At 45.3% G+C, this 144,179-nt stretch overlaps 1 protein-coding gene across 2 annotated transcripts; it reads right to left on the minus strand.

Moving 5' to 3' along the window:
* Positions 1-13,209: 13,209 nt before the first annotated feature.
* CNIH3 (cornichon family AMPA receptor auxiliary protein 3) lies at positions 13,210-98,441 on the minus strand. 2 transcript variants are annotated; one of them, XR_010600207.1, is made up of 7 exons: positions 97,625-98,441; positions 52,395-52,463; positions 48,240-48,287; positions 22,193-22,305; positions 17,506-17,649; positions 13,851-15,422; positions 13,210-13,751 (listed from the first exon to the last, which is right to left on the minus strand). XR_010600207.1 is itself a non-coding variant. In XM_005289583.5 (6 exons), exons 1-6 carry the CDS (start codon positions 97,703-97,705, stop codon positions 15,395-15,397), a joined length of 483 nt encoding a protein of 160 aa, XP_005289640.1. In that variant the 5' UTR covers positions 97,706-98,441; the 3' UTR covers positions 13,210-15,394. The 2 variants fall into 2 exon arrangements, 1 of the variants encoding a protein (XP_005289640.1); XM_005289583.5 differs by having other exon boundaries at positions 13,210-15,422.
* Positions 98,442-144,179: the final 45,738 nt, after the last annotated feature.

The following is a 144,179-nucleotide window of genomic DNA, read 5'->3' on the forward strand; positions in this document are numbered from 1 at the left end:
CCTGCACTTGTTGTTTGTCACAGCCTAAACACCTAATAATGCTGTACTTCTGTTTGTTCGGACTCCTTATTATAGGAGCAGGGGTCTTTGTATGTCCAAACTCTGTACCTTTTGTTAACCCACAACAAAATGTTTGGGTCACCTGGGCAAACCAGACTGGCCAAGAAGCCCTTTTTGCTTGTCCATGGCCACCCCATCGGATCCCTTTAGAACATGTCTTATTGGCTATCCTTATTTACACCCCAATGGTTTTCGTGGGCATTTCCTTATTTAAGAAAAAGGGGGGAGGTGTGGGGATGTATCATCCCTACACCAACCTAATGGAAAGTTCCATGAGGAGGTAAGGGTCACGATGGGACACTTGCCAGGTAAACAAATCATGGCCTTATGTAAGGCCCCCTGGTGGTCTAGGATTATATAAGATGATCATGGCCTTATGTAAGACCCCCTGGTGGTCTAGGATTATATAAGATGATCATGGCCTTATGTAAGGCCCCCTGGTGGTCTAGGATTATATAAGATGAGGTAAACAAGGTAATAAATCATGGCCTTATGTAAGAAGCGGTTGAACCAATCGGTGTGGGGCTATACATGTGATAAACACATGATTCTCCTTCTTGTCCAATCCGTAGATGTGTTATTATAGCCTAATTGTGTTATGTAATGTTAAGAAAAAACTATAAAAGAAAGCTTCCTCCCCAACAACATGCAAAAAAAAAAATAGGATGATGTCACTTTATCATTTTTCTCCTCTGCCCCTATGGCTGCTAAATACAATAAAATCTTTGGCTGAATTTTTTCCAGTTCTCTGCAACATTGCCTGACAATGGCAGACTGATGGAGGTTGCAACACATCCATTTTTGGCACACACACACCCTTAAGCAGGTCAATCTACTGTTGTGCTCACCAAATACATGAAAAAGCCTCTGTGCCTGCTGCTCCACCTTGCTTCTCTGGTGCCTCCCTTTGTCTCTGCTTTCAGTTGCAAACACAGGAGTTAACTTCAAAATGACTGCAGTTTCCTTCTCATTCAGCACTTCTGACACCATGTAACAATCATGAGGTTCATTAAATAACAAACCAGAGAATGAGAAAGGAATAAAACTTTAATAAAACAAACTGGAGCACTTCTAGAGTGAGCTGCTGCACATAGCCATGCTGTGATCCCAACCTCCACCTCAAAGGGCACATCTCCAAATTCCCACACTCACAATGCTGTCTCTTCTGAGGGAGCATCTCCAAATCACAATCTTTCATAAACATAGGGTGACCAGACGTCCCGATTTTATCGGGACCGTCCCGATATTTCCTTGTTTGTCCCGCGTCCCGACCGACGTGCGGTCGGGACAACCGGACAAACAAGGAAATGCCCCGAGCCTCGAGCCCGGAAGTGCTCGCGCCCCCCCCCCCCCTGCCCCGACTCCGCCCCCTCCTCCCCCGATTGGCTCCCTCCCCGAATCCCCGCCTCTTCCCTGGGCTCACCATTCCCCCTCCCTCCGCAAGTGCTGGAGGGAGGCCCGGGAGACTCAGAGGCAGCGCGGGGCCGGGGTGAGTAAGAGTCCGGCCTGGCCCAGTGCAGGCAGGACTCGGGTGGTTGGGAGAGGAGGGGGGCGACCTGCGGGGCCAGGCGACGGGGGAGGAAGCGGCCATGGCGCTCGGCGGCTCTGGCGCCCCCGAACCCCCCGAGCCGGGGCCTGCAGCAGCGCGTACGCTGGGCCCAGCCCCTGGCTAGGCACGTCTGGGCTGCCCAGCTGGTGCTATCGCGCGGTGGCCCCGGGGTGGAGGCATCGGCCGCCCAGCCCCGTTCGTTCCCCTGCGGGACGGGGGGGCTGGGGCCTGCTGCCCCCACTCCAGGGCCGCCGCGCGATAGCACCAGCTGGGCAGCAGCCCAGACGCTGGCCAGGGGCTGGGCGCAGCGTGCGCGCTGCTGGGTCCCCGCAGCAGGCCCCGGCTCGGGGGGTTCGGGGGCGCCAGAGCCGCGGGCGCCAAGCGCCATGGCCGCTTCCTCTCCCGCGGCAGTGGGAGCTGCAGCAGCGGCTGCTCCCGAGTCCCGCTGCCCGGGGGGGGAGAACAGCCGCCTCCTGGCCCCGCGGGCCGCCCCCCTCCTCTCCCTACCGCCCGACTGAGTCCTGCCTGCTCGGGGCCAGGCCGGACTGTTACTCACCCCGGCCCCGCGCTTCCCCTGAGTCTCCCGGGCCTCCCTCCAGCACTTGCGGAGGAAGTTTTTTTTTTTTTTTTTTTTTTGGCCCCGCCCCCCCCCACGTCACCCCCCGCCACGCCCCCCCCCACGTCACCCCCCCCGCCACGCCCCCCCCACGTCACCCCCCCCCCCCCCCCGCGTCCCGATATTTGTCTTTGGTGATCTGGTCACCCTACATAAACATATCTCTACAACAGGTATTTCAGTGTGAGTCAGTGTGTAGCCCAGCCTTACATTTAATGTTGGCAGGTCAGTGTAAGTAAGTGTAAATTATATGCTCAGAAGGTGGACAAAGGGTTAAGAAAAAAGGCAACAGAAGGGTGCAAAAGGGTGTAGGATAACATAACCGCTCTCTATTTTAACTTATTCTTTTTGTTAATTGCTTTTTCTGCTACAGTAGATCATCACATTCCCTCCACTCACTAGCTAATGTACACCACCATTTCTGTCACCTTTAAATTTGCTGCTAGGGCTCTACTGAGCAGCAACCCAAAAGGTCAAAGCCTGATCTCAGTTACATTGGTGAGAATAAATCCTGACTAACTCCATTGAATTCAGATTGTTTCCTCCTATGGAAAAAATATTATTAATAATTTTTATTATAGTATCATTCTGCTAACCCAGTCCCAGTCTGGGCCCCATTGTGCTAGGCACTAGTCAAACACATAGTAAGTGACAATCTCAGACCAGATGACCTTATAATCTGAATTGACAAGGCAAAGAAAGGTGGGAGAAAAGTACTAATGTCTCAATTCACCATGTGTAAAATGGGGTATTAAGTGACTTGACCACAGTCAGACAGGAAGCTTGTGCACAGGCAGGAACTGAACTCAGACTTTGTGAGGGCTACTTTACTGCCTTAAGCACATGACCATGCTTCTTTGCTTTACAGAAACTTTGCACAGGAAAACAAGATTTTGCCTTATTTTTATTTCATTTCTAAGTAGTTGATTCAAGTACATTTATGGTGTTAAATAAACATGTACACTAATTTCAGGGTAAAATTTCAAAAGTGACTTTCCATGAGACCTAGGCTATTAAACACACAAGTCTCTTGAAATTGGGACTTAGGCTCCTAAGTCCCTTATGTGCTTTTGAAAATTTCACCCTCAGTGTAGAAAATGAAATAATTTAAAAAGCAACTTTGAATTCAGCAAACTTTTTTTGGATTTGCAACCACGTGAGAACAGAATCTGAATGTAGGAACTGCCATACTGGATCAGACTGATGGCCCATCTAGTTTAATAGCCTGTCTCTGGCTGTGGCTGTTTCTAGAAATCGTAGAAAGGTGTATAAAACTTCATAATGGAATAACCTGTTCGTAGGGTAAATTGTCTGCTAAACTCCATCAGTTAGTAGCTAGCTTATACCGTGCAATGTTTGGGTTTATATCTTGCATTCATTTTTATTCCCTCACATGTAACTAGATGATCTCATTATGTATATAAAGGTATTGGCTTTTGTGAACTCATACTGAACTCTTGGCCTCAACAATTTCTTGTGGCAATGAGCTCCACGGGTTAATTATATGCCTATTTACTTATCAGTTTCATAGTTGTTGCCTTTCAATTTCATGGAATGGTCCCTTGTTCTTGTATTATGAAAAAGGGTAAGTAAGAGCCCCCAATTTAACTTCTCTCTTCCATTGGTTATTTTATGTAACTTCATCATTCATTTATACCCCTCTTACTGCCTCCAAAACTGTTCAGGACTGAAATCGCAGGGAAGCTGAAGGTCAGAATTGAGGAGCATTTTCAGAGAAGTGTGTTTAGTGCTATCAATCACTTTAATGTGTACTAAAATTCACTCTGTGAAAGGCAGGGGGAGGGAGACTTCCAAACACAAGGTACTGAGGTTGATGATAAAGTTTAAGAGATAAATCTCCTTTCCAGTTCAAGAAATACAGTAAAGCTGAAACTCAAGAACAAATAGGTCAGTGTAAATTGCCCTTGGCTTAAGGTACGTTTCAGCATGATGACCAGTGAGTTCTTATAAAGTCAAGATAGTTTAAAATCACTGCTGCATGGGCTAGTACAAGTTCTGGAATATGAAGTCCTCACCCTCTGAAAGGGCAAGTGATTCAAAGTGACAAAGCGGATGCAATTTGTTCAGGAGTAAATATGGTTACATGACAAGATGTTACTTGGCAGCTAGGAAGGCACAACTACGCTTGTTTTTTCTCATATCGCTGGGGCACTGTTGTTATAGATATGCGGGGCAAGGGCATCACTATGATGGGCTCGGTCAGGCTGGGAGATCCGGAACAGCAAATGGAAATATCACAATTAGAAAACATCTTCACATAATAATGCTCCATGAAGCTTTGTTAAAGTATCCATTCTTCCATTTGCTGGATTGTATAATTCACAATCAAAGAACCAGTTAAGATTTATGTGAAAATATATCAGGCGTGTGTTTTAAAGTAACTACATGGATTTTAAATACTCATTTCAATAAATGTGAACTTAATTTTTTAAGTGAATATTTACTTTTAACTCCATATTTCCCCCCCACCCAGGGGTGAAAGTAACTTAAAGGACTTACCGGTACGCCGGAGTCCTGAGCAGGGGGCAGGGCCTCAGCCAGAAGTGGTGGGGCCTTTAGAGCTCCGGGACCCCTGGGGCTCCGTCGGCAATTTAAAGGGCCCAGGGCTCCACTGCGGTAGAGGCGGCTGGGAGCCCCTGGCCCTTTAAATCACCGCCAGAGCCCCCGGCCGCCACTGCTACCCCGGGGCTCCAGCAGCAGGGCTCTGGGAGCGATTTAAAGGGCCCGGGGTTCCAGCCACTGCTGGGAGCCCCAGGCCCTTTAAATTGCCACCTGAGGAAGCCAGTCCGGTACGGCGCGCACCGGAACGTACCGGCTTACTTTCACCTCTGCCCCAACCCCATCCTCTGCAGAGTTGTCAATAACACTGCAAGAGAAGCAGAAATGATATTGTGCAATAATAAATAACTACAGTCAAAATGCTCCTCTCTTATCTGCACTGCACAGTTTTTAGCCAACACTGGCAGCTTGATTATCCTCTGCCTTTCACTTTGTGTAGATTTTTTACATCTGTGAAAAGTGGTGGTCAAACTTTATCTCAGGTACAAGTGGAAAATGTCAGTTTGGTAGCATTTTATATTCATTTTGCACCGGTGTATGAACTACACTGTCTCTCTACTGTATAATCTGGACACATTTTTCAAGCAGTGTTCCCAGAAACCATAATGGATTTTGTTGGAGCCATGTATTAAAGTCAAGAGGTTACTCTTAAGGATCAGTGGATTAATGCCTGTAAATTTATACTTAACTAGATTAAAGCTACCACTGTGAATATGGATAGTCATCTGGGGTTGTTCCCCTTCCCATGGGGCCGGTATCCCCTCGCTTGCAGAAAACTCCATTAACTCTGGCCTTGTGCAGGATAACAGAATTTGACACTATCTTTCCCCCACTATGTCTAAGTAGCTGGTTCAAGAATGTATATGGTGTTACTATAAATGTCTATATTAGTGTCAATGCGGAAAAATAAAATGCCTTTAAACATTTTTTTTAATATTCCTAGTGTTTAGCCTTAGTTAATCCCAGTGGAACACAGACTACAGTACATAGCAGCATTTTCACAAGTAACGAGTGACTGAATAACTTACCAGAGCAGTAATATGGATCAGATCATTGATGCAAAGTTCAGTCTGCACAGATGGGACAAAGTAACAGAGGAAAGGCTTTGCAGTGGGGATACTCCCACATTTCTATAGCAATCTATGGGCCGGATCCAAAGTCCATTGAAGTCAATGGAAAAACCTCCACTGACTTCAATGGATTTTGGATTAGGCCTTCTGAGCAAAAGTCAAGAGTTCCTAGAAGTTAACAGAAACCAGAGTGGTTCTACTGCTGGAGAGTGGAAGCAGGATTTCTGGACTCCATAAGGAAAGTGCACATCTCTGCATGCTAGATTCCAGCCTCACATCCCTGCACATTAAGATGTAGAGAAGGGAGCAGGAGCAATGGATTTGTTAGCGGCTATGCTGATTCATTAGCAGTTATTCCCCTCCCCAATAGCAGTGGGGGTTTACAGCAGCCTCGGGGTTGATGTAATTTCTATGTGACTTTGGGGGCCTGGAGGATTCCTTCTCCAGCTACGTAGGCTTTGTACAAGGGGGTTAGGCCCAAGGAAATGGATGAAACAGACATAAGTAATGACAGCCTAAGTGCAGCTAATTATCTGTAGACAAAGCACTTTGCTCTCAGCATTAATTTGTTGTATTCAAGACCAAAACAGTCCGAACAGCAACAAGTTTATTCAACATCATTGCAATGATTGTGACTAAAAATAGAATGGCATAAGGCTGGAGAATAGAAAGCTCATTCCAAGGGCTGCCTTTTCAGCTAAGCACAACTGCATGAAAAGGCAGCTACAATGATACCAGTCAGCTCTGTGTTCTTGGGGAACCAGTAGGGTTACCATATTTTGTGCCTCCAAATGGAGGACACTCCACGGGGCCCCGCCCCCAGCGCCGCCCCAACTCCGCCCCCTCCCCAAAGTCTCTGCCCCCTCCCCTGCTTCCCGGGAACATTTAATTCGCGGGAAGCCTGAAGCAGGTAAGGGGGAGTGTGGGGGGAGGAGGCGCGGCCCAGGCTGGCCCCCCGGCGGCTCCAGCCTGGGTCGGCTCGGGCCCTGGGGTGCCGGCCCCGGCCCCCGGCCGACCACCCCCGGCCCGCCCAGCACTGCCGGCCCCCGGCGGCCCAGTGCACCCCCCGGCGGCCCGGACCCACGACCCCGGACCCGCGACCCCGGACCGGCTCCCGGCCCCGCGGCCTAGCGCACCCCCCCGCTACCCCCGGACCGGCTCCCGGCCCCGCGGCCCAGCGCACCCCCCGGCGGCCCGGACTGGCTTCCGGCCCCGCGGCCCAGCGCACCCCCCCGCGCCCCCGGCTCCCCGCCCGGCACCGTGCCCGGCCCAGCACCATGCCCCCGGCCCCGCGACCCCGGCCCGGCCCCACACCGGCCCCGGCCAAAGAGGCCCCGGCCGAGCCCTCCCTCCCGATTTTCCCGGACATGCCCGGCTTTTGGGGATTTCCCCCCGGACGGGGATTTGAGCCCCCAAAAGCCGGACATGTCCGGGAAAATCCGGACGTACGGTAACCCTAGGAACCAGGATGCAGTATCCAGCCTGTCTGACTCATGAAAGACACCCCCACCACCACCAGTCTCTGTTTGAACCAAAACCAATCAGAGAAAAGGCTTGCAGAGAGCAGTGAAGGGCGTTCGGAGACACACCTTGACCCCTCCTGACAAGGGTGACAATATTAAGACATCTCCATTAGCATACAGAATGGAGAACAGAGACAACTCCCCTAGCCTCATCTGCATGAAAGATGGGACAGGGAGACATCTCAATTTACATACAGAATGGAGAACAGAGACTCGCACTGAACTCTGGGACCAGAAAAGCAGGGAAGCACTGCATCATGGGGGATCTCTGCTCTGGATGTTAATGAACCTACACCTGCACACACCCAGCTCAGCAGTTATCAGACCAATTCTAGTAATAAATCTTTTATTGATATCCAAAATACTGAAGCAGCCTGATTGCATTGTGAGCTCCCTGGAAGAAAACACCACTCATAGCCAAGAGTGATCAGCTCCTATTGTCTAGCCTAAAGAAAACTCTTGAGTCATCAGTTTACCCATAAGCAAATCTAGTGTTCTCCCTTGAACCATTGCTGTTTCTATACAAAAATGCCTACCTATGTTCAAGTCAGTGTTCTGATGCATGCACCCAAACTCTGCATCAGTTCCACTGGGACTCCATCTCCTGACTGATCGTGCTGGGGCTCTGCCTGTCTCCAGCACTCAGGACCCTGAGCTACCACCATCACCCTGGAACCCCGACCAGTTCAAGCCTCATGGAGTGGGTGAGATCCCTCCCTCTCTCTCTCTCTTTTCTTTTCTACCTCAGGTATTAACCTTTAATAATGTAACTGTTATGTTGGTTTAGGCTCTCCTTGTGTAGTTATCACTATTATTCAATAAATAACTTTTATGGTTAAGCTGGTTGCTTCTCTCTCTCTCTGAACTTTATTCTTTTGTGTTTCTACCTTCCCCATTTACTCTGCAGCAACACTTCTTTTACCTAAGCTAAAGATCCCTGTAGCTCCCAAAAATACTGTGGGGTTTGCTCATCAAGTGGGTTACTACCAGTACAATTGTAATGTGAAAGTGGGGATAGGGACATGCTGAACCTGTGGCATATAAGGGTGACAGGTTGAAAGTGCTGCTTGGCCCAGCCTACTGAGCCCAGGGGCACATAAGGGGTCAGCTTGAAAGTGCTGATTGACCTGGTCTGCTCAGACATGCTGTGTATGTGTGTAGGTAGGTAGGTAGGTAGGTAGAGCTCCATTGGGAGGGGACTTGCAGAAGGGAGGAGTAGAGCTCCATATGAAAAACACATGTGACACAAGCAGTACATTGATAGAATTACAGAAACCCCCCCCTCAGAAGAGTAATCCTAATAAATGAGCGTACCCCAAAGTAATGGGCAAATCTAGTAACAAGGCCAGGGTACTATGTGGCCATGTCAGTGAGCCCACTCTTTGGGGATCTCAACAAACCCAAACTATCTAGGTAGATTCCATGTACAGGCACCTCCTTCAGGTTTGTTTTCCTCACACTTGGTTCATCTCCATCTCTTACCTCCTTCCTTTAGAAATATTCCTCTCCCATAAACAAAGAACATGTTATGTATGAAAACCTTCTGCCTCTAATGCATCTTTCATCCAAAGAGCTCGAAGCACTGACACAAGGTAGGTACCACTATCCCATGTTACAGGTGAGGACACAGAGGCACTGAAACATTAATGGCTCAGTCATGCGTTGGGCTATACATGCATTCAAAGGAATAAGGGGGCATAAGGAACCTTTTTGTTTCCCTGATTGGGCTACCTGCCTCACCAGAGTCTGTGCAATGGGAGGGAAGCTGGTGCCCAGCTGTTATTTACCTTCCCACACTGATGGGCAGAGAGGGTGAGCAGGGCAGTGAGTTGTATGGGCCCGTGGTGCTTGTGCTCCAGCAAATTCAGGGCCCCAGGGGCCTGGCTCCACCAATGTTTGGGGCCGGATCTCTCCCCCAGTCCTCCTCCCACCTCTGCGTGCCTCCCCCGAGCATCCCTGGACCCTGCCTCACCTGTGACCTGCACCCTGGGCAGTGGGCAGCTGCTCCCTGAAGCTCCATACTACACTCCCTCACCAGCCGCTGCTGACTAAGGGAGCGGCGGCAGGCTGATTGCTGCGCCTGCAGAGGGAGAAGGGGAGGAGATGCAGTGGCATGGAAGCCGCCCCGCGGCAAGCGACTCCGAGACCTCCTGGCAGCATCCTGGGGCTTGGGTGTGTCATGCCAGAAGGGAGGGGAGGGAAGGGGGGCCCTCCCCTGGAGCTCACTGCTGCTGGTGGGGAGAGGGCTAGGGGGTCCTCCTCTCTGGCCCCAGCCCTGGGGCAGCCTGCCTGCTGCACCTCAAAGTTTGAACTCCTCATCCCCAGTCCAGCCCCACCCCAAACCCTGCACCTCCAGCCACAGCCCTCACCCCCCAACCCCAACCCTCTGCCCCAGCCCTGAGCCCCCTCCTGCATTGTGTACCCCTCACCCCACCCCACAGCCCTCACTCCCTCCCCACCCCACAGCCTTCACCCCTGCACCCCAACCCTCTCCCTGAGCCCCTCCCACACCCCCAAACCCCTCATCCCCAGCCCCACAGCTCACACCCCCATCCAGAGCCCTCACCTCCCCATACCCCAACCCTCTGCCCTATCCCTGAACCCCCTCCTGCACCATGAACCCCTCATCCCCAGCCCCATTCTTTGTGTAATGGGAACTGTTGTCCCCTTATTCAGTGGCGGTGTTTTTGGTTGGCTAGCTCCCAGTACTAAAAGAAAGGGGAAGGGTCAATGGGAAATCAGGACCCTGAGACTGACAGTCCCCAGGAACAATGGGGAGAGTCCAATGCTCCAGGTCAGCCTGATTGACAGGGTGGGCAGGCTAATCAGGGAGTCAGGAGGCCGGCGTCCCGTCCTCCGTGTGAGCTGGAATTGCCTGGGTCAGACAAAGTGGGGCTGAGCTAAGGAGAAAGTAGGGGCCCGAGCTAAGCTGGGGAGCAGAACTGTGCCAGATTCAGAGGGGCCAGAGAAGCAGCCCAGGAAGCAGGTCAGAGCTGGGAGCAGAGTTACAGAAGCAGCTCAGAGAGCAGACCTGTGCTAGGAGCAGGGCTGCAGGGACAGAGCCAGAGAAGCAGCCCAGGGAGCTGGAGGCAGAGCAGCAGCAGTGCTGAGGCAGAGTGGAGCCGGAGCTAGAACAGTGGAGCTGGGGCTGGAGCTCTGGAGCTGAGTGCGGTGAGCAACTGGGGCCAGCCAAGGGGGAACCCTGGGCAAAGGGCCCAGCGTAGAAAGACACCCCCAGCCAAGGGTCCTTGCAGGCCAGACTGGGAGGGCGATCTTAACCTGATAGGGATCTGACACTGGGAAGAAGGGTCCCACCACCCAAAGCCCGGAGGTTTGTGGCCACCACCAGAGCAAGTGTCCAACCCACAGCATCCCTGCAGTACAGCCAGGGCCTGAGAAGGAGGCCTGGGACCTATAAGGAACAGACTGTGAACTGCCCTGACATCCCAGAGACACTGTTTGTAATGTCCCCTGCCCCAGAGTGGATGATGTTTTCCTTTAACCTTTCCTATTTTTTCCTTATTCTTTTTTAAATTAGTTGCTGATTAAATAAATTGTATTTGCTTTAAATTGTATGTAATGATCAGTGAGTCAGGGAAGTGTCCAGTGCAGAGAGAGTACCCTGGAGTGGGGACACCCTAGCCCAGGGGTGGGCAAACTACGGCCTGTGGGCTGGATCCGGCCCCTCAGGGCTTTGGATCCAGCCCACGGGATTGCCCCCATGGTGCCACGGGCCCTGCGTTCCTCTCAGAAGTGGACCTTGGGTGGGGGAGCAGAGGGCTCCACGTGCGTTGCCCTTGCCTCCAGGCACCGCCCCCCCCCCCGAGGCTCCCATTGGCCGGGAATGCGGAACCCTGGCCAATGGGAGCTTTGGGGGAGGTACCTGGAGGAACGGCAAGGGCAGCGCACGCAGAGCCCTCTGCCCCTCCTCCCCCAGGAGCCACAGCGCTTCCTGGAGCGGGGCCAGGGCAGGCATGCAGGGAGCCTGCCCTGGCCCTGGTGCGCGCTGCTGCCACCCCGGAGCTGCTTTAGGTAAGCGGCACCGGGCCGGAGCTCAAATCCCTCCTGCACCCCACCCCCAACTCCCTGCCCTAAGCCCCCTGCCTGCACCTCGCACCCCTCCTGCACCCCAACTCCCTGCCCTGAGCCCCCTCGTACACCTCACACCCCTCCTGCACCCCAACCCCCTGCCCTGAGCTCCCTGCTGCACTCTGCACCCTAACCCCCTGCCCTGAGCCCCCTGCTGCACCCCACACCCCTCCTACACCCCAACCCCTGCCCTGAGCTCCCTCCTGCACTCCAACCCCCTTCCCTGATCCCCCTCCTGCACTCTTCACCCCTCCTTTGCCCCAATCCCTTGCCCTGAGCCCCTTCCTGAACACCGCACCCTCTCCCACACCCCTCCCGCACCCCAACCCCCTGCCCTGGCCCTGCATACAATTTCCCCACCCAGCTGTGGCCCTCGGCCCAAAAAGTTTGGCCACCTCTGCCCTAGGTGACCACAGCAAGGTTGGAGATCGAGCCCCCCAGGAATCCTGGGCCCAGCCTTGTTGGGGTTACGAGGACTCTGCCAGACAGGAGAGTGGAAGGGGAGTCCTCGAGGGCAGGGAGGCCTCTGGGTAAAGGAAGTGGGAACGAGGACTCAGATCCTTCTGCTAGCCCATTTCACCGGGGTAGTGCAGAAGCCAGGAAAGTTCCCCACAATAGCGTGACCATTCCCCCGCTTACATTTGCTTAGGAGTTGGCATTTCTTTCCTTTGTTCTTTATAAGTGGTTCTTAGGTGTGCATTGCTGTGGGTGCTAGACTGTCTGACTTGTAGGCCTTGTCTGCACTGGATTATTTTACACCAGCATAGCTGCATTTGTGCAAGTCCCTAGTGAAGACAATCCAGGCCCAGTTAACCCTGACTTGTGTTGGCACAGTTTCATCTCAGTGTGAAACTCCAGTGTGGACAAGCCCTTAGTACGGTGACAACTCCACTTTATCTAAAAAATTAGTTTTATAAGAACAAACCCTTAACACCCACAGAAAAATGTTCCCCGTTATTCTTTTAAATTGCATTGAAAACACTGTTTGCTGCCTCCTGAAGAACATTGCAAAAGAAGGGGCTATATTTTGTTTTAATTTTAGAAAGTATTTGCTTTTGAGGGCTATTGATCCAAAAGTGCTTGGCTGTTTCCGTATTCAAAAGAGTATTAATAAAGCTGATATTCTTAGTTAAATAATTTTTTCTTATGATAGTGATATTGTGCAATATAGGGAAACTGTTAAACTCTTACTGTTTCCAGTCCATTTTTACATTATTTTAAAAAATATATATCTGCTTACAAGGCAGATGTGGCAGAGGTGGAGGTGGAGGGGCAGGACTTGGACCCGTTCTGGGCACCACCAAAAATTATACAAACCTGGTGCCACTGAGGGTGAGCAAAGGTAAAGGTGGGCAGAGAGTGGTCAGAGTTTATGCCCTGCCCCCCACGATGCACCAACCAGCACAGCTGAGCCAGCACAGAGAGAAATAAGCAGCACCAGCAAAGGGCTGGCACAAATTACTTCCCTCTTGAAGCAAAGGAGAAGAAGGAACCAGTTTGTGACTCTCAGAATCACAGTCGGTTTCTACCCAGGTCCTGGGACAATTCAGTCCTGCCACACACTCCCCTGACTCAGGTTTGATTCTAGCTAGTGTCTTGACCAAGGGCACACAGCAGCTCAATTGGAGAGTTAAGGACAGAACCCAGATCTCTTGTCTCTTGCTTCACTCATGATGCCCGTCTTAAAGTAAGGCTGGCAAATCTAGACATAAAAAAAGATAATTTAAGTCTTGCAAACATTTTTATTCTTTACCCTTTGTGACACACATCCCTCAGCTCCTTATATTGGTTACGATACTAGGCCATTCAGTCACAATACAAAGGAATTCAGATTAAGTTTCTGGACCGTTTACAGTAACGAGACATTTTATCATAAAACAAAGCTATTTTACTTTAAAAACAAAACAAACAATCTGTTCTACTTACTGTACCATTTGATAAACTCTATGGAATCAAACTTGCCTTTACAAGAAAACTGCAAAGATCTGGTATATGTTTGAAGAGCTAAGAATATAGCATTCAGATATACCTGCCACTATTTTAGCATCTCCATTTAGTAAACAGGGCTGGTTTGCTACTGTGTGGTCCTTGCTTCTTTGGAGGCTGATCCTGCAAGATGCTGTGAGGGATCTTTCCTCAAATCCCATTGACCTCAGACCCTGCACCTGACACAGCTCTTATGCTTAAGGCTACAAGCAGGGTGGCATAGGGCTGATGTAGCCAGCCCTATGCCACTCAAGGCTTCCCCTTACATCAAGGAAATCCTCAGCTAGCTACTTACGCCACCTTTAAGTCTGCTTTGCATTTCTGGTGCAGTTCAAAGCAAATTTAGTGAAGGCCAGAATCTGGCCCCATGTTCAAACAATTCACCCTTTGACTTGATTGAAAGTTTTGCCTTGAGTAGAGACAAATGGCCCATCCTGCAATCCTACTGAGGTCAAGGAGACTACTTGTGAGAATAAGGGTTATGTGTGAGTAAAGCTAACAGGATTTGGCCAAATAATATTTATGCCAATTAATGTTCTTTATAGTGACCTACTCTTCTTTGGAATTGTGTAGTTCGAATATCTCTGTATTACACTGCAGTTTTCATTTAAGAAGTATAAGACTGGACTTCTCAATGAGATGAGAAATTAAATTACTGTTTACATTACCTTTTGTTTTCAAATAGCCAGTGTGTAAAACACTTTCCAGAAGCCCAGCACCCTCGTCACAGGTTTTAAACAAACAGTTTACCTTAATATATATTTATAGCTGGATTGTGTGTGTGTACATATATATTTATTCATTCATAAGCATACACAGTCCATCTATATCAACCTGTGTTCTAAGATGAAGTCAAAAACCTTTGCATTAAATTATTTTTAAAAGGATTGACCATCCTTCACAATACTTGTCCAATATGTGGGAAAACAAGCACGAAACAGCCCATTAATTTCAGATTAAACTGGACAACACACATGAAACAGCATGAGAAAATTACAGACTAAAATAATCTGGTCCTTTACAGGTACAATATTTTGCATACACCATTCTGGTGTGTAGAATATTCATGTTACACCATTCCATAATATTGTGATTTTTAACAATTTTTTTCCCCAGTAAGAGGAAAACTATGCTACTGAATGGTTGACAGAATTAGGTCATAACTGAATGCATTTTAGACATAATTGTACCATACATAAACTGTTGCATCACAGATGGAATATAAAAATATATACCACTGGATATTCAATCACAGGAACAGTATATTTTTGGAAAACACTGCACTACCAGTGCAAGTTATTAATTTCTTTGTCATGGGTGCGAAAAAAAGCATTAAAATCACTTAATTGTCAAGATACAATAACTCTTTTTCCTTGGAGTCAGATGAACATCCTTGGATAACTGACATGAATCCCACCTTGATTCCGACGAGTGTTCATGCTCAGAATGCTGTGTATTTAACAGGTGTATTAGCAGCATCCTTAGCCACCATTCCCATGGATGGTGATCCTCCCCCTTCACTCTTCAGTACAAAATAGTCATTGAGAAGCTTTGCTCCTTGTGAAATAGCAGTTTGTGATGAACCAATTTCACTAAGCAGCATCTCCCATCAGATGCAGATAGTTCTTTGACTTTGCCTCCACATGTGATAATTTTTTGCTTGTTTTTTTTTTTTAAAGCCACAGACTGGGATACACAGAGAAACAGAAGATAAGCATAGTTTACTCAGCCTAGTCTCCATGGTACTCCAGATCCGCAGTTGGCCATTATTCTTACTGCATAGGTCTTTCATATACTGTATTACTGCTTGAGTTCAAAGCTTTCCTCTCCTTGCTATTCTTTTTACCAAGCGTCGCTGTAGGCTGACTTGTCCTTGCTCTCCATCCTTTGTTGTTCCCAGTCTTTAATGATGATTTTTGAGTTAAGAGCTCACTAAAGTGTAGATCATGCTGAATGCAAAAGAGAAAGAGCCAATATGAAAGCGTCCCTTTGAAGTATGCAAAGCACTTTGATTTTTATAACCTTTACACTCCATTCCTAATTTTTTACTCTAATGGCCTATGCCTTCCTTTGCTATACTGGCTCACATTCCTTCCATCTCTCTCTATAGCAACTGAATTATGGTGGATTCAAGATTAGTATCAGAAATCACTCGAGATGCTATGAATTCATTAGCCATTTTCCATCACACCACAAGCTTCGCATGAGCTTAATAATGTACTTCTGATATCTGAGTCTGAAAAGTGAAGAAAATAAAACCACTCTACTAGTGTGTTTGATCTTTGAAATTTCTGCCAGCCATTCCCAGAAGGAAAAGCAGGGTTTCCACTGAAATGGTGTTGTTTCATTTCTTAAGAGAAAAAATCTTCATGCAATGGAGGAAACATCAAAAATAAAGAGATCAGTTGGCTAGGATACATATATCTTAAGTGTAACTCTGTATAACTATGAAATCGTATTATACTACCACAGACCTGCTTCATTGTATCTCCATCTCTGATAATATAGGTAGGGGTGGCCTAGGTGATTCTGTAATTTACACTAGATCGCTTAGGGCCAGATTGCAACTGTAAGTTTCTGGCCATGTTTTAGGATGACAGAAATGAGCGGCCCCAGAGGGAATTCTGAAACGCTGTAACTAACTGATTCTAGTCTGCTGGCCCGTACAAAGGGTGAAGGTAAAGGTACTATGGCTCTGCTTTCCCCAAACAGGCCAAGGAAGGGATGGGTGAAGTTAGCACTGCCAGGAGAGCTAACAAAGCACAATCCCTGTCCTTCCCACTCCGACAGTACCCGACTCATGCCAAGGGGAGCAGATGGGTAAGAGGGGGGAGGACCCTTGTGCCTTCTCACACAGATTTGGCCAGACATAATTTTGCTCTTAGTAATTACTTTTCAGTTTAATTGCCACAAATTTTAACATGCAGCCTGCAGCATTTAGACCTCAGGATAATGCTGTGATTGACAAGTGAGCAGATATTACATTATCACTATTGCTAATCAGGAAGGGACATTCAGCCTCCCACAGCAGTGTACTGATTGAACAAGCCCCATCTTACAAAGCATTATGCAACATAGGGGTGTTGGAGACGGGGTACTGGACATGATCCCAGCTATGAGAGGAGTAGAGGGAAAACTAAAATAAAATAACTTCATTTAAAATTAAAAGCATGAATTTGTGTTGTCAAGCTGCTTTAATATAATTACATGGCCCCTACCAGCAAAAGTGCAAGGATCATGCAAGTGTCTCCTTAACTAGACATGATCCCTGCATATTCCTTGCATCAGCCATTTGCATCTCTGCCCTTAGTAAATGTGAGAGTGTAAGCGGGAGGAGTGGGGTGGAGCTGTCCATGGACCTGGAGTCTTTCCTTGACCTACAGTGACCTTTGGATGAGCCCTTATCTATCTAGCTCCAGAACTATCTTTATAATGCAAGGTAGGCTGGCTCAGGATAGGCCACGGGAGAGGTACTGCCAAGTGCACCTTACTGCTGCAGACCAAAGCAAGCATGCTAGCTGCTCAGGTGCACCTGCAGCTATTGGGCCCCTGTTCTAGTGCTCTTTTGAGTGTTAGGTAAGAATCAACTCGCATAGCACAGGGCAGGATTTGGCCTTAATATTGTATATTATTAACAGCTGATGTAACTTATTTGCTATGATATCAATATAGAGTGACATCCATCTAAACAGACTATCCAAAGGACCAAAAAAAAAAATTAATTTCCTACCAGAAATAGCTCTTTGACTGAAGGCTGAACAAAATTGTATTGGAAACCTTGGGGATGCATTGGGCCCCAATTCAGGAAAGCACGTAAGTACATGCTTAACTGTGAGTCCTATGACCTCAATGGGGCTTAAACGCATGCTTAAGTGCTGTTCTGAACAGAGATGTTGCCTGAATCAGGGACTGAAACAGTTGCTCCAGATAAAGGGAACGAGGCTGCCTGTTCTTGTTGGTCCATAGTGCAAGCTTAATTTTTACTTGAAAAACAGCTCCGTACCACTTCCACATGGGAATGACCAAGCTTACCAGTAAAGATAGTAGAAGAAGGAAAGGAGATAGAAAGCTAGTTTACACCATGCTTCTTTCTGACAGTAACTCAAGGTGTCTGCATTCATGACTGCAGGTGGATCATATGCAAGCTCTGAACTATCTGCTGGGCAATGGAAATACCTGAAAGAGCAAGAGAAAACATCTGGAGTGACACTAATATTCTAAATCCAATTTTTACAGGTTGCAGGCCCTCATGCCCCAGATCACTAGCCCAGAGTCAGGAAGAAATCCCATCTCCTCCCATGACATAGCAAGTTAGGTTCAGTTTGGAGGTTTTAGATCAGGGGTCGGCCACCTTTGGCACGCAGCTCGCCAGGCTAAGCACCCTGGCGGGCCGGTTTGTTTACCTGCTGCCTCCACAGGTTTGACTGATCGCGGCTCCCACTGGCTGTGGTTCGCCGCTCCAGGCCAATGGGGCGGCGGGAAGCGGCGCGGGCCGAGGGATGTGCTGGCCGCCGCTTCTGCTGCCCACATTGGCCTGGGACGGCGAACCGCAGCCAGTACGAGCCGCGAACGGTCGAACCCGCAGATGCGGCAGGTAAACAAACTGGCCCGGCCCGCCAGGGTTCTTACCCTGGCGAGCCGCGTGCCAAAGGCTGCTAACCCCTGTTTTAGATCTTCCTCTGAAACATATGGCATTGGCCATTGTTGAAATCTGATACCAATCTAAACAGACTACTCATATATCCCTGTAGCAATTAATTCTTGTGGACTCCCTATGTTCTATTAACTGTTTAGAACAATACATTCCATCCTCCTTATGTGACTGTGACTCACTCTCTAATACGAATATGTTATAAGTGGCAGTCTTGTTTAGTGGTCAGAACAGGTAATCAAGATTCCTGAATTCTAATAGCAGCTACGTCACTGACTAACTGCATGACAACAGGTAATTCTCTCTGAACCAATAAGCACTTCAGTTTATCCATCTGTAAAAAGAATATAATAATACTTGCATATCTCATATGTAGGACCCTACCAAATTCACAGCTGAAAAATGTGTCACAGACCGTGAAATCTGGTCTCCCACCATGAAATCTGGTCTTTTGTGTGCTTTTACCCTATACTATACAGTTTTCACAGGGGAAACCATCATTTCTCAAATTGGGGGTCCTGACCCAAAAGGAGTTGTAGTATTGCCCCCTTACTTCTGCCCTGCCTTCTGAGCTGGGTGGTCGGAAAGCGGCGGCTGTTAGACAGATGCCCAGCTCTGAAGGCGGTGCCCCGCCAGCAGCAGCATAGAAGTAAGGGTGGCAATACCATACCATGTCACCCTTACTGCTGCCTTCAGAGCTGAGTGGCCGGAAAGTGGTGGCTGCTGATTGAGGGCCCAACCACGCCATCTTTGCTGCTGCTGGCAGCGGCTCTGCCTTCAGAGCTGGGCTCCTGGCCAGCAACTGCTGCTCTCTAGCTGCCCAGCTCCGAAGGCGGTGCTGCCGCCAGCAGCAGTGCAGAAGTAAGGGTACCAGTACTGGAAACCCCACCTAGAATAACCTTGTGACCCCCTCACAACCTTTCTGGGTCAGGACCCCTACAATTACAACACTGTGAAATTTCAGATTTAAATAGCTTGTAATCATGAAATTTACTATTTTTTAAATCCTATGTGAAATTGACCAAAATGGAACGTAAATTTGGTAGGGCCCTATTCATATGGCATGCATTATATGGCTCAGTTGCATTGTTATATGGCTGAAAAATTTGCCACCAACATAATCTTTTAATGGAAAATGACTTTTCTACACAACGGAAATTTCCATATTTGTTGAAAATGTTTGGGTTTTCAACAAAAGCTCAAAAAAATGAAGAAAAATGTTGAAGAAAAGACATTGTTTTTGTCTAAATTATTTTGTGAGGAAAAATAATTTCCGGATCAATTCTAGTTAAATGCTTTGAGATCCTTAGATGAAGTATTATTATTACTGTTAAAAATACAGTATAGAAACTAATATATGGAGATTGATGGGATCAGGAACTGATTATATTTACATGTTTATTTAAAAACCCACCCATCCTTTTAAATGATGCAGAGCCAGCACATAGCCAACTTGTGGAACCAGATGTTTAACTTTCATTAATGCTAACCATGTCCTCTCTCCCTCCTTCCCTTCTAGCATTTGTCACACTCACTCATCTTTATATAGACTGCAGATTCTTCAAAAGGGGCCATAGGTGAAATTCTGGCTCCATTGACTTCATTGGGGCTATGATTTCTCCCCACATCTTCCTGTGTCTTTGTACAGCACTTGGCATAATGGACCCTGATCCTTACTGGAGGCATAATAATAAGAGTAATAGCATACATACACAGACATCTCTGCAGATAAAGATCTACTATACTCCCCCCCCCAAGCATGACTATAAACACTCGCCATCCACAAACAACATTTTTGCCTTGCACATTAAATATAATTTTCACACTTGCCAGACACCTGTTCTTGTGACACTTGAGGTGTTCCCCTCTGCGAAAATTGTGCTGGAAATACTATTAGCTTTCATGTGTTCAGTCCCACCAGAGAGAAAGCACATTCACAACTCCATCAAGCTTTTGAGAATTAGATTGTCACTCTAAACTCAGAATAATACACTGTGCCATTCCACTCAAAATTACTACTGAGCTTTTGTAGCAAATACTACGAGAGAGCACCCACTCTTTAGTTCCAAGCCAAGAAACTCCTAATTATTTTCTTCACTATAACACTGCTCTTCACACTGCTACACAGCAGTTGGTCTCTGCTACATTCTTTAGCCATCCTGATATAAAGAGACCCAGACAAGATAAAAATCATGTACGTCTTTTAAAAATTTTATGGGAATGTAGTGCTACTGAAAGGTGCTATACTGACAGCACTGGAAATTAAAGTCCCTTAGTTATCCTAAGGACAGATGGAGGACTGATTCTTCGCTAGGGTACACTGGGGGCTTGGCTACCAGGGAGTTGGTTGCAGTTCCCTGATCCTACATTGTCTGGCTCTAGCGTAAATTAGAGCTGCAGAAGAGAAACTTTACCTTAAGCAACTAATTCTTAATGTCCCCAAGTGACCTTAACCAGTGGAAGATCAAACATAGAGCAGCTCCACTTCACCACATCCCACTCCTGCAATGCCCCCTCCCTCCCACTGTGATGGGATGGGGGAGGCTGCCTCTGCCAGTTTTATGCTAATGGAAAGCTTGCCTGCAGACAGCTACAGCCAGAATCCGGCCACTCTGCAAAGCCAGAGCAGCACAAAGTGGCTGGAGAAGATCAGAAAATCTGGCCACAAGTAGGGTTGCCAACCCTCCTGTTTTGGCTGGGAGTCTCCTGGAATCGGGCTCGATTGCCTGGAGGCTTCTGAAGCCAATCCAGGAGATTTTAGGGCACTAAAAGTCTGGTGGCACAGCGGGGCTAAGGCAGGCAGGCTCCTTGGCTCCACGCCACTCCTGGAAGTGGCCAGCATGTCCCTGCGACTCCTAGGTGGAGACGCAGCCAGGGTGTCTCCACGTGCTGCCCCCACCCTGAGTGCTGACTCCGCAGCTCCCATTGGCCGGGAACGGGGAACTGCGGCCAATGGGATGGGAGGTGCCTACAGGCAGGGGCAGCACGCAGAGCCACCTGGCTGCCCTGAGCGTAGGAGCTGGACATGCTGGTCCCTTCTGGGAGCCACCAGAGGTAAGTGCCACCCAGCCGGAGCCCGCACCCTGCACCCTCTGCCACATCCCAACCCCCATCCCTGAGCCCCCTCCTGCACCTAAATTCCCTCCCAGAGCCCACGCCCCAGAACATCTCCCACACCCCAACCCCCTGCCCTAGCCCCCTCTCACACCCAAACTCCCTCCCAGAGCCCGCACCCCAGACCCCCTCCTGCACTCCAACCCCCTGTCCCAGCCCAGTGAAAGTGAATGAGAGTGGGTGAGAGTGAGCGACAGAGGGAGGGGGGCTGGAATGAGCAGGGGAGGTAGCCTCAGAAAAGGGGAGGAGGATGGGGTGGGGCCCTGGGGAAGGGGTGGGGCAAGGGTGTTTGGGTTTGTGTGATTAGACAGTTGGCAACCCTAACCACAAATACAGAGAGTGAAAGTGGAAACATCCCTCAGACTCCCCCCATCAACGATCCACAACCCTGATGGAAGGGTTGAGAGGGTAGTTTCATCTCCACGCCCATTCAATCCCTAGATAGCAAGCTCTTTCGGGCCAGGACTGCCCTTGTCTGTAGAGTGTCTAGTGCAATGGTTAGTTTCACTTTCATCTTCTAGTCTATTTCATTTCCTAGTTCTCATGCACTACTACGCTGCTGTAGTATTTGTGTTCCAACACTGTATAGGAACAGTTAATTAACTTACTCTAAGATTTAAAAAAAAAAAAAGATATACTGCTTTCCATAAAAATATTTCTTTTAATATTCAGGTTTGTAGAAACTTTAAAATCCATTCCATCCTCTTCACTGGAACTCATGTTTTCCTCTTTCTCCAGATTGACTATTAAAGTTCGAGGCCCTTTCAGCTTAAAAGTATGAACCCACAGCAGAACTGAGTTTCATCTACGTATGCAACTAATGGTACAGAAAAGGAGACTGGAGAAAGAAATCCATCCTTCGTGTTACTGCTGTGTTTTCATTATGCCATATGCATGCATGTTGAATGGGCAAATGAGAGTGACAATAGACCAGTACATAGAAGACAGCCTTACCTCCAAAAGTGATAGAAAACCAGAGGAACATTCAGCCCCAGGGTTAGCCATTCCTGAGCACACAAGAACATGATGCAGAAAAGGCTATGGATAGAATACTCAGGCAGCACCAGCTAAAGAAAAAAAAAAGCAGAAGAGAACAGGAAATCACCTCTGTGATTTTTATAGTTTAACACAGCTTTTCAGGAGACTAAGCATATCTGCAAGTCTCATTGGTGTATGTACCTGCCCCGGGTGCATCTTAACTGAGAGGCAATATGGTCTAAAGAAATGAGCACAAGATTGAATGCTGAGTTCTAATATTGACTCTACTCCAATGACTTATTGCGAGACCCTGGATAAGTCACTTATCCTCTTCTTGCTTCAGTTTCCCCTGTCTGTAAAATGGGGATTATAATACTTGCCTATCTCACTGGGGTGTTCTGAGAATAAATGAGTGAATGATTAGAAAGAGCTATTCAAGTGCTACGTATTATAACTGAACCACTGAAAAGTGCAGATCTAGTACTGAAGTTTCACTTTTGTTTGGGATTTAAAGTGCCCTTGAAAAAAACAGAAGATTGTTTTCAACTATTTTGATTTTCTATAACAGGATTAAATCACTGGGAGACTCATGTATATATTAGAGAGCAGCTTGAGCCAAAATCTTGTGAGAAGGGAACCTTGAAAAGTCTCTCCTTAGTAACAAGATGGCTCCAAGTGTCAGTGCTCTTTGGACACAAGAAGTGGGTCATTTCTCATGAGAGAGAAACTGGGTGGACATTAGAAATGCTCCCACCATCAATGCTGGTGGAACTGAATAGGTAGCAACAGAGAAATCTAATTTTAAGGAAGAAAGGCTACTGTAGACAAGACCGTAGAGTCCTATCACTATTTCTACTGCTTTACTCCTTTCTTAGTTGGTCTTTTTCTCTCATTTTCTCAGGTGCTCTTTTTTACAACCATAAAGATTCACTTGCCGACAGCAATCATTTCTCACCAGGCAGAAACCTTTGTAGGCATCTTGGCTTCATCTCTTGCAGTGTCTTGGAGCCACCTCAGCGAAGGTCAGGCTGCACCACAAAAGGCATTTGGAGTTTGGTTGGTAATAGGTCAATGGACCCTGTCAACTGCCACAGTGACCCCTCTTTTTAGCTATATCACTGTATTGTAATGGAGCCCAACCTTTTTCTTTTTTTGGAATCTTTTCATCTCACAGTCACAGAACTTTTATTTATCTTTGGTACTTTTGCCATAGCAAGTAACACTAATGGTACAGATATCTTTAGAGACATCTTATCCTGTGCCAGTAGCTTCAATTATAGTACCCTCAAAGCTCTATCTCCTAAGCCAGTGTTTCTCAAACTTTAGTATTGGCGACCCCTTTCACACAGCAAACCTATGAGTGCGACCCCCCTTATAAATTAAAAACACATTTTTTAATATTTAACACTATTATAAATGCTGGAGGTGAAGCAGGGTTTGGAGGTGGAGGCTGACAGCTCGCGACCCCCCCCCATGTACTAACCTTGCGACTCCCTGAGGGATCATGACCCTCAGTTTGAGAACCCCTGTCCTAGGCAGATGACAAATCATGGCCCAACTATACAGTTTGATTCCAGACTCAGGTAATTTATCACTGCTGCTTTTCCCCCCCCTTTTCAGAATTTGATTTATAGTATAGCGGTAACCTTTCTAGCAAGGAGGATTCATCACAGTCACAAATTGTAGATACAAAGTGCTTAATGGTGGACATATAGCTGGCTAAGCACCCTAGCATTGAAAGTGGGTTACAATTCCCATATACCTGTTCTTAATAGCCTTTTTAGGGTTTTAGTCTTTTAAGTGATCCATTATCGGTAAAATGTACAAAACTGGTAAATCTGGAGGGAAACTGACCTCACTGAGGCTACATGGGCATAAGGCAGGGCAGGATTTGGCCACTGGAGACCAAAGTCCTCTGTTTATCCAGGGATCAGGATTGCCAAGGCCAGCAGCAGTGCAAGTTCCCCCCACCACTTCTCGGAGAATATGTCTGTGAAGAATGTGGGAGACATCTGTATTATTTTAATGAATATTATGTGTACCTCTGTATATTTAATTATCGTTATGCTGTTTGCTACCCAGTTTCAAAAGGTTAACAACTGCAGGCGCTCACCCTCAGGGAGGCAGACAATGACTGTAGATAACCTACTGACTAGTACTTAAATACAGGTATCAATTCCTTTGAAGTTTTACCTCCACCATGCTCTGATCAATACACTGGCTGGTAACCGTGGGCATGGGGGAGGGAAGAGGAAGGAAATCCAATTGGGGGAAATGAAACAAAGAATTGTGGAGGGGTAAAAAACCTCAGTCCTGAAGCTGAGAGGGACACACAAGGAGGCAGTGAGTGCTGGGGAGCAGACTGATGTTCACTCCCTGAGGCTGAGGAGTCTTGGATAAATTAGACGTACCCTTTAGGTAAGACAAAAGCATGTAGGCTGCTTGTTGTTTTAACCCTTTTCCCCAAATGCTACATTCCTTTAGATGTATATCAATAATATTTTGTTTTGAAGAAGCTGATCTGAGTCAGTGTGTCACCTACTGGTCACAGCCCCCAAAGGGGATCCATGCAGGCAGCCAAACACAGTCAGGCCTGCAGACTAATCATCTTTGGTACACAGAATGTGATAGCCTGGAGACGCGGTGTAAAAGTGGGGTGAGTCAGGGGACTCCGCCCTGAGAGAAGTGAAGGTGCAGGACCCATCATTTGTACTAGGTGCCCTTACAACAATTACAACGTACAATTTAATATAGACAGAAAAAAAATCGCTCATCTCATCATAAATACCTAATCTCCCAGTGCACCAGATAGTGCATACACACACGTACTCTCCTCCTCAGAACTCTAAGAGAAAAGAGAGCCTTGCAGCAACTCCACAAGTTTACAGATCTGGGCTCTGCTGGACTATGACACGGGAAGATGAGTTTCAGAGTCAGTCTCCCTTTCAAACAATACCCTGCCAGCAGCTCCCTCATTTTTCTAGCAACTTGAACTCCCCCACTGCTGCAGATGAGCTACCTGAGGCAGTCTCTCGGGAAGCTCAATCCCAAACCACTGGGCTTCTTGTTTTCTGTATATATATATGTTGTTGTTGTTCTCTTTACAAAACATCCCTGGCTTTTTATATAGTTATTTGCCCTTTTGTCATTATTCTATTGCATAGGAATTGATTTTTCTTGTATGTGCCAACACTTATAGCACATTACATCATTTTCATGGGAAATTAATATTCTAACTTGGTCCACTGCTGAATAATGCCATGTTTGAACCGACACAGAAGACAGATTATAGTAATTACAACTGTAAAAGTGTAGTGGTGGTGGAATAAATATTACAAAACCTTCCTTGTACTAATGGATCCTGCACCTATGGAAAATCACCTATCACAGCCTGTTCACCCAATTATTGCTAAATCACTCACTTAAGTGCTAAGAATCTGATACTAATTAGAAGCCCTTAGCTCAGAGCTAATGCCCTGGAATATCCCAGTGCAATTGGAAACTCCACAATTTTTCCACTTCTCGAGGAGGACCCCCTGCATCCCTGTGAAAGTCTCCCCCTCTCCACCTTATTACCTTACACCTCCAATTTCAAAAGCCCTAAATACCAGACACCATTCCTTCTTTCAGAGAATGGCTAGATGGGATTCCCTTCCACGCCCATTCATGCCATTCTTTATCCAGCTGTTAGGTGACATAAACTATCCCAATCCCCCTGAGCCTGCATCCTCCCTATCATTCCCATCCTGAGGAATAAAAGGGGAAAGGACATGAACTGGAAGCTGGTCTCCTTCATGTGACACAAAAACTGTTCACTAGCCAAGTGGAAACAAGTCTGTTTACGTTAAGAGTAGATTGGTCCCTTTCCATCCATATAGCAGCAACAAGCAACTGCAGATGTTTCATATGCATAAAATCAGCCAAAGACCCAAATCTGGGCCTGATATACTAGGGTGCAACTCCATCAGTGATGCTGCATCAGTTTATACCAAGTCTGTGTTTGGCCTAGAGCCTCTTTTCCCTTCCACCCACTGTAACTTCAACTCCTTTTATCCTCCACACTGCAGGAACAGTCAGTGAATGGACAACATCCAGGTCCCCCCAATCCATCTCCTTTGGGAGTCTGGAAGTGTCTGAAGCACCTCCCGGATGAGGTCTGTGCTGAGAAGTTTGCCATTTTTTCCACATGATCACTTACTAAAGCTGAGTGGTGGAATTTATCTGCTTTCATGTCAGTGGAAGAAGGGAGGGGGAGTGGAATCCATGGTTTTCAGAGCAGAGAGTTAATTTAATTTCACTTTAGAGTCCATCTTAATAGAGCTCACCTAGTGCGAGCATGGGTTTATTGAGAAATATCAGTTGCCAGATTAAAGCCTTTGTGAGAATAACAACAAGTGATTACCCTATTTAACAGCTATTAAATTGTGCTAATTGCAAGCTACAGACCAAGCTGGAAGAATTCAGTGCAAACTACTGGAAGAAAATGAACTGGATTATACAGAAAAATAGTGGCACTTTGGAAGTGTGTGCGTTGCTCTGGAACGGGCACACATCTGGAACGCATACACTGTAAATGTTTGCTCCCTTTGTCACAGGCACCAAGACGGTTGATGAACTGTGTATAAACACACCACATTGTATATATATATTACATTTTAGCATTTGCAACCATCTCAAATATTTTATTCAAGTTCAAGTTCCCCTCTTGTGACACCCACACCTGTCTGGGTGTCTCTCCAGCCCACCTTAAATGCCATAAGCGTGGGGTGACCATATGTCCTGTTTTGGCCAAGACAGTCCCTTTTTTAAGCCCTGTCCCGACATCCCAATTTTTGGGCAAAACTGGGCGTTTGTCCCGTTTTCTCTTGCTGACTGATTATCAGTTGGTAAAAGCAAACTGACAAATGCACAATTTGGCCAAAAAAAGGGGGGTGCGACTCCTCGTGGGCCATGGAGGAATGTCGGGGGGAATGAGCAGCAACGCTAGCCCCGCGCAGGAGAAAGGGCTCAGGTGAGCAGCTTGGGCCAGGCCAGCATCGCACGGGCAGGCGGCAGGGGGTCTTGGGCCAGCCCGATGCATGCGGTTGAGAGGGTGGCCTTGGGCCGGCCCTGTGCGAGCAGGCAGTGGGGTGGTGGGGCGCGCTCAGGCTGGCCCTGCGGGTGGTGGTGGGGGGAGGGGCCTCACGCCAGCCACGTGAAGTGGGAAAATTTCCTTTGGGAAAATATGGTCACCCTACCCAAGCAACACAGCTTCCACCACTTTCTTTGGGAGGCTGCAAAAAGTGGTTGGCACTAAGAACAGGTTTGACCGAGGCCCCTGGGTTGCATGCTTACGAAGTCCATACTGAGCCCATGACAGGACTTATAGCTTCCCTCCTCCAGCAGAATCCCCAAGAGAGTGCAGGTGACATCAACACCAGCTTTGTTTTCAAGTAATTCAGCAATAGTGACAAAGGCTGGACTGGCAGCCCTGGAGATAGAAGTCCTCTAATTATCTGCAGTATAAGTACATGCCTGGGGAACAGAGGTGCACACTTCCTTGCACTGCCTCACCAATGTGCCTCAGTCAGGCAGGACCTGGTTATGGGGCGAGAGGATGATTCAATCCCCAAACCCAGCCAGTCTTTGGCCACTTCTCTGAGATTGGTAGCAAGATTGACAATTAGTACCACATCCATTCATTAGGAACTGGGAAACCACCATCTCATTTCACAGACAAGTTCATATTGATGAAAGGGCCTCAGGGATCAGTAAAATGAAGTTCAGACATCTGCATAGTACTGGAAGGCCTCTAAGGCCACATCCCTAGGGTCTGCCTGAGGTTGGCAGTTTCATGAACATCAAGTAACATGCTCACAAGAAAGACACCGACATGTCTCAACCACAATGAATGTCCACCTGATGAGGCAGAAGCCCAGTGGGAAACTGATCAGGAGCTGTAACCACTTTCCAATCCATTTAACAGGAAGAGATGTTAACTCAATCCACTTTACCTATTGTACTTATTTTACTCATTTGCATAGAGCCTCTACTTTGAGTGATTAAGAGTCTGATCCTGACTCCACTTAAACTTGCATTGAACTCAATGGGAAGAGAAGCTAAATCTTTTGTTTGGATAATATGAAAACTTTTATTTTCTTCATATCAAACAAATCTGTCAGGTTAGTGATTCAAAGTTTGTCAGTAACTTATACACAGAGAATCAGGTGTATAATTATGTTCCTGAGAGTTGCTTAGGAGTCTGTTCTCAGGAGGCCATTAGAAGCAGCGTGGTTGCTAACACTTATTTTTGGCACAACTTTGTTCCTGTGTTGCTCTATTATCATTGCAAGGAGACATTTAAAAGAATCCATTCTGGCTTGCTGTGTGAAAAGTATTGGAGGAAGCAGACACAAGAGCAATAGCTCAACGGACCTACGACATTAGCAGTGGGGTGATTAACATTGTCTTGAGTTAGAAATGAAGAATATGAGCTGAACACATGAAGAGAGGACCAAGAGGTGAAGCTTTTCACAGGGCCAGATGACAATAGAGATAGCAGGCGTCCCTAGGTCTGGATGCTCATCCAAATTACATGAATTACACATTTGTGCCAGAAACCAGGACTCCCTTCCAGTCATGACAGAGGCATGGAGTAAGGATGCAGATGACAAGGTGAGGCACCGAGGGAACATAGTAGACCAGGAGATGGAGGACATGGAGTGGGTGTGTAGCAGTGCTTCATTTGTACCAGGGCTGATCCATGGCACCTCTGAACTTGCTGTGTCAGTTATGAAAATAAAAAAATTGCTTGAGTCCAGCACCTGTTTCATTACAAATTAAGTACTCGTGTGCAGGGCACTGAGGTAGGGCGTACCTGGATGCAGTTGGCTGGGGTGGGTATGAAGAGGAACAGGGAGAGGGAGTGTCATTTATCCATGTTAAAATGTTGAAACGCTTCAAATTTTGTGTGTGTAAAACTTAAAACACAATTTTCAGGATAGATAAAAACTCAAGTTCGGTAGGACCCTACTCCCTGTGAGTGGTCCCAGTGAAGAAAATGGGATTACTCATGGAATAAGATGCTAGTCAGTGAGTAAAGATGAAAGAATGTGGCTCTTGATAAAAAACATATTAAATCACAAGTAGACTCCCAAAGTGCATTTCTATTAAAGAAGATAACAAGAGAGCAAAGCAAAGGTGGCCTGCCCAGTGTAAACAAATGGGAGTGATAGTGAATGAGGAAGGATTATATGCCAGTGTGGAATTAGCTGTATCCCTTAACTCTTCATTTCCAGACTTCCCAGATTTTTGTAATGGTGTCTACGTTTTGTAAAAATTTCAGAACATTGATTCTGGGGTGGTATCTGGACGCCACTGAAACACATTGCCAACTTTAACTATATGAGTTTTTGTGAGCATTGTATAACTTTTACTCTACTATGCCTATAAAGTATAAAATAAATAACCATTAACCTCAATCCTTCTGATAAGGAAAGAGGGACAAACACTATGATCTTAGTTGGTTATCTGCCTCCCTGCCCCTCTACCTGGAGATGCAGTCTCAGACTCTCTATTAAAGGACTGTATTTTGTTTAGCACCTTAATCCTTGCAAAAAAAACATTTTAAAAAAGGAGGATGCAGAAAAGCAATATTGAGTAATTTAAGAGAGTGATCTCTACAGTACAATGTTTAAATACTGACGTGATAAATATGATTAATAAGCAGGTTCCCTTTCCCCAAAGGATATTCTCATTGCCATGATGGACATCTTGCCATGTTAGCGTACATACCTGCCACTGCATGAAAGGATTTCATCTCTCACAGCTCACAGGCAGGAAGGATGGCCTTATGGTTAAGACCCAGGACCAGGAGATTTGGATTCTATTCCTATGTCAGCAACTGGCTTCCTGTGTGATCATGAGCAAACTACTAAACCTCTCTATGCCCCAATTTCCCATCTGCAAAATGGAGTTACTTCTCTCCTACCTCAATCTGTTATGAATCTGAAATCATTAGTATCTATAAAATGCATTTTGAGTCTAAGATGGAAAGTGTTATCAAAGCACCTAGCATTTTTTAATTATCTGCAACATGCACACTGCTGTTTCCACAGTGACTTTGGACTCAGTTGTGAGCTGCCTGACGTGTCTGTGAAGAGGAATGAAGAAACACGAATCTGTCCCATCCCGTTTCCCATCTCCTCCTCTCCCCGACTCCTCAACCTGCACTGATGTGTGCATGGTGAGAGCATCAGCTGTGGGATTGCCCCTCTCTCTCCTTCACAAGTAGGAAGGGAATGGGCAGAGACTTGGCTTCATCTCCATCCCCCCAGCCCCAGCATGCTGGACAGCACAGCTGAGCCAGCATGGAGGGGGAAGTAAGCAGGACCAGGTATATGGGTGGCACAGCTTCCTCCCTGGAGCAAGGGGGAAGCCGAAACAGAATTGTGACTCTGGGTCACAGCTATGGGCTGCTCCTTATTAAGGCTTGTGGTAACCATACGACCTAGCCCTTTGTGAGCTATCCCTTCCTTATTCACCTATGCAGGCACAAGAAGGATGTAGCTTTTCATTATATTTTGTTAAGCACTCAGAGACCCTGAGGTAACAATACCTAAAAATAAAAATAATTATTTTCTTAACCTTTGGAAAATGCAGAACTCAGCAACTTGCAAAATTTCACTGAAAATAGTTTGATTTGTGCTGGCAAGGTGCATACATAAATCAATTTCAATGATGAATGAATTGCCTACAAACAAGGGCTGGACTTTCTCTAGATGCTATATGTTCTTTCTGCACTGGTTAAGGGTCACTTTCCCAGATAGGCAGGGGTACATTCTATCCATTCATTTAAAGCTCAGGTGATCACTCGACTATTTTAACCTGAGCTCACAGCAGATAATAGACCACTTATCCATTTGATTTGACCTATGCTATGAGACAAAATACAAACCTACGAGACTGGCATATTTATTTCTTCATTGGTATCAGTCTGTCAATGACTTCTTTCCAATGGGGAGGAAAAATACCCCAAACCTGAAAGATCATTTTTTCTTATCTCTTATGTAAAAACCTTAGACTCAGGCTCAAAAGCACCTTCCTTCAAAGCTCTGATATTTCTGCTTCAAACAGACTTGTCATTTAGCTTTAGCTTTCTTTCTGTCTTACCTGAAATAGATGTTACAATAAGGCAGATATTTTGTTCCCTTTCTCTTTATGAAACATGATTCAACATGCTTCAAAACAAAAATGAACTGCTTGCAATTAACTCAGGCACAGGGATACCATTTACAGGAGCCTAGAAAGAAATTCTTGGATGGTATCAATGCCCTGCAATACATAAATTACTAGTCCTCTGATGGGGCAAGAGCTTCCTTGTCAGTTATTTAATAGGCAGAGGGTTTAAAACAAACAAAAGGAAGTATTTTTTCACACAACGCACAGTCAACCTGTGGAACCCCTTGCCAGAGGATGTTGTGAAGGCCAAGACTATAACAGGGTTGAAAAAGAACTAGATAAGTTTATGGAGGATAGGTCCATCAATGGCTATTAGCCAGGATGGACAGAGATGGTGTCCCTAGCCCCTGTTTGCTAGAAGCTGGGACTGGGCAACAGGGGATGGATCATTTCATGATTACCTTCATTCCTTCTGCAGCACCTAGCGTTGGCCACTGTCAGAAGACAGGATACTGGGCTAGATGGACCTTTGGTCTGACTCAGTATGGCCGTTCTTATGTTGTGCCAACCCTGAGTGAATGGGCTTCACGTGGGGCGGGGGTATGCACAGGGATGGGAGAGGTGAAATCCTCCTCTGCCCCTGAAGTTCCCATATAGCTTCCCCTCCAGGTCCCTTCCAGCACCACCCAGGTGGTAGTAGCAGCTATGGACCACTAGGCTTCTGTTACATGGTGTTTTTGGCAGACCGGTCTACCTAGTTTACATCCCCACAGCACCTGATTCCACTGTCCTCCAGAGGAAGCTGCTACATAGCATTGGAGTTTGGTTCACAGAGGTTGTGGAATTCCCCCTACCTGGCCTCTCTGTAGATTGCCACCCATGGCACATTTACTGTGTCTTGGTGTTTGTGGACTTGCAATAGAGCGGGGCGTGGTTTCCTGCATCATGAATTAGAGTAAAGTTGTGCTATGATAAATATTCTCTCTAAGAGGGTTTGGACTAGGGAGACCAGGTTTTCCAAGTCATGACATATGTTGCTGGAGTGGCATGAGGTCACTCCAGTGATGTTAGGCATCAAGGAGATGTGCACAATCAGGTGAGAGAAAAGGATTCCTACTTCTTCTCTACACCCATTTCTTTCCCACTCCTTCCCTGCCACCATTTGGATTTGGGGAGGGAGAAAGCTCCTTGGAAGCTCTGGAGGGATGACCAAGTATCAATCAACATGAGATAGACTTGAATGGAGACACTCTTGGATTGCATATGCACTCACCCAACCTGCTGTCAGTTTCACCAGCTCAGCAGGCCAGAGATTCCTTCAAAGGGAAGAGTCTTCGGAGAGTTTGCAAAAACGTGGACAAACACACTGAGTGAAATCCTGGCCCCGTTTAAGTCAACAGAGAGCAGAATTTCAAATTATTTTTCTCAAGGATAGGTCTTGAAAACTTGGACATTTCTAGTTTTCAGGGACATTTGAGTGCCCTGGATTTGACTGTATCCCTGTTTTTATTCAAGAAAAATTAACTTTAAATAGAAATGTTTTACACATGATAAAACCTGATAGGGGTTTTGAAGCTGCTCAAGATATCACCTGACAGTGGAAGCCAGAATTCTATTTAAGGGCTGGATCTTCTCAAGCTGGAGGTTGTCTCACTGGCTGACAACAGGAAGACTGACAAGGATGAATGTGGTGCAGGAGAGTCCTGGGATTTTGAATGGACATTAATCAAAATGCAAAGGGCTCTTGGAGTGGTGAGAATACTGGAAGGAGGTGTGTGTTATTTTTGCCTAGATCTACAACTATTGTGCTTTGTCTATGAGTGTATCTTTACTCAGAGACAAAGTTTAGAATTCCTTTCTACAGTCTGCATGTTCCCTTGTTTTAATTGTTACAAAGTCCTTAAATAGATAAACAGTAACCCAGAATACCCATAAGGGTGTGCTTAAGCTGTTGGGGAGACTTGCAGGGGTCAGAACTGGTGTTGGGGCCTATGACAGCTGCAACGTAGAGTCCCTGTTATAACTATAAAGGGAAGGGTAACAGCCCTCCTGTGTACAATAGTATAAAATCCCTCCTGTCCAGAGACATCAAAATCCTTTTACCTGTAAAGGGTTAAGAAGCTCAGGTAACCTGGATGACACCTGACCCAAAGGACCAATAAGGGGACAAGTTACTTTCAAATCTTGGGGGGAGGAAGGCTTTTGTTTGTGCTCTTTGTTTTGGGGGTTGTTCGCTCTTGGGACTAAGAGGGACCAGACAGCAATCCATGCTCTCCAAATCTTTCTGAACAAGTCTCTCATATTTCAAACTTGTAAGTAACAGCCAGGCAAGGCGTGTTAGGTTTATCTTTGTTTTCTCAACTTGTAAATGTTCCTTTTGCTAGAGTGGTTACCTCTGTTTGCTGTAACTAGTCTTTGAACCTAAGGCTAGAGGGGGTTCCTCTGGGCTCTTTGAATCTGATTACCCTGTAAAGTTATTTTCCATCCTGATTTTACAGAGATGATTTTTACCTTTCTTTCTTTAATTAAAAGCCTTCTTTTTAAGAACCTGATTGATTTTTCCTTGTTTTAAGATCCAAAAGGTTTAGATCGGTGTTCACCAGGAAATTGGTGGAGAAGTCTCTCAAGCTACCCAGGGAAGGGTTATAGTACTTGGGAGAGAGATATTCTGGGTGGGGAGGTAGACAGAGTTTCCCAAATAACTCATAAATAATTTGGGTGGTGGCAGCAAAACCAGATCTAAGCTGGTCGTTAAGCTTAGAGGTTCTCATGCAGGTCCCCACATCTGTACCCTAGAGTTCAGGGTGGGGAAGGAACCTTGACAGTCCCATATCCCCAAAAAAGGGATACTAGACAGGGGTCTGCTCCCTGGGAATGTGACTGAGTTGCTAGACTAAGAAACAGTGTCTAGATGCTATTCAGTAGGCTTAAAAGCACATAGTATTCAATACAGCAGCCTGGTGTCTGACCACAAGGAGGAGCTCAGCCAGAGCTGAAACACTTTATTAGGGAATAGGATGAGACCTTCATGGAGGGAAAATTATCCCACATCTGTCGACAGTGGTGTTTCTAGTACCTTCCTCTAAAACATCTGGCACTGGCCACTGTTGGTGACAAGATATGAAGTAAATTGATCAGAGAACTGCAATTCCTTTGTTCATCTTTGCCTCAAGTCCCCATCTGCAAAATGGGGACAACAGTGCCTCCCTACCTCAGAAGGATGTTGTGAGGGAAAATACATTAAAGACTGAAGTGCAAAGATACTATGGTAATGAGACCGTATAAATACCTAATAGAAATAGAAAGATCCTCCTTGTTCCTCATCTCCCATGTCTCCTTTTTCTCTTTTTCTTTCTGCAGTGGGGATAAGTAGTAAAGACATACCTTCCACATCCAATGGGAGATTGGAGAGGATGCACCTCATCTCTGATTTATCACTTAGAGTTCTCCCCTTACACTCATCCCTTTCTTTATCAACTCATCCTTATGTCTTTTTCACTTCTCTTCTTCCATTCCAGTCCTGTTCAGTACAAAGCAAATGCAACACACAGTCCAAGAGCGATTGCAATTTCAGCTCATTTTACTTTGACAGGGCTTCTTTAAATAATTTGTTCCTGAACACCAAACCATGCAGATGCCCGCTTCCATAAAGTTTATGAACTTACTCTACTCATTGGGCACTGCATCCTGTACAGCCTGCCTCCAGTAGTCAGTGACAGCTTCAGGCACTTTAAAGCTAAGAGACCGGGGGCTTGTCAGCATGATGAATTACTGCTCAGCAAGCCAAAGTGTGGAGCTACAGTGCACAAGCTTGCTGTGCAGTAACTCGCCGGGTGGACACTGCTACAGCGCGGTAAAGCCTCAGAATACAGGCTTAGCATATTGGTGCTTGAAAGTGTAGTACACTAAGCTGCATTCTGGGACTTTCACTGTGCTGTAGTGGTGTCCACACAGTGAGTTACTGCATGGCAAGCTGGTGCAGTGTTGATTCACACCCTCACTTGCTGTGCAGAAACTCACCATATAGATACGCCTTGAGACGAGTGAAGGGCATAGTTACAATCTGAAATAGAATAAAGAGGACATAAATAGGCCAGTGTCAAACTATAAATATGGGTCAAAATCAGACTTTATGTAAGCAAGCTCAGTTCCACTGACTTCAATGGAGTTACAACAGTTTATACCAGTTCTAGATTTGGCCCATTTGTACGAGAAGTGGTTCTGGACCATTTTGATGAAGCTTAATTCCATGTGTTGCAACTGGCCCAAAGCAAAAGTCTTTATCTGAAAACCTCTCACTGCCTTTGGATCTGGGTCTGACCATCATACCCTGATCAACCCTGAATTTATACTGTGGTGTATACCAGTATTGCTGCTTCCACTCAGAAAGACTCGGCTAGCTATGTGGACTGCAGCGGGAGCACTATAATGGAAATGGAGTTCATGTAGCTGCATAAACGGGCAGAGTCCAAACTACTTTCAAAATATCTCATTTGCTTTTCCTATTCCCTCCCACATCCCCTCCAGAGCTAAGAAACCTCTTTCCCCAAGTTGTGCAAACTGGTGACAGTCCTGCTGTTTAGATAAACTGCAAATTGTTCCATTTCTTCTCTGACTAACAAGAGACTCTCTACAGAAACAGTCTAAAAATAAATTACACATAAGGCATGATTTCCATGAGCTAGCTGAAAATTTTGTACTAATGTATTTTAACCTACTTAAAATCTTATTTTCAATAGTGTAAGACTAACAAGGTTACACCCCATTATAAGTGTTTTAAACATGTTGTTAGAACTTCCTTAAGGCCAAGGTAAACATTGGCTTTACAATGCAAGAGGGGGAAAAAAAAAAAAAAAGAGGCTGCATTGTCAGCCCTGGAGACAGAAGTGCATTGACAGAACATGTGCAGCATGTATCATGGAACTGCAAGCTTCTCCACATGGCCTTGCTGATCTACTGCAGAGCTGACCAACACCGTTAGGGGCAAGAGGATACTACCCTCCCTATGCCTATATTCAATCCTTGGAGTCTTCGCTGACACAGTCTGCAAAAGGACTAATTGTGGAGGTGGTAGTTTTGTGGACTCCTGCCCACTAAAACCTGGGCTGAGACCATTCTAGCTACATAATCTCAGGGTTTTGTACAGCACACATCACCAAAGTATCTAAACACTGAAAACCACCAAGTAATTTCACACCCACGAGCCATCAATCAGACTAATAGTTGTAAGTCAGTACAGAGCTGGGCTGGATTTGCATGGGTGTCCTAAAGATGAAAGATCCCATGCTCCATTATCAAATCCCTAAGTCATCAACTCCCCAAAAAGCAGCAGACATTTTCAGTTATGATTTATAAACTAAAAGGAATGCAGCTTTCTGCATGCTAACAGAAAGTTGATACCATGATCACGGGGAACAGAAACTGAAAGTTCTTGCCCCAAATTCTTCCAGGATCTGTTTTGGACAAATCAGTAAATTGAGAGCTCAAAAACAGCTAAGAAAGCATATCATAGAAACTGCTAGGGTTACCATACATCCGGTTTTTCCCGGACATATCCGGCTTTTCGGCAATCAAACCCCCGTCCGGGGGGAATTGCCAAAAAGCCGAACATGTCTGGGAAAAATACCGGCCGGGCACTTCCTCTCCCGCGGCTGCTCTGCTCCTCCCCTGACTCAGACTTCGGCTCTGTTTAAGAGCCAAGCTGCCCGAGCCCCAGCGCTACCGGCTTCGGGCAGCTCCCGTGCCTCCGGACCTCAGCCGCCGGCCGGGCACTTCTCCTCCCCGGCTCCAGCTGCTCTGCTCCTCCCCTGACTCAGACTTCAGCTCTGTTTAAGAGCCAAGCTGCCCAAGCCAGCGCAACCAGCTTCGGGCAGCCCCCGTGCCTCCGGACCCCGAGCCGCCGGCCGGGCACTTCCCTTCCCGGGCTCCAGCTGCTCTGCTCCGGCAGCGCAGAGGCCGTAGGCAAGGGGGCTGCCTGAAGCCGGTACCACTGGCTCGGGCAGCTTGGCTCTTAAACAGAGCTGAAGTCTGAGTCAGGGGAGGAGCAGAGCAGCTGGAGCCGGGGAGGAGAAGTGCCCGGCCGGCGGCTGGGGTCCGGAGGCAAGGGGACTGCCCGAAGCCGGTAGTGCTCAGGCAGCTCGGCTCTTAAACAGAGCCAAAGAGTCAGGGGAGGAGCAGAGCAGCTGGAGCCCGGGAGGGGAAGTGCCCAGCCGGGGGCGCAGGGTCCGGAGGCATGGGGGCTGCCCGAAGCCCGAGCGCTACCAGCTTCACGGTTTGCCGGGCAGCCTCCAGACCCTGCACCCCCGGCTGGGCGCTTCCCCTCCCGGGTTCCAGCTGCGCTGGGGAAGCGCCGGCCGGGAGCGCAGGGTCTGGAGGCTTCCCGGCAAACCGTGAAGCCGGTAGCAGTTGGGCAGCCCTTTTCGCGTGGCTGGGAGGGAGGAGGGGGAGTTAGGGCGGGGACTTTGGGGAAGGGGCGAGGAAGGGGCGGAGTTGGGGCGGGGCCAGGGGTGGGAAAGCGGCGGGGACAGGGCCCGTGGAGTGTCCTCTTTTTTTATTTTTTAAATATGGTAACCCTAGAAACAGCTGAACTTCAGTTCATTTGCAAATCTGACACCATCAGCTCAGGATTAAACAAAGACTATGTATGGCTAGGCATCTACAAAAGCAGTTTCTCCTCCCTTGGTTTTCACACCTCAATTGCTAGAAGAGGGCTTCGTCCTCCCTGATTGAACTGACCTCATTATCTCCAGACTGATTCTGGCCTGCATATTTATACCTGCCTCTGGAAATTTCCACCACATGCATCTGACGAAGTGGGTATTCTCCCACGAAAGCTTATGCTCCAGTACGTCTTTTAGTATATAAGGTGCCACAGGTCTCTTTGTTGCTTTTTACATATCAGAGAGATATTCCAGGCTATCATTAAGAAATTTACCAAAGTAAGCAAGTGTATTTTAAAAATCCATATAGAGTTACACTGGTGATCAATGATGAGATTTTCAAACCGGAAAAGACACGATCTAATTAGCTAGTGTTACAAGCAGCTCTGGATGCAGCCTTCTCCAGAGACAGCCTTTTTACAGCATATGCAGACAGACCTGAGACTAAACCAGGCAGTACCCAATCCTGTGAAAGGTACTGAATGCTTAATCCACTTAATATCTATTGAAGCATCCTTGTGGGAGGCACTCAACACACTGCAGGCTCATGCTGGTTTGGAGAGGCAGTGGAGTTTAGTGGGTAGTGGAGTAAACTAGCACTCAGAATATGTTGGTGCTATTCCTGGCTTTGCTGTGTGACCTTGGACAAGCCACTTTGGCCTGGCCCTACTTAGGTGCCCGAGTTCTGATTTAGGCACCACTGTGATCCACAAAATTCCTGCTTGGCTGCCATCTAACCCTATAGGCACCTAAACTCACTTTGCGAGTAAGTTTTTGCAGTAAAAGCTCCCTAGGTGCCTATGTTTCTGCCCCAAGCACATGCACAGCTGCCTCACCCTAGGGGTCTGGATGGGTATCACCTGCCCGAATTGCAGTGCAATTCACAAACCGTTCCTCTGCCTAACTTGCGTGTGGGGCCTGATCCAGTAGTTGTACTCAGAGGCCACTTAACTCCACACAAGATAAGGTGGGAAGCCCTCTCCTATAACCCTTAGCCCAGAGGTTAAGGATGTGGGAGACCCCCAGTTCAAGCTTCCCTTACCCCAGTGAAAAGGAATTTCAATAGGGATGAGTGCTCTAATCATTGGGCTATAGTGTCAGTCTCTCTCTGGCTCAGTTATTTAATTCAAATGGAACAATTTCAATATGACAGACTGACAGGCCCCACATCAGATTATCCCATAGTCCAGTGGTTAGAGCACTCACCTGACAAGTGGCAGAGCCCTGTTTAAATCTCTTCTGCCTCTCAGGGCAGAGACGAGACTTGAACAGGAGATCTCCCACGTCCTGGGCAAGTACCCTAACTATTAAGCTAAAGGGAGGGTCTCTTCCCTGGTTGGTTGTTTTGTTTGGAGATAGGCATCCTCTGAGCACGCCTACCAGATCGGGCCTGCATGCGCATTAGACAGATGAACACATCTCTTTCCCTGTTCACCGATCACTAGCAGAGCTCAGCACCTCCCTGTAGTTGACGTTAGGTGCCTACCTCCATAAGAGGGGCAGGGCTTTGAATACACCACTCTCCTCAGCATCTCCCATTGGCTAGCTTAGGTGGCTCCCTGCCTAGTGTGCTGGGTTTTGTGGATCGCATTCTAAAGTGCCTATCTCTCCCCAGGCATTGCATAGGGAGCCTAGCACTTAACTTAGGCTTTGTGGGTCACAGTGCTGTTCCAGTGATTTTCTAGGTGTCTAAGTCCTTTTGTCGGCCTTCCTACCTCTGTTTCATCTCCCACCTTTTGTCTGTCTTGTTTATTTAGATAGTTCCTGCCCTGAAAAGCATACAATTTCTTACTATGTATTTGTATAGCACCTAGCTCAAAGGGGCCTTGATCTTGGTTAGGATCTTGAGGTACTCCTGTAATACAAATAATAAGAATCAGGCTATCATGATAAATGTGGAAGAGTCCATACTTCTGCCAACGATCATTTTAAATAATGGAAGCAAAAATGAAAGGGAAAAGTAAACAATGGCAACACAGAAGTTAGAAAGAAAAAGTTATTACATATGCTATTCATCCACACCCTGACCAAAACAGATTTGTTCCCTTCAGTATATTTACCCAACATTTTTGTAGGCTGCTAGATAGGTAAAAGTTTCTGGTTATTTATTGAATCAGAACAGAGATAGTAACAAAATGCTCAAGTGAGCAGCTTGGTGAATAAGACCACACACACAAAACCCTTGTTAATCAATTTCATTAATTTTTTTCAGGTAATCAAATAGTTTAAGAAAGTCTTTGTGGTCCCAGTCACAGAGTACATATTTAAGGCCAATCCAAACTTGTAAAGGAATCAGGATTCCTGAGAAGGTTTAAAATGGTATAAACCCACTTCAGGGGAAAATGGTTTAGCTGGTCAGTCCTTATAGGACCCAACCCTGGTTAAAAGTAGAGATGAGCCTGAAATCAGATCCAAACACAACCTGAACTTTGGGAAAGTTTGGGTCTGCAGCTGTATTTTATGTCTGACACACCTCCCTCAAACTATGGCTTGAACTAAAACCCTAGACGGAAAGTTCTCCGAACAGACCTGAGCTTCAAGTTTGTAACAAAAACTGAAACCAGGCACATTCATCGTGGTTTTGGGTTTTAATGGCAACAGTTATTTCAACTCAGTAGAATAAATAGAGATGGGTCCAGGCTGTCAAGTTCAGAGAGGGATTCAAACTTCCCTGAAGTTTCAGGGTGTTCATAGCTGGAGTGTCAGTATGCTCCATCATTAGAGAAAGGAGTTATGGACTTCAGATCTGAACCCAAATTTCCCTACATCCACAGCTATTCAGATCACATTTTGTGATTCAGGGCCATCTCTAGCTAGAACCAGTTTGCAATTGTGCTTCAAAGTTAGAAGCAAATGGTTTAAATACCCAAGAAAATAATATGAGATGATAAATATTTAAAAACTTTAAAATTATAATACTGATTCAAATCACTTTATGTGCAGCAGTGTCTGCTAGGGCAGAAGCTTCTATCTGTATTGTCTTAAAAGGACACTTAAGCTATTAAAATGTGAACTGAATGATTGCCCAAATAGCTCCAGCACAGTTTGTACAAGCATTGGTTATTCTTCATAACTAATTTACATTGCCTTTTGATGTGAGTTTTAGCTACCAATCACACAGCAGGAGGAGCCTCCTGCAGGATTTCCTGCTGCCCAGCTGGTGAGTCAGACTCAGCGGTGTCATGATATTCATGAGGTATGAAAGAGAAAAGCATTAGGTATGCCAGGAAATATAGCAGGCATTGAGAAGCCACTAACAAGGATGCAGTCTTTGGACTCTAACATGAGTGGACAAAGTGCATATACTCCATCTTTGTTACAGTCTCTATCAATGGAAGGGATTCATGTAATGCCAGTTTCTGTTCTCATTATGGTCTTTGTCCTACGAACAATTTATCAAAACTCAAAATGCATCCTGCATTGTGCTGTGAAATATCACAGCAAGTTCTGTTACTGCCACAGACTTAATTTACCTGATTTTCACTGGCCAACAATTCAGTCTCCCTCTCTGATGACAGAGGCAGCTAAACTGCAAGATGAAATTTTTTACTATTCGTTAGAGCAGGAGACAGCACCTGGTATGTTACAAACCGGGCAGTGAAGACAATACAAGATTCTCTCTAAAGCAGACCTATCTTTACAATATGGCTATGCTGTAACGTTTACTTTCCTTATTAATCCCTGTCTAAATTAGGAACTGGTTCATCTTTAATCAGTGCTGAAAATGATTTATAGTGCTACTAAAGGTAGGGGTATAGTCTCTATAGATCTGTCTTTTATCAATCTTAGTCCCCTTCCACACAGACTCTAATTCCAGTTCTGCTTCTCATATCCCTATCTTGCTTGAAGTTAACTAGCTTTGCAACTGAGGCCTGTTCTGAACTTAAAAATTAGGTCTATCTAGCTATGTTGCTCAGGGTTGTGAAAAATTTCACGCCCTGAGTACTGTGGTTAGGTCGACCAAACTCGCAATGAGCCACTCCTAGGTTGATGGAAGATTCTTCTGTAGAGGCAGGTATTGCCTCTCGGAGAGGTGGATTAACTACATCAATGGAAAAACCATCAGCGTAGGAAGCATCTACATGATAGCGGTGTAGCTGCAGCTGTGCCACTGTAGCATAGACATAGCCTGATTTGTTGGGCTGGTTTACACTAGACCTTAGGCTGTGTCTACACTGGGATTTTTCAGATCCCTAATTCCCCAATTGGTGCAGTTCCACAAGTGGTAGCTACTTTGGTGGATTTAGTATAGCCAGAGCTGAAACCCTATAGGGTGGTAAAATCATATCTGAGCACCCGAGCCCTGTCTACAGTACATCTTCCATCATTGAGGCAGCTCCACTGATGATAGCAATGGTGGGAACTCTATAACAGATAAAGCACCAGCAAGCTCTGGCATTTTAATCATTGTATTGCCTAGACTGGCACTGAGCAGGATGAGATCACAAGGTGGTTAAAACACCAGCAGCTTGTTTACACTAGGGTGCCACCATGTCTACTATTGGTGGAGCTGAACTATGGTAGCAATTTTGGGAAATTTTAGGAGTAAAAAAGCTCGTGTAGCTTTCTCTTCTCACTGTCATGAACTATTCTTCAGGCAAGGCAAGGCAGTGAGTTAGTACACTAATCTTTTACCTCTGGGAGTCAAGATCTCTGGGTTCTAATCTCTGCTCTGCCAGTAAATTGCTAGGTGACCTCCTTGTACCAGTTATTTAACATTTCTGTGCCTCAGTTTAGTCATCTGTAAAATAGGGCTAATGATAATTACCTACCTCATAAGGCTGCTGTGAGAAATTAACATTTGCAAAGTGTCTTGAGATCTTCCAATGGAGCAAACTGGAAGAAGTGCAATGTATTATCATTATGGGCCTCTCACCCCTAGAAGTGTTCCATCCAGGTTATGGCTGAGGGACATTGGTAGGGCAGTGTGGTGAACCTAGCACTACTGCTGTCCATGCTCTATCTTTTCTGTGGAAAAGTGATAGTAAATTACAAAAGAGGACTTTAGTCTCCAGGATTGTCTTACATAAATACACCAAAAATAAAAAGAAAGATACAATGTTTATCTTTCAATTGTAAACCCCCTCCCCAAAATCCTATTTTTCTTTTACACAATTATCTGGAACATCTCTGGGGGCAAATGTCCCTCTCGAAGTCACTTTGTGGTTACAGTTGCTTTGACTCTGGAAATTTGCACTGTTCCCTGTTGCTCTTTCTGAATTTACCATCAATAAATAAAAGGATAAAGATCTGACTCAGCATGTCTCTAATCCTGTAGCTCCAGAGATATTATGTTTGGCCTAGCATAAATGCTTTCTTTACAGGTGTAGAAAAGGTGAAAGACCTGTCTTTTATCAATCTTAGTCCCCTTCCACACAGACTCCAATTCCAGTTCTGCTTCTCATATCCCTATCTTGCTTGAAGTTAACTAGGTTTAAAAACAAACCCTCAGTCATTTTTCACATAGAGTCATTTTTATTGCTCATGAAAAGATGGCTGTGAGCAAACTGGGGTTTGGAATTTATCTGCTGAGAGAGGATGTTATGGGGGATTTCCCTTCCAGACAATGTTCTCCTTTAACCTGGAAGGACTTCCCTGTTTGGGAATGAGGTTAACAGTCATTGTTCCCAATCCATGCAGTCCATAGTCACATCTGAATTGCTACCTGCTATAAAGTTGCCACTTTTAAAATTTGTCCTCTGGGGCAGTGTCGTAGTATTACAATGTTCACGCTCCATCGCATTGCCAAATGTGTTAATACAGGAAAATCCTAACTGCCTTTAAAACCAGAAGAAAAGAAAAGTTTCCAGGCATCTGTCATAGAAATAAGTTTCTCTAGAGAATGTTGTGCAGTGCACCAATAATGTAATATCGTCATCATAATTAACTGTAAAATATTTAAAAAAATACTATGGTATTTAATGAGATACAAATTAGAAAAAATTAATATAAATGAGAAAAATTCCCATTAGATCATTTGCATGAGGAGTGTCCAGTGAACCAGGACAGAACCCTATTTCCAGCTCTTCCACAGATTTGATGTGTGAATTTGGGCAATTCATTTTCCCACTGTACTTCTGTTCCCACGGCTGTAAAATGGGAACATTAGTACTACTCACCTATGGAAAAAGCCTTGTTACTACAGATGGTATACACTAAGTATTATAAACTACCTTTTAAAAATCTCATAGCAGTTACTTGGCATAGCAGGCTGCAGTGTCTCTTGCCAGTTCAATTCCTCCTTCCTCCACCTTCTCAGGGATGATACAGGAGTAAGCTCTTGACGTGCCATGGTAATGTAGAATGAGAACAGGTTGCTCCAAGTCAGACACATGCTTCACAGCACTGCTCTGCATCCAGATTGCTGAGGGGAAATCCACAGCTCTTCTACCTCTTGCCAGCACTGTGGCTGTGTCTACACTAGCCATTTTTCCCTACAATTTCCCAGTGTTGCTAACACCAGTTCAGCTCCACCCATGGTACCAACAGCAAGTAGGCCACTAGCATTTTAACTACCATGCCTTTCTCTACTCATAGCTGGTCTAAATGACATGATGGTTGAAAGAGACATGGTGTGTAAGGTAATATCTTTTACTGGACCCACTTCTGTTGGTGAGAGAGACAAGCTTTTGAGCTACACAGAGCTCTTCTTCAGAGCTGGGAAAGGTACTCTCTTTAATATCCTGTGACCAAAATGACTACAATAACACTGCAAACAGTGATAGTTAAAACACCATTGACACATTGCCTAGAGTAGAGCTCTCACCAGCAGAGCTGCAAAATTGGTAACAATTTTAGGAGGGGAAAAGCTAATGTAGACCCAGCCTGCACGGCTATCAGCATCACTAGCACATACTTTAAGTTAATCAGCTTATGTAATAAATATGTGGGCATGTACATACACAAAAAGTGTATGATTTCCAGCTAAACCACATATGACTGGAAGATCATACTACAGAGCTCCAAAAACCAGGCCTCAGAGATAAAGGAGAATTTCAGTATCACACTGGGAAGCCAGTTTTAAAACTGGCTTCAGGAAATAATATCTTTAAGGCATTTACATTGTGATCCAAAGGATCACTCAAGTCTGAACAAAGCTCATAGCCTCTTTGTAATCAAAGCTTTATTGTCTAGCAGAAATTTGAGCAGGTCTCTCCAGCAGAGGGCAGTGATACACATACATAAAAGCCAGACCATCACATACATGCCACCTGCTTTACATACTGCCTGAGTGAGAGACTGTTTTCATGGTATGTAAACATTTTCCAAAAGTAATTCACATCAGATAGTGATGTTTGTGAATGTTCTGGCTGTAGTGGGATCCCTCCTTTGTCAACCCCACCATGCTTCAAAACTCAGTCAAATTATGTAACATCTTCTAGTATAATCAAATACGTACACACAAGCTATGGTCAAACCCTGCTAATGAGCTCCACGACATTAAAAAAACCTAAGGATTTACAAGATAATTCTGACAAACCATCCAGTCTCTTCATCCATTGGGGCTCACTATATGTGACTTGTATGGTGCTGTATTCATGATCACTTGTGAGAGACTCCCCTGTAGAACCCTGGGACAGTGAAATGAAGCGCATATTTACAGCCCACTTATAAATCCCTTTAAAATAGAGGTTTATAGACAAAAATCAAGAATTCAGTTCTAGTGGCATTAACAGTAAGACTGCTGGCTTTATGTTTGTAAAGTGCTTTGAAAATGTTAGCCAACCCTAACACCCTAGGAAACAGGTATGTTACTATTTCCCCATTTTATAGAAAGGGAAACAGGCACACTGAGGTTAGTTACCCACAGCCACACACACAGCAGTGTTATAATAATCAGAAGGTCTTTTAGAGTTCATTACAAACTACATATTCCCTTACATTTTCCTATGTCCTTAAAACACTTAGTATTTTAATTGCTTCCCCAAAGCTCTGCCACTAACCATGAATGCTCCAGAACTGCTATGTACAAAAAAGCGATGGTTAGTAAATATTGGACTTGAAAAGACTGCACATCTCTGTAGTTATTCCTTCTTCCGCTTCCTGTATCACATCTTCCAATTAAAACAAATGTGTCCCCAAAGAACCTGGGAGGAGAAGCTTCATTAACAAACAATTTAAGTGAGTTAGAAGTCTGATCCCTGGTGTATGTAGTATCAGTAATTAGCCAAAAGGCACCATCTTTGCTGTTAGCAATGAGGCTCAGGCTCAATAAAAATTAAACTTTCCTATGGGCAAGGACTCCCCTGGGGACTCACATATATTAATACATTTGCCACCCACCTGTTGCTTTCTGTCAGAAAAACTGGGACACAGCTGGAAACTAGCTGACTGCTAAGTCAGCAAAATGGTTCCTGGAAAAGAACTGATTCTTTTTTATGTTGTTTAGCTAGTATGGATTAATATTTTCTCTCGTCGGATGCCTAGTGCAAGTGATTACACACGGTTCTTGATAGCAGTGTGCTCACAATTGTTCCCAAGATCAATCTAAACTGGTATAAATCAAGTTATTCAACAAAAGTGTTTTATAAAGTAGGGTCCCTCCCTAGTGCAAACACAGTTGTTTATAACATAATCAGGCCCTGGGATCAGGCTGAGCCAGTACTTAGCACTGCCAAGATCACAACATTTTGAAACTGAGTTTCCCAGCTGTTCTGAACATAGTCATGTGCAGTCAATAGTGTTAGCTATTTCATTGCTTATCACAGTAGCAGAACCATCCACCTACTCTGCAATTACAGGCAGAATTAGGAGCTCAGATACAATGGTGATGAGAGCACTATATAGGAACCTGAGTACATTAGAGTAGAATAGCTTGGGATTGTGGCTGCAGTTTGAGTTGAATCCCACCACCTTTCCCTTCTACTATCTGTCCTCTGAGTTAGGCTCCTACCTACAATATCCTGGGAAACTGTGCCAGATTCTGCTTTCCAATACATGTCCAACTCACAATGAAGTCAATAGGAGTTGCAAGGATGTATCTCATGACAGAATTTGGCCACTGAGCCAAATTCCCCCCAGTCTAACACTATTGACATCAAGGGAGTTGCAGCATGGATAAATTTGGCCCACTGTATTTAAACACAGTTGATAACCTATTAAGGATGGATACAATGCAGCAACAAATACTTTCTAGTCTGGACATTCTAATGACATCTTCTAAGGGCTGGAATGTTTTGCTAATTATCATGATGTTGCATTAAATTCTATAACACAGTGCATAGGTACACTTAAAACTTTTTTGCAAGGTCAGGTCTTTTTTCTTCATCTGTTCAGAGACAGAATGGCTTAAAAGACAATGTAAGCAGCTTGCATAATATACTGGCTAAGTACATGTGATCATGCTTACAGCTAGTGTTTGGCCTGCTTCAAGGTTAAGAGCCTTGTACTCACTTCCAGCTAATGGTGTTGCTCCTTTAGCACATGTGTTAGGGCATTGTGATTTTGGTCCTGATAGTCACTGGTGCTATTCTCCCATTGATGAGCTTACGTTACAGCTTACGTTGAAAACTCCACCCTAAGGAAACCAAACATGTTCAGTGTTGGTCTAACTTTGCATCCAATGAAATCAATGGGACTTTAATGGGAACAGAGTGAAGCCAACACTGAGTGCTTTTTAAAATTCCATTCTTAAATTACAGTAGAATGTGTAACCCATTACTGGATGAGTCCTACAGAGAGCAGAGCACCCTTTACTCCCATATAAATTGAAGTCACTCAGCACCATCATAGGGTCAGCCTCTATAATCTCAACATTCTCATTCAGCCTGTAAGAAACTCGAAAGGTTGAACTCATACAAATAAAATGCTCCATTTATCAAATAATTAGTAAATGACTGTCCAGCAAAGAATAATTATAAACCTCAGATCTTGATGGCAGCACAAGGGCATGTAGCCATAACTGTCACAAGTTACACCTCCAGAAACCAATCACCACCTTCAAAAAGCAGGTTATTAAATCTGAACCTGAGAATGTTCTGAAACGTTCAGTTCTTGTCAGGAAATCCTGATTGATGGCAGCCCCTTCTCATTACCTCCACTTTGTTTTTCAAAGGTAACACGGATTCCAATTTCTGCACTGGAATCTCAGATTTCATGAGTGATGGTGGAGGATCAGTGGGACGGGGAAATGAACGTACCCAGAACAGCCATCTGATGGTCTTAATTCTCTTCAAGGTCATAGAGCTGTGTTGGTTTATGCTCACCTTTCGCAGAAGAAAGCAGATGCGCTCAATGTTTCTTAGTCTCTCTCGCTGTCAAAGAAAGATGGGAAAAAAGTGGTGGGAGGTTATATTGTGTAATTAATTGAAGAAAATATATCAAACATAATGGGCCAAAATCACCCATGGCTTATATCCAGATATCAACAGAGTTACACCAGGGATGAATTTGGCCTACTAATATTTATCTCTCAGATATTACTTTAAAATTGATTCATTCAGTTGTCTAAACACTCTTGTGAGAAAGGTAATTATTATTCCCAATAACATATGAGAAAACAAACCAGAGACAAAACTTAGCCCTAAAGTTAGCAGGGCAACAACTTTGAAGTCACTATTTGTGCCTTCTTACACTAAGGCTGAATTGGTCGAGAGAGACTGAGGCACAAACTTTCAGATTCCCACTAACTTCAGTAGTGGTTCCACACAGAGAACAATTGCCAAGACGCTCTATCGGGTGCAACTTTTATAGCTGATCAGGCTACTACAGTGTATTTGTAATATGCTAGAAATATCCTTTTAAAACAAAAAGAACAGGAGTACTTGTGGCACCTTAGAGACTAACAAATTTATTAGAGCATAAGCAAGTGGGCTGTAGTCCACGAAAGCTTATGCTCTAATAAATTTGTTAGTCTCTAAGGTGCCACAAGTACTCCTGTTCTTATTACAAACATTGAATCTATCTCCCCTTGTAAGTATTCTCACACTTCTTATCAAACTGTCTGTACTGGGCTATCTTGATTATCACTTCAAAAGTTTTTTTCTCTTACTTAATTGGCCTCTCAGAGTTGGTAAGACAACTCCCCTCTGTTCATGCTCTCTGTATGTGTGTGTGTGTATATATATATATATATATATATATATCCTCAATATTTATTCCACTCTATATGCATCCGAAGAAGTGGGCTGTAGTCCACGAAAGCTTATGCTCTAATAAATTTGTTAGTCTCTAAGGTGCCACAAGTACTCCTGTTCTTTTTGCGGATACAGACTAACACGGCTGCTACTCTGAAACCTTTTAAAACAGAAGACATTTATATGAACTGAAAGATACTGCACTTGAGGATTCCAGTGTTTAGGACAATGCAGGCTCAGCTGATGCAAGAAAAGTCAAAACAAAAACTTTAACAGGCTTTCTGTTAAATGGATCATAGGTGAGAAATTCACTAGCAAAACAATGTTCCATTCTGCATAGACACATCACTCAAGCCACCAGGCAAGATTTTGCTCTTGGTTACATCAGGGTACATCCAAAGTAACGCCATGACACTCAATGGAATTATTCTGCATTTACTGCAGCTAGCACAGAACAGACTCTGTTGCACTGTGCCCAAGAGGAGTGAGCAATTCAAAAATAAGAGAAGTTTTACACCTCTTCTTACAATAAATTAGAGAAGTGGCTTGGTGTGTACCGTACAGTCTCCTGAGGGATGTTAAGCTTTTTCTCTAGACATTGCAAAAGCTACTATGTATAGTCACCTTTCTGAAACAAATAATGAGATGAACCAATGTGTGAAGCCAATTCTCTCTACGCCTTCTGTGTTTTTCAAACTGTTTTAAGCTGATTCCATTTTGTGAGGATTATATTTCTCCTAAAAAAAGGTTTCAGTCTGGGGAGACAGTGGAAGGTACAACAGAAATATTTTGTCTTAACATGGCACCTTTTATGTCAAGAAGCTCCTCAGACTATGATGCTATCCTGCAATGGGGTCCATGTGGTTGGACTCTTACACCTGCGCAAAGCACCATTGGCTTCAATGGGAAGTCCATGTTGATGTAAGGTTCTGCCAACATAGTTCCCCATTGCAGGTCTGGGGCTAAATATGCCTGGTCTTCTGGAAGAGGAAGTGCTTTAGACTCTACAGTGGGAGTCAGGTGACCCGAGTTTGAGTCTCAACTCTGCCATAGTCTTCCTGACTGATCTTTCTGTGACTCAGCTCCCTCTCTGTAAAATGGGGGGCAATAATACTCCCTTACATAGCAGGGGTGCTGTGAGAATAAATTGATTAGTACCAGACATTAAAATAGTATGATCTGGAGTCCACACAATTAGCTAGATGGAAATGTGGGCACCAACTGATACACAATAGGGGAAGAAGGAAAAACATTTGGTGAATGACACCAGAGCAAATGCCTACTCTCATAAAAAATCTCTCCTAGTGTGCTAGAACAACATCCACACTGAACAGGAGAAAGTATCATGAGAATACTGTTTGAGCTATTACAGAAAGTTTGCTAGGTGAGAGTCAAAATGGTGCTACTGATACAGAATAACTTGCAGGATTTTATTGGACACTGTCTGTGTAATGTTTGTTCAGAGTAAATGAAAACTGAACATTCTGGGATTAATTAATTAAATCACTAACGTGACTTGAACAGGGACACACAGACATTGACTTTCTTATCCTGGAAGCCAATTGCATTAGCATTCTTCTAAAACAAAAGCAATTTCTCTCTCTAGGGCACTATACAAGTTTAGGAACAAAATATATTACTGGGATGTGATGCAGAGATAGGCACAGAAAGTGTGCCTGTATCACAAGATGAGGACAAAAATGCATGAGGAGAATTAAGAAACATTGATAAATAGGCCTAAATATTACTTTAATAGAAAAAGCTGTAATATTTCAGTTGAGATTGTTCCCTACAGTTTCCATTTTCAGTTACTATTTTAGGGGTGGATTTATTTTAGTAGATTAACAGATACAATTACTTACATAAACATACATATTAACTTTAGACTGGCTCGATGATTCTGTAGTACAAAGCTTCTTGGGAGACTCAGGTTCAAGACTATCCTTAAGATGTCACATTCGATGGTGATATAAAGGGTGGCATAAGTTACGTTTTGGGAATAAACTAGTCATGAAATGGATTTAAGTGGCCAAGTATTGTAATTCGAATCTGTTTGGCATTTGGTGGCAGTGCAAGATATGTATAACTTATACACCAATTTGATATTATGTGGGGACAAAAATCAGCCTGTAGTGAAAACAAATGCCACTCCCAATGAGGTCAATGGGCCAACTTCTGCCTTCTGTTCTGCTAGTATTAATGTGGGGTAGCTTCACTGAAGCCAATGGAATCACTCTGATTAACACTGGCTCACCTGAGAGCAGAATTTGCACCTGCTTAAACCAGGAATGTTGGAAAGAGGTCAAGAATATGTTAAAATAAGGGAAGGAGGAAAGCTGTCTCTTACCCATTGGCTGGACCTCCTGATACATGCCCTTACTTTTTAAGTTATACCTGTTTTGCGGTCACTCAGCAGATGCCAAATCTTTGCCACTTATCCAATATATAATCTATACAACTGTTTCTGTCCCCAGAGAATTTGTCTCACAGACTTTCAAAGGAGATGCACCCCTTTCTTCCAGTCTACATTTAGTTAAATTTGGCCCAGACTCCTACATAATTGACAGATTGCTGGAGCATAGCAGAGCTTACAGCCTCTGTGTCAAATTATCCTTTACTGTAAGCAGGTGGAACCTCATTGACTTCAGTAAGTTATTCCCCTTTAGTGTAGGGGAGACCTCCAGGCTGAAAGGTGATGATTGCATTCCTCATCAAAGTCCTTGAGTAGTCAGTACGGACAATGGGTCACTTTCGAAGAAGATGAGGTAATATCTTTTTTTATTGGACCAACTTCTGTTCATGAGAGAGTCAACAAATTTCAAGCTCTCACCAACAGCAATTGGTCCAATAAAAGATATTACCTCACTCACCATGTCTGTCTAATATCCTGGGACCGACACAGCTACAACACCACTGCAAACATTGAAGAAAATGGTCAGCCCACCGCTTGGGTGCAGAGGAGGAAAAGGATTTTAAAGGGGGAAAGTGTGCCTCAAAATGAAGAGATGCACAAAACCCCTGCAATCACATTTCAACTTCTCTTTCTGAATCTCTAAGTGCTCTCATGCCTTCTCCAGCAAGAAAGGGAACTACTTGAGTAAAGATCCCTTTAGACCATCAGACTAAGATGGGTTGCTAAATCTAGAGTAAATAGCAGCTGCTCTTACGGACTACAACTACATTCATAAGGGACTCCTAAATCCATTTGTATATCTTCCATTGACAGCTCAGCACATCTTCTTCCATTCAATATCTAATGTTTGGCAAATCTCAGGCTGTACTCACTGCATGAACTGGATTGCACTGGTCTATCGGGCTCTTGAAGTCTGTCCTTAGCTCATCAAAGGCGATTATCTGCAAAATAATTTTTTCAAACATTGTAATGACAGCAGTAAAACCAGTGAATCCAGGTCTTTTTCTTTATAGTAGTTACTAAAATCTATTCTTACTATCTTTGGTTGAAATTCATACCAAATATAACTAATGAATTATGTTTTATATTATTTTACAGAACTAAACATATACACATTTATATATATACACATTTCACAAAGCTACCTTCAGCCACAAGATCACTATACAAAGTAATAGTGATAGGTCATGCTATAACAGGACATACATATTGACCCGCTGCCAGGTTGAATCACTCCTCCAATAAATATATGCTACTATAGTATTTTTCAGAGATCAAAACTCTAAAAAGGAATTAATTTGTCTACAGATAAATGCGATAAACCATAGTCCTAACACTGAGAGTTTTGGAAAAGGGTGTTGTATTGAAATAAGGAAAAGTCAGAAGGCAACTTGATTTAATTGGAAGTGGAGGATTATTTTGCTATTTGAACATTAAGGGGGTTAAGCACAAAATCAGACAAATTAGAAATGAAAAAGACCTGTTATGCCAGTTAGATCATACACCCCCACATCTCACCTCAGACAGAAAAAGTTTGATCCATAGAGCAAGGAGTCTCAAATTTTCATACAGTGTAGACAAGATCAGGTCAACATTTTTTCAGCCTTTTTCTTTGTTTTGTTTCCTTACAGGTTTTTCAACAGGAAAATTTTAATGAAAAAATTGTTTTTGTTCACAATTTTCCAATTTTTTTTATATATTTTTTCATTTTGAATTAAAAAAAACTTTTAGTTTTCAAAAATAGATTTTTTTTATTTTACAGTTTTGTTCCCCTCCCACCTTTTTCTCCTCTCCCCTACCTTTTCTTTCCCACTGGAAAAGTAGAAGGAAGAAAGAAAGGCAGGAACCAAACATAAAAACACCCCTTGAAAGCCAAAAATTTAAAACGGTCACCGGGGGCGAGGGGGGAGGGCAAAAACTCAAACAAAACATTTTGCTTCACTGGAAAAAAACAAACAAACAAAAAAAAAAACACAGAAAATTCCATGACAATTTTTTAAAGAAACAAACAAACACTTTGTTTCCTAAAGTTTTCAGGGGAAATATGCTTTTAAAAAACAGCTCTAGCGAAGCCCACACTTTGCTGAGAGATTGGCTCACTTCTCACCCGGTCACAAAGGGTCAGAACCAAGCAGGGGATTTGTATTGTCTCCCCGCCACCACCAAAGAGCCTCAAAGTCTGGAAGCACAGGGTCTTGGTGTGGATGGCCCTTTGCCTGCAGTGGCTCTTCCAAGAAGAATGAAGATCTGAGAGGTCGTCTGAGGATTATATAGGCTGAACTTCCTGCTTGTTCTGCAAGAGGTCTGGGGAGGTGGAGAACAAATTCTGTCCCACTGACAGAACTTTCTAAGGAAAACTCCTCGCTGATGACAACCCCTCAGGTTTTTCCCTCTGGGGAGGGTGATCTGGCTTTTGCTGTTTACACTCTTCAGTCATTCCGACATCCCTCACCGCCATCTCCTTAGTCACTGCTTAGCCAAGCTGGATAGATTTAGCTCTTTTAATCTTGCCTCATAAGTCAGTCACCTCAGTCCATTCATTATTTTTGTTGTTCTCCTATGGACTCCACCTACTTGGTCTGTATCCTTCTGGTGTTTAAGTACCCTGAACACACTGGGTCTGAATCTGTTCTACTTACAGTAGTGGGAATCTCCAGTAACTCCATTTAAGTGACTACAGACACATTGGTGTAAAATTAGTTTAAATGAGACAAGAATTGGGCCTACAATTCCCAGTATGGTCTCCTCAGAGTCGACAACAGGTAGACACAACAGATGGTGAATGCAGAAAGGTAGTGGTTACGTCTACACTGAATAAAACACCAAACCTGTGGCAGTGAATTTCAGAACCCGGGGCTTGCGGTACAGGGCTAAAAACAGAAATGTGGACATGGCTGCTTGGACTGGAGCCTGGGCTCTGAAACCTGGTGAGGGGAGAGGGTCTCAGAGCCCAAGCTCCAGTCCAAGGAGGAACATCTACGCTGCTATTTTTAGCCCGTAGTGAGAGTCCCAAAAGTCCGAGTTAGTTGACCAGGCTCTGAGACTCACTGCTGTTGGTTTTTTGCAGCGTAGACATATCCAATGAGACAGCTGTTCTGAAACTGAAATAACCAGTGGTCACAACATGGAAACTGCCTAGCTTTATGAAGAAGTAAGCCTCAAAACAATCCTGTTAAGTAGTTATGATTGTCTCCATTTTACAAATATGGAAACTGAGGTGCAGAAAGGTTGAGACTTGCCAGACCAGAGCCCATATAGCACTCTAGTGGCAGAAATGAGAATAAAATCAAGGATTCCAAGTCTCCTGCTCTAACAACACTGTTTCTACCAAGTTATAGAATATTTAAAATTAAACAACTGTGGCATTTTCAATAGCAAACTACAGGTTGCAATGTATTCAGCTGATAACGCTTCATGTCACAGCATTATTATTAAATGTTTGTTAGTCTTATTGATATGAAGGTGCTGCACAAAGAAATGTAGGACAGTCCTTGCCCAAAGCAGCATACAGTTTAAGTGATATATGACAGGTAAGGATGCCAGAATAGACGACATCATTTTTTGTGTCAGTTCATTCGAGAGTGTAGTGATTCTCATGTCACCCATGTAGTTGTTATTGGGGCATTTAGTGCACTGAATGAGGTATACCGCCTGTTGTGATAGGCATGTGGCACCAGATCCTGCCATAATAGATGCAAAACCTCAGACATATCTCCATTACTATGATGATTACATCTTTCAAGATCCATGGGTCCTACGTACCTCATGCAATGCATCAAATGCCCTAAACAAACAACTATGTGGGTAAAATGAGGCAATCACTATGCCTGCAAATGAACTCATACAGAAAAATGATAAAAGACAAACACCATATCAGCCACGGGCAAACACTTTTCACAAAATGATCACTCTATATTTGACCCCTCAGTTCTTGTCCTCAAAGGAAACCTGCACAACACCTTCAAAACACAAGCCTGGGAATTTAAACTCATAACTTTATTAGACACTAAAAATCATGGACTTAATAAAGAAACTGGATTTATGGATCAGTACAACAATCTATAACCCATTAAGCCTCCTTTGTTCTGTGACTGCAGAAGTGTTACTTGCCCATTTCACCTAAAATGGTCTCTTATGATGTTAACTCCTTATGCTAAACAATTTGTTCCACCTTTTGTTTAGCTGTGACATTCTGAGTACCTTTCCCAGACCTAAAGAAGAGCTCTGTGTAAACTCAAAAGCTTGTCTCTCTCACCAACAGAAGTTGGTCCAATAAAAGATATTACCTCACCCACCTTGTCTCTCTAAAAGCATAATTCACAGAGCCATTGATATCCACAGAATTATCTCCCCCACCTCATCTAAGGTCATAAACGAGTGGTCTAGTTACTGGTGGACTGGTGTCCACATCACACCAAAAAAAACAAAAACAAAACAAAACAAAACCCAACACCCTCACAGTTGACAATATTTAATATCCTTGCACTAAGATGAGAATGAACGGGCTAGGAGATTGAACTATCTTCTGACTCTTAGAGGAGATCTTCCAGGTTTGAGTTGAGGAATATTTGTTGGGCACAGCATGGCTGGAAGCTTGTGCTGCCACTGCCTATGCTGTACTTGTTCTGTAGATGGAAGAAAAAGGTAAGTATTGGAGCTACCTATGGAGTGGTTATAAAGTTCCTGGTTCTCCACAGTTACTAGAGCGGACCAGAATGTGTTGCAGCAAGGAGCTTAATAAAGGTAGGAATTTCCTGGTTAGGAGGTTCTCTAGTTGCTGCTTAAAGCATGTCTCTGTGTTTATGACCTCACACTACACTATGCATCTAATAAAACAGAATAAAAGTTCCCTTGATTTATAAATATACTGGCCACGCTCATTTCTCCCCATGCAAGGCCATTAACTCCAAGTGTAAATCAGCACAGAATTTGCCCCAATTTAGACATTCTAATGCTGAATAGTTTACAGATTCTGTGCTGGCATCACCTGTTTCAGAACAGCAACAATTAGGAAGATATTTATAGATGTGCCTGAATTCCCCCCCCCACCACCCACATGCATGTTTCTCCAGACAATGACAGCTTTGAATACAGAAGCATTCACATGAGATTGAGGCTGATTTTCATTCTCCATTTATTTCTTTACACAGAGATCTAACTGAAACTTTCACCTGGCAGTGGCAGGAAGGAATCCAGATCTCTGTGTTTTAGGGAGGCCATTCTAATTTTTGACCATTGAGCCCTTACAGGTGTTTTTGACTTGAGTGCAGGTGTTTGTTTTTTTGTTATTAAACTGACCATGACTGATTTCTGGGTAGGAAATCTGCTGAGAATATTCTTTAAGGTGAATTTATGGCTGGTAAAAGGCGCTGCATTAATAACTCTTGGGCTTGAAAATTATAATTTGTATGCATCTTAGAAAAATCTAAAAATAAAATACTGAGATGAACATGTACCACAGCCCTGACCTGGAGGGACTACATTCATCATCCATTCATAGCCCATTCACTGTGTCTTGCCTGCTCAGATTGCCAGCAAAGGTGCCAAGTTAGTGCTGAATAACGTGGTGAACATCTCTCCATGCTGAACTAATCTGAGAACAGCAAACACAGAACAGGCAGTGGTCACAGCACACCAGCAATCTAACTGATGTCCAGTTGTTTGTAGGCACCATTGTAAAAAAAAGAGTTTTAAGGAGCAATTTGAAGGAGGACATTGAGATAGCTTTGTGGATGTTTATGGGGAGGGCCTCCCAAGCATGAGGGGCAGGATGGGAGAAAACAAAGGTACTCATTTGAAAACTTTACAAGTGGGTGATGGAGAGTGGTATCATTGGCCAATCAGAGGCAGGAGTTGACATCTCAACAGTGAAAGTGTTGAAGTGAAGCACTAGGAAAATAATATTTGCAGCAGCATTGTGCATGGGTATGAGTGGGACAAGATTGAATTTGTCAAGGCCAGCGAAAAGCATTTTGCAGTAATTAAGATGTGAGATGATGAGAGTTTTAGCTGCATGTATGGCTTTACCCCAGCTCTAGTCATACTTCAGTGTGGGACCTTGTATCAAGGCAGTTGTCTCCTGGTTGCCCCGTCCTGGCCAGAAGAGGTTCTGCAGCAGCTTGCCTCTAGTTTCCATCTTTAGGACCCTTAAGATCTCCACAGTCTCTCTCATGGCTAACACCCTTCCCGCCCCAACTCCCCACTCCCCTATCTGAGGCTCGTTAAATAATAGAACAGTCCTTAAGGTCCTCAAAATAAAGTCTGTCACCACATCCCAGAAGCTCATACTCAGCTGTGGCTCTGAGTTCTACCACACAGGGAGGTCTTCTATCTGAGGCCTGGTCCCCACTAAGCCCCCACTTCGGACTAAGGTATGCAAATTCAGCTATGTTAATAACGTAGCTGAATTCGAAGTACCTTAGTCCGAACTTACCGCGGGTCCAGACGCGGCAGGGAGGCTCCCCCGTCGATGCCGCGTACTCCTCTCGCCGAGCTGGAGTACCGGCGTCGACGGCGAGCACTTCCGGGATCGATCCGGGATCGATTTATCGCGTCTTAACCAGACGCGATAAATCGATCCCAGAATATCGATTGCCTGCCGCCGGACCCTCCGGTAAGTGAAGACGTACTCTCAGTAAGCTCTTCACAAAGTTTCCACTCCTAGCCCTCCCTAGCAGGAGCTCCATCTTCCACCTCTGATCTGCTTCTCCTGTCAGCAGCTTCCCTATGCTGTCTTCTCTCTCAGCACATACATACTGCCCTCCTTCAGAGAGCTCCTCCTGATTGGCTGGGAGATAGGGAAGCCCATTCCCCTGCACACCCACCCTGCTACATTACAGGCCTTTAAAGGGACAGTCTCCTGTTTTTTCCTCCACCCATCCAACTACTAATGCCTTGGAATGCTTCCTCTCCTCTAGCCTTGGCCATTTATTGAGCCTTTAAAATGGCATAACACTGATACTGGCCTGAAATGGGAACAGCAAAAAAGTTAGAGATAAACTCTGTCCTCCCTTGCATGCTAGCAACTTCGTTAAGTCTCTAATGGGAGCTTCATGTGTACATCTGAGGGTAGTTTGGCCCACTGACATTTGATAACTAATTGCAGCTGAAGGCAAAAGATGGAGTGTAGCTGAGATGTAAACTGAAAAACTGTTTCTTCTTCAACTGCCGGATAACATTGCTAATATCTTAAGCAATGTTGCTAAATGTTTGGTGTCTAGTGACCCTGAAGTCAGGGGTTAGCTGGTAAGTATAGGAAGAACTAGTTTTCAGTTCTTGTTTCAAACTATATTTAGGGCCCTTCATGTTTGGTTTTTATTTTATTTAATTTTTCCTGGAAATTTATTGGTGCTTATTACAATAAGTGAAAATTGGTGGAAAAAACTATTAATTTTTATGGGTGAATATCAGGGTTTATTTTGGTGGACAGAGGGACGGGGGGAAAGTATTCAGTAGATTGATGCTTTGTTAATGGAATTCAATGTGGTTTGCTGCAGAACTAACGGGGGGGTCCGGCGGTGTGGCGCTCGGCGGGGGGGCACTCCGGCGGCGCGGCACTCGGCGGGGGGGGGGGGTTCCAGCGGCGCGGTGCTCGGCCGGGGGGGGGGCTCGGCGGGGCAGCGCTTTTTTTTGCTGCTTGGGGCAGCAAAAAAGTTAGAGCCGGCCCTGATGCCACCTCTGAGTTAAGAAAACAATGTATCTCTAGTCCCCAAATAAAACTTTTCATTTGAATAAACAGTTTACCGTTGTGGACTTAGAAGTACTAGCCTATAAATATTTACATTTAATAATTGGGCCACACCATTTGCAGTGCATCTTTTTCTCCTGTTTGTTTTTTTAAAAACTTTTGAATACTTCCTTGTGTTCTGAAATGTATTCTGACACAGATTTTTGTTTTCTTCCCATTTTAGTGTGTCAGCTCTTTCAACCATTATCTGCTAACAGCTTGAAATGTTTAGTTGGTGGGCACGAGATTCATCAGTACATTCAGAGGCACACACACTTCAGAGCTTGTGTGCATGCCTGTTTCTTTATTGTGTGTATCTTCTAGACTAATCCATAGCCTTACTTCAACAGGTAGCTTTGCATATACACACAGACCAATGTATTTTCATAATACATATATCTCCTCTGTGACAGACCCAGACCAGTGGGGTACAGGAGTCTGGTAGAGGGCAAATATACTGGTCACTGGATGAGTAGTTTTCTGTTCCCTGAGTGACCAGAGAAGGGTCTGCACTAGAGTAATCAGGAACCTGCTAGAACCAGTTAAGGCAGGCAGGCTAATTAGAACACCTGGAACCAATTAAGAAGAAGCTGCTAGAATCAATTAAGGCAGGCTAATCAGGGCACCTGGATTTTAAAAGGAGCTCACTTCAGTTTGTGGTGTGAGTAGGGTTACCATATTTTGTGCCTCCAAATGGAGGACACTCCACGGCCCCCGGCCCCGCCCCCAGCCCCGCCCACACCCCCCAACCCCTCCCCCTCCCCAAAGTCTCCGCCCCCTCCCCTGCTTCCCGCGAATATTTGATTCGCGGGAAGCCTGAAGCAGGTAAGGGGTGTGTGGGGGGAGGAGGCGCGGCCCAGGCTGGCCCCCCGGCGTTTCCAGCCTGGGTCGGCTCGGGCCCTGGGGTGCCGGCCCCGGCCGACCACCCCCGGCCCGCCCAGCACTGCCGGCCCCCGGCGGCCCGGCGCACCCCCCGGCTCCCGGCCCCGCGGGCCCGGCTGACCGGCTCCCCGCCGGCCCGGCCCCCCGCCGGCCCGGCTGACCGGCTCCCGGCCCGGCACCGCGCCCCCGGCTCCCCGTCCGGCCCCGCGCCCGGCCCGGCACTGTGACCCTGGCCCGGCACTGCGCCCCTGGTTCCCGGCCAGGCACCATGCCCCCGGCCCCGCACCGCCGGCCCCGGCCGAGCACCACCGAGCCCTCCCGATTTTCCCGGACATGCCCGGCTTTTGGGGATTTCCCCCCGGACGGGGATTTGAGCCCCCAAAAGCCGGACATGTCCAGGAAAATCCGGACGTATGGTAACCCTAGGTGTGAGTGTGAGGAGCTGGGAGCAAGAGGCGCAAGGAGCTGAGAGGGAGAGGGTGTGCTGTGCTGCTGCTGCTGCTGGAGGACTGAGGAGCACAAGCGTTATCAGACACCAGGAGGAAGGTCCTGTGGTGAGAATAAGGAAGGGGTTTGGAGGAGGCCATGGGGAAGTAGCCCAGGGAGTTGTACCTGTCATGCAGCTGTTACAGGAGGCACTATAGACAGCTGCAGTCCACAGGGCCCTGGGCTGGAACCCGGAATAGAGGGTGGGCCTGGATTCCCCCCAAACCTCCGAATTGACCTGAACTGTGGGTTCTTCCAGAGGGGAAGGTCTCTGAGCTGTTCCCCAACCCACATGGTGAATCTCTGAGGGAAGAAAATCCGCCAATAAGCGCAGGACCCACCAAGATAGAGGAGGAACTTTGTTACACCTGCAATGTATTGTATTTTCCTAATAAAACAAGTGATTTTTAAATATTTGAATGATACAAAAGTAGGGTGAAAATAAAACAAATATTTTTTTGTAAAACCCAGGATTTTTTCTGTTTAAACTGAAAACAAAGGGGCTTAACTATATTGTAACAAATCTGAGGCCTTCTAGAACTCCATTGTTGTCACTATGCTGCACGGTGCAGCCTCTCAGAGCTTCTAGGTGATAGAACTCATGCTTCTACCCCAAAACAGCCCAGCCCATCACCTCACAAAATAGCAGCTGTCCCACCAGCTGCTTAGAAATTCAAAAGTGCAGTTGAGAGAAAACAAGATCATAACAATTACGTAACCACAAAATTCATATCCTGAACTGCAGCCAGGCTCACATGAGCTAAGAAAGGCGGGAGGGTATCAGCTGACTCTCTGCTCCAGACACCCAGAGCTGGACAGATCTGCAGAGGAGACTATCTCCTCAGAATCAATTCTCAAATCATCCGGTTTCTCCAGGGCATGGGCCAAAGTCAGCTGCTGCTGTATACGAGACATTAAAAAAAGAAAGAAAGAAAGAAATAGGCTAAACACAGAGAGTAATATTGGAGAGGGTCACAAAATATGCAGACTGAGGCCCAAACAACAAAGTTTGGTTCTAAGTCTAGATCTGAACTTTTGCCCATCTCTGAAAAATCAGACCAGTACAACTCTGCAGTGGTCACTCCCTGAAGATGAAATTGTTCCATTATCTTATCTGTACACTAGGAAGGCATTCATGGTTGTAGTCACTCCCATTCCTATCACATATTACTGGGATCGAGCTTTGGATCTGAAGCTGATAAGGTTTAAGGATTGTTTTGTTACAGGCTACAGAGCAATTCCATTTTCAGCCTCACAAATCTAATTCTGTGACCCACTGGAATAGCAGAAAACCATTTACAAAGGTTGCAATCCTAAGTACAGAAACTTAGAAACAAGCTTTCCATTGTACTGGAAGGCTGGTATTAATTACAGGATGTTGATTTTACCTTCCTATGCTACTGCACTTTATAAATTAAAGCACTTTACAGATATTAGTTAATCCTCACAGCAGCTCTGTGAGATCACCACTTTACAGGTGGGGAGACTGAGGCAGCGAAATTCAGTGACTTGCCCATAGTACACAAGAAATCTATGCCAAAGCCAGGATTAGAACACAGGTGCACCTGACTTCTAGCTTGGTGCTCAAGCCCCTGGGTTATGGTGCATTCCAGGATAACAGAACAACATTTTGGGGCTGTTTTTACCCAGATTTCTATCTTCCTGGGCATTAGAGTAGCACACACTGTAGTAAACTGGTGGTTTTAAATCTGCACAATGTGTGCCAAATTCTGCATGCAGTTGCACCTCAGTAGGGATCCCAAAGTGCTTTACAGTACGGCTCAGCGATATTCACGATCTTTGGGGTAGAACACAGCAGCTGTTTAGCAGTAAATAGAAACACTTTGTAAACAGTTTACAGCAGGAAATGAAGAATAGCCTATCCAATTGAAACTGCAGGGAGTGAAGGATTTAGGTTGGCAGAATGTAAAATTACCAGAGTTTCAATTTGACCAAAACACAGAATCAACACCCAGGCATCCCAGGAGATTTTTTAATGACCCCAGGTAGTCTGGTCTTTAGTTTTATGTCTCTTACAAAAAGATATCAGCATCCAGCAGCAGTGCCCCCTAACACCAAGTAGCCACCTTTGGCAACACTCCCTTAACTAGCACTAGCAGCAGCTTCTTCATTCTTTCTGTGGGCCAGGCACCAGATATCGACATTCATACACACACACACACACAAAGCCAGTGCATTAAAATCTCTGCACAAGAGTCAGGATTAATAATAGGCCCACGCAGTGCTTGCATTAAAATTCCACTTCAAACTTTATTTTACAAATGAATTAATTCTTGGGTTTCTGGGCAGGTTCCATGGGCTCTCTCTTCTGAAACCTACTGTTACACTGCCTAACTGGCTCATGACTAAGGCTACGGTTTAGTCACAGATATTTTTAGTAAAAGTCATGGACAGGTCACGGACAATAAACAGAAAGTCACTGCCCTGACCTGTCCATGACTGTTACTATAATACCCCTGACTAAATCCTATCTGCTTCTAGGGTCTTGCTACTCTGGGGAGCCTGGGACACCACTGCTGTGGGAGGTCCTGGGGCCCAACGGCTGCCCATACTCTGGCGGTGGGGGCTGGCTACCTCCAGCCACCCCTGGAGCCGCTGCTCAGGCCGCCTCCAGGGCAGCCTCCAGGATCGCTGCTACTTCAGCAGTCCCCGAGGCCACCTCCTGTTGCTTGGGCAGCCCTAGGGTCAGCCACACTGGCCACCACAGCTGCAGAAGTCACGGAGGTCACGGAATCTGTGACTTCCACAACCTCCGTGACAGCCTCTCAGCCTTACTCATGACCATGGGTGCCAACCTCAGGGCAGACTGCCAAGAAACGGAACATGAACCCCAAAGCGGTTGGGTGTTTTATACTTAGACTTCACCAACCAAGTAACAAGTGTAAATTCCTGAGGCACTATAACATCCCTAATAGGGAGACACAGATGGTCCCCTTGGGTACTTCAATGCATCTTGCCACTCAGGTAAGCCTGCCTCTGTGATAGATGGTCCCTTACACCAAAAAAATCACAACAATATTCAGGTTACTCCCAGTCCCAAAGGATCAGTCACTTACCCCAGGTCAATTGTACTCAGATCACAAACCAAAGACAACTAGAGTCCTGCAAATTCACAGATCCACTTTATATCTGCAGATATCCACATCTGCAGATGTGGATGAGGATATCCACAGACTATTTTGCAGATGGATGCAGATTCAAATTTTATATCTAAAGCCCTGAAAATCTGCAAATATCCACTTTATATCCATAGATCATTTTTGCGGATCATGGATCTGATGTGGATACAAATTTTGTATCTACACAGGGCTCTAAAGATAACACTTGTAGCCAATCCTTTAACTAACTAAAGATTGATTAACTAGGAAAAAGAAATGAGAGTTTTTGAGAAGGTTGGAGCAGGTAAACACACACACACACACACACACACACACACACACAAACAAGATACAGTCTTAAGCTCTGAAAGATGATAGTAGCAAGCTCTATATGTCCTTCAGGGCTAACCCAAGCTAAACAGCTGGAGACTCATCGCTTATGCTTAGAAATCTTTGCCCCTCAGAGTTCAAGCAGTATAGGGATAACAATTTCTCCTTAACAGGAATTTTTATCCCCTTCCCCCAACATTCAAGCTGTGATGGGTACAGCCCTACCAAATTCACGGTGTAACAAGGCAGAACGCATTCACTGGCATGGCACATCCTGCTGGTTGGTCTGGGAATTAGCTCTTCCAGATTCAGAGCGCCTCCTGCTGGCCAATGTCTCCCTTGCTGCCACCTGCTTCTCCCTTTTCTCCACACTTTAGATCAGGCCCCACGTCCCCTCAGCCGACGGTGCTCCTTTGCTCAGGGGACTTCCCCTCCCTGGGAACCCCAATTCCCTGAAGCCCATCTTGCCTCAGTGACCGATGGCCAGACTTCATCTAGCCCCTTTTCTCAGGGGCAAACTGTAGTCTGTAATGGCTGCTTATCATTGGCAAGGGGGTTTGGACCTGCTGCCTTTTCCTGGCCTGGCTGCACCGCTAGAGCCTCAGTACCACCACAGGCCCTTTTAGCCTGGCCTCAGCCTGGGAACTCACCTGGCCAGAGCTCCCCAGCTCTGCCTGTCCTTCCCAAGCACTGCTCTGTTTGGGATACCCTCCTCTAGCCAGGTCCTTTCCACTCCACCACTGGAGTGAGACTCCCCCGGCCTAGCTCCCAGCCCTTTTATCAGGGCCAGCTGGACCCTAACTGGGTGTGGCCACACCTGTGGCTGCCAACCCAATCAGCCTCCCTTGGCTGCTTTCAGCCCCAGCCCTCTCCAAGGGCTGGCTTTTAACCCTTTCCAAGCTGGAGCAGGGTGACCGCCCTGCTACACACGGCCATGAAAAACATCTCACAGACCATGAAATCTGGTCTTTTGTGTGGTTTTACCCTATACTGTACAGATTTCACAGGGGAAACCAGCATTTCTCAAATTGTGGGTCCTGACTCAAAATGGAGTTACAGGGGGTCGCAGTATTTCCATCCTTTCTTCTGTGCTGCCTTCGGAGCTGGGTGGTCGGAAAGCGACGGCTGTTGGCTGAGCGCCCAGCTCTGAAGGCAGTGCCCGGGGCCGGCTCTAGGCACCAGCACTCCAAGCATGTGCTTGGGGCGGCACTTTTCAAGGGGTGGCACTCTAGCTCCCTTTTTTTTTATTTTTTTGCTTGGGGCGCAAAAAGACGGGAGCCAGCTCTGAACAGAGGTGAGCTGCGGTGGTGGGCCCCCCCCCAGCTCACCTCCGCCTCCTCCCCCGAGCACGCTGCCGCTCCGCTTCTCACCCCTCCTTCCCAGGCAAGCCTGGGAGGGAGGGATAGGAGGGGAAATGTGGCGCACCCGGGGGAGGAGGCGGGGCCGGGGATTTGGGGAAGGGGTTGGAATGGGGCGGGGAAGGGGTGGAGTTGGGGTGGGGCTGGGGGGGGGGGGGCCGCAGGAAATTTTTTTTGCTTGGGGCGGCAAAAAACTTGGAGCCGGCCCTGGCAGTGCCCTGCCAGCAGCAGCACAGAATTAAGGGTAGCAGTACCGCAACCCCCCCTACAATATCCTTGTGACCCCCTCACAACTCCTTTTTGGGTCAGGACCCCTACAATTACAACACCATGAAATTTCAGATTGAAATAGCTGAAATCATGAAACTTACTATTTTTTAAATCCTATGACCGTGAAATTGACCAAAATGGACCATGAATTTGGTAGGGCCCTAGTGATGGGACAAGAGCCTGTGCACGTACACTCTTCAGGGGTAGGCAGAAAGCAATCAACAAAGTCTTTTGTCCATAGTGGCTTGTCTGATATCTGTAGACCTTCTTTTGCTGGGGAGGAGAAAACACCACTTGAGGTAAATTAGCACTTCATACTTGATAATGCTTCTGCCCTGACTGTGGGTGATTTAGTCTTAAAAAACATTTTTATAGTTACAAAGCAAATACTTAAACATTACCCTATAACATGCATCTATATGCATCCGAAGAAGTGGGCTGTAGTCCACGAAAGCTTATGCTCTAATAAATGTGTTAGTCTCTAAGGTGCCACAAGTACTCCTGTTCTTCTTTTTGCGGATACAGACTAACACGGCTGCTACTCTGAAACCTATAACATGGGATACGGATACTATCAGTAGGATTAACACATGCAGCATCCTACAAGCATTCCAAAATGTAAACATTATACACATTCTTATAACTCTAATATCTATTTTAACAATACTAACACACAGGTGAACCAGACTGGTTTCCAGCTATGCATTTGTCAGTGGTTAGTGAGGCTTGGGGCCGTGGCATGAGCTGGCACCATATCTACCAGCGTCACACCTACCAATAAAAAACAAAAGCAACCAGCCTCATTTAAAAAACCAAAACCAACCAAACCTTAAACTCCCCACTTGCCTATCAAATTCTGCTGCACTAATCCCATGCACTGTCACAGAATTATTAATCCTACCCTGCCAGGATTTAGGGACAGAGGAGAAGGCCCTTATGATAGGACCAAGGACACTAGTGCTGTAGCATCATGGTAATCGATGTTACTTAAGTAAAAAGAGGTAAAATCAGATAAATATTTCATAAATTCTAAGGCCAGAAAGGACCATGGTGATTATCTCATCTGCTCTCCAGCATAACATAGGCCATAGAACTTCCCAAAATAATTCATTTTTAAACTAGAGCATATCTTTTAGAAAAACATCCAAACTGGATTTACAAATTGTCAGTGATGGAGAATCCACCATACCCTTGGTAAATTATTCCAATGGTTAATTACCCTTACAGTTAAAAAATTACACTTTATTTCCAGTCTTAATTTGTCTAGCATCAACTTCCAGTGGATTTTCTCATACCTTTGTCCGCTAGATAGAAGAGGCCATTATCAAATATTTGTTCCCCACGGAGGTACTTATAGCCTGTGATCAAATCACCCCTTAACCTTCTCTTTGTTAAAACTAAATAGAATGAACTCCTTGAGTGTCCCACTAATAAGTCATGTTTTCTAATCCTCTAATCATTCTTGTGGCTCTTCTCTGAAGCCTCTCCAATTTATTAACATCCTTCTTGAGTTGTGGACACTAGAACCGGATGCAAAATTCCAGTAGTGGTTGCAGCTGTGCCAAATACTCCTACTCAAGATTTCCCTGTTAATGCATCCAAGGAACACATTAGTCCTTTTGACCACATAGTCACTTTGGGAGCTCAAGTTCAGCAGATCATCCAGGATAACCCCTAAGGGCAGATCTTCACTACCTGCTGGATTGGTGGGTAGTGATCGATCTATCGGGGGTTGATTTATCACGTCTAGTGTAGACGCGATAACATCAATCCCCGATCATGCTCCCCGTTGACTCCGGAACTCCAGCTCGCGAGAGGTGGAAGCGGAGTTGACGGGGGAGCGGCAGCGGTCAACTCTCCGCCGTCCTCATGGCCAGGTAAGTCGACCTAAGATACACCAACTTCAGCTACGCTATTCGCATAGCTGAAGTTGCGTATCTTAGGTCGACCGTCTCCCCTCCCCCTCCCCCACTAGTGTAGACCTGGGCTTAGCCTCTCAGAGTCACTGCTTCCCAGGACAGAGTAACCATCCTGAAAGTATGGCCTACATACTTTGGCTTCTCTTGGAAATCCAGCAGACTCGGCTCCCTTCATATTGGGGTGGGAGGGACACATAGTGCTGATGATGACTTACTCAGTGACTGGTTCCAAAAGGAGTTTGCTCAATTCTACATTTGCTGCTAAATCCTGAAAAATAACAAGAGTCCCTGGCAAGGAAACGAAGCAGGAATTTCATCTTCAGACTCTTCAGAAGGCAGGGAAATCAGTTGCGTGAACCAAGCTGGAGCCAGAGAGATAAGGAAAGCTGCTCGTAAGCTACCAACTTCACTGAATCTCGAAGGCTCCAGTTTGATTAGAGGCTGTATGAGCTGGGAGTTTTGACATAGCTTTAATCTCTTCTCTCACGTCAAAGTCACGCTGCTGGTATTTACAAACGGCAGGTGTGAGGCTTAATTCTCTGAATGACTGTCGTGTCATCGTAAGTATTTTTTGGAGTGACTATTCACTTCCCAAATTCAATTTACCATATAGAGATGGCATAAAGCTTTGCATTCATCAACAATTATACAGAAACAACTGCATGGGGTTTGGTATCTATGATTTCTTTTGTCTTGTTAAACAGAAACTGAAATCTAGTTTTAAGACCAAAGTTCAGATTCAAAGGAATGGTAGTACAAAAGCTAGGAGACCAAATCCAGGTCCTATGTGGTATTTGTGCAGGCATGGTGTAATCATGTATCGGATTTGTTTGTGTGTCAGATAGGGAGCTGATTACTGGCACCCCAAGGCTATCACTTCCTTTGGTAAAGTAGTAGAGACCTGTGCTTTTAGAGCTGAAGCCCTAGCGTTCTACTCCCAGCAACCCAGGGATGTGTGTGATTCATGTATTAACTCTTTCTATCGGACATGGATTCATTACAAAACATGTATGAAGACTGGCAAAATTCATGCCTAGTGCAATTCTATTGGATGAAGTTGCAGGGATAAAGTTAGACCATTCACTTTAAAGCTTGCCAAAAATTATTTGATTTTTCTGTGTATTTTGTTCTGGTGACTGAAGTATGCAACTCCAGTTGCATTATATTATCAGACCATCAAAGAATCAACTCTTTATCTTCAACAATATTCCCTATTTTGGTTCTTGTAACTGCTAATCTTTAAAACCCAGAAGGTACCTTTATTTCTGTAACAGCATTTCCCCATTTGCCAGATGGGTATATTGACCAATTTCTCAGTATAATCTCAAGTGGTTTAGTTCCTTTTTTTTTTCTCCTTATAATCTCAGCTACAACTTGCCTAATGCTTTAAGTTGCTGTAGCAGGGCACATTTGCATCTCAATATTTAAGTGGGTCTTAGACCTCTTTGGAAATTGGACTTGCATGATCACTGAAGCAAGTACCGGACATAAAGCAAAATAATTTGGGGTAATTTTTGCAGTGTCAAGTATAATTTCACTGGAAATAAACCCTCTTGACTTCCTGTTATTATGAAGAGTTTTTCTCTCCTCCATTAGGAAATGACAGACAGCTGTTTCCTGGAGTGATCATTCAAAATCTTCAGCAGCCTGCCTCACATGCCACAGCATCTCATGCTTAAATATTTCTTTATCTTTATTACTTAACAAAATCCTTTTAAACATTTCAAGTTTAAAAAAAAAGAAAAAAAGAAAAATCTTGGATTTCAGCAATAGCCTCTTGTGTAACTCCGAGGTTCCCCGAGCAAGCTTGTCTGAAATGCTTGGTTTGATTAATAGCCCACTACAGCCAACTGAAATGTGGGAAGGGAAAAGGAGATCAAAGACATTCCTTTTGCTCCGCTACTTAAATATTTTCCTGAGCAGTATATTTAAAATAATTAATTCATGGTTGGGTTAATAAGAATAGTAATAATAAATCCACAACGTTCAAATAACCAAATCCAGATTAGTGAGTCACTGAATAGCTTTGGAAGTGACTGGATGTAAGTCTGAGATCCACCAACAAATGACTGAGGCGAGCACTGATTTACATGGTCCATAGTTTGCACCTAGTGTTCATAGTCACATTGTGTGTCATGTCTCATCTTTCAGAGGTGTAAAAGATGACAGCATCTGGTGGTAATGTTCTGAAATGGTTCAACAAAGACCATTGTTTCCAGGGTAGGCAGAAGCCTGGAAGTTCTTTAGTTGGGTTGGTAATCAGATGTTTGTTTGGGACCGTAGCATTATTCCAGAATGCTTTCCAGTGTGCCTCAGGCTTGAATGAGGGTGCTTAAAGAGCTTTAGCACGATCCCAAAAAGACTTGCGAGATTTCAGAGGTGCCTTCAGAAGGTTTGGGAAGTCCTGATTAATTGGTAGGTTCATGTTGGCCCTGGTTTGACTGTACTTACAGCTGAGTGTCTTTCCAGATTTTGGGGAAGGGATGTATGTGTGCCAGAGCAGGCAACCATTGAACAGATGTTGATTTTAATGTTCCTGTTATGAGTCTCATCGTGGCATTAAGCTGTGCATCCAGAGATTTGGTATGGGAGCTGCCCATCCTGACTGGTGTACAATATTGAAATGTCAAGTATACCAGCGCTATCGTTGCTGTTCAAAATATGTGTGCATTGGTACCCCATGTTGTGCCTGCAAGTTTTCAGACAAGGCTTTTCCTCATTTTTATCTTTTCACATATCTTTTCCAGTTGATCTTTAAAAGTCAAGCTCCTTTCTAACGTTATCCCCAAGTACTTTGGATCTGTTGACCACAAAAGGTGACACTGAGTCAAGATGACAACCTTCAAGTGGAGCTCCTGTTATGTGTTATTGATTAACACAATGAATGTTGTCAAAAGGCTACTGGACATTGATTTGTCAATCTCCAGGTATGAATAGCAATGTGAAATTTGTTAAGAGGCCTTTCTGGGACAGCACCAAAGAACTGTAGGACCAGCTCTATGTGTATACCAGCTTAATGTAGAAGATCTGTCACATGCTAAGTGTGAGTAGGTTTCAAGAGTTCTCAAGGTGAATAACATTGATGTTGTTATTCTGCAGACTATGAGGATGCTGCAAGATACAAAATGTTGTGGCTATGAATTCATTGCCACAACAAATGATGCAAAGTCTGGCCTTGCCCTGTACACCAAGCCTTGTCTTACAGGTGTCTCTGTCCTGTAGGAAGTCAAAACCATGAGTTCTGTATTGCTGCAATAATAATAAAAACAAAGTGTTGCAGTTATAAATCACCTTTAAACAAGGCTCTTAAAACACTTTGCAAAGGTGGGGAAAGTATTGGTCTCACATTACATAAGGGGAAAATGGCACAGAAAAATCAAATGATTTGCCAAATGATCTGAATCAGTGGCAGAAGAGGGAACAGAATTCAGGCCTCCTCACACACAGCCCCATATTCTAACAGCTAAATCACACTGCGTCTCTGTGGCTCTATGCTTCACTATGTAATCTAGAGCTAGAGAAATGCCCTAGGGGTCAGGACTCATAGAATCATAGGACTGGAAGGAACCTCAGGAGGACATCTAGTCTAGTTCCCTGCATTCATGGCAGGACTAAGTATTATCTAGACCATTCCTGACAGGTGTTTGTCTAACCTGCTCTTAAAAATCTCAAATGATGGAGATTCCACAACTTCCCTAGGCAATTTATTCCAGTGTTTAACCACCCTGACAGTTAGGAAGTTTTTCCTAATGTCCAACCCAAACCTCCCTTGCTGCAATTTAAGTTCATTGCTTCTTGTCTTATCCTCAGAGATTAAGAACAATTCTTCTCCCTCCTTGTTACAACCTTTTATGTACTTAAAAATTCTTATCATATCCCCTCTCAGTCTTCTCTTTTCCAGACTAAACAAACCCAATTTTTTCAATCTTTCCTCATAGGTCATGTTTTCTAGACCTTTAATAATTTTTGTTGCTCTTCTCTGGACTTTCTCCAATTTGTCCACATCTTTCCTGAACTGTGGCACCCAGAACTGGACACAATACTCCATTTGAGGCCTAATCAGCACAGAGTAGAGCGGAAAAGACGGTTACTCACCGTTGTAACTGTTGTTCTTCGAGATGTGTTGCTCATATCCATTCCATTAGGTGTGTGCGCGCCGCGTGCACGATCGTCGGAAGATTTTTACCCTAGCAACACCGGCGGGTCGGCTGTGGAGCCCCCTAGAGTGGCGCCTTCATGGCGCTGAATATATACCCCAGCCGACCCGGCGCCCCCTCAGTTCCTTCTTGCCGGCTACTCCGACAGTGGGGACGGGGGGCGGGTTTGGAATGGATATGAGCAACACATCTCGAAGAACAACAGTTACAACGGTGAGTAACCGTCTTTTCTTCTTCGAGTGCTTGCTCATATCCATTCCATTAGGTGACTCCCAAGCCCAACTTAGGTGGTGGGGTCGGAGTGAGACATTGCTGTGTGCAAAACCGCTGATCCGAAGGCAGCATCGTCCCTGGACTGCTGCACTAGTGCATAGTGTTCTGTAAACGTGTGGACTGAGGACCAAACCGCAGCTCTACAAATGTCCTGGATCGGAACTTGCGCCAGGAAAGCCGTCGAGGAAGCGTGGGCCCTCGTGGAGTGAGCGGTGAGGTGTGGTGCTGAGACACCTGCCAAGTCGTAGCAAGTCCGGATGCAAGACGTAATCCAGGAGGATAGGCGTTGTGATGAGACCGGTGAGCCTTTCATTCGGTCGGCCACTGCAACGAAGAGTTGCGTCGTCTTTCTAAAGTGCCTTGTGCGGTCAATATAGAAGGCCAGGGCCCTGCGTACGTCCAGAGAATGCAAACGTTGATCCTGGCGAGTAGCATGTGGTTTAGGGTGAAAGACCGGGAGAAATATATCCTGGTTGATATGAAAAGGAGAAACCACCTTAGGGAGAAAGGCAGGATGTGGACGAAGCTGCACTTTATCCTTATGGAAAACCGTGTAAGGGGGCTCGGATGTAAGCGCCCTGAGTTCAGAAACGCGCCTTGCTGAGGTGATGGCTACGAGGAAGGCTGTCTTCCAGGATAGGTACAGAAGTGAACAGGTGGCCAGTGGCTCGAATGGATGACCTGTGAGCTTGGAAAGAACCAGGTTGAGGTCCCACGTCGGAACGGGCTGACGTTGTTGTGGGTACATCCGGTCTAAGCCCTTGAGGAATCTAACGACCATCGGGTTAGAGAATACCGAAGACGCGAGTTCCCCTGGGTGAAAGGCCGATATAGCGGCCAGGTGAACTCTAATTGAAGATATCGCCAACCCCTGCTGTTTTAGGGAGAGGAGATATTCCAAAATGAGAGGAATAGGTGCCTGCAACGGGGACGTGGCTCGTTGTTCGCACCAACAGGAGAACCGCTTCCACTTGGCCAAGTATGTGGTCCGTGTTGAGGGCTTCCTACTGCTCAGCAGAATCTGTTGGACAGAGTGCGAGCACTGCTGCTCTGCCTGGGTGAACCATGGAGCAGCCACGCCGTGAGGTGGAGTGATTGCAGGTCGGGGTGACGCAGGCGACCGTGGTCCTGAGAGATGAGATCCGGGCACAATGGAAGCGGGATCGGTGTCCGAACCGAGAGTTCCAACAGCGTGGTGTACCAATGTTGTCTCGGCCACGCTGGGGCGATCAGAATCACCTGTGCCTGGTCTCTGCGCAATTTGAGCAGTACCTTGTGGACCAGAGGAAACGGAGGGAAGGCATAAAACAGGTGGTCCTTCCAGGGAAGGAGAAACGCATCCGAGAGGGAGCCGGGAGCTCGACCTTGCAGGGAGCAGAACACGTGGCACTTCCTGTTGTCTCGAGATGCAAACAGGTCTATCTGGGGAAACCCCCACTTCTGGAAAACGGAATGTATGATGTCCGGACGGATAGACCACTCGTGTGTTTGAAAGGACCTGCTGAGTCGGTCCGCTAAAGTGTTCTGGACTCCAGGGAGGAACGATGCCGTGAGAAGGATTGAGTGGGCGATGCAGAAGTCCCACAGGCGAATGGCCTCTTGGCATAGAATTGACGAACGTGCTCCTCCCTGCTTGTTGATGTAAAACATGGCCGTGGTGTTGTCGATGAGAACTAACACACAACGACCACGTAGGAGATTGAGAAATGCCTGGCACGCCAGGCGCACCGCCATCAGTTCCCGAACATTGATGTGCAGGGCTAGCTGGGGTGCAGTCCACAGGCCCTGTGTATGGTGCTCGTTGAGATGGGCGCCCCAACCCAGAGATGAAGCGTCTGTGACCAGGTGCAGAGAGGGTTGTGGGGCGTGAAACGGCATCCCTTCGCAAACCACATTGTGATCTAGCCACCATGTGAGGGAGGTCAGGACCGAGTTCGGGACTGTGACCACCATATTCAGGCTGTCCCGATGTGGGCGGTATATTGATGACACCCAGGTCTGGAGTGGGCGAAGCCGAAGTCTGGCATGCCTGGTTACGTACGTGCAGGAAGCCATGTGACCCAGCAGGGTAAGGCACGACCTCACCGTGGTAGTTGGGAAGGCCTTGAGTCCTTGAATGAGGCTCGTGATGGTGCAAAAGCGATTGTCTGGCAGGATGGCTTGTGCGCGTCTGGAGTCTAGAACCGCGCCGATGAATTCTATTCTCTGGGTAGGTTCTAGAGTGGATTTGTCCTTGTTGAGTAGGATACCCAACTTGTTGAATGTGTGCACTATTATGTGGACGTGATCTCGAACTTGTTCTTTGGTGCGACCGCGTACCAGCCAGTCGTCTAGGTACGGGAACACCTGTATCCCTTGCCGACGAAGGTACGCTGCCACGACAGCCATACATTTCGTGAACACCCGTGGGGCCGAGGATAGGCCGAAGGGAAGGACTGCAAATTGGTAGTGCACCCTGTTTACCACGAATCGCAGGAAGCGTCTGTGAGGCGGGTAAATAGCAATGTGAAAGTATGCGTCTTTCATGTCGAGGGCGGCGAACCAGTCTCCAGGATCGAGGGAAGGGATAATGGCCCCCAGAGAGACCATGCGGAACTTCAACTTTACTACGAATTTGTTGAGTCCGCGCAAGTCCAAGATGGGTCGCAGACCTCCTTTGGACTTGGGAATGAGGAAGTAACGGGAATAAAATCCCCTGCCCCTTAACTCCACTGGAACCTCCTCTATGGCCCCCATAGCGAGGAGCGTAGAAACTTCCTGTATAAGAAGTTGCTCGTGAGAAGGGTCCCTGAAGAGGGACGGGGAAGGGGGGTGGGAGGGGGGGGATTGAAGAAAACTGGATAGCGTATCCCCTCTCCACCGTGCGAAGGACCCAACGGTCCGAAGTTATAAGGCACCAAACACGGTGGAAGTGGGAGAGGCGATCCCGAAAGGAGGGGGCTGGATCCTGGGGGATGACTGGGGCGCCGTCCTCGACCGCACCTTCAAAAGTTCTGCCTAGGGCCTGAAGGTGGTCTAGGTGGCCCCTGGTTCTGACCAGGTTGAGGGCCGGTCCACCTTCTTCTACCACCTCGCCCTCGCCTCCGGGCCGAGTCCTGTCTCTGACGAGGCGGGGGGGGGGGTAGAAGCGCTGAGGCTGCGGTCTAAATGGCCTGCGCTGAGGGCCCACAACATGCATCCCCAAGGAACGCATGATCGTCCTGGAGTCCTTGAGGCTCTGCAGGCGAGAGTCCGTCTTTTCAGAAAACAACCCTTGACCTTCGAAGGGTAGATCCTGCAGGGTTTGCTGCAGTTCCTGAGGCAGACCCGAAACCTGGAGCCAGGAGATCCTCCGCATAGCGATACCTGAGGCCAGGGTTCTCGCAGCAGAGTCCGCTATGTCTAAGGAGGCCTGTAAGGAGGTCCGAGCCACCTTCTTACCCTCCTCTACCAGGGCTCCAAACTCCTCCCTGGACTCTTGGGGAACCAACTCCTTGAACTTCCCCATAGAGTTCCAGGAGTTAAAACTATAGCGGCTCAAGAGCGCCTGTTGATTAGCCGCTCTAAGTTGCAGCCCCCCGGCTGAGTAAACTTTACGGCCGAATAAATCGAGGCGCTTAGCCTCCTTTGATTTGGGCGCTGCGGCCTGCTGGCCGTGGCGCTCCCTTGCGTTCACTGATGCCACCACCAGAGAACACGGCTGGGGGTGGGTATACAAGTACCCGTAGTCTTTAGACGGGACAAAGTATTTCCTTTCCACCCCTCTCGCTGTGGGCGGGATAGAGGCAGGAGTCTGCCATATCGTAGAAGCATTGGCCTGAATCGTGCGGATCAGGGGTAACGCCACCCTCGATGGGGCATCCGCTCCGAGGATATTCACGATCGGGTCGTGCACCTCCACTATCTCCTCCGCCTGCAGGTCCATGTTACGGGCCATCCTGCGCAGAAGATCCTGGTGAGCCCGAAGATCTATTGGGGGTGGGCCTGTGCACGATGTGCCCGCCACTGCCTCATCCGGAGAAGAAGAGGAAGATGCCTCCGGTGGAACAGGATCCAAGGGCTGGTCCTGTTCTCCCTGTTCCTGGGCTGGAACGTCACCTGCGCCTGGGTCCAGGGCGTCCGGTGGTGTGGACACAGAAGCCTCCATGCCCCCTGGCGGAGGCCGAGAAATGGTGGACTCCGGGGCCCTTCTGACGGAGTGACCGGAGCGAGAGGTCGAAGCAATTGGAGCCCCTTGCGCCTGATGGTACGCCCACGGGGTCCAAAACGACCAGTGAGATGGGCCATGAAAATGGTCCCCTGTGTCCTGCCAGTGTCCTAAGTCCTGTTCCTCGGCTTGCCCCTGAGGGGGGTATGCCGATCTCGAGAGGTCCTCCGAGGAGCGGGACACCGATCTCGATGGCCACGGCGGTGCCGAGAGCGTCGAGACGATTCCTGTGGGCTGCGGTGCCGCACGGTGCTGGTCCGGAGATGATCTATCTCTACGCGGTGCCGGCGATCGGTGCCGGGACCGCGACCGGTGCCGATGACCTCGTCGGTGCCGGGAGTCGGATCTGGACCTCGACGAGGACCTGGAGTATGCCCGGTGCCGGGAGCGGCCTCTCGACGTCGAGCGTCGACCGTAGCGGTGCCGAGAACTACGTCTCGACGTTGATCGGTGCCGACGATCATAGTGGTGCCGAGACGTAGAGCGGTGCCGCGAAGAAGATCTTGGCCGCGAGTACGACCGGTGCCGAGACGATATCCGGTGCCGGGACTGCGAGCGGCGTGGGGACCTGCTTCGGGACCTGGATCGGTGCCGAGGTTCCAGCCCTTGCGATGGAGGGCGCATCAAGGCAGGTTTCCCCCTCGACTGGACCGGGCGAGTCAACGGTGCCGTCGGTGCCGGTGGTTGGGGCGGTGCCGGCTCCGTGAGAGCTATTAAGTCTCTCGCCGCCGCGAAGGTCTCTGGAGTCGACGGGAGGCACTGTATCACCGCCGGTCTCGGTGGAGACGCTATCTGCACCGGACTCAACGGCCTCGGTGCCGGAGTCGACGGTGCTGGAGGCACCTGTTTTCGGTGCTCCACCGGTGGACGCGGCTCTACCCCCGGCACTGGAGGAGCCGGCGTCTTCGGCACAGAGGTCCCCGTCTTATGGGCTTTTTTATGCCCCGGGGATAATGACCGGCGCCGAGGCACTTGCTGTACTTGCGGTGCCGACGAGGTTCGGTGCCGGGGAGGCTTGTCCGACGCCACTCGCGTGGTCGTCATAGCCGGTGCCGCCGGGGCACTGCGCACCGAGGCGCTAGGTGCCGGGGCCTGACTTGTAGATGGAGCGTCCGGGCTAAGTGCCGCCTCCATCAGGAGTTGCCGGAGCCGAAAGTCCCGCTCCTTCTTGGTCCTTGGTCTGAAGGCCTTACAGATCTTGCACTTATCTGTTTGATGGGACTCTCCCAGGCACTTCAGACAGGAGTCGTGCGGGTCGCTCGTGGGCATAGGCTTAGCGCAGGAGGCGCACTGCTTGAAGCCGGGAGCGTTGGGCATGAGCCCGGCCCCGCGGTCGGGGGAGAAAAGGGGGGGAGACGACCCCCCTAATCCCCTGAACTACAATAACAACTAAACAACTTTAAACTATTTAACTATTTAACTATAAACACTAGAACTACAACTATAACTATAACTGCGAATGACTAACTAAGCTAGGGAAAGTGGAGAACAGCTAAGCAGCGCTCCACAGTTCCAACGACCGTCAGGGGCGGTAAGAAGGAACTGAGGGGGCGCCGGGTCGGCTGGGGTATATATTCAGCGCCATGAAGGCGCCACTCTAGGGGGCTCCACAGCCGACCCGCCGGTGTTGCTAGGGTAAAAATCTTCCGACGATCGTGCACGTGGCGCGCACACACCTAATGGAATGGATATGAGCAAGCACTCGAAGAAGAAGAATTACTTCTCGTGTCTTGCTTACAGCACTCCTGCTAATACATCCCAGAATTATGTTCACTTTTTTTGAAACAGTGTTACAGTGTTGACTCTCATTTAGCTTGTGGTCCACTCTGACCCCCAGGTCCCTTTCCGCAGTACTCCTTCCTAGGCAGTCATTTCCCATTTCGTACGTGTGCAACTGATTGTTCCTTCCTAAGTGGACTACTTTGCATTTGTCCTTATTGAATTTCATCCTATTTACTGCAGACCATTTCTCCAGTTTGTCCAGATCATTCTGAATTATAATCCTATCCTCCAAAGCACTTGCAGCTCCTCCCAGCTTGGTATTGTCCGCAAACTTTATAAGTGTACTCTGTATGCCATTATCTAAATCATTGATGATGATTTTGAACAGAACTGGACCCAGAACTGATCCCTGCGGGACCCCACTCGTTATGCTCTTCCAGCATGACTGTGAACCACTGATAACTACTCTGTGGGAATGGTTTTCCAACCAGTTATGCACTCACCTTATAGTAGCTCCATCTAGGTTGCATTTCTCTAGTTTGTTTGTTTTCATCTCAGCTTTGCCAATCCCTCTTTAGGGATCTGAACAAGTCACCTGAGATTCAGCCCTGAGCACCTTCAACTCTGACTTTAGTGAAAGTTAAGGGTGTTTAGCACCACTCAGTATCAGGTCCTTAATCTCTCTGTAATTCAGTTTATTCACCTGTAAAATGGGTATAATACTTAATGTGCTCATAGGGGGGTTAAAATGAGATTTAATGAATGTGACTTACAAAGTGCTTTGAGATCCTCAGATGAAAGGCTCTATATAATGCAAGTACAAATTATTATTAATTATAATCTGACTTCATAAAAAAAATTGAAGGTTTTTTTTTACTTTAAAACTAACATGCCACTTCTTAGGATAAGCTACTATGAATGCACATAAAGTATTTCCCCCGCAGTTTTGATTTTGCTGGCATGGGAGGGTTAAAATAAGCCAGTGCGCACACAGTTCAAGATGCTAATCTAAACTAGAGCAGATTTCATTTTTATTTTCCGGGTAGGCAGCAGGTATGCAGTGACAGCTGCCTGTCATGCTGACCAATTATGTTTGTTGTATCCACCTGTTGTCTCTCATCTTATACTTAAGATTGGAAGTTGTTTGGGGCAGGGACCATCTCTATTACATTTTGTACAGTGCCTAGCACAAGGGGCCATGATCCAAAACTAGGCACTAATGTAATATAATTAGCAATACAAATATTTCAACATTTGACATTTGTATTTGATAAAGCCTGATGATGAGTTCTAGAGAATGTCAAAAAACAGGAGGGAAAAAGATCACTAAAATTTCAAAATGCCTTTATTTTTGAAACTCAAACAAAGCCAACTAGCTCTAGTCAGAATTGTACATGGGCCAAGGAGGTAGTGTTCAGAATCAGGCATAAGCTGTAGTTCAAGGTTCAGATTCAGGGTTTATCTTCACTGCCAAAAAAGGTGCATTTTTGTGGAATAGCTAATTCGCATTAAAATCCTAGTGGAAACACGACACTATAATTTTACCACAAGATAAACTAGGTAAGGTCAAGCATGGTGTGTGTGTGTGGGGGGGGGGGGGGGCGGGAGTGGAGTGGAGTGGAGTGCTGACCTCACCTAGCTACCTCCCAGTAAAAACTACAAATGCCTGATTTCATTAGGATTTTACAGTGGGACAGCTAACATGGGTTAGTTATCCTACAGTAAAAACACCTTTTTTGGCAGTCAAGACAGAGTTAGATGTGGGTAGTGTTGGCACCGAAATCTCACAAACTTTTCTCAAAAGATCAACTGATCCTGTGGAATTTCTGTGATCTTGAATTGAAATTTTGTCAGAACACTTCGAGATTCTGTCTGTGCCCCAACCAAACACAGAACCGAGGTTTCCTTCCAGCTTTGACTGAAGGCCAATATTTTACAGAAGCTTCAAATCCAGGGATTTGAATCTGAACCTACACATCTAGAAAGTCAAAGGAGTACAGATTGACAGTTCCAATTTTGGCCCAACTCTAGACTGGACCACTTAAACGCTGGAGCTGTGTACATTTTATGTGTTTGTGGGATGCATGTCTAACTTGGTTAATGCATTTGATGTTGAGTAGAAGTGATTCACAGAATAATAATGGGAGGAGGAGAGAAAGCTGTAACCTATAGATTATTGGGGGGGGGCAAGAGAATGAGCCTGGGAGTACATAGAAAAGCAGGAATGTTAGAAGAATAAGAATTTCTAAGCCTAAACAGATTAGTGCCTGCAGAATACTACATTGCAGAAGAGGCTAATAGTAATTGACTAATATAAAATGTAATAAATGCAACCCCCGTAGCTAACACGTATTGTTAGTTGTCTGCTTTAGGCAATGCCTTTTGGGTTAAGATTGAAAATAGCAATTTCTCACCCTTGGGTGGTTTTAAACTGTTTTTGTCAGATTTCACATCAATAACCGTATGGCACTTTCTTGCTCCATCTGATTTGAACTTGCTAATGCATCTGCCACCACTTAAAAACATCTTTCTGAACTGAAGGCCAAATTCAGCCCTGGTGTAAGCAGGCACAATTTCTGTTGGCTCCAATCTGAGTTGCACCAATTTAAACCCAGCCACTTGGTCTTAATCTTTTTCTTGAAATTAAATTCTAGGTTTGTTGTTTGGTTGGGCTAAGGAAAGAAGAGTATCAGGTTTAGTCCAACTACCAAACATGATTTTCGCCTCTTAGGCACTAACTACTGTAGTATTTTAGATAACTCAACAGGCATGAAAATCTCATTTTACTTTCTCAGTGATTTAAGCTAACCTACTATGTCTTTTACATGGCATTACAGTATGACAAATTTAAGACACATACTCACAATACAGGCTCAGTCTTGACTCTGTAAATATGATTTTAACAGCTTGTCTACTCAGGAAAATTTGGTGACATAATTATACACCATCCTGTATTCTGGAATAAGAGTGTCCACACAGAAACTTATACCGGTATGACTACAGTGGTATTGTTATGGTGGCAAATTTCCCCATATAGACATGACTGTATGGACACACAAATGTGGCACGCAGCCTCAGCTAGAGCAAAGTCAGATTTCTAAGCCAGTGGACAAGTACAGTGCAAACTCCTAAGCAGGGCCGGCTCCAGGGCTTTGGCCGCCCCAAGCAGCCAAAACAAACAAACAAACAAAAAAATGCGATCGCGATCTGAGGCAGCAATTCGGCGGGAGGTCCTTCACTCCCAGGCGGAGTGAGGGACCGTCCGCCGAATTGCCACCGAATACCTGGACGTGCCGCCCCTCTCCGGAGTGGCCGCCCCAAGCACCTGCTTGAGAAGCTGGTGCCTGGAGCCGGCCCTGCTCCTAAGAATCATTATGTGGCAGTCACTTAAAAGAATTCATCTGTTAGTCTGAGAATGAAGAACTCTGTCATGAATACCCAAGTTTTGGAAGTGTATACGGATGTTTATTTTAAGGAATGCAATAGTATCCTTCAAGATAGCAATTTTTATCTTGAAGGACTCTGTCTCCATGTAAGTTAGTAAATATTATTATTGTAACACTACAGGCAATGCCTGGTAAAAGCAAACACATTTTGGAAGTTAAAGGAATCCATATTCACTTGTTATTGGTTGTGTCCAAGCCACTGGGAGCTTTCCAGCATCATAAGATGGTTGAGAACACGATGTTCACAGATGGCTGACTTGACAGGCAACAACTGACAGATTTTTATAACTGCTGTGAAAACCATCTTAACCAATGGCAATTGAAAGAGGAGGTTTTACTGGCAGATATGGGACTGACATATACATTCCACCTCCTCAGCCCCAGCCACTGAAATATGTTCCTTGTTTACCCAGATGGCTGCCAAAGCTGGAGGATTTCAACCTTCTTTTCTAGAGAGGGGGAGAAAGAGGATCCAACTATTCACCAAATCCACACAGAGAGGTTCAGAAATTCTCTATGCCTCCACCATAGCTTTAAACTCACTCATGGACTTTCACGCAGCACCAAGTGAATTCAGCTGGGGAAATCAGCTGTGCACTGATAAACTGGTGTTCATTATGGAGATGAAAACAAGCAAGCTATGTGGAAGAGACATTGCAAATGTAGTTGTACGGAGCCTGTTCCTAAACAGGCTGATGATTTTACTTACTATATCTGCAATCAGAATACATTTCAAAACAAATTTCAAGTTGAGGAAGAATTTCTGAAGCCCAGACTGTCAGGCTTTTCTTTACTGGAGGGACTTCATCATATTGTTGTCACAGTTCTTCCATTATTAATTATTATCATTATTTAGAACCCTCCTATTACTACATGCAGTACAGGGAAGCCAACAGTTTGTTGTAGAAAGTCGCATTACACAATGGGTGAAACACCTCCCTGGTGTAACTTTACTTTTTTTAAAGGGTTCACAGGCACGTATTAACTACACCCAGAAAACCCAATGCAATACTTTATTGACTGGGCAGGTGACAACACATTGACATCATACATCAGGAAAGCCATGACTTATTGTTTATGAACTAGTTTAATCTGATGTTTGAATGCCACAAAATACCCTGGGATGAATTCCCAGGGGCTGTCTAACTCTAGGTGAGCAGGGAACTCGTTCTTGTGTTATTTAACGAGTCCTCCAATCAGTTTCTCTTCTCTCCTCCTGCCTGGAAAGCCCATAATAAAGATGGGTCTGAACCAAATACCCATACCCAAAAACACTTGAATTATGGGAAGTTCAAATCCACATCCAAACTTTGCAGCTTGCCCTAATTTCTATAATGTACCATCCCAGAAAACCCAGATCCCAACAACCCCAAATTCTGGGAAAATTTGGATTTGAATTTTGCAGCACAAGCATCTAATAGAAACCACTGGCATCAAAGAACACTGACCACTGTCATGTGGCAGCAGCATTAACCTTTTTGACAGTCACCCATACAGTGGGTCCATTAGCTTGAGCCAGGAGCGGGAGCTGTCCCCACCCCAGCAAAGGAGAAGAGGGAGCTGCAGGGAATTGCTGTTTATCCAAGACAACAAGACAGGCAGAGAAGGGAGGGCTTCCCTTTGCTTTAGCACACCTCTACCTCGATATAACGCGACCCGATATAACACAAGTTTGGATATAACGCGGTAAAGCAGTGCTCCGGGGGGAGGGAGGGCTGCGCACTCCGGCAGATCAAAGCAAGTTCAATATAACACAGTTTCACCTATAACGCGGTAAGATTTTTTGGCTCCCAAGGACCGCATTATATCGAGGTAGAGGTGTATAAGAGGGGGAGCTGCATTGCCCACTGTTACTCCTTGTTTTACACCCCAGGCCCAGATCAGGAAGCTGCAGCTAGGAAATAAACAACTGAAATTTATTACCTACATATCTGTGCATCACATGTTTATTACTAGAGGACTGCATACTGTGTTGCTTATGTAGGCTAAGCTGTGTGTTATCAGGGCTGACCAGAGCTGGGGGCAAGGGGCAAAAGGCCTGGCTAGGAAGGCAGGCCATAGTGGGGCAAGGGACCAGCTGGGCTAACAGCTCTGCATACATAAACAACGAGGTGTGCAATCCTCCAACAAGCTGATGGCTGTGATATGTGTAAGCAGCAGTGGAGGGCTTCCTCTGCCTGCAGCACCAAAGTCCAAATGGGCAGTCTGTGGGCCTGATTTCAGTGGAAATCAGGCTTCTCCAGTCTTCTGGTTTTCTCAGCCAACAAGAGCCATCTCTAACAAGAAAGAAATTTTCCAAAAAGTGTGCGTATTACAAGAGTTCACACCATCAGCCATGTGGTTCCCAGATTAATTCTGACCCGGGGCCACGTTACTGGCCCATCTACGGTCATGAAAGGAAATGTTCTTCTGCCCTTGTTTTCTCTCCCCATTCAAAATCATTTGCAGCTTATTTGTGCAATATGCTCCTGTGTAATACTCCCACTTTCCATTGTTTCTTTTTTTTCTATCACACACAGAGTATATATCAATTATTCCCCATGGAACATCAAGAGGAAAAACAAATGCATAAAATCCACACTGTCTTTTCTTCCTGAGTTACATTCTTAGAAGGAAATGGAGTATATTCTATATAAGGGTTCCAAAGCTTAAGGACATAATAACCCAAAGCTAAGAGTAAATGGGAAGTTTCTCCAGAATCATTTCAAGCAAAGGGTAATAAACAGATGGAATAAGTTACTGGTCTAGGTGCAACCAGAGAAAATATTTGCAGGTGAAGACGGGAGGGAGGAGAGAGACCAGGAGAAGGAATTTTGTTCAGCATAAGAAAGACAAAAATCATGGGAAAGAGACAGGACAGCTAGTCAGTGCTGACCCTTAGCAAGTTTCCAGTCTCGCCCTCATAGCCCATTTTATCCCATCCATTTTCTTTTTAAAAAGCTTCCTATATTCTGTTACTGATTATACTGTCTTGGCATTTATATTTTCTATTAAGTGAACACTTTAAACGTGACTTTGTCTCCCTTAGATTAATCTCCTCTCTTCCTTCACGTTTTTAGTTCCCTTATTATCTTCTCTGTCTTTCAGTCCATCTCAATATTATTTCTATATTGTGAACATTGTTCCTTCTCCTCCCACACATCCCTTCCTCTCATTTTCTTGTGCTGTGTTCTCTTCCTCCATCCCCCAATGGTTCCATCTCTCTCCCAGGGCTGTCCTTATAGGTGGGTGACTTGGGCGACCACCTAGGGCACAGTGGTCGGGGGGAGCTGTGATCAAGAGGCAAGGAGCAGGATGGGCCTGGGGTGTGAGGCTGTGGAAGGGAGCTCAGGCCAATTTGGGGGGAGGGAATGGGGGAGAGGCAGGGGAGCCAGGGGATGGATGGAGAGGCAGCGGAGGCCAGGGATGCGAAAATACAAGTTCACCCAGGGTGCCATTTTCCCTAAGGCTGGCCCTGCTCTTTCCCTACTCTTTTCTTCTGTCTTGTGCTCCCATTCCCACTTTCTCACACATGCACTACTGCCTTCCCCCAAATTCCAGCAAAATACACAAACACCTGAAGGTCCCCCAGCATCCACTCACACCTGTGGGCTGCCTCCCCCACACATCCATTCACACATACATGCAGGCTCCCCCACCCTAACTACACAGGATTCATTACACAGGTTATCCCAAGAGAGTCCACATACACATACATTCAGCTTCACCTTATAGACTCATGCAGCCTCCTCTTCTCCACCTTTCTCCTCTTCCATTCCTATCCCCAACACCAAGAATTGTTATGCTTACTATCCCCTCCTTCTTTCCCTCTCACCCACACATGCACATACACGTTCTCTCTTCTCCTTGTGACTGAGTGCTGGGAACCAACAGCTGAATCAGCACTCTGGTCACTTAAACATCAATTAATTCCTCTGCAGGGTGGACATGATGGGGCCAAATAAGTGGATTAGAATGGGCTGGGGGAGGAGTAATGAGCAAATTGGTCCATTAACATAGTAAGTGTAAAAGCACAGAAGGGAAGTGCAGGGGAGAGAGAGAGGGGCAGGCTAGCAAAGCCAGAACTGAGAAGGATTGCTGAGTAGAGAGATCTTTTCCCTTTCCTCTCCTTGGCAGAGAACTGAGGAGAAACTGAAAGTGTAAATAATTATGAGGTCTGGCTCAGTAAGGTGGTGGGAAGAGCAAATGAAAATACACTGCACTTGGGTGCTTGACAAATGAATGTCTTCAAGTCTGTATAGCAAAAGAGAGATGTCACCCTGTTACACTCCTCACCTCCTCCTTCTCCCTCTATCCCCAGATTCCTTCCTGCCCAGGTGCTCAATTCCCCATGTCCCTACTCAACCTCCTGGTGCTTTGTAGTCCTCCCACAGTGGAGGAAAGGAGCTTGTTGTGGGGCCCCAGAAGGAAGTGCTGAGGCATCTGTGCTTCTTCCTCCCCCTGCAGGTTCTGCCATCTGCAGCACAGCAGGAGCCAAATGACTCCAGAGGGAGCTAGGGTAGGGGAGACAGGGTTTACTCCAGGGATATTAAGTAGAGATGAGCAGCAGCAAAGGGGCCTTTCAGGGAAAGGTTCACAGATCTTTCCATTTTTTCCTCTCCATCCACAGAGCATGCAGAGTTGGGTGTGGACATCACCAAGGGCAGGGCCGGTGCAAGGAAGTTTCGCACCCTAGGTGAAACTTCCACCTTGCACACACACCCCGCAGCCCTGCAGCAGCCCCTCGCCTCCCCCCCCCGAGGCGCCCCCTCTACGGCAGCTCCCCCCCACACCCTGAGGCGCCTGCCCCCATGGCAGTTCCCTCCCCTCCCCCCGGGGAACCGTGCGGCAGCTCCCCACCCCAGCTCACCTCTGCTCCACCTCCTCCCTGAGCACGCCACTCCCGCTCTAATTCTCCTCCCCTCCCAGGCTTGCGGCGCCAAACAGCTGATTGGCGCCGCAAGCCTGGGAGGCGGGAGAAGTGGAGCGGCCACTGCGCTGGGAAAAGGAGTCTGAGTCACACGTGTCAGCGCGCCGCCAGCAGCCCAGCCCAGGAACGCTGTAAAAAAAATTGGGGCACCGCTTTTTGGTGCCCCCAAATCTTGGCGCCCTAGGCAACCGCCTAGTTTGCCTTAATGGTAGCACCGGCCCTAAACAAGGGAAGGAAAACACATGTTTCCTCCAGCAGTGGTTGCACCTGTGGTTATGGGAGGAGGGCAATCAAAGAAAAGCATAGACATAAATAAGAAGAAAGGGATTAGGTGGTAAAGCAGGAAGGTGAGGTTAAGATAACCACAGAAGTGGCAAGTATGCTGGTCTTAAAAGCATCTTCCTGTTCTATCCCTCCAGTCGCTTACGTTCTCATGAAACACATTCGTGTAATAAAAGGGATATGGTCTGGTTAAGGAATGTGGTTAGCCTTGAACTTGCATCCAAACAGAAATGGCATCTCTGAGGATATGTTGTAATTGCTGAGTTAGTAATAGTAACGGCAGGTCAAGGTTGAAGGGCATGTAGCCAAATGATCTTGGTAGAACTTTCACCATTTCTGTCTCTCTCTACCCATCCTGTGAATGTATAAAAGAGCTTTAGTCTTCTGGGCTGTCAATAGGTGAGCAATAAGTTCTCTTTAAAATGTTATCAAGGGGAGGAAAAAATCATGCATAGTGACGTTAGCTATGAACCTACACTACTTAGCCAGCACTCTTAACTTGAAAACATAATAACAAGATAGAACATTGACTTTAAACATTCAAACACTTAAAGAGTGACTCACAGCATGAAGATGGTTGGCATTTAAATTTATAGGAAATTGAACTTTACTGCACCTAAACAGCTGGCCCATATAACAACACTTGACATTTACATAGTATCTATCATCAAAGAATCACAAAGGACTGTACAAAGAGTGTTGCCAATTGTCTCCATTTCTTCCTGAGTTGTCACAATATTTGGTATTTTTCTTAAAGCTCCAGTTCCTGGATTCAAGTGATTAGGTGATATTCTCAGTTTGCTTTTTTTTTTTTAAATAAGTTTCTAGCCCTTCTAGTTGCATAATAAAGCTTGAAAAGGTGACCAGAGAGCAACCTAAAATCTCAAAAACCAGAAGGCAAATAACTCTAACTTTATTTTTTTTAATATTTTTTTTTAAATCCAGTTATGATTTTGGTGGCCTGAGTCATTATATTTGAACGCTTGGAACTGGCAATGCTGCAAATTATTCAGAAAGCATCACAACCCTGTGTGAGGTAGGTAAGTATGATATTCATTATACAAAAAGGGAAAATTGAGGCACATAGAGATTAAGTGATTCACCCAGGTGACAGAGTAGAATCAGTGGGGGAGTTTGGAACAGAACCCAGGAATCCTGGCTCCCAGTCTAACCACTAGACAACACTGCCTCCTAACTGTCCACTATTTCCCTATTCAGTAAAATAATTAAATTCTCAACAATTATGTTTTTAGCAGGCGTGTCATGCAACTCTTTTCAGTGGGATGACTACTGTATTCTGTATTTGCTGCAGCTAGTAATTAACCCTTCAGGAATGCCCAATTGCCACACCAAAAGAAGCTAATACAAAATTACCAGGGATTAAAGCAAAAGGAGATGCTGATCTCCTGGGCTGTATGCTGCTCTACCAGAACAAAGGAGCCTCCTTGTTGCCCATTGTTTCGGTGTGTGTATAGAAAATCCAAATGTGAAACATCAAAGCATAGTGCAGAGGAGAGTTTATAATGTTCTTCACTTCTAATAGTATAAAATCATTTTAACTGCACTATAGGAAGCAGAACTGTACTTTAGGGATATAATTGATAAAGGTTCTATTAAAGGGCACTGTAAATCATATAATATTAGAATGGAACTAGCCTGTCTGGGTAACAATATTGTAAAAGTGCTGAATTAGTAACTGCCTTTGTGGTAAAATAAATAGACAAGGAAGCCAGAGAGAAAGCTCATACATTTTTAGTATCACTATGACGATGTGTGGCACGTAATTGCTGAAATATCAACTGACAGGGCTGGAGGAGGTTATTGTTTGGTGGCTCCATTCCTTCCTGTGTTGTGTCAAAGGTTGGTGTTGTCAGCGCCTCACTCACCCCAAAGATTTTCTCATACAAAGTCCCTAAGGTTGGATTCTGTCACCCTTCCTTTGCAATACGTAGGCCACCATAAAAGTCTGAAAGATATTTGGGGCTACCATGCTGTCAGTAATTTTTAAGATTTCAAACATTTGCCCATTCCTCACTGGGATGAAATTTTTCACAAGAAGTGAGACAGGGAGAGACTCTATAGCTTGGTGGAACTCATCTGGAATGTGGCAGACCCAAGCTTAAGTCCTTGCCCTGCCTGATTCAAAATAGGGACTTGAAGCTGACTCTCCCATGTCCCAGGTGTGGGCCATAACCACTAGGCTCTAGAATCAATCTCTTTGGCCCACTGAATATTTAATTATTAATACAAAGTGGAATAGCTCCTACAGGAGAGTTTGAGAAAGAGCCACCCCCAGAATAAGCTGGTGGTTAGGGAAATCACCTGGGATGTGAGAGACTCAGTTTCAGGTCCTTGCTCCAAATCAGGTGAATCACAGGTGGCTGCCTTTCTTTCTCTCTCCCCTTTTAGTCAAAAAAATTCCAGACCAGTTCTATCCCGGATGATGTATAGCCCCTTTCCAGCAAACCTGGACAGCACAGCTTCCTTGCTTTCCTAGTAACTGGCCAAGACAGAGACTTCAATGAGACTGACCTGGCTGAAGGACAGTGTGGAAAAGATGGAGACCCTACTGGTTGTCAGTGGCAATATTGCTCATAAGTGAGCTGTGCTGTCAAGGAAGCTGGGGAAGGAAGAGAGGTCAAGGAGTTGAAAATCCTTGTGGATACCCCAATATCTAGAGGTCTAGGATCAAGATTCTCCACTGACTCTCACGCTCCTTCGGGGGTAAGTATTTTTTATCCATTGAACAGGCACAACAATGGCAGTGCAGACTTCCCCATTTACTGGAAAGATATTTGATAAAAAGATTTGTTTGTATTTATAAGAAAAATCAACTGTAAAACACAGGATTCATTTTATAATTGAATTAAGACATTCTAGGGGTGAATTAACATATATCTTGTGTGGCTGAAGATGCAAATTTATACAACAGGTGCCTATAACTTCACTCCTCCCAACCCATCTGAGAGGTGTGTTAATGGTCCAATAAAACGTGGCAGTGGTGTTACCCTGCTTATTAGGAAACACTGTAATAATAGGCATATTGCTTGTGCTTTTAAAAAAAATATTAAACCAACTAAGAGGAAAAATCCCAGCAATAAGCAGATTTTCCTTCTAAAGCCAACATAAATTCAAATACAGTGTTGGCCAGTGTTCAAATTACATTATAACAGTTCTGTGTGACTCCAATAAAAATGCACATAAGACTCCACAGAATAATTCATGGCTCATTGATGATGAAGTGGCTGTGACTTGGAAAGCATCTGGAGTTACTTGTAAACTCAAGATGGTTACCCACTCACAATTTAGAATCTCTCCCCAGAATAATCTGGATGTGCACAGTTCAAACATACACACTGGCTTTTTTTTCTGGACCCATTAAATGATTTTACTATTTTTAATTTTGCGACAACTCATAAATCCTTCAAAGATTTATTTATTTAAATGAGAAAGTAAACAAACTGAAATCTATTTCTTTTTTCAAGATATAAAATTCATTTGTCTATCATATTGATGCTGTTGGGGCTGCTAAAGTCAGCATTAATATGACAAACTTTTCCAAAGGTGGTTATTAGCTGACTATTAAAATGCATTATGGTCAGCCCAGCCTGGTGGTGCTCTGCCTCTACAGAACCGTGAGAGAAGGTTTCAATCTCAGTCTCATTCCTTAACTGGAGAGGTTAGGAAATCTGCAGGGATCAATGCGCTCAGCCACTGAGGGGGAAGGGAAGAAAAATCTTCAACAAACAGGTACAAAACAGGCAGTGGCAGTGTAACTTTTCTGTCCATGTGCCTCAACCTTGACCCAACCTTGCCTTAACTCCAAAGAATCATAAAGTGTACTCAGATAAATTACCGGTAATCAATCATTAAGGGATGATATTAACCTTGTATAATTGGAGGTAAATTCAAGGCTAACCTCAACCCCTTAAGGAAATGACTTTCATTCCAACGCATACTCTAATGCATTGCAAATAATTTGAACCAAGATGACTGACAATGACAACCTCTACACAAGAGAGGCCCAGGGTCAAGCTAGTTCACAAATCACATTAACAGTTTCCAGGTAAGACACGTACCCTCCAAGCCATGGCTAAAGAGATAGGTGAGGCATTATATATGAAAAATACTGACTTGCTCATATATGTCTGGTTACTAAAGTACACTGATTATCTGCAATGAACTATTGACTTCCCTATCAGCACAGAACTTTAAGACATCCCCTTATGCTCTTTTCATCCATCTCTGAAATTAAGCTTATGCAGGTTGACAAAAATTAAAGCCAGCACTTTTAAAGGAGATTCTGGGAGTTAGCTGTCTAATAGCCATTGAATTCAAGGAGTTGAGTACCTAACTCTCTCAGATGCCTTTGAAAATCCCAGCATAAACTACTAAAAATTGAATTCCAATAAAATTAAATCTATACCAGCAAGAAAATACAGAGTTATTAATAACAAAATTATATGTATACACACTGCACCTTTCACTGGAAGATCTCAAAGCATTTTGAAGATATAAATTGACCAAGACCACATGCAGCATCCCTGAGAATTTAGTACTATTATCCACCTTTAACAGATAGGAAATTGAGGCACAGAAAGGTATAAATGACTTGCCAAGTAATCACACAGTGAGTCAGCTGCAAAGCTAGGCACAGAACACAGGATTCCTGAGTCATACCTCCTTGCTGTTATCATTCCCTATCTTCAGTTAAAACTGAAATGCCAACTTTAATCCATATCAGGTATGTAGCATTAATAACTGCCCCCATAATGTCTAGGCACAACAGGCGGGGGGAGGGGGGGAAATACGTCATAAATAATCGGTGCTGGAACTAGGGGTGCTGCCACACTCCATGGCTTGAAGGGGGTTCCTTCATATACAGGGTTTACAGTTTGGTTCAAAGGCTCTCAGCACCCCCACTATACAAGTTGTTCCAGCGCCACTGTCACAAATATAACTGCAAATGTATATTTGTGGTTTTAAGTCAGGCTCAGAACTATATGAATGTAATTTGTTAAGGATTAATGTTTTTCCCCTCTCCCTCCGCTCTCTTAAAAAAATATGACATTAAATATAAGGGAAAGGAATGTGGATTGTCATGCTCTGGGGTCTTATTCTCCTGCCCCGGGATACAAGTAACTCCCATTGATTTCAAAGATTGTTACTTTTGCCATGTCAGAGAACTAGGCTAATGGAGTCCAAGGCTTGTCTGGACCTAAGGTTGTAGCAAAATACCCCGTATGCTTAGGTGATGTTATGTTATTCTTTATGCAAGCACTGAATGAACCTTACTAGCTCTATACATATATATTCAATATTGTGAAATGAGTTTTGTCCATTAAAATTGTATTCTTAATATATTCTTACATAGTACTGAGCGCTAAATACTGTTATGCATTCACAGGACACACTCCATTAACGCCAAAGAAACATGGTGGTGTGATCTCAAAATTGTATACAATTAATTAATGTTAATAGTACAGTACTTTGCATTTTGGTTTTGTTTAATATCTTTATTAATAATCTGGAGGATGGTGTGGACTGCACTCTCAGCAAGTTTGCAGATGACACTAAACTAGGAGGCATGGTAGATACACTAGAGGGTAGGGATCGGATACAGAGGGATCTAGACAAATTAGAGGATTGGGCCAAAAAAAACCTGATGAGGTTCAACAAGGACAAGTGCAGAGTCCTGCACTTAGGACGGAAGAATCCCATGCACTGCTACAGACTAGGGATCGAATGGCTAGGTAGCAGTTCTGCAGAAAAAGACCTAGGGGTCACAGTGGACGAGAAGCTGGATATGAGTCAACAGTGTGCTCTTGTTGCCAAGAAGGCTAACTGCATTTTGGGCTGTATAAGTGGGGCATTGCCAGCAGATCGAGGAACGTGATCGTTCCCCTTTATTCGACATTGGTGAGGCCTCATCTGGAATACTGTGTCCAGTTTTGGGCCCCACACTACAAGAAGGATGTGGAAAAATTGGAAAGAGTCCAGCGGAGGGCAACAAAAATGATTAGGGGGCTGGAGCACATGACTTATGAGGAGAGGCTGAGGGAACTGGGATTGTTTAGTCTCCAGAAGAGAAGAATGAGGGGGGATTTGATAGCTGCTTTCAACTACCTGAAAGGGGGTTCCAAAGAGGATGGAGCTCGGCTGTTCTCAGTAATGGCAGATGACAGAACAAGGAGCAATGGTCTCAAGTTGCAGTGGGGGAGGTTTAGGTTGGATAGTAGGAAACACTATTTCACTAGGAGGGTGGTGAAGCACTGGAATGCGTTACCTAGGGAGGTGGTGGAGTCTCCTTCCTTGGCAGGGCCGGCTTTAGGCCAATTCAGCCGATTCGGCTGAATTGGGCCCCGCGCCAAGAGGGCCCCGCGCCGCAGCTCTCCACCCCGCCCCCAGCTCACTTCCCCCTCCTCCCCTCCCCTGAACGCTCCGCCCTCTGCTCCTCCCCCGCCCCTGCTTCCCACGAATCAGAGGTTCGCGGGAAGTCTGAAAAGAAGCAGGGGCGGGCTGGCAGCAGCAGGTAAGCTGGGGTGGTGGGGGGTGTGAGAAGGGCTCCGGGGAGGCACGGCGCGGCCCAGTCCAGCCCCGGCCGAGCAGCTCCGGCCCCAGCAGCTCCGGCCCCGGGGCGCTGGCCCGGCCCGCTCGGCTCGGCTCCGGCCCAGGCCCCGCGGCCCGGTTCGGGCCCGGCCCGTGTCCGGCCCCCCAGCTCGGCTCCGGCCCGGCCCCCCAGCTCGGCTCCGGCCCGGCCCCCGCGGCTCGGCTCCGGCCCGGCCCCCCGGTTCAACTCCAGCCCGGCCCCGGCTGTGCGGCTCGGGCCCGGCCCCCGCGGCTCGGCTCCGGGTCCGGCCCCCGCGGCTCGAGCGCGGCCCCGGCTGAGCGGCTCCGGGTCCGGCCCGGCCCCCGCGGCTCGAGCCTGGCCCCGGCTGAGCGGCTCCGGGTCCGGCCCGGCCCCCGCGGCTCGGCTCCGGGTCCGGCCCGGCTCGGGCCCGGCCCCCCGGCTCAGCTCCAGCCCAGCCCTGGCTGAGCGGCTCCAGGCCAGACCCAAGCCGCACGACCCCGGCTGGAACTCCGGCCGGAGTGGGGCCCGATTCCTGGGGGCGGGGCTTGCGGCAAGCCACGCCCCCAGGAATTGTGCCCCGCTCTTGCTAAAGCTGGCCCTGCCTAGGGAGGTGGTGGAGTCTCCTTCCTTGGAGGTTTTTAAGGCCAGGCTTGACAAAGCCCTGGCTGGGATGATTTAGTTGGGAATTGGTCCTGCTTTGAGCAGGGGGTTGGACTAGATGACCTCTTGAGGTCCCTTCCAACCCTGATATTCTATGATTCTATGATTTATGAATTGTTACTAAGTTGTACTATAAAAAAAAGAGATTTTGAAAAAAGCCATGCTCTCCATTGATAACATAGCTTTTAATGTGACAAACCTGAAAGCATAAGCATCTTTCATCTTAAAACGTTTGAAAGAGGATGGCCTCACTTATGGATGTTCAAATATAGTAATCTGAAGCGAGTGTCAAGGTTGTAGGACTTTGTATAAGGGAGTCGCATTTCAAGTGGCTGGGAATAAACATCAATTTAAGACATCTTGGGTCACATTCAATCCAAGTGTAACTTCACTGAAATCAATGGAGTTATACCAGGGATGAATGTGTCACCTTAAGTCCTACTAGGAACTCAAAAAGACTTAACATAGCTTAGATAAATGGTAACTAGCAGAATCCTAGTTGAGGGTAGTAGTGTAAGGACAAAGAGTAATCCTGGTTTGGATAGTTGGAAAGTTGTTTAAAGGGAGCAGCAATGAGAGCTGAGATTTAGGAGGAGATAGAGTTAACTTTGATCTTTAGCAAAGAGGATGATATTGTTCTATTGGGTTAATAACTAAATCAGAAAAATCTACCAAACTATATAGCAAATGGACCAAATTCTGCTATCAGTTACACCATGAAACTCTACTGAAGTCAGCTGAATTGCAAGAGTGCAGCTGAGAGCAGAATTGGGCCAAATATCTACATACGGAGGCTATTTCAGCTAGTAATTCAAAATAGAGGGATATATTCTAGCTTGCTACATTTTTTGCAATGTTTTACAATCCCATAGAGTATACCTTGATGGGCAAAGGTGAGTTTTTCAGTTGAGTTATCTCAATCAAATTAGGTTAACATGACTGAAAAGTCACATTAAAATGCAGGCTAACACATTTGAAGCCAGGCTCCCACCAGACAACAACACAGCCAACTAACCTGGCTTCATGCATGATAGCCTGCATCTTAATAGGATTTTTCAATCATGTTAACCCAATTGAGCTAACTGGACATATCCATACAGTCCGTGTAGACATACCAGCTTGTCATATTTTATTTATAATTATTTTTGTAATATTTGTTACATCAGACATTTATTATCTATGAGCCAAATTGCCCAACCCTTCCTTACACTGAGTAGTGCCTTACTCCATGTGAAGTCCCACTGAATTAAAAATAACTATTCAAGGAGTAAGGTACAACAAAACATAAGCAAGTGTCTCACAATCTGGCCCTATAAGAGATCTTGAACAAGCTCTTGGAAATACTTTAGGACCTGGGTAGGTTAACCTTATGAAAAAGACATAGAGAATTTGAAAAGGACTAAGCCACTAGGGTTCTGTAAAACTTACTCTAACATCAACAGAATTTCACAGAACATGCTAACCTTTCTATAAACTATTTTAACCATCATATAGCAGGAATATAATTTTCTATTAAATTCCATAAAATGATTAAAAGAAATGTATAGAGAAGTCATCTTCTCTTCCACCTTCTCTAGTACTTTTCCACGAGAGCAGGACAGAATGTCCATAATACAGAATTACTTTAGTACTATGTTATTCCAAATAAAAATAATTCTGAAAGGTGTGATGATTGCCATGCCACGGAGACCTGGATTTAAGTCTTGGTATTATGGGGTGCATTGACAGTATGAAATTTCAGTACTTTTCCACCACTAATTTAGCATCAGTGAAATTTCAATAGTGATAACAACAGTATCACGAGTGTAAACCGTGCACAGGATTTTTTTGAATCAATGGGTCATCTAACTAGAGAGTTCTTTCCATGCAACCAGACATTGGGAGTATTGCAGGGATGGTGCACTCAGCCCTTAAGTAGGAAAGATAATATTGACCCTTCCAGATAATTAACAGAGTTTCATCTAGATTTTGATTTACACACACTTCAAATAATTTACTTTAAATACTATATGCCATTATTAGATCTCCCTCACTAGGATGCTGCAAGTATTAATGTTTCTAAAGAACTTTTAGCATCTCAGATAAAAAGCACTATGGAAGTAAAAAATAAATAAAAATAAAACAATAGCCTTTGTCAGTCTTTGTTTTTATTTTGGTTTCACAGTTCCTTTATTTTTTATTTATATTTAAATATATTAATATTTTATATATATAAATAAATTAAATATAAAAAAAGATATTTATTTGTCTTGCTTTATTCTATCTGGTCCCAATGTAGGTCTTTTTATGACATTAAGGAAATTATTAATTATTATTAATATAGCAAATCTCCATCCCAAAGGCTTCTAAAACATGTAACAATTTTAAATTGATTGGCAAATTATATAGGGATAACTATAACCCATCACTGAAACACATCCTGCCTTCCACCTCTCCCCCCCCCTCCCCAATCTGTATAACACCACACAGCTACACAGTTAGGACAGCAAATGAAGAACCCCATATCCATAACTGCTGGAAAATTAAAGAAGGTGCGGAAAGGGGGCAATCTCAGGTTAAATAAATTCAACATTTTAACACAAATGCCCTCATCTATGTAACTAGTGACACATTACATTATTAAAACCGAAAAAAATGAAACAATCTAATTTACTCTTCATTATTTATGCTCCACCATTCCTCCTTTCCTGGACAATGAAAATGACTAGCACTTTACTTCCGAGTTCTCATGTCTTAGCATGATCAATGGACCCAAACCGGACACGGAGGCATTGAGCGCCCTTGATTTCCATAAAAGTCAGCGGGTGTGGAGAGTGCTCAGCACTTTACAGGATCAGGCCCAGCATTCAGGGAACATGCCTTTCAAAGGCCTCCTTATTGCGATTTTTAAAAAATCCTGAGGATCTTTTTTACTGTACTGGTCTTTGGCTTCCTAAAAGCTTGTTTTATACAAACCCAACTCTAGGGGCAACTTTATCCTGAGGTTGCCTCTTTAGCCGAGTTGGCTTTGGATATGAAACAAAGGTTCGCACTCCTGCTCCAGCAAGAAGTACCGGGGGGTCTTTAACAAGTGGTCGGGCCCTCGGCTTTACTGCTCAGCCAACAAAGGGCTGGCTCTGTCTCCGCTCATCTCCTGCCTTTGTAGCATCCCGGACTGTGCGCTGTAAATGACCCTTATCTTCAGCCAAAGGGTCCTACTTATCCCTGTACACTGGGCAGGTCTTCACTCTCGGCAGTGCAGCGCTGAGTGTACACAAGCCCCGGGATTTAACTTTCCTACTCTGCAAAGCACGCGCCACTATCACCCGCCCCGCTGCTTTTTTCCTGCATCTCTAACTCCTACAGCCTCTGCTGGCTCAGTCACGCCACGTGCGCTGAGTCCGGGGCCTCAGCACTTCCACCAGCGCCCAGGCCAACAAAGGCCACGTCTCGGAGGCACGAAGGAAAACGGAGGGTGCTGTAAATTCCCATTTCCTTCAGCCCAAGGGTCCCGAATCCCTCTGCAGTTGTCACACGCTTCCTTTCTCGTCCCCCTCCCCCACCGAGGCTGGCATTTTCCAGCGTCTCGTTGTTATCGCCCCTCGACTCATCGCAGCACCGGGGGCGGGGGGGGAGGGGGGCTGTGGATCTGAGCTGTCTCCTGCGCTCCCAGGAGCTGAGCCGGGCCGGGACCTCGGGAGCGTCTGATCTCCCTGCCCTGGAGCCAGGGGGAGATTTGGTGGGGAGGGGGCTGCTCCTGTCCCGGGCTTTGGGGGGCTGGGGGCGGGGCGCTGTTGCAGGGCGGGGAGGGCGTGTCGGATACTCACATGCCAGATGGCGAAGAAGATGAGGGCAGCGCACAGCACCAGGGACAGCATGTAGCAAAAGGCAGCGAAAGTGAAGGCCATGGTGAGGGGAGAACCCCCCCGCCGCCCCCCCAATCGGACCGAGAGGACCCCAGCGCCGCGGAGTAGAGACAACCCCAGAAATTCAAGGAGCGAGTGACGCTTCCCTGCCTCCGAGGGGAGACCCCCCGCTCACTACCGGGGCGCCCCCAAGCCCAGGAGACCCGATACCCCCAAAATGGAGATGGGAAAGGTTTTCACCCCCAAGGAAACGAGAGAGGGGAGACTCTCCGCCCTGCTAAACGCAGGCAGAGCCCGGCTTGGGAGAGCGGGGATCGGGCCTCGAGAAAGGAGACGGGGAGCCAGGACAGGCGGGGAGCGGAGTTTTCCCCTTCCCCCCCAATGCCTTCCCAACGCGAGGGGGCGCTCAGCGACCCCACGGAACCAAGAGGACGGGAGGGGACCCCCAGAGCGGCCAGGGGACCCCCCAAGGCAGAGGGCGAACCCGGAGCTGAGGGGGACCCCAGCGCACAGAAGAAGCCGCCGATCTGGGTAGGCGCTCTGGGGTGGGTCCCTCTGGTCCGCCCGGATCCGGACTGCGAGCGATGCCCTCTCCTCCCGCTCCGCAGCTTTTCTCTGTTCCCCTCGGTCCCGCTCCGGCTCCGCTCCCCCGACGCTCAATCGCGCCCCCACTGGCCTCTCCCGTTATAATCCCAGACTGGGGGCGCAGGGGGACCCCCGCTCTGAGTCCCCCCGCTCAGTCCTCAGCGGCAGCTTGGAATGAAGTCCTGCACCTGCTGCTGGGTGAGGAGGAGGAGGAGATGGGAGAGTCCTGGGATCTCCTCCCCTTCTCTCCTCCTCTCCCCCCCCCCCAGCCCTGCTCCTCGCACCCCGCAGCAGCACGCGCTGAGCAGGGACCTGGGCTCTCGGCATGGCCACCAGCATCCCCCCCTCCACCGCGTGCAGATCTCTGGAGTTTTCATAAATCCCCAGGAAACCACGTGCGTCCTGTAGGCTGCTGATTTTTCCACGATTCCTTGCTGCTCCTCTATCCCCCTTCTATCCCCTTCCCCCGTGTCTCTTCACTTCCAGGCTACTTCAGACTGTGGCAATCTGCATGAGGAATGTTAATAAAACCAAACCATAAGTGAGGTTTTAAATGTCAGCAAAATCCACCATCCCCAGCAGAAGTTTAAATAATACTTTAAAATGATTCCCCTATAGGGTCCATCCTTCCCGGATAAGAGGGAGCTTTGCAAAGATGATCCTGAAATAAGGAAGAATACGAAATCCTGTGATGATAATTAGAGCATGGGGCATTTTGCATGATGGAAGGCTGGGGATTCATCTGCCTAACAAAGCAATATTTTCTGTCACCACTGCATCCTGACCCAGTACTGCTGATGTGAATAGTTTATGATGCAAACAGAATAAGAACATGCCTATTAATAGGCAGCAGGTTTAAAACAAACAAAAGGAAGTATTTTTTCACACAATGCACAGTCAACCTGTGGAACTCCTTGCCAGAGGATGTTGTGAAGGCCAAGACTATAAATGGTTCAAAAAAGACCTAGATAAGTTCATGGAGGATAGGTCCATCAATTGCTATTAGCCAGGATGGGCAGGGACGGTGTCCCTAGCCTCCGTTTGCCAGAAGCTGGGGATGGGCAACAGGGGATGGATCACTTGATGATTACCTGTTTTGTTCATTCCCTCTGGGCCACCTGGCATTGGCCTGTGTTGGAAGACAGAATACTGAGCTAGATGGAACTTTGGTCTGACCCAGTGTGACTGTTCTTATGTTGATCATAGTAAAGGTCCCTATCCTGCATAAATGTACATGCTTATGATTAGGAGCCTGCATAAGTGTTTGCAGGGTCTCGGTCTAAGTTTTGTTCTAAGAGGAGGTGTCCTGCTTGTGGAGATGGGTCCCCCTTCTCCCCATATGCCATTAATGCTACGCTTCAAAGACTTTCCAGTGTTTCAAAATCTGAACCAGAATGTGAGCCTGAATTAGCCAGTAGGCTAACTCAAAGTGGGCTTCTTTATGAGGGATGGAACAAGGTGGGGGTCTGGGACCTAGCCCAATATAATGAGTAAGGGTAATAAACAAGAAAGGTGGTGGAGTGAGGTGACATTAAGAAGATCACAGAATTACTCACTTTCGGCAAATAGGTTTTTGACAGAGAGAGGGAGAGAGAAATAACATACTTCTTGAAGGGAAGATAGCGCCTCAAAACTTCTGTTATTTAAATGTGGAGAGAGTGGTAGCTGGGCATACAGCTATTGGGAAGGAGTTCCATCTCTAGCTACATTCTATAGCTGAAAAGGATATTGTCTTTAAGAAATTATTAATGTAAGAAGCAAAATTCCTGATTGCCACCATCTGGCAGGGTACTTCTTATCTGCTAACTGCCTAAACACCTTTGGGGGTCAGGAAAATAAAGGAGAACCTCACAGTTAAGAACACCTCAGGACTGGAGGTTGTTGGTAACTCTGAAATGTTCATAACTCTGAACAAAATGTTATGGTTGTTCTTTCAAAAGTTTAGAACTGCACATTGACTTAATACAGCTTTGAAACTTTACTATGCAGAAGAAAAAATGCTTCTTTCCCTTTATTTTTTTAGTAGTTTACCTTTAACACAGTACTGTACTCCCCCCCGCCCCTTGACTGCTGCCTGATTGCGTACTTCCAGTTCCAGATGAGGTGTGTGGTTGACTGGTCAGTTTGTAACTCTGGTGTTCCTAACTCTGAGGTTCTACTGTATCTATCTGGCCCAATCCTTGCTTCTCTGAACCTTATAAAAATGTAAGACCATGTTCAAGAAGAGGGAGAGATATCTGCCTCTGATGGCATTTATTCCCTCTTTGGGTACTACTAAGTCATCCCTGCCATGGTTATTTCTTATCTGTCAAAGGTGCTTCAAGAGCATGCCCCTCCCCCCCACACTTTGGAATGCATCCATTTATACAAAATGGCAGGTATTTTCAAAACCTTTTCTGGAGAAGATCCTCTGAGAAGGGGTTGTTTTAATAGTACTTTGAAATCCATGGCTGGAAGGTGCTATATAAATCCAAATCACTTTACAAGACATGAAAGAACTACTGCTCCTAACACTGCATCCATCCATTTCTAGAAAAGGAAACTGAGCAATGGAGCTGTTTAGTAATTTGCCCAGGGTCACTTAGCAGAAGCCAAATTCATCCCTGGTGCACAGAGGGCATAACTACATTAAAGCCAAGCCAAATATAGACTTCCTTCTTCGTCAAGTGTTTACAGATATATAATTTCCCCAGTTTTATTTTTAACTAATGTACACTTTTGACTCATGGAAACAGTACTGACTTGAATCCAGTCCCAAGGCCAGTAATTAAAAAACAAGCCTAGAATGGCTAACTAGAAGCAATGTTTTATAATTCAGTCTCAGTAAAGTACTTGTGATTTGATGATTTCATTAAGTAGGGCAAGTTGCTGCAAATGATAATGGGCTTTACAATTATGCTGGGCTGCAGTAAAATTTTGCATTGCAATCCTTTGACCTTTTTATTCTTTTGTATCTAAAAGCCATTTCCCTCTGAAATGTAGCAGAGCCTTTAGAAATTAAAGAGTTTATTAATAACAGTACATTTTGAACAGAGGCTGTAAATAGATTGCAGAACAATAGGTCTTTGTTTAAACCCTCCCCCCCCCCCCACCTCATACTTTGTATTGTGTCACGGTTCCTCCAACACCTGAATATTTATCATCCACTTTAGCACTGATTAAAGAACAGCTGATGCCTCACGGAAAGCCAAGGGAAAACATTTTGTTCTGAAGCAATTCTGCAAATACATACATTATTGTGATAAAGAACCGTACAAGACATTAGATCTCATTCAGGCTATCTCCCTGTTACTGCAGGATTGTTCCCCACAGTATATGTTGTAGTATATTGTCAAATTTATTATTACCACCATTATCAACTGTGTGCCAGATACGTGCTCAGCGCACATGACCAAAGTAATAGGGTTTCCACTACTTCTCTTTGGAGACTACTCCACAGTCAAATATCTCCAGTGATAACGAAGTTTTTCCTGATAGTCATCTCAAATATATATTGCACATTAGTTGGCCATGTGGAAAAAAGGGGCGAGGGGAGGTTGAATGGTGTAGCAGTATGGTGCCCACTAGAAGTCAGTGGCCAGGGTGACTGCCCTGCTCAACTGCCCCTAGAACCAGCCCTGAGTCATTGGCTAACCACAAGGGGTTCTGACAGGCCAGGCCAAAATTATTCTTGTCAGCCAGGGGGAAAAACACTATCAAGAACCAGCTGGAACACAGTTTCCCACCTTTCACTGAAGGCATACAGCCCCCATTCATCAAAGTGTTGTTAAGATTTGGAGGCCTGTTCATCCAAACTCAGCAATAAGTCAAACAGGCGAATCAATGATTAAAAATGTCTTCCTGAGCTCCATCTCCCTGGGACACTCCATGCCTTTCTCACAGATCGGGACCTGGCAACAGGGAGCCATTCATTTGTCACCTCCAAACTGCACTGCTGTAATTCACTATATCTGAAGTTGAATGTGAAAACAATGTAAAGGCTTCAGATGGTACAAAATATGGCTTCCCACCTCTTGCATGGTTTAGGCCACTGTGAACACAGCAAGCCTGTACTCTGGTCCCTCCAATGGTTCCCAGTCTGGTTCTAAAATATTAATGGTAGATTAGGTACAAGTGATCATGACTTGATCACATTTATCAAGTGCAAGCAGAATAAAGTCCAGACCAGTAATATATATACTTGGTGCTTTAAAACGCTGACAAGTTACATCAGTAAGATAACTATCTCTCTCAGAGGTATGAAAAATCCACACCCCTGAGAGACATACGGAAGCCAACCTAACCCCGGTGCAGTCAGTGCTAGGTCGATGGAAGAATTCTGTCAAGCTAGCTACTGCCTCTTGGGGAGGCAGATTACCTATGCCGAAGACAGAATGAGTTCTTCTGTCAGCATATGTAGTGTCTACACTGAAGTGCTACAGTGTAGACAGCTGCAGTGTTTCAAGTGTAGACAAACCCTTGAATGCTACTAGATTCAGACTGGAAAAATGTAAATGGTGGTACGCTCCCAAATTCTGTCCACAAACCAAGCTCAGACCACTTGTGATTCCAAAGTGAAATGCTACACATATTAGATTGATCAGATCTTCATAATAGGATTGTCCCCTCTTTCTTATGGGTGTTGATAACACTGAAATAGTTACAGTTGATATTTAAATTGCCACCATCATTGGGCATTAGTGTTAAAACTCATACAAACGAATGGAAGCATTTCATACCTCAGAGCTATTGTTTTAGACTGTGTGCAGACTCAAGCAGAAATCTCTGCATCAGTTTATGTTCAGTTTACTTAGGGAAGGTTATCTTTGCAACCAAAAAGCCCAGAAACTTTTTGTTTTAAATGAAAGCTTAGATTCTGGAGCACAAGGTGGCAACCCTGAAAAAAGTGGCAGCTCACGAAGCCACTGTCAGTGGTATAATTTGATCTCTTTTTGCAGCTGCAAAAATGCCCTATTCCACTGACTGTTGGCAAGGATACTCGGCCCATCCTCAGTCATTTGGACTAACCACAGAAATTTACAATTTCATGACCTCCAAGCTCAATTACTGCAATGCACTGTACTTTGGAGCAAAAAAACCTCTAATCTTGGAAAAAGATCCACATATTGTAGAATGCAGCAGCCTGCCCATGTAGCAATACAGGAATCTTCAGAGAATTTAGATGTCAAACTCTAACAAGTCTCTGCCGAGCATGTGTGAATTAAGATTTTCCAAAGACTTACAACTTGGGCAATTTTGGGTAGTTTTTCACGGGAACAGCAAAGGCACAAGGCAGCCCCTCTGTCAAACTTAAAGACCTGCTCCAAAGCTTGGAGGCACTAGAGCACCTCAAAAAAACAGCTGAAGGAATTTTTTAATATATACAAAACATGACATATTTCTTAACGTTGTTTTAGTGGAATGATCTTTACTGAAACTTTCCAAAATATTCAACCAAAGGCAGAAACCCAGCCTGGAAAATTTCAGTCCAAACAGTTAAAATTTGGCAAAATTATAAGGAACTCAAAACAGGGTCTTATAAGGGGAAGTGTTGGGCAATGTTAACTATAGTTGGAACTAAGAGCTGTGCCTATAATCAATGCATGGGAATTTTACATACATAACTCTTACTAATATCTATTAAGTCTTGTTAACATTAAATGGGATTTTTGAGTGAAAATCTTTGCATAGCAACATAAGCATTTATCTTATGAGTGGCTGAATTCCATAAAGGAGCTGAGAAAAAAAACAATTAACCTTCTGTGGGGACTGTCTGTATAAGTAACACAAGAGAAATCTTTCCCCAGACAGTCATTAAAGATCCTGCTGTGCCATCCACACTAATAAGGTAACTTGCTTAAGATACTCATTTGTCTAAACTTTGAAATGAAGGCTCTGGGCCAAGTTCACATGGAAGAAATTCAGCAGATTTTAATGGTGTTGTGTTGTCTTTTTTCCCCTCTGAGTTGTCTTCCAACTCTAAGAGCTCTGTGGACCACTTCCCCCTGGAAAGCCTGTGTCCTAAACCATGACTCATGGCACCATCATTCCAGCCAGAGATGACTGAACAAAGCAAATTATGATGTCCTTCAGCAGTTCTCCTAATCAGATGGAGAGGAGGCTATTTGAATGAATAGCACTTCCTCTCTCTGCTAGACGGAGAGTGTTATCACAGCTGCACTCCTGGTCCCTGGCTGGCCAATGAACAGCAAATTGGTGCAGTACATCAAACCTGATCTTTGGTGTGATAGTATAAAGCAATAGTAGTGACTATCAGGCTAGCCTGGGTATTCTAAAAGAATTAACGAATTGTTAGAAGTGTTTAGCATGCATGAATGAGCAAACTAACATGTATATATAAATACATTAAATTATGAAAATGATTATTCAGAAAATGTGTTTTGCAGTTTGATGCAAACAGTTTTGTTAATCTTTGTTTTAAGATAGAATGGTCATCTGCCAAAAACAGGATTTGTTTAAGCCTGCGACTCTGCATTTAATTCAAGATTGTCCAAATTAACACAAACAAACTAATGAAATAGACTATTCTCCTTGTACCAACAAGTGACAAAATCTCAAATTGAAACACCTTTGAATTTTAGGGTATTTGCAGGAGTGCCGCCAGCTTTTCTGCTGCCCTAGGCAGCAGAAGGTCCTGCCCCGAAATGCCGCCCCCCACAGAGGCGGCGGAAGGTCCCACCGCCGAAATACTGCCACGGTCACCGCCCCCCCCAAATTGTAGTGCCCTAGGCGACCGCCTAGGTCGCCTAATGGGTTGCGCTGGCCCTGGGTGTTTGGATTCTAATCTACAGAGCCAATCCCACATCCATAGTTTTGGCCCTAAATCAATGCAGACAGAATCCCTTGTAAAAACCATAATAGTAAGTGGCAATATCTGCAATATTGCTATTATGTAAGATGCAGCATTTTGGACTATTACTGCTTATTTAAAAATACAGTCATATGAGAATGGTCATGCTCATACATAACTCATATTTTAAATGTAGATCCTGGACACACTATCCACTCTCTTTATAATACTATAGAAAATATTTCTGAGCTGGGTGCAGGAGGTCTGTAATGATTTCTATTATTTACTCTGTGCTTGGGCAGCATCTAGTACAGGGGCGGGCAAACTTTTTGGCCTGAGGGCCGAAATTGTATGGAGGGCCGGTTAGGGGAGGGGGTCATGGCCCGGCCCCCACCTCCTATCTGCCCCCCCCCCAGGACCCCTGCCCCATCCACACACCCCCGCTCCCAGTCCCCTGACTGCCTCCTGCCTCCGCATCCAACCCCCCTCCTTCCTGACTGCCGCCCCCGAATCCCTGTCCCCATTCAACCCTCTGTTCCCCCCGACCACCCTGACCCCTATCCACACCCCCGCCCCCTGACCATCACCTCGAACTCCCCTGCCCTCTATCAACCCCCCCCCCCCCGCTCCTTGCTCCCTTACCGCGCTGCCCCAGGAGCTCACAGCCCCGCCGCCCAGAGCATTGCGCTGGCGGCGGAGTGAGCGAGCTGAGGCTGGGGGGGAGGGGGACAGCAGGGGAGGAGCTCAGGGGCCGGGCAGGATGGTCGGGCCATAGTTTGCCCACCTCTGATCTAGCACAATGGGGTCACATTCCTTGTTGGAGTTTCTAGGCACTGTTGTAATACAAATAAATTCATTTCTTTCTTTGTGCTTCTTCTTTTTCTGTCTGTTGTCTCAAAAGACTCTCCCCACAAAAGAGAAATATGAGCCTGAACCACAATACAAGACCTCAACCATCACCATGGAAACGTTGGGGAAGTTTGGATCTGGATCTTTATAAATATTCAGATACTCAGAAAAAAACAACAACACCACTGTGACATCGTGCTCAGGACACCCAGAACGATGAGCCACTGCGTTACCACTCTGGCTTAGCAGCTTTGCTACTGCTAAGCTGTTTGTCTGCTCCCTAACACTCCAGCCTGTCTGCCTTGCCAGCAAACTCTTCAAGACTGTCAGTCTAAACCTTGCTTTGCAGGTAACAATCAGTGAACCCCATTTCCCAAGTTTCCCAAAGATGTCCCTCTGCAGCGTCCAGTCTCTCTCACTGGACACTCACAGAAATTAAGGTTGTTGCTTCCAGACAGAGCACACATCAGCATGAAGCGAAGTGTGAGTCTTTACCTAGTATATAGCACTGAGATGATTTTGTAATAAAACAAGAATAAGTTTATTAACAAAGAACAGAAATGTAAGTGATACTAAGCAAGACTAAAAGAAACAGGTATGGTGACAAATAAAACAAAACATGGTATCTAGTCACTAAAACTTAATTTTAGCAAGTTACAATCTTTGCTTAAGCAATTTTCTACTTACATCAGGTTACCAGCATCCCTAGCCCTTCAGATTAGGGCACTGGCTATCAACCTATCCAGACTACTGGACCCCTTTCAGGAGTCTGATTTGTCTTGTGTGCCTACAAGTTTCACCTCACTTTTAAATACTACTTGCTTACAAAAATCAGACTTAAAAATACAAAACGTGTCACAGCGCACTATTACTGAAACATTGCTTACTTTCTCACTTTTAACCACATAATTATAAAATAAATCAGTTGGAATATAAATATTGTATTTACATGTCAGTCTGTAGTATATAGAGCAATATAAACAAGTTATTGTCTGTATGAAATTTTTGTTTGTACTGACTTTGCTAGTGCTTTTTATGTAGCCTACTGTAAAACTAGGCAACTATCTAGCTTACCCCGGAAGACCGCTGCATACACCCAGAGGTAAACGTACCCCTGGTTGAGAACCACTGGGCTAGGGGATCCAGCTTTCACAGGCTCACAGGATGCTGTTCCCTATGTCCCCTAAATGCTGGATCACTAAAAGGTCTCCTTTTATTACTGAGAGTCCATTGTCTCTGTCGCAAGAAAAGGGAGGCAGATTCTGTCCCCCAGAGTGATTGTTAAATGGTCTTCTCCCCTGCTTGTTTAACTTGATGGCTTTGTTTATCTTATATGTAAACATACTTTTATTGTCCTCTGGCTCCACATTCGTTTGTCTAAGCCAAACTCATTTATCAAGTCATTCCCCTAAAACAAACGTATTTCCAGCACACATACATAACTCTTTATATACTATCAGTAAACACACCACACAATATTCATTACCAGAGTGCCACCAGTTTACATAGGATACATGACAGCTTTGAGACATAGTATGACAACAGTGTGTTGGGATAATGAGTGTGTCAGGCCTGGTGTGAGTTACAGTATTGGGTGACCTCTGCCAGTTGGCACTGAGGAGCACCTGGGATCACACCTTTCCTCTTACAATGCTGCAGGAGGTCAGCCACTGGGAGTGTAGTGGGCTGTAGTGGTCCTTCCCAGTCAGGCTCAGAAGGAGGCCACTCTGCCTTTCTGTGTCAGGCAGCAAAACCATCGTTAATTAAGTAGTCTATAGGCCCTGGCCCTCTGTGTGGGGCCGAGTAACAAGCAGTCTTTAGCCTAGTCTCCTGGCTTGGGCAGACAGCAAACACAGTTGGAAGGCTCTGACCCTCTGGGCAGGGCAGAGCAACAAGCTGTCTCTAGCTTCAGCCTTTGGGCTGGAGCAGACAGCAAATACAGTCAAGGCCCACTGCCTCGTGTCTGGGGCAAGCCACAAACAAGGCCCAGCCCTTCCAGCCTAGGGCAAGTTGGCCACTACCCCAAGGTTGGGGTTGGCAGAAGGGGCACCTGGGCCCACCCTACTCCACCAGCTCTTAGCTCAGGGCCCTAACATGGTGGGTGGTCCCACCACCGGCTCAGCAGGGATCCCACAAAACACATTGACTCACTTCTCAGCAGCACAACCGGACTAATGTCTGGTTCCCCTGGACTACCTCCTACCACCCTCCATTGGCATGGCTCTATAGTTTGCGAGTCCTCAGTCTCTTCCAGGTAAATGGCAGAGAGCAGTTCCAGCAGATCTCTCCACACTTAGTCTCCACCATGGGCAGGGCACTATATTGCTTGGCAGCAAGCCCAGAGTCCTGCAGCAGGCTAGAGACATCTGGCTCCCACTTCACTGAGCTGAAGAGCCCGCCTCTTATACTTCTTGTCCTGCCCCTCTGCTTCCAGCACAGGGGGCGAAGCCAGCAAGAGGATTGGAGGGAGAAAACCTGTTTCTCCCTTTGTTTGGTCACAAACTTTAAAGCATAATATTAGTAGGTATCAATAACTCCTTATATAGTGTTAATACATACATTTCACAATGGTATTAATCACAAGTGTCACCAGCTTTCATAAAAGACCTTACTTGACACACTTTTATACTAAATATTGTATAGAATCAGTTGATTCAATTGCTTATTCTTTGGGGTTCAGCCCCTCGGTTCTCCCTCTGGGGTATCTGGACGCTAATTGTTACAAACACAAAGAAAGGCTAATAGAAACAGTGACTGTGATGTACCAAAACAAACAAAAAAATGTGCCCTTCGTAATGCTTTTTATTAAGGAAATACAAAGCTATTTCATACATGTTCTGTTGCTTTCTTTCCTTGTTCTGTATTGTTTTCATCCCTCATTCTTTTGTCATTCCTATTTCATCCCTATTATCCCTGGTATTCATCAGTAACGGCAGAGTCAAGGTTTATCTGCCTTTTTAGACTGGTACCCACTTTCATTTGTGAGACACAAGAAGCTCAGCAATAAGTGTCAGCTGTTTCATCCTATTCTCACTGTTTCATCCTGTTCTCTCCCAATGCACCCATTTTACTTCGTTTCCTGGAGACATGCTACTTGTCGCTCAGATCTCTGAAGCAATTGTTGACTGGGAGATCAATGAAATATAATGTGAAGAGATTACTGGAGAAATGGAAGAGCTAAATGTGATCTTCACTAATCATATCCTGGGATGAGAATAATGACACGTGTCAAATTGAGATAGCTGAACAGTCAATAACAAAATACCATGACTCACAAGAATGTCAAATATATTTTTTCCACTGAGAACTGCACAAAGAAACACTATTTTGCAATACAATATTATTTAGTTCTTTTAAAGGAAAACATTGAGCCAGATTCTTATCTAATTTATACCAGTTTTGCATTGATATAATGCTGATGACATCAATGGAGTTATTTGATTTAGACAGGTGTAAGTAACATCAGAATCCATCTCAATACATTTATTATGGGCCTGGTCCTATGAATTATTGGGCTACAAAGTAGCTATGAAATAGTATGAAGGAGCATGTGATTGGAGTGGATTTTTACTTATTTCCCATACCATATATTAGAGGAGACTGTTCTCAATTGCATTTTAAATCAATCCTCAAAACAATATTGACTCAGAGCTACATATACTTTCATAGGGTGATTCTGTCCTTGTAAGCTTTACATGCTGTAATAGTATCTCAGTGACTAGCCAGCAGGGCTGGCTCCAGGCACCAGCTTAACAAGCAGGTGCTTGGGGCGGCCAAGGGAGAGGGGCAGCACGTGCGGCAATTCGGGGGCGGCAGGTCCCTCACTCCCTCTAGGAGCGAAGGACCTGCCGCCGAACTGCTGCCGCCGATTGCGGCTTTTTTTTTTTCCCCCCAATTGCTGCCGCCGGTCGCGATTGCGATCGCGGCTTTTTTTTTTTTTTTTTTTTTTACTTGGGGCGGTAGAAATGCTGGAGCCGGCCCTGCTAGCCAGATTTTTTTTTCAGAATTAATTTCAGTGGCAACTTGTAATGCCATGCTCTTGAGTCATTGGCAGTGTGGGGGTTGAACCTTGGACTTCTCAATTTAAATGCACAAACCTCTATTGTCTGAGCAAAAAGATCCAGTTGTGCTAGCCAAGGCTGCAGCAGGCTCACCAACCTTTAGCTGTGGCCCAGGCACCAGCAGAGTGAGACAGCGTACCTTTGCTCCCTTTTCATATCTATTTTCTGCAGATAGTCTAGCTTACCAGTTTACTGACAGGAACATTCATTGATACTGCAAATATCAAGCAAATATTTCAGGATATTTGAAGAAAGCAAATTTCAACTTCATTATCATGAGCGCTGGCATAGGGTGTCTATCCCAGACAGATGACCAAAGATTAATGGCAGTCAGTCAGAGAGAGTCAGAGCCCACCCGCTTGCCCCTGGAGGGTAGACTGGGCCTAAGTAATGATGAAATCCAGATGAGGTGGTGTTGGGTGGTGTTATAAACAGAAGAAGTTGGGAGCAGAAGTGAGGGCTGTAAAGAGAAACTCTGCAGTCACTCTCCTGATAGTAAGAGTGAAGGCTACATAGGGAGGCCAGAAAGAGGCTGTGGGAAAGACCTGCTAACAGGCTAAGGTGGGAAGAAGTATAGAGAGGTAGCAGAAGGCAGATCTGAATATAGACAGCCCTTGCCTGCTCATTACAGGGAGCCCAGATTTTTAGAGGTATTTAGGCATTGCTGCTCAGAGTGTTGCAACACCTAACTGATTTAAGAGCCTAATTCATTTTCTAAAAGGATATAGGCACTTAAGAACCTAAATCCCATTGACAAATGCTGAGTGCAGCAACACCTAGCTACCTTTTAAAATTCTGGGCCTGTGTCCTAGGACTGAAACCCAGAGGAAAGGAAGGGCCTGGGTTCCTCTAACTGCCACTGGGGATTGTGGTGTGAATAACCTCACCCTGCCCCCTGAGATAAGAGGGATAAGGACTTTTGAAAGCCCTGGGATGAGAGGATGTAAGGAATACGGGACCCACAGTCAGGGGTGGAAAACTTGATGTAAGCATATCATCCAACACAACAAAAGTCTACCCCGTTACCCAGGAATGGGTGGAAACAAAACGTGGCCTGGCTGGAGGGCTGAGTCATGAAAAGAGATAGACAACTGAGGGATTAGAGCAATCATTGCCAGAGGGCACTAGAGGAGAAAGGCCTGCTATGCCACACCCAGCTACGAGCCATTTGCCTGTGGTGAGTCTCCTCTTCTATACAAGCCTGCATTGTCCACCCATGTAAATATCTCTAGGATTGAGAAATATGGTCCCAGTCCACTCAGAATTTACTCATTTGAATTGTCCCATTGACTCCAATGGAACTATATCAAAGAATAATAGAACCATAGAAATGTAGGGCTGGAAGGGACGCCTAGACCATCTAGTGCAATGGCAAGGCAAGATCAAGAATACCTAGACTATCCCTGAGAGATGCTTTTGATGGGGATTCCACAACCTGCCTATTCCAGAGTTTAACTACCCTTATAGTTAAAAGTTTTTCCCAATCTCTAATCTAAATCTCCCTTGCTGCACATTAAGCCCATTACTTCTTGTCCTCCCTTCAGTGGCCATGGAGAACACATTGATTACTGTCCTCTTTGTAACAGCCCTTAACATATTTGAAGACTGTTATCAGGTGGGTCCCCGCTCAGTCTCCTTTTTTTTTTTAAGACTAAACATGCCCATTTTTTTTAACCTTTCCTCATAGGTCAGGTTTTCTAAACCTTTTATCCTGTAAGGGACCCTCAGAGCTGCCTGCCCCCTACCACTACAAGCAACCCCATCATACAATCCCACTCATACATTTGTCAAGCTCTACCTTAACACTAAGTAGGTTATTGGCCTCCCTAACTCCTACTGGGAAACTGTTCCAGATGAAGAGTCCTCTGATGAAAACTTGGAAATTGTTAAGCCACATTGCTCAGATTGCTAACTTGGACAGTACATCAGTGTGGTAGGTTTGATGAACCTCACACAGGATTTTGCAAGGAAAGGGTTAAACTCCCCTTTCCCAGCCATAGCCCCGTGAACTCCAGAAATGTGTATGAGGCGGGGAGAGAGGGAGAAATCAGCAGATGAGAACTTTGAGTTTATGAATCCCTAGGCTTTTCTATTTTGGGACTATTAAGCTGTGCTCTGCTAGTGTGCCCTACAAAATTCACTGCGCTTGTTCCTTACCTAATAGGAATAGCAGCTCCATTGGCTGACTCCTCTCATTTAGGCTAAATTATAGGTATGGGAAACCTTCAGGGCAAGGAATGGGTAGTGAATGGATAAAGCTGCTACCCCTCAGGATTTTGAGGGAAAGCCTTTTAAATAGAAACCTTTTCTAGCAATGAGCCTGAGCCAAAATCCTGCATCTGGACACCCCTGGTCTTTGGAGCTGGCTCTGCACTGTGGGTCAGGCTCATCCTTACTTTTCCCTTTTGGGGATTGTTTGGGGTTATGAATTACTCCAACTACATTATTGTTAATCATCAGCTCATTAAAAAGTCAAATACAAAAGGCCCTAATTTACTCCGTATCTAGTCAATGACTGAACAGCTTCATGAAAACTGCTTCAGATGCAGCACAATCAAGTGCGATTTACAAATCATTCCAAAGATGAGAATTCTGTGCATAATATTAAATAGAAGTGTTCCCAAACTAGAACAATTTCTCAGCAACCTTCTCCCCTGAACTCTGGGAGATCAGATAAAATGGTGCCTGGATCTAAAGCATCCTTTCTCTAGGCTTTACCCAGCCAAAATTTAACTAAGATTTTGCAAAAACACCTAATCACCACTGTTGCTCCTTTTTATTAAGCATTCCTATGAAATCTTTGGTTCAGCTTTGTAGTAGGTTTCACTAAATCAGCATTTCTGTAGTCACACACCTCTATGTTAAGGTACCACTCAATCACTCAAATCACTAGTTATGTACATGACAGGAAAATGTGTTTCCCTCTCAGGCATGACCTAAAAGGGTCTGTGATGGCATTTATCAGGCCTTCTCTGCCCTGGGATGTATGGGCACCTTGACATCCCCTGCTCAAGGAAAACACAGTCAGACTGGGCTACCTACAAGACAGTCCTCCAGAGGCCTAGAAGGGCCAGAAGCAAACACTGACCAATCAGAAGCCAGCGAGCCAGTTAAGAAGGCTTGCCTACTACTGCTCAGTAGCAGAGCTGGGTGAGGCTGGGATCAGTGGCGCTGGAACAATTTGTATAGTAGGGGTACTGAGAGCCATTGAACCAAACTGTAAAACCCTATATATGATGGGAACCACTTCATGCCAGGGGGTGTGGCAGCACTCCAGGCACCCCTAATTCCAGTAGATATGGCTAGCATGACCACGTGTCCAGTTTTCGACCAGAACACCCAGTTGAAAAGGGATCCTGGCAGCTCCACTATAAACACCACTGACCGGGCCGTTGACTGTCCAGTTGGCGGCGCTACGCAGCAGGGCTGGCAGGCTCCCTGCTAGCCTCTGTACCATGCGCATCCCAGGAAGCAGCCGGCATGTCCCCTCTCCAGCTCCTACACATAGGGGCAGCCAGGGGACTCTGCATGCTGCCCCTGTCCCAAGTGATGCCACCCTCGCAGCTCCTATTGGTTGGGAACTGTGGCCAATGGGATCTGCAGGGGCGGGATCTGCAGACAGTGTGCAGAGCTGCCTGGCCGCCCCTACGTGTAGGAGCTGGAGAGGGGACATGCCACTGCTTCCGGGAACTGCTTGAGGTAAGCGCTGCCTGCAGCCTGCACCCTCGACCGGGCCCCAACCCTCTACCCCTGCCCCAGCCCCCCTCGATCTCAGCCCAGAGCACCCTCCTGCACCCCAAACCCCTCATCTCCAGCCCCACCCCCAGAGCACATACCCCTATCAGGAGCCCTCCCTCCCTCACTCCAACTGCCTGCCCTGTCCTGATCTCCCTCCCACCCAGCCCAAAGCACCCTCCTACACCCCAAACTCCTCAGTCTGCACCCCCAGCCAGAGCCCTTATATCCCCACAAACCCCAGCCCCCTCCCACCCTCTGAACCCCTCAGTCCTAGCCTGGAGCACCCTCCTACATTCCAAACCCCTCATCCCTGGTCCCATCCCAGCACCCATGCTCCCAGCCGGAGCCCTCACCCCAGCTCCATGAACCAGCCTGGTGAAATGAGCGAGTGAGTAGCTTTAATGTAGAGATATACCTATCTCATAGAACTGCAAGGGACCCCAAAAGGCCATCGAGTCCACCCCCCTGCCTTCACTAGCAGGACCAAGTACTGATTTTTGCCCCAGATCCCTAAGTGGCCCCCTCAAGGATTAAACTCACAACCCTGGGTTTAGCAGGCCAATGCTTAAACCACTGAGCTATCCCTCCCCCTGAGTGGGAGGAGAGTAAGTGACAGAGGGAGGGGGGATGGAGTAAGCGGGGGCAAGGCCTCAGAGAAGGGGCAGGGCAAGGGTTTTATGCGAGTAAAAATTCGGAACTCTATAGGGTTACCATATTTAACAAATAAAAAAAGAGGACCCTCCATGGGGCCCTGGTCCCGCCCATTTCCCACCCCAGCCCCGCCCCAGCTCCGCCCCTTCCCCGCCCCAACTCCACCCTAACTCCGCCCCCTCCTCCCTCCCACTCCCAGCCACGCGAAAAAGGCTGCCTGAGCGCTACCGGCTTCACGGTTTGCCGGGCAGCCCCCAGACCCTGCGCCCCCGGCCGGCGCTTCCCCAGCGCAGCTGGAGCCCGGGAGGGGAAGCGCCCAGCCGGGGGCGCAGGGTCTGGAGGCTGCCCGGCAAACCGTGAAGCCGGTAGCGCTTGGGCTTCGGGCAGCCCCTATGCCTCCAGACCCTGCGCCCCCGGCCGGGCACTTCCCCTCCCGGGCTCCGGCAGCGCAGGGTCCGGAGGCATGGGGGCTGCCCAAAGCCCGTAGCGCTCGGCTCTTAAACAGAGCCGAAGAGTCAGGGGAGGAGCAGAGCCGCCGCGGCCGGAGGCTCTGCTCCTCCCCTGACTCTTCGGCTCTGTTTAAGAGCCGAGCTGCCCGAGCGCTACCGGCTTCGGGCAGCCCCCATGCCTCCGGACCGTGCGCCGCCAGAGCCCGGGAGGGGAAGTGCCCGGCCGGCGGCTGGGGTCTGGAGGCAAGGGGGCTGTCTGAAGCCCATAGCGCTCGGGCAGCTCAGCTCTTAAACAGAGCCGAAGAATCAGGGGAGGAGCAGAGCAGCCGCGGGAGGGGAAGTGCCTGGCCGGCATTTTCCCGGACATGTTCAGCTTTTTGGCAATTCCCCCCGGACGGGGGTTTGATTGCTGAAAAGCCGGACATGTCCGGGAAAAACCGGACGTATGGTAACCCGACAACCCTACCTATGGCTGGGATTGAGGAGAAAGTCCTTGTGCCAGGCCTGGCCTTCAAGTACTGCAACTAAGTGCTTGCCTTTGAATTTTGTGTATTTATTTAAAGATGCAGACAGCCAAATTCTGAGTTTTGTTATTGTGTTACTTGACTGTTTAGAAAATGTTGCTGAATTTAGGTCATAGGCCTCCCAGTGCCAAGCAAGCGGCCAAATGTCTGGATTAAGGCAGGGGAGGCCTGCAGCACCACACTTTGCCCTACAGGCGGTACCATGGAGCAGCCTCATCTGCCACAGGGTTTCATTTGTAAATGTTGTCTTTTCTGTCACGCATACTTGATTTACCAATACTCCCAGTTTGTTATCAAAGTGACAGTCACCTAGGTTATATGTGTCAGTAATTTAGCAGATTGCAAATTAAGAATGCAATTTAGCAATCACTCTGCACTGAACTGACTCAGAAATGGAGGATGTAGTGGGGGTGAGAGTATATACAGCATTTGGAAAGACTTAAGATCCACTACTTTCCATTCACCTCGCTCTAACAAATAATATCATGGAAACACCTACAGCGTGCTTAGCTCTGTTCAAAATACTAAAGAAGATGTAGTTCTTGCCCCCATGAGGTTTACTAACTAGATAGAGGATCTAATTCAAAAATACATCTAAATGTATTTACCAGGAAATTGTTCAGAAGTAGGAATGTATCATATGGTTTAACAGCTAGATATGCAGTGAAACAATTATTATAGTAGTTATACAGTCAGACCCGTCCCCCTAAGGCGGGGGGATAAGGGGGAAGAGGTTGGAAAGTGATAGAATCCAAGCATATTATTTCAAACTCCCACTCTAACCAAATTGATCTTTGGTTGTTTTATTCGAAGTGTGAGAAGGAGGAAATGGGAAGTTATGAAGTAATGTGACAAAACCAAGGGACTTGATAAGACACATAGTAGACTGATAGGGAGGGGAAGATCTGTGAAGGACAAAAAGCTTGAATATGTGGAAAAGGAGAAGCTAGTGGAAGGTTTCACTATAAGAACAACAGGCAGGGAAGATGCCATTGCATGAGGTAGTGTTTTGGATGGCTGAAGAAGTTGAGAGGGAGACCACAGAAAAGGGGATTGAAAGATAATCAAGATGGGAGATGAGGAGGGCCTGGATGAGAGTTTTAGCTCTATGGACATTCCACAGGGTCCCAGAACCTGGGCTCCAGCCCAAACCTGGAAGTCAACACACCAATGAAATAGCCTCACAGCCCGAGATCCAGTTGGCTGGCACATGCCAGCTGCATGTTTTTCTTTGCTGTGTAGACATACCCTCAGGAGCCAGAGGAGAGCAGGAAACAGGAGGGGGAAGCTCAGGAAACTGCAGCATGAAAAAGACTCATGCAGAGAAGACCCTGCCACCAGGGGAGTTTGGGTCTACAGAGAGTAAACGAAGTACGATCCAGCTCCAGGAAGGAGGGGTGGGGACTCCCTACCCATGGGGAAAGAGAGACATTGAACTGGAACCAATGTGTGTCATGACTCCAGAAGGGGAGTATTTTAATTACCTTTGGACTGCAATCTGGAGAAACTGAGACAGGGTGCTGCAGTGCAGACTGACTTGTGGGCAAAAGGGGGCACTCGGATGGCAGTCGCCCTGTTAAACTAACACCAAAACCTCTGTGAATTGCAGCCTACATGGATTCCTAGGAGTCACAACAATAATAGAACTTTTGTTACTACTTTTAAATTCTTACTCAAGTGCGGGGAGGGTGGAAGGGGTTGTAATGATTAGTGTAAACAGCAGCTCTGCCAAAGGTGGTGGTGTATCTTTATCATAATGCTAAATTATTGTCTTGTTTTGACATTATGTTGTTTCTGACAGAGGAAGGTGGTTGTAGGAAGCTTTAGTCCAGCCTGTGCGTGCTGGAGTTGATACTTGCAGTGTCTAACAAATCCTTTGATTCCTATAAGCAAGTATTACAATACCCCTCATGTAAACAGACAAAATTGCTTATAAGATACATTTTGCACCAGTGGTGCTCGCTCCTGCATAAAAGAAGGGTGGTTGCACCAGAGCAAACTGCTGCTTTGCCTGGCTACGCTTGGGGGATTGCACCAATGCAGCTACATCAGCAGCTGGCCACTGATAGCTGTAATTTGGGCCATTTGGCTACTCTGTCTCTCTCCAGAGTAGACAAGGCCTAAGGCACTCAAGTGTTAAACAGCTGTAAGGAGAGCAACTAAGTGAACCTCTAGCTGGCAAGCTGAAATGGTGGTGTGGGAAAGAAATAACCATTTCAAAATATTAAAAAAGTCTGCACTGTACACAAGGGAAACTTTAGCATACACCAGCAGGGTCTGCATGGGCCAATTAATGCTCAACATGGTCGTGTGCTTTAGAAATCATACCCCCATGATGTCCATTACCCCACCACGTAGACAAGCCCTTAATTTGTGCTCATGTGCTACCATAGTTAGGACCCAGTCCTGCAGCACATCCTTACACAAATAGCTCTTCTTCACACCAGTGTTATATGAGTACGGGCTACTCATGTGAAGAAGGGTTCCAGGTTAAGACCCATATTTATGTATTTAAAACTCACACAGATACACAAGGTGAAACTTATTTTGGTGGGGAGGAAGGAAGCTATTCAAAACAAAAACTTGTTTATTTTTTACAGGTACTTTTGTTCAAAAATATATAACACCCACAATCTTCAATCTGTACAAAAGAACGGAGCCTAAGTAAAAGAGTCACAATATGCTAGCCCATGATGGTTCATACATTCCTTATGATGGCAAAGTGCTCAGTGAAGTCTGAGTTTGATTTCATTAGAGTCTCATAGACTCATAGACTCATAGACTTTAAGGTCAGAAGGGACCATTATGATCATCTGGTCTGACCCCCTGCATGCTGCAGGCCATAAAACCGTCCCTACCCCTTCCCTGGACTCTGCTGCTGAAGTCCCCAATCCTGTTATTAGTGACTTCAATCGGCAGAGACCCTCCTGCTAGAGATCCCTGCCCCATGCTGCGGAGGAAGGCGAAAAACCTCCAGAGGCTCAGCCAATCTGCCCTGGAGGAAAATTCCTTCCCGACCCCAAATATGGCGATCAGTAAGACCCCGAGCATATAGGCAAGAGTCTCCATCCTGACCCCTGTTAGCCATTATGCTATTTACCTACCATTGCTTGGTTTTCCTTGACTACTATGTTTTACCATTAAACCATTCCCTCCATAAACTTATCTAATTTAATCTTAAAACCAGACAGGTCCCTCGCCCCCACCGTTTCCCTCGGAAGGCCGTTCCAATATTTCACCCCTCTGACGGTCAGAAACCTTCGTCTAATTTCAAGCCTGCCTGCATCTTTCAGTCTGCATCTACTTATTCCTCATTTGCCACCCTGGTATCTGCACACTTAAGGGCTGCAGGATCAGGCCATCAATGAACCCAATACCACCTGCACAAGTGCCTGCTGGAATTGTATCTGGGAAAGACCATCTTCCCCCGTTTGGTTTCTAGAACCTACCTCTTCCTCTACAGAAGGGAGAAAGACTGAAGTGCAAGAAGTTTTGAGGAGAATAGCCACTCACTCCAGCCACGTTACCGGCTGGGAAATAAAGTTTATTTTTATAGAAAAAGCAGCTTTTGGAAAAAATTCCAGGAGCCAAACTGAGTGTGGAAAGTTATACTATATACACAAGAGCTGTATTTTATGAATGGGGCCCTAAATTCTTTTCAGATCTCATCTTAGTAGAATTATGCAGATTTGGTGCCCCCTGCTGTCCCTTCTTTTGCCATCTGAGCTGTCAACTAAAAGCATGTATAAGAGCACTGCAGATGTGAAAATGCATAAAACACCTCAATAAGACAGATTGGGAAGCCTGTACAAAAGGACACATTTAAGCCACAGTTTTGCTCCACAGCAGGTCTATGGAAAGGGCAGACCCTGGAGAGGCAGATACAAATATAAAAGCTGATTCATGATAGAATAAAAACCAAAGAAAAAAATGTAAGTGTCCATTGCCAAGGCACACTGCATAGCAGCCTAAGCTTCCGGTTTGGAAAAATCTAGACTCTCTGGAACTACAGTTTCAAAACTCAGCAGGATCAACTCAGGCCTGCAATCTTCGGAGGTAGAATAACCCACAAGCTCTGCATGCTACGCTGGCTCTTCATTCAATACTGGATCCAGTTTAAGGACCTGGCCCTCATCTTCAAAGCCCAGCAAAGTCCAAATACCTTATTATTTGTATGATCCTAGAACCTAAAGGCCCCAAGAGATATTGGGGCCCCGTTGTGCTAGGCACTGTGCACACACAAAGAAAGAAACAGCCCCTGCTACCTGAAGAGTTTGCGGTCTAAATAGTCAAGACAGACAAATGGCTGGAAGGGAAACAAAGGCATACAGGTGTCAGGAGAGTTTCCCAAGGTCACACAGCAAGTCAGTGGCAGTGCCAGGAATTTTGCCACTGACTTCAAAGGGGCCAGGATTTCACCCCCAGTCTGTAGATTCCCAATCCAGTGCCCTAGCCACTAAACCAGTAGTTCTCAACCTTTCCAGACTACTGTACCCCTTTCAGGAGTCTGATTTGTCCTGCATTCCCCAGGTTTCGCTTCACTTAAAAATTACTTGCTTACAAAATCAGACATAAAAATACAAAAGTGCCACAGCCACTATTACTGAAACATTGCTAACTTTCTCATTTTGTCTGTATGAAATTTTAGTTTGTACTGACTTCACTAGTGCTTTTTATGTAGCCTATTGTAAAACTAGGCAAATATACCCCCTGGAAAACCTCTGCATACTCCTGAGGGTACACGTACCCTTGGTTGAGAACCACTGACCTAGACAACACGACCCCTACTTTCGGGTCTGCCCTGCTTGCTCTCTCTCTCTCTCTCTCTCTCTCTCTCTCTCTAAACCACTATACTATCATACATGAGATAATGAAGCTGATTTACAATACCCAAGATGAGCCTCCACAGAGTTGCAAGCCAGGTATTTTTGATGAAAGGTGTCCATCTACAAAATTTCCTATTGCCAGAGATCTGGATGATTCCATTTCTTTATTCTTTGAAAGAGGCAAGACATGGCATTTCTTTGCATGGGCCTTTGTTTAATACAAGAAGCAATAAACTGGTCAGTTAGTTTTCTTCCTCCCTTTGGTATCTTTGTCTACAGATGACCAAAAGAATAAAATCTCCATTGAACAGATGACACTGAGGCATTTTAAATCTTGTATCTGGTGCCTACACGCCATGGTAATTGCCATACTGGAACTACATAGATCAATTTAGCAAGACCTTTTCTTGACTCGTAGATGGCTAAAAAAATCCAATTCTTGATTTACAGGCTTTCCCACAAGTTTGTCCAGGAAATGTACTAGTGTTTTCTAGCTGTAACCTCCTGCGCTCTCTGATTGCAAATTACCCACTTCTCTTGTTGACTAACATATCTCAGTTCAGAAATCCCTGCACTGGGTGTAATTCTGATGCAAACGAGTTTATTAGCAGCTATAGCTTTGCATGTGCTGATATCCATATCCCAGTAAGTAAGGTTCTTTCAGGACACATTTGTATCTCCTTGGAGAAGGAGCTGGAATGAAAATGGTCATATTGGTGCTATTAAAATATTGTAGTGAACTTGTCAATAGGCGGTTTTGTTGGGGCAAATCCTTCAAGTATCCAAATTCAAGTCTGAAAGAGGACTGGTGGAGCTCACCTTCACTATACACCACTGACTGTTCTGGGATGGTTTGATGGTGCCTGACTGATGAACATGATGAGTTCAATTTTCATTATTTCTGGGCTCTGAGAGGTTTTTTGCCACAATCAGAAAAAGACCCAGATCCATGACCTTATCAGGCTGATCAAAAGGGAGAGTGTGGTCTCTATTACAGGCAGCTTTAGACTGGCAACGGTTTCTGGTGCTTGTTAAATAGTAAGGTTTCAAGAACCATTTTCAAGGTGCAGGTTTGGAAGCCCAGTGTCCTATGGAGTTGGTATGATTTATATTTCAACTACTGGCACAGCATTAAAGAAGATACAGCAACAATAGCAGTTCTCCCCCATCCTCTCCAGGAGAAGTATTTTGTACCTCCAGGTGCATAATTTTTATCCCGCAACACTCAAGGTATCATGAAGCATGAATCTGGCCTGTTCTCTCTTAATGCTGCATATAGGTAAGAAATCAACTTACTGTAGTTTTTGTTTCTGTTATATTTGTTAGTTTACTTGATGCAACAGCAAACTTGGCTCTGGAGGCTGGTTTGGATTTTCACTTCTATCTCCTCTAACAGTTGTGTGCATCAACAGTCTGCCTGCTGTTGCCTCTTCTTGTGGGGGGATCTTTTCTAAACAGTTTCACATATAGCCATGCCAAGGGTTGTGTGAGAAGAAGATTAAAAGGGTGGAGCCATTTGTTCGGGCCTCCCTGCAGGGCAACGTAGCTCACCCTGTTGCTATGCTCTGCAGGGCAACGTAGCTCACCCTGTTGCTATGCTCTGGAGGCGGCTACTGGCGGTCTCTCCTTGCTTCTTGTATTTGCTCCCCTTTTTCACCTTTATTTTTCCCCTGAATGACTTAACAGTCAATGGGTGCCTTGGATGTCCAGTAATTGCAGGAGCAGCTGCTGACGCTCAGAAGGGTGAAGTTCTAGTGGATGGGATAATTTTGGAAGTGAAGAGACTCTTTAATCCACTATTGAAATTAACATGAGCACAGGTGGTCCAGTTTATGTCTTTGAAGGAGAAGGGTCCAGAAGGAAATGAAAAGGTAGTCACCAGATCTCAGGGCACAAGCTAATCACCAGTAATACAGTATTGCAGAAATACATGCATTAGGTGAGATCTGTCTTTATCTCAAGCATCTGGCATTGACCACTGTCAGAAAGGCTGCACGGATCATTGGTCTCTCCAGTATGGGAATTACTAGGTAAGTATTACAAGCAGATTCATTTTCAGTAATTGCACACCAGGCCCCACTGCCCAAGATACCTTGCAGGAGACAGTACAGTATACATACACATGCCCACACACCTCACACTCATCTCCCACCAAAACACAGGACTTCCTTCACTCTCCTATACACTCTTCCCCAGGTAGATATTGACACACACATCCCTTGAACTCACACACACTCCTTCCCCTCCCCCAGCACATTCACACCCATATTCAATCAATCAGTCAGTCAGACACACTTCCTCTAGAGCACATACATACACCTACCCTCTCACATACATGCACCAACAAAGGCAACAAACACACACTCATACAAATGTTCACACACTCTGAGAGTCTTTTAAAAGAACTTTTCCTCAAGAATTTAGCTTTTGTACTGGAGGGCTGGGAACATGCTCCTAGACTAGAGAGCAGGAAGTGGAGCAGCACAAGTAAAACAAACACCATGAAATTTATTGTAGCAATCCTCCCAAGCTGGGACTGGGATCTGCATGTCACCTAAGGCCTTCTTCATGCTGGCTAACAAATGAGTTGTAAACACATTGGCAGACAAATCAGTTTCTGACATGAGTTATGCAGCCTGTGTGGACTAAAGATAAACTATGTTAAACTCATGTGTTCAAAAAACCCCAAACAAGTGTGAGTCTAGATTTAATAGGGCTATTTTAAACATTATATAATTTGGTTGACCCATCCATTCCATTTATTTAAAAATGAATGTTGAAATTGTGGTCCCATTGAAGTCCATGGCAAAAATCCCAAAGATAAACAATTATGACCATAAGCCAGAACTATACTGTACTATAACATTCAATCTTTCTTTTACATACAAAATAGGTAGCACAGGACTGCTAAGCAGAAAGTAATATTTCTACACCAAATACCCATGTTTCTACCTGTGTATAAAAAACACTGCACCATCTAATTCTGGGGCCATCAGTATAGAATAAGATAGTGCAATGTACCTATGAATAACAATACAGTACTATGTACTATATACACCTTTGTAGAACAATGTTGTATCAAGTGTCTGTATTCCAAAAAAAACAAAACAACCCCCACACCCAAAACAACAAAAACTGTCTAACAAAGAGTTAAGTGTGCTAAGTGATAATGTACTTCCTTCTTACAACATTTACAAAATTCAAGCATTTAAAAGCAACAAAATGAATACTTAATATCAGCAAAATCCCTATGCTGCCTACACAATAAGCAAACACGTTCTTATCAAGTGTAAAGAAATGCATATTCCATCACAACAGCTTTAAGTCTAACCCATGGGAAGTTATTTTATTTTATTTTTATTATCTTGGTTATAATATCTAAATATCTTGATTGTAGCAGCTAATTTTTTTCAGTGATGTTGTTAAATGTTAAATCATATCAGTTACTTATCAACTAACAGTAGAACTTTGGGGGGAAATACTTGAAATTGAGAATAATGCTGTATATATGATTCAGCCAAAAAAATGCAAAACATTATTGGTTTATGGTAACCTGTATATATGTGAATGTATACTGGAGGCTGATCAACATGGATCATTAATGTATAAATTTGCAATGTTCATGTTACCTTTTCAAAAGGATTGTGTGTCTTGTTTATATTTTGAAGTTACTCATGAAATAATGCAGTTTATTCTGGATCACAGTTAAGGCTGTGGCATTACATTAAAGAATTTGAGGAGAACATAGTAATGTATTTATTATGTTGGCAGTGTAAGAGTTATAATATCTTTAACTATTAATTTCCTTGCTAATAAGGGAACGGATTTTGTAAGTGATTAAATATGTTGCTGTTGTCATTTAGCAACCTCCCCGCCCCCTTCTTTTAAAGCAAAGTTTGGTTTTGGAATTGTCTGGGGTTATTTTATTAAATATTTTTCCTCCCCTCACCTCCCCCCACACCATTAGTTTAGGTAAAAGAAGATACTGGGGTGAAATCCTAACCCCATTAAAGCCAATGGGATTTTTGCCATGGACTTCAATGGGACCACAATTTCAACATTCATTTTTAAATAAATGGGATGGATGGGTCAACCAAATTATATAATTAAAGGAGTGAATAGTGCTGGTCAAATAAATAATGGATCCTGCATGGACCTGTCTTGTTCCATGCACACATTCACTAGCACAGCTTACCTTCACACTGTACATTAGTAAAGAGTTCTAAAAACCCATTGAAAATCAAGCCCCAGGGAGTGTGTTTCTTGAGGATTGTTGTGCTCCTTGGTTACTGGCAGAAATCCAAAACCCAAGTGAGTTTAACTCTGCTGAGAAATTCAATATATACCCTCCAAGTGCCCTGTTTGAAACATCTTGTTGCTGTTATGAAACTGAATTCACTAGTCCAGAAGAAGACATAGGCTGCCTTCTACTCCCTCTCCCTGGGCTGATCCTGCACTACTGGGATTTTTAGTATAGACTTCAATGACGTCAGAATCACGGCTGCTGTGTGTGTCTATGCTCCACTACTTTCTTCATCTCATTTGCAGTTTTCCATCTGCATGCTTTTTCTGAGTCACCCCTTACGCTGAGCACAGCCTTCCAATTAATATTCACCTCCCTATCTTCCTCTTTTTAAGAAACTCCAGAAAACCAGCATCTGTCATGAAGATTCCAGCTATAATACCCACATGCCATTTGGTTCACTGCTATTACATTTAAAGCATATTTGTCATGGATTTTTCTCTTTAACAAATTTCACCTATTGTAAAGTATTGTATACATACATATGTGGTTATATATGAATAACAAGCTTAGATTTCTGTATTCACTGGGTGCTATCAACATGCGTATGATGCTACTGACAAACTTCTGTCCAGTGCTCTAAAGCCATGTAGTAATCAGACACAGTATATATTTTATACTATCATAATTTATAACGTAAGTACGATATATATTAACACAGTATATAAGGCAGACATTTTAGAAGTCTGCATGGTTGGATGTGAATGCTTCCTGGGCTACTAATAATCACTCTGTGCACTTTTATAGAACATTCCATCTGAATTTCTCAGAGGTACTTGACAAACATTAACTAAATCTCAACACCCCTGTGAAGTAAGTGTCATCCCCCAACATACAGAAATTGCGGCAGGAGATGGTGAAGGGACTTGCCCAAGGCCACACAGTGAGTGAGTGGCAGTACCAGGAACAGAATCCAAGCCTCCTAGTCTTACCGGCTTCTGAGCTGATCTCTAACTATTAGGAATGAAAGGACCTGCCATGTGTCATAGTGGCAAGGTAATTTTCAGTATTTTTTCAATTATATCTTTGAGTTGGCTTGTGACCTCACCGTGGAAAGCTGTTAATAAGCTCCATACAAGTAAGTACAAGCAGACACATATAGGATTTTTTGAATAATTGTTAAAGTGTTAATATTTTACAGGCGTGAACTAAATTAATAACATTCCTAGAAACAAAGTTTATTTACACTGAACAGAATCATTCCTCATACAGGGAGTCCTACTCTTAAAAACATAATTTAAAATCATTAAAACTCAGTATTTTAAATAGCCTTCTTTAAGTCTGTACTACCTTATTATGGTTCTGCAAATGACCACTAGGTGTCAGAGTTATCAACCGTATACTCTGCACTTGCAAGATTTTCACAGATCCCATCAGTTTATATTTTATTTTAGAGCAAAACATAAAAATTAGAGATGGAAAAAAACATACAAGATCATAAATTCCTTAACTCTGCAAGGGTAGGATATCAGTTACTGTTGAAGTAGCATGCGGACTGTGGTCCTTCAACGCTCAACAGAAAAAATGTTAAAAATTTTGCATACAAGTAAGAGTTTCTCAAACTGTGTCTCAGAAAGCCATTTCATTGCTGGAATGGAATAAGGTGATTCATGGATTCAGAGACTAATTCTCACAGGCCTCCTTTTTTAAGCATTCTTTGATAGGAGGGTCTTTAATTTCTTTATATTTTAAGAAAAAACATGAATTAAAAGAGAATTTAAAGGTTGGGGGAGGGGAGAGGGGCCGGATTAAGACATAGGCACTATAAACCCAGGGCTACAGCCCCTGTTCCTGAAGTCATGTGCTTGTCAGAATCTGAGATTTCATTCAAATTGTTGCTTTAAAAGTACATTTCTAGTCCATGTGGTAACAAAGAAAATATTGAAAATGTGATGAGCGTTACCAGTGCAGCAATGGCTGCCCAAGTCTGCAGGCAGCCTGAAACAGTATCTCTAAGAGGTGTGAACTGCCCCAGGCATCATAGTGAGGTATTAGCTCTCAGGCTTACTGCAGTGGTGCAAGCTGCCAGCATCACCCCAGCAGAGGACTCTGTGTACCAGGAGGAGAGTGCAGTGGGCCTGGCCCACCCACACAAGTATATGCAATCCAGCTGCCGCTGTAAACTCTTTGCTGTTGTACACACGCTAGCTGCCAAGTTGTGTGCAACTCCATGTGTGACATTGTATGTCAATTATTTGCAGCAATATAAAATAGCTTATTAAATCACTTGCAAGTAATCACAGACTGCAGCTTAGGATCTATACACCCTTCAACAAGTACTTGTGGGGATAGGACACAGAGTTGCACAAACCTGGCAGCTGAGGCTCGGGCAGGTAGGGGGTGGGTATCCTGCTGTGATATGATAGGTGGGGACGGTCTGGTAGGTGTCTGAGGTGGCCGGTGCTGCCTAGGGTTGGGGTGCTGTTGGTGAGTTTGGGGATGGGAGCTAGGGGTTGGGAATCTGGATGGGGGGCTCTTAGGAGTAAGAGGGGCTCTGAGGGTTTGGCTGGGAGGCAGGGATCTGAGGGCTGGCTAGAGGAGCCTGAATCTAGTACTGAGCCCCCTCACCTACTGTCCCCACCAGCTGGGGCTTCTGCTGCTGCCACCACTTCCTCCCCAGTCCCCACCTCTTGATCCAGTAGAGAGCAGCCAGAAGGGAGGCAGACATCCACTGTGGCTTTCTAAGGCCAGGCTCCACAGAAGCATCTAATGGTTGGCAGGGGAAGTACAGCTCCTGACCACAGCTCAGCCAGATGCAGGAGATTCAGGTGAAGCTGCAGGCAGGTGTGACAGGGCTGCCAAATGCATGAGTATCATGAGAGATGCATACACTTGGCAACAAAATTCTCCATCCCAAGTACTGTGTTTAGGGACCCAAAGTGCCTTATTCCCAGCCCTAGGGGCCCCCTGGTGTTTTCCAATATGTATTTCCTTACTTCTCCATCCCAAAACCCCAGGTGTTTATTGCGTGATTGTGCTGAGAGAAATTATCCCAACTAGCAATGTGCCTCTGAACAGAATTGTGACCACTGGCCTCATACATGGCCAACACCTGCCAATGCAAACTAATGCGTCGGCTAAATTCTGCCTTCAGATGCTTGTGCTCGGCTCCTGCTTAGATCAGTGAGAGTTAGGCACATTTATCTGAGGGCAGAATTTGGCTTTGTGCTAATAAATAAGAACTTCTGTTTGAGAAAGTACTATGAAGTTTAGTCTGCTGTATTTACATATTTTATTTATTCACAGATTTCCTTATTTCTTTCTATACACATTAAGACAGTTCCATCACTGATGGATCTCCACTCACTTTGCAGATAAAGTTATTCACAATGAATAATTCAGCCAGCTCCACTTCCATGTTTAATTGCAAATGGGGAATCATCATCGAGTGGGTTTGTTTCTAGTGGAGTCCTGCAGGGAGCAATTCTTGGCCCTATGCTATTTAACATTTTATCAATTACCTAGAAGAGAACACAGAATCATCACTGATAATGTCTGCTGATGAAACAGAGACTGGGGGAGTGGTAAATAATGAAGAGGACAGGTCACTGCCACAGAGTGATCTGGATTGCTTGGTAAGCTGGGTACAAGCAAACAATACACATTTGAAAGTAAAAAGATTACAGGCCACACGTATAGGATGGAGTACTCTACCCTGAGAAGCTATAACTCTGAAAAAGATTTGGTGGTTCTGGTGGATAATCAGTGGAGCATGAGCCCCCTATGTGACACTGTGGCCAAAAGGACTAATGCAATTCTTGGATGTATTAACATGGCATATTGAGTAGGAGTAGAGAGGGTACATTACTTCTGTATTTGGCATTGGTGTGAATATGACTGGAATACCTCATGTTCACAATTCAAGAATGATGTTGAAAAATTGGAGAGGGTTCAAAGAAAAGCCATGAGAATGATTAACGAATTGGAAGACATGGCTTATAGTGAGAGACTGAAGGAGCTCAATCTATTTAGCTTAACAAAGAGAAGGTTAAGGGGTGACTTGATCACAACCTGTAAGTGCCTACATAGGGAAAGAAATTTGATAATAGAGGGCTCTTCAATAAATCAGACAAAGATATAACAAGATCCAGTGGCTGAAAGTTGAAACAGGACAGGTTCAAGTGCAAAATTTTAACAGTGAGGGGAATCAACCACTGGAACAATGTACCAAGGGTTGTGGTGGATTCTCCATCCCTGGCAATTTTAAAATCAAGATTGGATGTTTTTCTAAAAAATATGCTCCTGTTCAAACAGGAATTAATTCAAGGAGGTTCTAAAGCCTGTATTATACAGGAGGTCAGACTAGATGATCACAACAATCTCTTCCGGCATTATAATTTCCAAGTCTCCTAGGCTCAAAATGCTATTAGCAAAAATAGCGGGGATTACTAGAATGTAGCTTGCAATTTGAAAGCTGTACTCTCATTGACTATGTTGCTGGTCCCCCTTGCCCTCCCCTCTATACAGTGCCTCCATAATTTTCTAGAGTAGACCGCTTATAATATAAACTATGATCATTAACACAGTAGGTGCAGTTGTTAAGAGAGGGTCTGAATCTGATCTCACACTAGTGAGAATCAGGAGTGATTCCTCTGAAATCAATAGGTAGAACATCAACAGCCAGTGGGACAGGATTTGTGTATGAAACAACTGCTCTGAGACCCCATGTGAAGGGGTTCACTCGCTGCAGGATCGCCTCCTTGTGGCCAGGCATGGCATACTGGCTCTCTCCCTGTTATGGCACCCTCTGACAACGACTGCTCTGTCACTGCAGTGGTCTCTCTTCCTGTAACTCAGCCCTCCAGGCAGATTTAGTCCTCCCCTTCCAGAGTAACAAAGTCCAACATAAAAGAGTCCAGTGTCCCCACAAGAGGGTCTTTGGTCCCAACTCTGTGCCCCTGGTCCTCACACCCTTGCCTGAGGGCTTTCCCATGTCCTTGTCCCTTTCTCCAGACTCATGCCACCTTGCCAGGAGCTGATAGGGGAACCCAGGTCCTCCCTCTACACTGGGTTCCAGCCCAGGGACCGTATAACCAACAGCCAGGGTCTGCACAGTGCCACTCCTTGCTGCTGTTTCCCATGGCTCATTCCTACCGTTAGCCTTTTCTCAGGCCATGGACAGCAGGTAGCATAGGCTGGGAAAGGCTGTGCCTCCCCAAACAGCCTGCCTGCTTCCAGTTCCCTTCCCACTCTTCCATGGCCGAGAGGCTGGGGCCGGCAGGCTGGGGCCAGGGCTCACAAGGCCCAGGACTGGAGGCACTGGGGCAGGGGCCACGCTGCACCACCCAGCCACCCACCCAGCGCTCCAGGGCTGGGGGTGCTTTAGCCGCGCCACCCACCCGGTTCTCTGGGGCTGAGAGTGCGTGGGGCGGATGCTCTGGACTCTGGCAGAGCAGGGGGTGGTGGAAGGGGAGGGGCAGGGCCTCAGGCAGAGGGGGCGGAGCCTCGGGAAGAAAGGGAGGGGCCGGTGGCTTGCCTCCTCCAATGGCTCGTTCACCCACCACCCATGCCTCAGGCTTTTCCCCCCAGCCCCTTTCTGGGCTCTTTGTAATGAGCAACACTCCCAGGGCATCTCCCTAGAGCAGGGGTGGCCAACGGTGGATTCAGAGCCGCATACAGCTCTTCAGAAGATAATATGCGGCTCCTGCCAGGAGCCGACTCTGGGGAAAAAATGGTGGGTGCTCAGCACCCACCGGCAGCCCTATCAGCCCCCCCCCTCCGTCCCTCCCCCAGTGCCTCCCACCCGCCGTGATCAGCTGTTTCGTGGCGTTGAGGAGGCTGGGGGGGGGGGAGGAGCGAGGATGCGGCACCCAGCCCCCCTCACTCTCCCAGCGCTCCTCCTCGCTCCCCTTGCCTCCTGCACGCTGCGATCTGCTGTTTTGTGGCCAGCAGAAGGCTCTGGGAGGGGGAGGAGCAAGGACACAGCTCACTTGGGGGAGGGACAGAATGGGGCAGGAAGAGGCGGAGCGGAGGTGGGGCAGGAAGAGGCGGGGTGGGGGTGGGGACTTGGTGAAAGGGGTGGAGTGGGAGGCAGGGCCTGGGGCAGAGCCAGGGGTCCAGCAACCCCTGGTCCATGCCTGTGTCTCCTTGAATAAAGCACACAGTGACTAGCTGGTGTGGAAAGTTTTAATTGACATTTTTCTTACACCATCTAACAATGGAAGGCAAGTGCAAACACAAAAGAAAATATACAGATGAAAATCAAGGCTTCCAACAGGAGTGGGAGAATAAGTACTTTTTCGTTGAATGTAATGGTAAGCCCATGTGTCTTCTCTGGCAGACGTGTATCTCTCAGTTCAAATCTTCAAACTTGCAAAACTTCAAACTTGTGTCATTTCGATTCTAGCCATGCACATATGGATCAAGAATTCCCACAAGGTTGTGAACTCCGCACTTTAAAACTGAAAACTTTGAACAAACAAACAGATGTAGAACAGTTCTTCACCAGATTTGCCAACCAATCACAGATTGTAACGTTAGCCTGGCACATAGCCTGTGCAAAAAAGCCCTACTCTGAAGGCGAGTTTATAAAAACTGATGTGATTTCAATCCTGTCACCAGAGAACGAGACTCTACAGAAGAAAATTTCTGGCCTGCAGCTTTCACGCCACACAATAGGACGTAGAATCTCCAACCTGACCAGTGACATCGAATCGCAACTGCACTTGCAACTTCAGCAGTGTGAGTATTTGAGCATCGCTTTGGATGAGTCGTGTGATGTACAGGATAAACCTCAATTATTGGTATTTGTCTGGACTGTGTCTGACGACTGTGTTGTAAGGGAAGAACTCCTCAATATCATGTCACTAAAGGACAGAACTCGCGGACGAGATCTAAAGGCGGCACTGATGTTAGTTGCAAAACACCACTTCCCTTTACAGAAGCTCACTGCCACTGCAATGAATGGGGCTCCATCCATGTGGCGATCTGTGAATGGATTAATAGGGCTTTGTAAGTCTGACAAGAGCTTTCATGAATTTTGGACATTTCACTGTATTATTCATCGGGAGCAACTGGTATCTAAAAATCTCAAATCTGATCACGTCATGAAACTTGTGTTGTACATTGTGAATTTCATTCGCTCAAATGCACTCAATCACAGACAATTTCAAAATCTAATTGAAGAACTGGATGAAGACTACTTCCCTGCTGATTTGCCATTTCACTGTGCAGTTCGATGGCTCTCAAGAGGTAAAGTTATTTCCCGTTTTTTTGAGCTCCTGGAACCAGTAAAATTGTTTATGGAGGAGAAACACAGAATACACCCTGAGTTTACAGATCCTGGATGGGTTCTAGATTTGGCATTTCTTGCAGACATGCTGCTGCATTGGATAAACTAAACGTGGCCTTGCAAGGAGAATTCCAGTTGCTATCTGATCTAGCGCAAAGCGTATTTGCGTTTATGAACAAACTGCAGTTGTTTCACAGACAAATGCTTGAGGGAGAGCTGACACACTTTCCCTTAATGTCACAACTTCAAGCCAGATCAAAAGAAGATGCAGTAGAACCCCTAAAATAGAGCACAACTAGATATGCGAGCATGATTAAAGATCTTAAGGACAGTTTTGAGGAAAGATTCCAAGATTTGCAGCGGAAAAGACCTCAAATCAGATTTCTAATTGACCCTATTAGTGCTGAAGCCAATTGTCTGAAGTCCCCTCTAGTCACTGACAAAGCAACATCCCAGATGGAAATAATAGAACTTTTGGAAGATGACAAATTGAAATGTGTTCAGAAGACAGAGGAGACCCTTACTTTCTGGAAATCTGTACCAAATACCCCAACATCAGAGGTGCAGCCCTAAAATTAATCTCAGTGTTTGCCTCGACCTATCTTTGTGAGTCTGTTTTCTCGACACTCAAACATGGGAAATCCAAGTCCCAATCTGTTTTGACAGTCAGCCACTTAAGAGAACTGCTGCGTGTGAGCACAACTTAACACAAACCAAACTTCAAGGGAATTGATGAAAGCAAAGATTGCCAGAAGTCCCACTAAGTAAAAGGTTAAGACAAGTTATTATTATTGTTAACTATACATTATAAATAATATACATTATCCAATTATATAATGATTGTGTGTGTGCATATATATATTATATACACACACATGCATATATGTATACAATCATTACAAATTACTGTGGCTCTTTGGCAATGTATATTGGTAAATTCTGGCTCCTTCTCAGGCGCAGGTTGGCCACCCCTGCCCTAGAGGCTCCTTGGGTCAGTCACAGGAGCTCACTCCAATCCTGTGTCTTCCAGATATCACCACATTCTAGTGCCCAGATAGTGACTGCAAACTCTCTCCCTGCAGCCCCCTTCTTTGTCTTTGTCTCTCTTTATTGATTGGTGCAGCAGCCTCAACATACAAAGCTGTGACCATCACTTTCTTAATTCATTTTTAGTCACTTTATATCTCCTTTCACTCAGGCTAGTATCCTTAAGAAATACAGCAAGACTTCCTTTGCACTCTTGCATTTCCATGACATTCTCATGAGTCCCTTTAGGGAAAAATCCTTTGATTCCAAGCAAACTTACTTTTTTATAAAGAAACTTTCTTTCCATAGAATTTTGCCCACAATGCCATAGTATGTGATCAACAGTTTCTTTGGTTTTGCACACATTACACCGTCCATCTTTATTTCTTTTTAATAAGTTTAACTTATTTATAGCATGACTACATCACTTTTTCTATCATAACTGTGGAGTATAGTATTGTCTTTGATTTTTGAGCATACATCATGAAACTTTTGTCCTTTTGTTTCTTTAGTCCATAGTTCTTCCTTCACAAGCTCCTTCATGACCACACTATTAAATTCTTGTCTGTTTAAGGGTATCTTAATATCTGCCTCCTCATTTTTTAGAGCTTGTTTTACTGCTTTGTCAGCCATCTCATTTCCAGGTATTCCAATATGTGCCAGAATCCATGCTATTGGTACACAGGCACCTGCTTGCATTATTTCCATAGTTAGGAATATTATTTCACTTATGAGGTCATGTCTGTATTCTCTAGTCCCTGTTCTGATTGTCATGATGCCTGACAAGGAATAAGATAAAATTACAGCTGCAGCTGGTTGCCCGTCTTTTACTTGGCTAGCGCTGACATTATCCCCATTAGTTCATCTGTCAGAACGGTTACATAATTCTATAGCCTTTTAGATTTCTGGATTCCATGACTAGGAACACAGAAGGCTGTTCCCACTCAATCCATGCTGTCATCTCTTGATCCGTCTGTATAGACTTGGCAAAGCTGGCCCCATTTTTCATAAGTAAATTCAGAAATTTCATTGGTCATAATGTCTGTTTTTCCCCCTTTCTCTTATTTTTTCATACAATTCCAAATCCACAAATGGGGGAATAACTATCCAGCTGTAATTTGATTTCCCATGACTAAACATTTTTATTTCTCTCAATTTTCCTTTTTTACATATCTCCTTTACCTATTTTGACCTGACAGCATGAGGAAGTCTGTGGCAATCCATATCATTTTGTCTACTAAGCTCCCCCCAAGTCCTCATAAATCTGTTGTGCACTTCTATTTTCATTATTCCCTTTTACCTTTGGCCGAAAGGTTAGCTCCAATAGTTTCTTCCTTGGATGTATCGGTGCTTCTGCAGCAGCTATTTGCAGCACACATACTGGTGTTATCATTGCACCACATGCCACTAGCAGAGCTTGCAGCCCCCCTCCTCTACAAACTTCCTCTGTGTATACTAAGCAGCCTGTTCGTGCCCAGCTGGGCTTCATGATCAGTTAAGCCTGGCTCTCCCTCCAGGTGCAGCCAGATAACATAACTGGCTTCTCAAGCTCACATTAGCCTTTCAGGGTCTGTATGGGAGTACACACATCATACACCCCCAATCTAGGACACTAGGTTTCATGGAATCCCCTCCTAAACCTAGCCACATGAGCTGGGGGTGAAACTCCAAATGAATTCAGCCCCTGGTTTCCAACCAGAACACCCAGTCGAAAAGAGACCCTGGCGGCTCCGGTTAGCACTGCTGACCGGGCCATTAAAAGTCTGGTTGGCATGGGGATGGCAGGCTCCCTACCCAGCTCCGTGAGGCTCCCTGGAAGCAGCGACATGTCCAGCTCCTAGGCAGAGGGGCGGCCAGGGGGGCTCCATGCACTGACCTCGGCCCGAGCGTTGGCTCCACAGCTCCCATTGGCGGGAACCGTGGCCAATGGGAGTTGCGGGGGCAATGCCTGCTGGATGGGAGAGCACATGGAGCCCCCGTGCCTCCGTCTAGGAGCTGAGGGACATGTCGCTGCTTGCGGGAAGCCACCTGAGGTAAGCACTGCCTGGAGCTCACAACCGCCCCGCCCCTCAACCGCATGCCCCAGCCCTGAACTCCCTCCTGGAGCACAGAGCCTGCACACCCAAAATCTCTCCTGGAGTCCACCCCCCAAACCTCCTCCCACACCCCAACCACCTGCCCCAGCTCGGAACTCCCTTCCACACTCTGAACCCCTCAGCCCCAGTCTGGAGCCCCCTCCTGTACCCCAAACCCCTCATCACCAGCCCCAATCCAGAACCCACATCCCCAGCTGGAGCCCTTACTCCCACCCCCACACCACAAACCCCTACCCCAGCCCAGAGCCCTCTCCCGCACCCTCAACCCCTCATTTCTGGCCAAACCCCAGAGCCCGCACCCCCAGCCCAGAGCCTGTACTCCCTCCCACACCCCAGCCCCAGCCTGGAGCCCACTCCCATACTCTGAATCCCTCAGCCCCACCCACCAGCACCCCAAACCCCTCATCCCTGGAACACCCCAGATTCTGCACCCCCAGCCAGAGCCCTCACCCCCTCCCGCATCCCAACCCCCATTTCCCATCTTAGAGCCCCCTCCCGCACTCTGAAACCCTCATTTCTGGCCCCACCCTGGAGCCCACACACCCAGTCGGAGCCCTCACCTCCTCCTGCACCCCAACCCCCTGCCCCAGCCCAGTGAAAATGAGCGAGTGAGGGTGGGGGAAGAGCGAGCGACAGAGGGAAGGGTGATGCAGTGAGCAGGGGGCATGGCCTGAGAAGGGGTGGGGCAGGGGAGTGGCAAGGGCCTTTAGGTGCTAATGGAATACACATAATAACAGAACAGTATTAACCCAGTATAAGATCAGAAGCCACCCCACGGTGTGTAGGTGAGGGAATGAAGAAGGAACCAAACTCCCACAAGTCTTCATGAGAAATTATGTCCTTAGGAAATTAAAAAATGAACAAAAATATAGTGTATGGGACCCCAAACATGGCCTGCGCTATCTACATCCATACATGTCAGACAATATTGATGTGCAGCATTTGTATTACATATTCTCTTTGAATACAACTTGGTTAATCAAGCTGATTTATTGCTCGTGTAAACCTATTATTATATTTAAGACTCTATTAGTGTTTCGAATATAAACCCTTTTTTGATGGAATTAGACTCACAAATCCATGGAGTAATCTGATCCTTATAGTATCTATAAAGTTTAAGGAAGTGGAGAAACAGCTGCTTCCTTAACATAAGATCCCAATCAAGCTAGATCAGTGGGCCAGATTCTCCTCTTATTTACATTTGTGTAAATCCCTTACTGGCAGTAGAGTGACAGACTCAAGCCTGATACAGTGACAATTCTCTAGTAGCAAGCACACTTTTCCATATGTCTTTTTACTACATTGCCCCTTAACTCCTGCCTTCAGGTAGATGTTCAGTTGTTTCAATGGACCCGGTTCTGATCTCACACCAGTGGGAGTCAGGAGTAATTACACTGAATTCAGTGGAGTTACACAAATATAAAATCAGTGTGAGATCAGAATCAGGAGTTCAATCAATGTCAATCCAGTATAGGTGAGAGGATAATCATGCCCAATATATGGTATACCTAAAGCTACTGCAATGCTAATGCTAAAAAGAGGATCATTTTGGGCAATCACTGTGGACCATATCCAGAGAACCCTATTCTGTTTTTACTCAGTCTTTCATAGGCAAAATTCCCATAAAGACTTCAGGATTAGGCCCTATGATTCCATGAACTTTCCAACTCAGACACATGTATGAAAATAAAGCAAGTTCAGGACATGTCAGTCAGGTTATACTTGGCTCTAATTAACACTCTTACAAGTTTCAGCACTATTTATCTGCACGCAAGTGTCACTCAAAATGATGAGCCATTCTTTCCTACCCCTGAAAAGGTCTAAGAAAATCAGTGAAATATTTCTAATCTGATCTTTCTAAGTGAAAGTCCACCTCACTGATCAATAAGAGTAAGGACTGAATATCCTAACTCTGATCAGAGCCAAGTATGGAAAGAAAGATGTGATCCATCTGTTATACCCAATGATCAAGAAAGCAAAGATCAATAAAAACTGAATTCCACTGACTTGTGGGCCTTACACGATCTTCAATATATTTGTACTGACTGGACTCTGGAGAGCCTCCCTTTTGGATCAGTGGGTAGAGCTGTTGCTTAAGGACTGCAAAGGTCCAGAACTACCATTCAGCAGGTCTGATTGCAGATGGGAGGTTCCATTAACAGATTAAGTCTTTCCCTTGTGCTGACAGACACAGCTATATCCATCTATGGAATGTGGGGATAGTGCCTGGTTTACAGATGACTTGTTTCAAAACTACGGCAAGAGAGCAGTTCTGGTGGCAATCAGGACTCACCTGAATGTATTGCATTTATGGGTGCCGTACCCTACGAATTCAGATTCAGTAGTCAGAGGGTGACTGGCACCTTACACCCATCATGACATTCTTTGTATTTCTTTTCCAATATTTGTCTGGGTTTTAATGATTCACAGTGATTTCCTATTTTTCAGACACGTGTTTTTAGAACAATGTTCTATCGAGGATTTTTCATCTGACATTGTTGATATAGGGCCTGATCCTCCACTCCATTACAGCAGATTTATGCCACTGTGACTCCACTGTAGTCAAGCAGGCTCACCGTATCAAACTGCCTAGCATGTATGTGTACCATTACCCCTTGCAAAATGGAATCAGAACTGTTCAACTGTGTCATAGGCCCCATACTTCTAACAGCTAATGGGGATTCTCTTAGCTCAAGTGACAGAGGCCTGTACTTTTAGAAAAGATTTGAGTTTATTCCAGATGCTACTGAAAAGTTTTGAGTGGCTATGGTCAGCATAGCAACAACCATGATATTCCAGGTGACAGACTTGTTGCAATACATATTTATAATCTTAGGTTCCCAATCCTGCATTTAGTCAGGAGCAAAGTTATACATGTGCTTAAGTATTTGTAAGATCAAGGCCTTAATTCCAATTTAACAAAGCTGGTATTTTTCCTTGGAATATTTCCTATTCATAAGGGTCTGCCTCCAATTCCATGCCCTAACCACTAGCCATGCTGCTTTTTCATAGAAACAGCATTTCTATTTGTTAAAACTCTAAGGTAAAGTGTGAATATTTAAAGAAAACCATAGCTAAATTTAGGTATTTCTAGAGAAACAATACTTGAAGCATAATGATTTCTATTGTCCTCTGCACATATTGTGTGAACATACATTGATAGATAACAAGAGGACTAGCAATATATGGTCTCTCTCTCTCTCTGACTGCTCACATTATGCATGAGTAATGTGGCCATGCCACATTCATGTCAATAAAGCCTTCATACCATACCATGGTGTCATGTATCCTCCCTGTGTTCTTTTCTCAGAGACAATCGTATAAAGATTTCATTAGCATGTATTTGAGATGACTACATTACTCATGCAAGGCAAAGACTCAAATGAGTTATGCAGCTCATCCCAAACAAGTGCTAATAAAACCTCCATGACACACCACTCCTTGTGCGTATGCCACAGGCTTTTCAGAACTTTTAAAAACACATTTAAAAATTCTAATATTTCTAAGTCTTCTCTTTGTAAAATCAGGTTGTCTTAGTACAAAGAGTCCAACTGTATTGGTGGAAGAAGAAGAAAAATATAGTTATTTAAGAGATGGAACATTTGGAAAGACTCTAAATTAGCTTTTCTGTAAGTCAGAGTGTTATGATTATAAGGTCCAATTTCTCATGGCCTCCCAGGCTACAGAGGGAACTGCTGGATGGATGATGGAAAGGATGACCCCAGATCCCCAGCAGCATAAGTGCCATTTCCCTGACAGCTTGAGTGATCAGACCTTAAAATTATTGCACCATGACTCCATATTTCCCATCCTGTTCCTTAGGCCAGAGTAAATTTGGAGAGGGCTTCGACTTGGGGATGGGGGAAGAAATATTTTTATGCCAGGTAGGTTTTTTTATTTTTTTTAAAAACAGCAATTCCAAAGCTGCTGAGAGGTAGAAGTAGTTCCAGGATTGATGGATCAGAGGGCAGACTGCAGATGAGATGGTCAAAGGGGCAAGATATCACATGTGTCACCTCCATATTATATATATGGGACAAATTTCTTTCTAGTTTTCAATAATATATATTACTTGGGTCATAAGCACTAGAACTCCTAGCTGTTTGTTTGCTTTCAAATGTTAGCGCACACACACTTCCTTTACCATCTTGATATTTTAAACAGAGAGAGGAGGCCAGGAAACATGGGTGCGGGGAGGAGATAAATATATCACAGGAAATGGAGCAGAGAGTAAGTGGAAGGAGAGAGGATGAAGGTAACAATAGCCAAAGTAGAGAAAGACAAAGTGAGAGTCAGAGAAATGGTGAGTGTCAGGCGGATGGGAACAGAAAGAGGGACCGTGGGGAGACAGAAGAGAGGAGAAAGGGAGAATTACAAAAAGATGCTGTCAAAGGGGATAAAGAGAAACGCGTGACACAGAAGTGTCTCTCTCAATCTGCCAAGGCCCCACTGTGGAGCACAATGGGTGGAGACTAAGAGTATGTCTACACTGTGAAGATGTCAACAAAACTTTTGTCTTTTACGGGTACTTTAAAAAGCCCCCTTGCGAAAGACAAAAGTTTTGCCGACGCAAGTGGCAGTGTGAATGTGGCTTTGTCAGCTGGAGTGCGCTCCTGCCGACAAAGCTAACGCCACACACGGGGCTGGAAGTAGTTTGTTGGCAAAAGTGCCGACAAAGAGCGTTTGCACACGCGGACTTTTAGCGACAAGGCTGTGTCGACACAGCCTTGTCGCTAAAAGCTGCGTGGTGTAGACAAGCCCTAAGGAAGGAAGGACACAAAAATTACACATATAAGAAACTTTAAATGCTGTGGGATTCCTTTCTTTAGTATAACTAGCTTTTGCTATAGCCTCATGATTTTTTATTTCTGATGTAAATAATTTTCAGCAATGAAAGCTGGCAAGACATTAAGTTTGTGTGTAAATTTTGAACTAAAATGAGTAGCTAAAATGAGATCAGAGTGCAATTCCTAGTTCTGCCACTGCCTTCCTGGGTGACCTTGGGCAGATCACACAAGTCTTAATTCAGGAAAGCACTTTAGCATTTGCGTAATCGTTGAATTCAAATGGGACTACTCATGTACTTCAGTAATTTGATAACGTGGGGATTATTTCTTAATCTCAGTGTCTCAGTTCCCCAAAATGGGGATAATAGCTTCCTTTCTGTGTAGTTCTGTTTATATTGTAAAATGTTTGTCTGTGTGTGTTTGTACAGGGCCGAACACAATAGAATCTGGATCTTAATTGGAGCCTCCAAGTGCTGCTGTAATATAAATTCTGGTCAGTGTTATAAACGGTTATACCCGTTACAGGGGAGGGATCAATATCCATGCTGGCATGATACAGGCCCATAACACAGCCTTGTTGTGTTGTTGATAATTTTTCACCCTGCACTAGCAGATCAACAATTACGTCCACACCATCCATCCCCTTATAGTTCTGGGATATGACGCTTTGGTACACCACAGACTCTTAAGGCATTCTGAAAGGAAAGTCACTTAAATATGTTTACTAAAAGAGAAGACAAATATGCTGAGTTTTGCACTTTCACTATCAGCTTGGATCTGTCAGAAACCTTGACTTACATCCAAAACTGAAAGTAATCTTGCCTATTGAAATCCAGACAGGACTACTTCAACTGATCTCATGAGACACTCTCTTGTTTGATAGCCTTAACCAAATCTTTTGGACCTATACAAGTTCTTAACTAGTTTGGGATTTACTGTGACAATACTATTAACCCAGTACATTGATGTCTGAATTCATGCAACATCTAATTTTACCATCCTAAGTCATCTTTTAATATATTACTCAATGCTAATGAGACTATGTGGCGCATGTACTGTGCTGGCACAGTAGATCTATATTAATGTGATGTATTATATTCTTAATGCAGTCCATTGTGTTAAACAGGTAAGATTACTTAAGAATATATTTTGTTCAATATACCGGGTATATACCCATTTGATTATCTGCCTTTGAGACTACTTCTCAATTTTAGCATAAAGAGGATTTCTTGTTCCACTATTTCAAACTCACCTGCCCTTATTCCAACATGCCAGTATGTGCTCATAGGCTCATATTGTGTATGCCAATTGAAAATAGTTGTTACATTTTAAAAATTGGGCAATCACTAATCTTTTTGAATACTGTTGGTATGGTTGTGTTGCACTCATCAGTATCTATTTTGAAATTTACAGTCTGTTCATTTATTCCCCGTACCAACCAAATCTGTTGTAAACCCTTGCTCTTTAACCTTTCTAATGTATAGGCCTACACACAGTTTTTGTATGGCTATAGTTCAAGCAGTACAACACCCTAGTGTGGTTGTACTGGCAGAATTTATCCCCATAGATGTATGGGAATAAGATAAATTGATATAAGCACCTTCACATGACCACACCAGTACCAATTTATCTATTTTGGTATCAAATCACCTGCTAACTGAAATTCAAAATTGTACAAAAACTATTTAGACCAGGTCCAAGAGCCCCACTGAAGAACTGTTTCTGCATCAGCGCTTTGTCCTTTAGCTACATATCTGAATAAAGTTTGCTTTTGTATTTCTTTTCAATTTCTTCTAAGGACACACAATGGTTGCATGAATGACACTGCATCCTTGTGCTTGACACCTTTGCAGCATACTCTGATTGCCTCCACCTTTACTACAAATAAATCTATTCTTTGCCATTTGTTTGCTACTGCAGTTTGTTTTAATGCTGGCGTAAGCATTTTTAATTATATGTACTTGACTGCTTTCATTTCTTGCTAAATACTTTTACTTAGGAATCGCAGTTCTCACTAGCTCTGCAAATACCCATTATTTGCAACGTCCAGTGCATTTTTCACAATAACCTTATTCTGAGTATTAGTTATCACAGATAATTTGGTATCTACTTAGTCCAGCTGCTAGCTGTTCACATTCTCACAATTTAGCTTTATTATGTAGATCTATCTATAACATAATGGTCAATGGTTTCTCGTGGCAGCTGGCTTCTTGTAGGCAATGGGGCCTTTTACAAGTGACATTCTTGAGAGATTTAAACTATTCTTGAATGACTTTATTTAGTACTTTATAGTCCCCTTCATGTTCCTGCTGAAGTGAACTGTAGTACTCGGATTGCTCACACGCATCCACGTGTAGCAGTGTGGAGGATTTTAACTTCCACAATATCGCTTGCTTCCAGGAAAGTTTGAAAGCACTGCAGCCACCTTCATTAGTTGGCTGCCAGGTTTCTTTCCAGATTAAGGCAGCTCCATTTTTGCAGAGATTTTAATTTACTTCTGACACTATGTAATAAGGTGACACATAAGCGACTGACCTTTTCTTGCCCCATGAATATTGTTTGCTGGACCAAACCCTAATAAATTAATTACAATATACATATCTAGGTTTTCATAAAGTCACCTATCTCCAGTCCCTACCCTGCCAGTTCATAGCTGGGTAACCTTTAAGGCCCTCCTCTTATGTTTTTTATTTTGTTTAAAATTTCAGTGTTTAGTACAAAATTTAAAAATGGGTAAAAATCAGTGTACAAAATTTTCCAGGTAAATATTGGGGTGCAGGAATACAGGGGAGGGGGGGACACGGGGGAGAAGAGCGAGAAAAGTAAGAATAGTGAAAATAAAAGCAGTTTAAGGCTGTGGTGTGTTTTTTGGGTTTTTTAAAAAACACACAAACACTTTACGGGTGTGATGCTATGATATCAAGGGGCTTCAGTCTAAATTTCTGAAGTCCTGCATAGTGTAGGCTCACAGCAGTTTTTTTTTCTCCAGAGTGTCTTTCCCTCGGCTTGTTCTCCTGCAATCTTGGATGTAGTGGAATTTAGAAAATATTCCTTCCAAAGCAGCTCAGCCAAGAGGGACACGGAGGATGTGGGAAGCAGCTTGGCTCATAAACACACCTACTGTAACGTGTTTAGGGTGGCCACTCATGCATCCCTGAAATACCAGACATTCCGGTACTTCTGAGAACAGTGTGGGCCCGCCCCTGCCTGCATGAGCTGCAGATGCAGAGAGGTGTGCTCTTCAAAATGGCATCCCCCATGCAATACTGGACAAAAACATGTCCAGTTTTTCCTCAGGACTAGAGGAGACAAACCATAGAAAAGCAGAACTGTCCATTTTAAAACCAGAAGAATGGCCTGCCTAACTGTATTAGATTTTCTTAACATAATCAGTATTTTCATCCATTTGCGTGGTCCAAAATTTGGGTGAAAATTGGTAAAACAACAGCTATTTACAAAACCATTCCATGGTTTTACAAAGTCACTGAAACAAAGGGTCTTGGTAATCCTAGAATAAATGGAGGTAAAGAAGTTCATGTCATTGTTGGTGGGGCAGGGACTCAATTCAACTTCTGGGCAACAGAGGGCCCAGAGTCACCCCAAGTGGCCAGGGAAAAAGAAGTGATAATCAAGCTCAAGGAGAGACATAAGAGGCTGGTAGCTGTGAGCAGCAGCCTGGGAGATGGCTGCTAAGGGAAGGCCAGGATTACTGCCTACAAGTAGTAAATGTGAGGCATCTGCTGCAGCAGCATAATAAGAGGACAAAGCTGACCATTCCCGCCCCACCCCCAACTAGGAAGTACTGTGTTTATCTTTAATCACCCAATTCTTTGTACTGAGGATATTTGCATCTTCTCCTTTCTGACAGCTTTTTACTTAGTGTGAGAGTGCTGAGAACCCACCAGAGGCTCGACTGTATGCTGTCCTACCATTTGGTACAGCCTACCTTGCTTCCCTCTACACTTGTAATACGCATAGCATCCTCATAGATCTTAAATGGGAGCGGTATACCATAGTGCTCAATGACATCCTACACACTCAAGTGCAATCATCGGCAGGATGAAATCCGATGGCTGTTTATCACCACAGGGCAGCATTACACAAGGTTAATGGCAGGAAGTGGAGGAGAATACTGTATCCCATTGAAATTACAGGTTATTTAGATAGGGTGTAGATGGAATGTAATTACCCAAAATTAATTTTAGTGTCCTGCCAAATTCAAACTCCCCTGTTTTTGTAAGAAGCATCATAGGATCTTTATTGAAAAGAAGTGGTCAAGACCACAATTTGATGTCTCATCCAAAAGGTGAGACATGCCCCCTATGAGTACCCTGAAGCATTGCACCAATGACAGATGAAGGCATGGCATGTAGTGAGAGTCTAAAGTACTGTTAGCTTGTGACAATGGCTGGGAATCACACAAACACAGTAGTCTGCTTGAAAACTGCTTTTTGGAAAAGGACAAGCCTCTTAAAAGTGGTGTTTGTTCTCAGTCCATGTTTTGGAGACTACAAATATATCTAAGCATTCATTTACTTGGCAATCTGGAAAATGCCATCATTCTGAGATACTCCTTTTTCTTTTCACAGTCACCTTGGTT

The sequence above is a fragment of the Chrysemys picta genome, chromosome 3 (genome assembly GCF_011386835.1).
Source record: "Chrysemys picta bellii isolate R12L10 chromosome 3, ASM1138683v2, whole genome shotgun sequence".
Lineage (NCBI taxonomy): Eukaryota > Metazoa > Chordata > Testudines > Emydidae > Chrysemys > Chrysemys picta.

Bases quoted from the DNA above. Each gene is read 5' to 3' on its own strand.
- CNIH3 (XM_005289583.5), bottom strand. From the start codon at position 97,705: ATGGCCTTCACTTTCGCTGCCTTTTGCTACATGCTGTCCCTGGTGCTG. The intron at 22,306-48,239 runs GTGAGCATAAAC...TTTTTTCTTTAG, and splicing joins TCTGCTTTCTTCTGCGAAAG to CTGGTGCTGCCTGAGTATTC. The intron at 17,650-22,192 runs GTAAGGCTGTCT...TTGCTCTTTCAG, and splicing joins GTTTTCTATCACTTTTGGAG to GTATTTCCATTGCCCAGCAG.